At 40.7% G+C, this 144,179-nt stretch overlaps 1 protein-coding gene across 2 annotated transcripts; it reads left to right on the plus strand.

The window, feature by feature from the left end:
* Positions 1-23,352: 23,352 nt before the first annotated feature.
* Positions 23,353-110,496, plus strand: ZNF608 (zinc finger protein 608; the record flags this gene model as incomplete). 2 transcript variants are annotated; one of them, XM_082013488.1, is made up of 8 exons in its annotated part: positions 23,353-23,394; positions 65,449-65,704; positions 102,185-102,272; positions 102,749-105,200; positions 106,977-107,394; positions 107,955-108,127; positions 109,038-109,191; positions 110,411-110,496. In XM_082013488.1, 8 exons carry the CDS (start codon positions 23,353-23,355, stop codon positions 110,494-110,496), a joined length of 3,669 nt encoding a protein of 1,222 aa, XP_081869614.1. The 2 variants fall into 2 exon arrangements, with proteins under 2 accessions (XP_081869614.1, XP_081869613.1); XM_082013487.1 differs by lacking the exon at positions 23,353-23,394 and adding an exon at positions 25,034-27,614.
* Positions 110,497-144,179: the final 33,683 nt, after the last annotated feature.

Here is a 144,179-nt window from a genome sequence, read left to right on the forward strand (position 1 = left end):
GGCTGCCCAGCATTGCTTCTTGCCATTCCACTTCTCCAGGTCTAGCAGGGAAGGCACGCACTATGTCTTCACAGGCACTATCTACCTTGAGAAGATGGTTACATCAGGTCACTGCTGCTCAGCAAGAGGAGCCGTGCCCCACATTGATGCTGTACTGCTGCCCAAAGAAGAAATTGGTTGTAGGTCATGTCCAGAATTGGGCACACATTACCCTCATTGACTGGGGCAGGGTGTTTGGACCAGCAATGGAGAATCTATCAAAAATCTTTGCACATGGTAAAAGTAGTTAATGACATTTATTGTTAAAAGGAATGCCTCCCATCAAGATTGCACTGAGGTGGCCTGAGTTTGTCTAAGTTTATCACAAATTCATTCCATGCAGTTACGTTATTTGATGGAGCTCCGTATCATCAAATTTCTGTTTCCTTGTAGGAATTTGCAACTATCACCAATGCTCCCATTTAATGTCTCTGTGATAAACAAAACTGACTGCACACCCCAAATGTTTCATGGAGAGGCTTGTTTTCCGGTCTTGAAATTTCTCTTATCCTTTTTTGCATTTTCTCCCAAATATCAACAGGCTGCTTGAACACAGTGCTCCTGTATAAACCATCCCACTGCAAAAACAATATAAAGGTGATGTTTCATCTCATGAATCTTATTTGAGAGGTGACAGCTTTGTTTTTCAGCTAACTCTTCCCCATAAGCCTCAGCTCAGTTTCAGAGCTGCTGAAGTCCTCTACCCTCTAAGTAATGTCTTCTATTATTTGTTCCCAGTTGAATTGCCGTATAGTATAGCTGGTCCCTTTCTCTTTCCTTTTGTTGGAAAAAGAGAAGCCATAGTGTTGTGTCAAAATGAAGGAAGCCATGTTTTAAAACAACGTGTGTAAAGAACCTGAGTGTGCTCATACAGGGGATGCTTTCATGCAGTTACCATACCTTCAACAGTTTCTCCATGGAACAAATACAGATTATAGACAGGAATTGTTATATTTACACTTCACCTTATAAAGAAAGGGCATTCATATTAAATGTTATTTTTAATACTATATTTAAACATGGCCTGTACATCTCAAGAAGAAGTTACCAGGCTTAGTGTTAGAAAAGGGAGCATATTATGCAGGCAGAATTGGCATAGTAATAAGAATAAAGCCAGGTGAGCAGGAGTCTAACACACAAATAAGAGTAAATATCTTTTCTCTAACACACTGCAGGAGCTGAGTGGCTTTTTTCCCCCATTCTTTCCAGAGTTCAAATCCCTGGCAAACAGCTTGCTGCAGCTCAAGTTATTTTGTTTGGAGAAATCTAAAAAGGTTAAGCCAACTAACACCATGAAACAAATGGATCAGAGGTATTTGAGCTCTGGAAAGTCAAAGTATTAAACAAATTGTAAGTTCATACTGTGCCAGCTCTTAGTTTTCATTGCCTTAATCTGAAAGATGAAGTAAAATAAAACTCTGTCAGACAGAAACAAAGGAAAATAAAAAGGTATGAGTAACGTGACATATACAAAATAGAAAATAATCGTTTTCACTCAATCTGTTCACATAAATCCTCAGCAAATCAGCATATTTTTCCTGAAAGCAGTTCAAAGAACACAAGCTGCCGTTTGTACCCTGTGCTTTTTGCATCTCTCAGTGCTTCCATCTTCTACACTTGCTTCTTAAATGCTTTGTATTGTAGATACAAAATAGGAGTTTTGATTGTGAACCTGACAACATATCCATTTTTTTTTGGCAGTCTCAGTGGATGCAGTTCTCCGCAGTACAAGTACCCACTTCACACAAATGGCTTGTGAACATACGCAACCACATGCACTTTCGAACCCAAATATTCCTGAATGTTGAATACACTTTGCATGCATTGGCTTGAGGCACAGATCCTTGTTTTGCCTGCAAATCAGGCCTGGTAGGTATTCAAAGAGCATAGAAATGCATACTACATAATATGTTCCCTTGTCCACCAAGAACTTCACTCTATAAAAAGTAATAATAAATGCCATTTTCACCATGAAATTGGTGGTAGATAAAGCAAAATATTAGAAATTACCCTGTATAGCTCTAAAAACTACTTTATGGGGACTTTGTCTTGGTCCAAAAATGAAAGCTGAATACTAGCAAAATAGTTGAAAAGATACAAGTAGTTTTCCAGTGTGTGTGTGCATTTTGGTCTATGGTCTGTCTGGAGTTACCTTTAATTCCTATTTGGGTTTTTTTGTTTGTTTTGACTGGCGTTGTTCTCACACAGATGACATTTTCTACCTCTAAAGCTTGGGGGGAAGGTGTGTTAGTGAACCTTAGAAAGATGACCAGAATGGAAACCCTGAAAAATACATTAAAATGTTGGTTCTTTTGCTATCTGTCCAACCCTCCAAGGTGCTGCAGTTTTACTGTTGTCATTGAACTGACCTGGGAGAGATGATAAGCCTCTGGAAAAATCATGCATCCCTGAGGATTGGGCTGAAGTGTGTCTATGGGTTCAGCAATTGGGCTTGACGTGTACATGCAATCTACGTTTGCTCTTTGCTTTATTTTAAAGGTTGAAATGTGGCATTTCAAAAATATAATGTCAGATAAGTAATAAGTCTGAATGTTAAGGGTTTACTGAATATCAGATTTCATCCAAAGAGATAAGAAAGGCATAATTTCTGCAATATTTGCTAGATTAGGGCTTTTATTTTTGTAGGAAGGGTAGATTTCGTCAGGGTGGCTGGCAGCTCCTTGTCAGCAGACGGGTAGGAGTACAAGAAGCTTCCTTGTGTTCAGTATCAGCAACTCCTGTTTAATTTGCATTTGAGGGAGTTTTTTCCATAGTGTATTCATTTGCCAGTGAGTTAATGTGTCCCTGCATAATCAGATAAGAATGGAATAGAATTACTAATGATAAGAGGAGGTGGAGCAAGGGCATGCCAGTAGAGCAGCCTTTCCTTCACCCACCTAATCTGAATAGACCATAATTTCAAGTATCTCAAGTTTGGTCTTATTTCTTTTCTCAAGGTAGGAGCAGAGGTATTTTTTTTCTCACAAAACTGGGTTTAGACAATTAAATGCTGTGTATTGGCTATGACAGCTACTGCTTCATTCTGTGAAGCTGGAGTTAAAGAACAAAGCACTCTTGCTTGCAGCTAGGCAAACTTGTCACTTACCTTTTAAATCCCATCCAAGAGCCAATTAATTAAAGCAGAGTAAAAAATATTCTGTGAAGCACAAAGGAAAAAAAAAGAAAAACAGAAAAAATTTCCTCCCAGTGCAACATACGCTTAATGTGTGCAAGTCAACAGACATAATTGCATTAGAATAAAAGCAAATGTCATAAACTTTTCGGGTTGTAATGTGCTGTGCGTGAGGCAAGCCAGCACAGTGAAGGAAGGAGGACTTCCAAACAACTTTGTCAGCTGGTATTGGGCCTGCGGGGCTCAGAAAGTAGGTTGTGAGCAGCAACGCGTGGGCTGCCCGGCCAGACTTGTTGGTGTTCAAGAGGTGGGGCCTTGACCTCACCCTAGAGGTTATGGCTGCGCTGCAGGGGTTTGTGTTGCAACCAGGGACGACGCTTCAGGCTGTTTAGCAATGCTCTTGTGGGCCCTTCTTTAACTTTTGGTAAGGGGCACAGTGACGAGAGCAAAGAGGTTCCACATGAAGCTGCAGCATTTTAAAACGTCGCACACAAAAAAAAAAAATTGCCGCTTGTAAATTCATCCCTCCTCTCGGACAAAGAAGCAGTACAAAGACCCTGGAGTTTTATGTTGCATTATTACTTCTAAGCTTCTGTAACTCGACATAGATTACCCCTTTTAGCTGAAATACTTTGTAATGTCAATGGAACTACTTTTGAATCAGAGAGACAGGTGTTAATGGCCCAGATGCAGGAGGCCCAATTTCAAACTTACGTATGATGTCATTTCATTTGGCTTCATTCAGCTTCTAATTTGGTTTTGTCTGAGGAAATTCTCACTGAACTCAGTGAGCTACACCCTTTAAACATGATAGCTCATATAGTAAGAGGATATCTCATATGTTTATTAGTTCTGCTTAACGAATTTCATAGTGATTTTTAGCATAAAACAGTGAGCATATATGCCATGATATATTGAAAGCTAATACAGACCTATGAATATTCATGCAGTTTGAAAAACGGATGGCAAGGCAAGGGAAGAGAAGGGAAGGCAAGGCAGGAGAGGAGAGGAGAGGAGAGGAGAGGAGAGGAGAGGAGAGGAGAGGAGAGGAGAGGAGAGGAGAGGAGAGGAGAGGAGAGGAGAGGAGAGGAGAGGAGAGGAGAGGAGAGGAGAGGAGAGGAGAGGAGAGGAGAGGAGAGGAGAGGAGAGGAGAGGAGAGGAGAGGAGAGGAGAGGAGAGGAGAGGAGAGGAGAGGAGAGGAGAGGAGAGGAGAGGAGAGGAGAGGAGAAAAGAAAAAAAGAAAAGAAAAGAAAAAAAAGAAAAGAAAAGAAAAAAAAGAAAAGAAAAAAAAGAAAAGAAAAAAAAGAAAAGAAAAGAAAAGAAAAAAAAGAAAAGAAAAGAAAAGAAGAAAAGAAAAGAAAAGAAAAGAAAAGAAAAGAAAAGAAAAGAAAAGAAAAGAAAAGAAAAGAAAAGAAAAGAAAAGAAAAGAAAAGAAAAGAAAAGAAAAGAAAAGAAAAGAAAAGAAAAGAAAAGAAAAGAAAAGAAAAGAAAAGAAAAGAAAAGAAAAGAAAAGAAAAGAAAAGAAAAGAAAAGAAAAGAAAAGAAAAGAAAAGAAAAGAAAAGAAAAGAAAAGAAAAGAAAAGAAAAGAAAAGAAAAGAAAAGAGAGTTAACACAGTAGCTTAATAGATCTGTTATGGTCCTCCAACCTTTAAGTCTCTAAATACGTATTATGTGGCAAACCTTAAACACTTCCTGCAGCCCAAAGCTTTCCTGTGGATTTTGCTTTGGCCCCTTAAAAACATACATATACATTTCCTGTTTGCATATCATCTGCTCAGCAGGACAGCTATGCCAACTATAAACTACTCTGCCTAAGTAACATAAACTACATGACCTTGTGCTGGCCTTTGCAAGTGATTTGGACCAATGATGTGTTTAATTGGGAATTTAATGAGGGAAAGAGATGTTCCTGTGCTTTTCCAATCCACAGTTATGTTATTCTGCTTTTACTTCCAGATAACTCTACTGACTTTGAGGAAGGCACACTTTGGACAAAAAAAAACAAAAAGTAGCAGTGCGACAGGCCCACGCTAACTTCACAGCTGAAAACCAGCAGTATTTGCACCACCATGGAGCAAGCAGATCAAGCTGTAAAACAAGGCAAGTAACAATGGTATCCACTGAAAAAGAAGCACCAGATCCTTGAGAGACTTTTCAGCCACTGACACTGAAACTAAACTTTGTGACTGCTAACGCTGTTGAAGAGTGTTGAAGAATACTTGATCGTATCATTGAATTCACAAGCATCTCCTTCAAGCAATACAGCCCAAGAATCACCCTACAGATTACAACAGACTATTCCTTTCTGAAGAAAGCCCATCCTTGATGCTACCAGGTTCAGCCTTTATAGTTCTCTTTCTTCTAAACTCTCTTTTCTTAGTAACATAATTGAGAAAAATATATAGCTATCTAATCTGAATAAGTTTTTATACATTGACCATCATTGTAATGCTTGAACACAGTACTGTCTTGAGAACTGTAGCAGTATCTATCTACATAAAGGATATGGGATCCCTCATTTAGATAGGAATATGCTTCAGAAGTCATGCTCAGAATTCAGATTCTATCAAAAAATTCTAGCTTTTATTACCTCCAAAGTCACCTCATAATTAGCAAATTACAGAGGAGATGCAATATGCAAGAAAGGTAAAGGTATTGAGATCCAATGTAACAGCAGAACACAGAGCAAGAAGGCTTCTCTTGTGGAAACTGGAGCACATCTCAGGCATTGTTTGATGCAGAGGTGCCAAGCTAAGGACTTCTAGCACCTGAGGCAGCTACTCATACAGGAGGAACAATCCAAGCAGGGTTCTTATTCTGTCTGAAACAGAGAGATTCAAGTTATGGACAGTGTGTTCAGATCACAGAGAGGTCATGAGAAAAAGGTTTTGCTTCAATAGTAACCTGCTGCCCAGAGGTTCTACTTTTCCATTCATCTCTACTGGTGCCATTGCACCTCACACACAAAAAAAAAAAGGCATGGTCTGACTGTGCCCACACTAGAATGACAATGATTAATTGCTAATTCTTCACCCCCTCACGAAGTTTATTTATGGTAGGCAACTGGTAAAGTGAAAAGAACTACATGCCTCTGATTTTTAAATATCATTTTGTTCCCTCTGTACTGAAGATTCTTTTCAAGCACAATAAATCATTCAGTGAATCACTGAACTTATAAGAATCTCAGGCCTGCACAAAATTTTCCAAAAATAGGTGCAACTAGTTTTCTTACTCCAACTTCCCCCCGGTCCCTTAAGGGGTTGGTGTTGCCCTTCAGGTATCCAGACAATATCTGGGAATGTCTGTGATCTTTAAAATACAAAATTCCAGTTCCACTGTATTTGTATGAAAGCAAATTCTCTTATTTTTCTCTAAGCTGTAGAAAATGTCAAAATGTGTAAGGTGTAATGATGGTCAGAATTGGAGCCCTTACTGCATTTTTTATAGACATTAAGACATGTCACAGCAATTGTCCTACATAAAGAAGCCCAAGAAGCTTGTATTTTTAAAGGTCTTCAAGTGGATATTTACCTAATAACGATTATGAAGGAGTAGGTGTGTTCTGCTAGGTAGACCTCTGTAAGTCACTTATGTCTGCAATTGGCATGAGCTTTTTACAAAATGTTATAGGAAAGTCTACAAAGTTGTTGCCATCTAGCCAGAAAAAACAAAAATCAGCATTTTAAGAAGGATTTATTCATTCACATAACGAGACTCTAAAGCCGTAAATGGCTGTGTCATACTGTGTGCTTCCATTGTATATGTTTATTGAATTGGCCCTTTCCAGCAGTTAGTGCTGGTCAAATACGACTTTTTTTTAACGAAAAGGGGAACAATTAATTTTCTTTAAATAGCTCCCTAAGCTATGGTCCCAAGTTTGTAGAAGTACAGATCTCTGTTTAGGATCTTACCAAGTCTCTTCTCTTAACTCCAGCGACAATATCAAGGCAATATTCAAGACACACAGCCCTGTAAGAAATTTATACTGAAGCCTTTGAACAGCAAGGATTTTGATTCAGCGACAACAAAAATGAATATCCTTTCCTGCCTGTTGATAAGCCACCAGAAGGTTTCTAAAGAAGTTCACAGACCTTAACTTTTGGGGAAAAAAGCCAGAGACTGACAAACTGGATCCTCCCTGGCAACAGGATGATCTCAAGTAATTGAAAGGCGTGGGGCAAGGTTTCTCTGCACGCACAGAGAGATGGAAGGATCAGGCTCCCAGTACACGGGCTACTCTCCGTTGCTTTGTGAAGGTAACTGATTGTCGCTGCCCAGGCAGCTCCAGGGACACCTGGAAGGTTGCAGAGCAGCTTTGAGGGAATGTGCCATAAGTCCAACATGTTGAGGTTCCTGCAATGGCCGTCGGAGCCTCCGTGAATGGAGACCTGCAGCTCCAAGGGCTCCGGCTCCAGGGTGATCGTGAACACTAGCAGTAAGAGCGAGAAGCACTCAGGAACAGACTTGCTATCCTTGCTGACAGTTTTGGTCAATTCTTACTGAGTTGTGGAAAACAGACAAAGCGATCACCTTTACGCTTTTGAAATGTATGTGGTGATGACAGGCATACATAAATTCTGCCAACAAAGTTCATTTCCCTTTTTCTGCTTTAGTGCTTTATAGCAACCTACAAAAAGTCCAGTGGGCAACAGGGAAAACAGTGTGCAGAAGAGGGAGATGGTGTTAGTAAACAGGTGTTCAAATATTTGTTCTTTTCTTCTCCAGGTTTTTGTCAAACACCTGAAAATAAAAATCATATTATTTAATTACATTGTCTTGTACATCATTCTTTATAATTGGTCCTATTGTATTCCTTCAGCAGCACGCAATACATGTCAATTACTATTTGCAGGTTTGGAGGTGTATGTATTTGTTACATCCTTCCTGAAAGGGTTTAAAATAAAAGCATTTTCACTTAGCTTATTAACATTATGTAAATGGAAACATAACTAGCCTTGATTTGCTGCCACTACCTCGGAAATATTTAAACATTATTATTACTTAGCTCAACATTCTAGTTTTATCTCTGAAATTAATGCTTTTAGGCTCAATTTATGCTTGTCAACAAATAATGATCATAGATGTGAGCTGGTTCATAATCCAGAGGTACTAGGTTACAATGTGTTGCCATGGAAACTGTGTTGTATTGCTTTTTCTCTACTTGATTTAAGACATTTGACAATCATAGTAACTGTTTGCCTGTCTTCCCATATCATAAAAAATTCAAAAACACAAACAACCAATAGGGGACATTCATACAGTTTGTGGACCTCACTATAAAAATAAAAAAGAAATTACAACCTTGTATTTAATAGGGACCTTTTGTGAATAGTTTATCTCACAGAATGTCTAGGAGTGTTGGAAAATTCAATCAGTGGTTAGTCATCGAATGGACCTGTCTTGCCTGTGGTTCATTTTGTTTATTGCATCATATATCTTTTATGATCACTGGGACTTTAGCCTGAAACAGCATTTTCTTTAACAAGAGCCATGTTTCCTCTAACGTTGTTTATTGCATCTGAAACATTACTCTTTGAAACCACAGTACATTTTCAATTGAGCAAAGGTCTGTAACGGAATACAGCATGTCTGTGTTTATTCAGGATCCCGAGTAAAAAATATCCCAGTTCATGTAACATTAATCACTTTGCCAGTGTTCAGCTGAGGTCATTGCCACATTCCTAGCAGTATTAAGCCGAGTCAAGATTAATCACGTACATTAAACCCTGCAAGGAAAGCACGTGGAGTGGATCTGAAATTAGGTATTTGGTGAAGGACTAAGAGAGCACTGTAACAAAATATGTTAGCAGTGCTGTAGCAAGCTTTCAGAATGATATGAAATTTTTCCTGCTATGCTGTTGTCAGCTCATCTATATTTAAGGTTTTGTTACTGTCTCCTTTGTCTAACCCTTTTTTTACAAGTTTTAAATAAAACCACTAAAATCCTTTCTAGATTGTAGGAGATTTTTTTCCCCCCTTTTTTATTTATTCATAAATTTAAAAAATATATTAATGTATTCTTATGTAACTCAAATTAGGCTTCTGGGATTTTTTAAAAAAACAGATAATAAAATCCTGCAACATTTTAAGGCAGAAAAGTTAATAATCAAAGAGTTTTTAAAATCAGTTATCCTTTCATACTTTCCCTTCTTTCTGTAAGTGCACATACATTAGCACCATAATGCTTCGTATTTCATGCTGGTGTCACTGCAAGTGTAAAAGATGCTATTTACACTGCGCTTTTATGTTTCTACATGGCAGACTGTAACAATTCCTTCGTCCGTTCCTGTAAACTTCCATTAAACTTTTGTTAGTTTTTATTGTCTTACACAGTCATAAAAGATAATTGAAGCACAAATAATTCCCACTGAAAACCCCAAGGAGAAAAACCTATGGTGACATGAGTTTTACAGTAAGTTATCTCTGTCTTGAGAATATATTGAAGCGTCAAGAACCACTAGATTCATTTTTTTAAAAAAATTAGGAAACTAGGCAATTCAGCAACAGGAATGGAAACTAAACTGCTGAACTATAAAATTAAAGCACGCAGATTAACATTATTTTGCCATTCTGCAATGGCCTAGCAATGGCCTGCAACACCAAATGCTCTTTTTTTTCAATGGTAACAGGAAGCTTTTTCATACAGCCAACAGCCAAAATCTGGGCTTGCCTTAATTGTAGCTGTGTAAAGTTGTGGGCTAATACAGCTTAACGGAGTCACAGAAATAAATAAAACACGCTCTTACACAGTCATCTCATCGGAGCACAAGAAAGGCTCCTGGCTGTGGCTGGATGGACTGAGCGTTGACGGCAATCCTCCTCTCCCTGGAAAGTCCCGCACTCCCTACCTGACTTCTGTGATGTGCTGGAGGGATATCGCCACCTCAGGGTCCTCGACAGGAAAGGCTCTATTCTGTAGAAAAGGTAAGTGGCATCTCATCTTGGTCAAGACCCTCATCCCGAAAAGGACGCCTAGCACCAAACTCTGCAAGCTTTAGGAGAATCATAAGGTTTCTGCAAGGGTTCAGACACTCCTTCCCTGTGAACTTTCACTGAGCAAGAGTGGGCTTTTTGTAGTAGACCAGCCCATAAAGCAGTGAGAAAGCCTAATTCTCCCTGCACTTAGAAAAGAATGTTTCTCTTACGGATCATCAGAAGCACTGGTCACAGTTGAAGGCAGGAGATGCTTCTAGTAGCAATGAAATTTATGAGACATCTGTTTCATGTGTGTTTTCCACAACTTCATGCCAAACTGATGTCTGGAAACAATCTTTACTCAGATCTGATTGGCATGTACTCTTGATGTTCCTCTATAGAATTAGCGTTTTTCCAGTGGTTGTCTGGGAGGTTTCTCTAATAAGTTCCCCTCTGCTGCAGAGGCTTACAACATTGCGGGGAAAAAAAAGTCTGCTGCCTTCCTGGGACATGCTATAGGCGTGGCTTTCATTGTTTAAATATAGTTCTCTTGTTTAGGACTTGGGAATGAATTCTGTGGCCTACAATGTTTCAGTAGTATGTAGAATACATATTCTGTGCACCTCCTAAAGTATTTATTGCATGGTTTTCTGCAATGGCAGGGATTTGGACTTCTAGTACAGTGTCCTTTCCAAACCCATACCCTGGTGTTCTCTTACAAAATGGCTAGGAATCCAATGATTTTGACTGTGCTCCTAGTTCTGCCACAGACTTCATGCATGACACTTGAATTTGCACTTGTCCATACTACCTGCCTCTCTAGTAGTTTGTCTACTAGATATCTCTGTCATATTTAGGCTTCTGCCACATATTCTGAAGGGTTATCTATGAACCCCTGCTTGAGAAATAAACCACACTTTCTCTGGTTTTTTCAACTCTTTGTGGAAAATAAGAGGTAAGAAAACAAACAAAAAAGGTTTTGGTCTCTCTTTTCTGTCTTTGAGACTATTTGTTTCCAAAAACTTCATAAATGCAAGTTTAAAGTCAACTGACAGGGCCTTGCATGCCTGCAGTATGTTAAACTGCATGTGCAACATTGCCCTTGGAAATCAGAGTTTCTACTAGCTTTACCTGAGACTAAATTGCACCACTACCTGTCCCATTGGCTTTAGGTGATGCTATAGTATTAAGTTGGGTTGGTAGTATTACTACAGTTAAAGTTCCACCACTGTAACAATCTGACAATGTTTTTCTGAGTCCTTTTCTTTTTTAATTGATTGATTGATTGGATGACTGATATCCCATTACAGGATTGGAATTAATAGTGAGTCTATGCTTCTTAGAGATATTTCTCCATGCTCAACTTCAGAGCTGAAGAGACAAAGCAAATGTGTCAAGAATGACACTGAAAAGTTCTGGTTTTGTTAAATTCACAATGAAGAATAACAGTGTGGAAATCCTCGGTGAAAAAATATGCATCTGTGGCTCCATGTGTGCCACAGAATGCATCCTGGACTGATGCACTGAAGACCAAGCGAGATATAGCACAAAGTAGTCCCCGTGGGTGAGTCTGAGATAGGTATGCGATGCTTCAATGAATAAGTAGCCTGCCCAGAAGACAGGGAAGAAGCCAGTGGGCAACATAGCAAGAAATCAGGTGACTTTGTGTAGGGTTCTTTGTATATGAAAGAAGTCATACAGAGATTTACTTTGGGTTTCTAAAATTGCCCAATGAATTTCACTCAACACAAAAATACACAGACCAAGACAAGAAACAGTAACTCTTGCAGTTATTTTCTTACTCACTATTTCTTACCATTTTGGAACATTCTTCTGTAGTCAATGGCTTGGCCCAGAATATTCTGTGTGACTCTTCCAAACCATTTGTCTTCCAAACCATTTATTGCCTTCAGCTCAGATCATCATCTATTACATACGTTGATCTAACAGCCAAATCTCTCTGTTCTGCTATGAAAGCAGGCTTATTTCTGCCTAGGATTTCCCATGCGTCTCTGAGAGTCCCTGTTCCAACACCTTGAACTCTTTGCACTTTTTTTTTTTTTTCAGTGAGAAAGTTACTGCAAAGTATAACATTGTGAATTTATAGCACAGTCATTCTTCTGCACTAAATCCCTCACAGTGCGGATGCTCTAAGGACAGAGGCAGATCATATCTTTTTACTGCAGCCATGCCAGAGGAAGTGGTTTCTATCCCGAGGTACCAAAAGTTTTTAGCCATTCCTCTGAATGAGGTACTTTCATGAATCTCTCTTAGTCTGCTCCTGGCAAGATGAACTGGATTGGTCAATATTTAAGATATGTTTTTTGGCAATTCAGCCGGCAGATCTGGGGATGGCAGCTGGGACAGTGGTCTGAGAAGATGCAGGTCTCTGTCCTTACAGTCTAATTAGATGAAATTGCATAACCAAATTTCATGGTTTACTGCGACTGAAAGGGGTAGTACTGCTCTGTTCAGCCCTCAGTTTCCTCTCCCTCACTCCCACCTAACCTGCATACTGCCAGTGACCCCCTCAGGGGTGGCACAACTGCCCCTGTGACTGCAGAGTGAGCTGATTCATCTCACTGAGCCAGCAGCAAACTAACCCCACAAAACAGTCAACAGTTTTTTGTTGGCTTAACAAACTCCACTGACTCTCTTAGGGGTCAAATGAGTGCCAGAGCTGTGCAATGGAGAGGATGAGACCACACAGCTTGAAGGGCTGGAGAAAAAGTGGGAAAACAGGGCCTGAAGAATGGGACTGCCCCTTTTGGCAGCGGCAAGCTGTTAGAGCAGCTCAAGTGTCTGGCTGCGCTGCACCCTCACCGCGCACAAAGGATGCCCGTATGAGAACGAGTGCAGTAGTTAGTGCGCTGTAAAGTCACACCCCTGCCTGCTTTGCACTTGATCCATAAGTCTTTTGTTATGTGTTTGCTCTCCAAACTCTCTCCCTGCAGGCAGGTAAGGGAAGTAGCTTCAGCTAATCTCCTTAGCATACCTATTGTCTGGCTAAAGTACAGTCGTTATGTTCAACAAGCCTCCTTTGTAACCAGCCTGGGAGGGAGAAGACTCAATCCATGTCAGTTGGGCACCCATTCGCCAGTGCATTCAGAAGTACGGCAAACCTGCAAGCTCACCACACCAACCAGAACTCCTAAATCTTACCCATTCACCCCATCGCTGCATTATGTCAGAGTTCACATTACTCGACGTTGATTAGGTGGGAGAAAAGTTTGCCAGAATACTTCTTCTGGCTGAACGCACATACATTGCACAGCAGAACATGTCGGGCCCCTTATCTAATTAATTCTGTAATTAACAGACATTGCCCAGTTTTGGAGAGATCAGCCTTTTTGTGAGCACAAGTAATGCCAGTGGCTGGGACAGAAAACGTGGTTTTGAATTAAATTTTCAGTGACCAGTTTTGACCTTATTCCCTCTAGTAATTAGCAAGAATATTCTGCTAGAATCAATGGCTTAACAACAACAGAGGCAGCTTCAGGATATGACTGTTAGGCTGTAAACATCCATTGCAGATGAAATAGAGTTATTTGCTAAATCTGTTGTGATTTGTTTATCACCATACTCCCATGCCTCTTCCCAGAAGCTGCTAAACTTCACCTCTGCCAGTAAGAGCCCCCTCTAACTCACTTCTGCCTAAGCACGTTCAGCTACTTTAAACGGTGGGGAAAATAATTTTGCTAATATTTGTCATTTTGGCTAGAATGCTCTAGGGAGTGTTCAGGTTAGGGAGAATGTGATGCACCATCCCCAGGCAGATGATGGGCACTACCTCTTCCACTGGCACAGCGATTTGCAGAGTAAACGTCTGTCTCTACCGCTCCAGTCTCCCAGGGAGACACCCAGTGATGTCTTCAGAGCAAGAAACTTTTAAGAAGTAATTAGATATATATTGGATAAGCCATTAAAACATCGTTTCATTTTAATGATTTGTATCTACAAGAGGATGTAGATTAGTAATGGCCTATCAAATTTTACAGTTGAAGTCGTTAAAAAAGACCTCTGAATAGTAGATGATTTTAAAAAATTATATATATGTATGTATATACATATAGTCACACACATGCACATACATTACTGCAGGAAGAGCTAAAATCAGTTTGGGGGTTTTTGACTCTCATAAAAGAAATGGCTCACACATGTTGTCCAGCTTGAAAGTTTCCAAGAGAGTTGATTGCCAGCGATTATTTTATATTTTCTGGTGCATTCTTTCACTCTATATTTGGTTTTGTTCATATGGAGTGCTCAGTGCAATACAAAGGTTTGTAGAGGGTTGGAATTCCTAGACCCTTCCTGAAAGCTTGATGTTAACAGAGGCTGCTTAAAAGTACCTTCCATAGCTGCTGGCTGCTCCTGAAATGCATAACAAGCAGCTTTTGGGGGGTGGGGCAGGGTGGATAGAAGTGGGGGGGCGGGGAGGAAAACCTTTAAAAAAAAAAAGAGGACACTAATTTTCCTCATTCTGAGTAGGAGGTATAATGTCTTTATAAAGTAATAATTAAAAGAAAAACAATTACTGGTGCCTTATCTGGACCTTACAGCTGTACTTCCCCCTATTGCATTAGCAGTGTGTGTTCTAAGGTTATGAAAAAGCATGAAAATTGCATCTTAAGAGGAGTTTTATTCTTTTTCCTAGGATTTGATTGAAACAGACAGCTACATTTTGTGTATATATAATTAGGCAGTAAAATAGGCTTTGAAGGCAGATTTCTGTTTAGTATGTGAGTCACACGCACAACAGTCTTTCATTCAGCAACCAAAGACTGATCTTTTTAATGCCTCAACTCGCTCAACATGTTTTCTGAATGCTACATCTTGCAGGAAAGGGGAAAAAAAAAAAAGAGAGAGAGAGAAGTTAAAAAAACCCCACCAAACAGCTTTTAAGCCATATTTCTCTCTTTCTTTCTGTTTTTCCTTGTTTCCCCAAATGAAAAACAATCTCAAAAACCAATCTAGCAAGTCTGTGGTGATTTAACCTTATGACAAACTGATTTTTATCGTCTTTCTTTCCAGATTGTTGTCCAGGGCAGCACTGAATGCTGCACCAGCTCTAGGCGTATCTAATCCCTCTCATAAAAGGCCATTGTGGTAGTAAAACTGAGACCAATGGCTTTTTCATTCTCCACATCTCAGCTCTCCAAAGTAATGGCAATGGGGTCTCCTCTTCATGTTTTTCTTTTCAGATGCATAGTTTCTCCTTTTAATAAGGCTAAAATAGAGCGGCATGAAAGGAACATAATCACATTTTCCTCAAAGCTCTTTCTGTAAGTACCTTCTGGAGAACCGAATTTAGGAAAAATGATCTGCAACCTGAGTTGTTGTGACACTGTGTGTGACTACAGCAACATATCCTTGGAAGTTTCTGATCATTCTGAAGTATGTGAAAATGTTGAAATGTTGGGCAGATATTACTTAGGGCTTCATATTTTCTGCTTAGGGTCATGCTCTGGCATTCTTCCTCACCCTGAAGCCTGTGGAACTGGGGATGGGATAAGGCTAGTGCTCAACACAGGCACAGTTCTCACACCTACTCCTTGCAAAGTATACATGTAGAAGCCATGAAGCCATTGTCCACTTACTTGGTGTGCTAGCAATGCATTCTTGTCAACAATATTTTCCCCCTGAAAGACAAATTATAAACTTTTTTTTTTTTTTTTTACCAAAAACAAGTAGGAAGAGTGGACAGCAGATATCCTCCTGAAAAAGTACACTTTTTTTTTTTTCCCCAAAAGCCTTGACCTCAGTGCTAAATGTTTTCATTAATAATATGCTAACAGACTATATTTCAGAACTAGTTCACCATTTGGAATAGCCGTACAAGAGAAAGTTGGTCTGCATTTGATTACAAATTTTTATTTGACTTCAGAGGAATCATTTTAACCAGCAAAATGCACAGTGCTAGATAAAAAGATTTACAGCTAGAAATAGTTCAGACAAATTCATTTTTCCAAATAAAAACACTGCATTTTAATGCTTCTTATTAATATCTATGTACTCGCAGATATCTTTTAACTTCATCATTAAAATTAAAACCCAACAACACTGTTCAAAAGCTATAACGCTTTGCTTTGAGCAAAATTTTAACATGAGTGTTTTAATTCTGAGGACATTACATCTGTGCACTTATAATTCTAGAACTGTAAAATGAAAAAGCACAATTTTATAATAAAAATTCTACAATTTATTCCTAAATTTTAAATCTGGAGAGAAAGGGAAGGAGGATTATGTACACTTCAAAATATTATTCTGTGGTCCAGAGTATGAAATAATTCATAAGTATCCACGTCTTTTAAGTACAATTCGGAAACCTTCTATTGGGCATTCTTGATGAATATGAGCTAGAATACACTCTGTAGAACCAGTGATGCTCACAGCATTTCCTCCAGAGTTTTTAATAGTATTTCTGTGGGAAGATGCTGAAAAAATAGCACTTCTGGTTCCAGGACACCACAGAAAACCTTAGGTTCCAGAAGGATGCCTGAGCGTCTCCTAAAGACTCAGGACTTCTTCAACTAGAATAACAAAATGTGCACTGTGTTTTTTTTCACATCTCCGTGGCTGTTCAAGGAGTAAGACAGTCTGCTGCCATCCCCGTTTTAAAGTGTTTGAAAGCACAGAGCTTTTGGGGGGTGGGAGGGTTGTTTGTTTTGGGTTTTTTGTTAGTTTGTTTTTGGTTTTGTTGGTTTTTTTCACATACAGCAGATAAAGCTGAGACCTGTGTGTGACTCTTTGGACTGTCTTTCTTTTGTCTAGTCCCAAAGAAGAGAGCAGTTTCAGTCACTGGAAGGTCTGCTTTAATAGTAGTTATTTGCAATACACACGCCTAAATCTAATGCAGATGTTCTTAATCACATTACACTTGATCTCAATATGCTTAACAAACACAGTCCTCAGGGCACCCTGTAAGGTAAGTAATCACTGTTACAGGGAATTACGAGTGAGGAAGGACAGTCAGGAAAGCAAGAGACCACAGCTGCCTGCTCTGGTACACACAGAGGAGCTGTTAGGGATACTCTCTTCACTTGTGGCTCCAGTGGCCCACGTTCTTCGTTTGTTGAAACGCCTCTCGGCCTGATGATCAAGATGTCAGGCTTTCATCGTGTCCTAGTGCATTTAATTTCTCCTTCCACACCTCTGCAGTTTTTAAATCTACCAGACGTCAACTCCCAAACACAGTCTGATAACTTCTTTGGTGAGTTTTCAGGGTCATTCCTCTTCAAGCTCCTTTCTGTCAAAAATGTAGCAGCACGTTTCCTCGTTCCTCCCCTGAGGATAATACACCTAACCCCGGCTTCGAAAACTTTCATGGATTCATTCCTCACTTCACCAGCCGGTACAGGCTCTGCCTCTTAGTCTTCTTTATCTTCCTGCTAGTATGGGCTATCGGATCTTACCTCTGGCCTATTCCTTCTTCTCATCCAGCACCGTGCTTCTTGCTCTCCTTTCACGTTGGACAACAACCTCCTCTCACCTCCGCTTCTGCCTCAGAATCCTTATGTCTCTAACCGGCTACTTCTCTGCAAATTCCATTTCAGGACTCACCTTCCCTCTCCCTGGCCTATGACTCTTAGCCTTCTCTCTAACAAAACAATCCAATCCTATTGCCTAAGCCTCAGCTGCATTTCCCCGTGCTCATTTGTTCTCTCTGAAAATCTGAAGTATGGCACGCAGCCACTGGCCTTTTGTACATTTTTCACCTTAGCGCTACTATAATGTGGATGCTGCCCGACTAAAATACTGACTCTGCATCCAATTTCTATTACAAATTATAATTGACTGTGAAACGTTAAGCTGTTTTGTATGAAAGTAGCTGTAAAAAATACACTGTGTAATACAGTACTAAGGCTATGACAAAAGTCTACAACAGATTTTAATATGTATTGCCTGTTTCTCATCACACACAGTCTACTAAGCAAGAAATACATGTTTTTAATGTTATCTGAATGTTTACACAATGCACTAAACAAATAAATAAGCTGTTATTTAAATTACTTGAGGAGAAATTGAGTATCTACAGTGAACTGAAGGCTATATTCACGTCTGGGTAAAAGCTTTGTAGTTTGAATTCTACCACAAATCTTCACAGAACTAAGTTACGCAACGGAAAAGACTTACTAGGTCATTCAGTCCACTCCAATGCCGGAATGGAGTCATTCCCCACAGTATTTATTTTTGGTGCTTTTTCCAGACTAATTTTCAAGTCCTGTGCAATGGGACTTAAGAACTTCCTTTGGGGACATTATTTCACTGGTTAGTATATTTCACTGTTAGGATTTATTTAAAATCTTCAACTGTTGATTTTCCTTTCTTTGTTTTATCCCCTGTGCTCTCAGAAAGATAGTTTCTTTCCTGTCTACCTTTTACACTGTCTCCCTACTCCCAAATAAATACACATACAGACATACACACAGACAGAGTCTTTGATAAATCATCCCCTCTGGTTGCCAGGCCATTTTTGTTGCTCTTCTGTAAACACCACAGCGGTACTTTGTTTCCATATATAACCTATATTTGTGCGCTGAAACATCAAAGACACTGACCTTTAGATTAGATATCAAGCTGAGGCTCCATGTGAGTATGCAGATAAACGTAAAAGAGTCTATGGGCTGTTCTAAAGAAGAAGAAAACATTGCTAGCATTGCCTCTTTCAAAAAAACCCCAAAAAGTAGTATCTAACATAGGTATCTGCCAAGTGTATAATGACTCCTCTGTATGTTTGTATCACCAGTTCCCACACTCTGGCCTATGGATCACTGGCAGTCTGCAACGCTGTTAATAAATTATCCACAACTAATCTGCAGAGCCTGTAGTTTGCGCACATGAGTTAGAAGTTTGTTCATAAAACTGCGGGAGAGGGCTGTGATAAATTCTGAGGGTCGTAAGGATGTGCTAATCCAAAATTTTCGGATCGGTCTGGTAGTTTCCAATGTACTGCTTTCAAATCTGCTGCGAGAAGCCATTTATGTGCAAAACACTGTGTACGAGAGAAATGCCACTCATTGTTTGCCTAATTAATCCAGCAAATAAGTCCTCAAGAGAAATAGATTTTTGTCGTCTCTTTAGCGCAAAGCTGACGAAAAAAGAGTGACGGTTTAATCCTTGCAGACACGCGGTGTGCAGTACTGGGGCTGTCTGCACACACACGTCCCTCTGCTCCTGCAACATGAAACGCGGGAACAAAGGGTGCAGTCGGAAGAGGTCGACTGAGGGAAGGCAATTAAGGCTCAGCTGCAACCGACGGTAGGACTACGTGGCATTTTCAAGACTTTAATAAATTTAACACCAATGATTTTAAAGTTCGTCCTATTAGCGGGACGGGGGCACCGGCAAGGGTTGAAAAAAGCCCTCCCCGAAGTCGTACGCGAAGAAGTATTTGCGGCAGCCTTTATTTCCCCCCCTCCCCGCACCCTGCGTCCGGGCCGACCGCGGTGCCCGGGGCTTTCGGGGCGCAGGGGACGGCGGGGCCGCCTCCCCGCGCCGGCCTGGCCGGGCGCGCCGCCGCCGCCAGCCGCGCACCCCCGCCGAGCCTCAGCCAATGAGAGGGCGGGAAAGCGATTTCTGGAGCTGTGATTGGCCGCTGCCCGCTCCGCGCCCGGGGCGCCGGCGGGGGGTGGGGGGGCAGAGCTCTCCCCGCCGCCGGCCGCGGCCTCCGGCTCGGCCGCCCTGCTCGATCGTGTCTCCAGGCAGCGCCGGGAGAGGGGAAAAGGAGCGTTTCCTCGTAAAAAACGTGGTTTTTAAACTGTCCAGGAGTGTAAGAGCCTCACATTCCTTTTGCTAAAAATAGACTCTTGTCTGTAATTTTTTCTTGGCGTATATGACGCTTATGCCTGGCAAGATTAAAAGCAACAAAAAAAAAAGAGGGGGGAGGGTGGATGGGGATCTCTGCGATTATTAGCGGTCTGCCGCTGCATTAATTAAAAACGGATTTCCTATTTGAGACAAACATCACTAATTTATTGGCCTTCTGTCTGTCTTGTAAAACGTATGCGAATACAAAGTTGTAATTTAATTTGGCGAGCAGGCAGAAATTAAGGCGAAAAAGCCACTAAATCACACAGCGGGCACTGGCCTCTTTTTGAAATAGGGACATTCCCAACCTGACAAGACAATGTGAGTTAAGTGGTCTTTTTGCAGCCACTCATGGGAATCGACTGCTGCAGATGGACCCACGGGCCTGCGAGTCCTCTTGCTGTAATTTCTACCACAGAAATAGATAAATAAAGCCTTGCTTCAGCAGTCACGCGGCACGCTGGGCAGGCTCCTTCCCTGTATAGAAAGTAATACACAAAAGTCGGGAGGGAAAGGGGCGAGAGGGGAGGCTCCCCTCTGAATTTTGTGACCTAAGGACGTTTATGAGGATATTTTACCCGTCGATTGGCAGCCATGGTTTGAGAAATGGCTCTTCCACTGACCGTTGCTTTCAGAAATTAAAATGATGGTGTAAGGCAGATAAAGCAGAAGCATTTTTGCAATCTCTCCCAGTGACTGTTCCTTGGCTAGTTAACAGACCGTCTATTCAGAAGCAATTTTCTTTGGGCTGAAATTATGTGCTGACCGTAGCAGATCCCCTCCCATAATACCCCTTCCCCCACCCAATGCTAAATACAAACTGTCTCCTACTCACTGTATAATAATCTGAAAATGACTGTAATTTCGCAGACGAGAGGCAGCCCAAAGTGAAACGTGTCTAAACAGAGGTCGATATTGAAAAATCAGGGCCATTACCTAAATCTGAAAAACACATACTGTAAGGAAACAAGGAACTGTGATCCCCGACTAAATGGACCAAAGAAAAAGTAGGTTTGGGGTTGCTGATCTTAAAATTTTCGATATCCACTGAGTGAAATCACCCAAAAGTTACCCTGGGGAACCTGTGATTTTCAGTACCTTCTAGCATTGTGCACGCTCGTTCCCCCACGAACTGCAAACACCCGGTCACAAGTAGGCCATCCCTAGGTAGGGCTGGCAGCGTTCGCGGCCACTTCAGCGCCCGCACCGGAGGGGAAGCAGCCCCTGACAGGCCCTCCTTGCCACCCTCCCAGACTTGTCCCTCCCTTTTGGTTGCTTCTTGTCTTGTTGTTGTTGTAGTTGTTGCTTGTTTGTTTTGTTCCCCCTTTGTAATCACTTTAAAAATTTAATGTCATCACAGGCATCCTGGGCAACAAACTTACCCTTGCTAATAAACCCTTCATTATAAGGCCCCCGAAGGGGAGGTGTTTTTAACACCCAGAGGATCCGAGTGGGATGTCTCTCTGCGGCTTCCAGGCCTCCCCAGGGAGCGTGTGCTGATGACCCCGCTGGCCCCGGCGCCAGGCCTGGTGGCCAAGGCACAGCCGGGTCCCACGTCACGGCTGACCGTTAACCCCCCCCCTCCATCTTGCGTCACCTTCCCCGGTGCCCTCTCAGCAGGTAGTTTTAGGACGTTTCACGCCCCTCGCTGCCTCCCCGCTAATCACCCCTCTGATGGGAAACCTGTCACGCGGGGACGCTGACGCCCGTAATTTGCTCAGCTGGATGGAATCCAAAGAGGTATTTTGTCACCCTGTCACGGGTGTGCAGGACATCGTAAAATGGCACGCTTTGACTTCTCGCCGGAAACCTTGAATTGGGGCAACGTGCGCGTTTGGCAAGAAAAACATCCCGTATCGATTTTCACAGGGAGATAATTCCCAGTGAGATCAAGGGGAAGGGGGGGGAGGGGGGAAGTAAAAAAAACCCCTCAAAACCGTGCTTAAGGGTATGAAAAAGGACCGGGTCCGATACCCGCCCCCCCTCCCCCCCGGTCCAGCGGTGCCTGCGGGGGTAGCCCTCCTCGCTACGACCCTCTCCTCCCTCCCCGCCGCCTGCGAAGGGTTAAACGCAATTTAACGCAGTGGTGTAGCATAATGGCTCCCAACCTAAACAAAAGGAATGATTAAGGGGGATATTTTCGAGCTACACAAAGCCCGATAGGGAAGATTTGTGTTACTAATTCCTGTGAAAGGATGTTCACGTGGTAGTGATACGGTCGCTGGCATTCACAGTTCAGTGCGTGCAGCAGTAAATCAGCAGCCTGGAAACAAAAGGGTTATTTTCTGCTCCCCCATCTTTCCAAAAAAAAAGAGGGGGGGGACACACACCAACAGGATAAACCCCGACCTGCCTAACTTAAGCCATATTATAAAAATGAACGTGGAATAAAATACGTGAGGAGGGGAAGAGGGAATGCAAGAAAGTGGGCTGCCCCGAAAGCGCAGGAGCGCCTCGGTGTCCCCCCGAGCAGAGTAGGGTGCTGCCCTACCCCGAACCTCCCTTCTGCCCCTTCCTCCAGACACTGTTTGCTTTTCTCCTCCACTGAGCACGAAAAGTGTATCAGCAGCCCTCTCTCGCTGGCTTCAAGCTGTTATAATTTTGAATGAGGGGGCATTTAAAAATTATGAGTGAGATTCTAAATTGCCTCTTTGAAACCGGCACAGAAAAATCATTCATCATCGCTTCGAAAACTGCCCTGAAATTAAATTAAAACGAAATGAGGGAGTCTTCCTCCCAACGTGTGAGTCTTGGCAGAGGTACTCTCCACCTTGGTTTTCTATTTTTTCCCCTCCTCCCCCTCTCCTCTCTTTTTTTTTTCCCCTAAGCCCTAAATGTTATATAGGATAATTGAAACGGGAAACGTGATTTGTATCTGGCTGCAGCAGGAGGCTGCCGACCGAAGCACCCGGCGTGGGTTGAGGGATGCAGAGCGGGGGGGGGGGGTGTGTGTGTGTGCGTGCGCGTTTCTCCCTAATGCCTGTGTGAACAACGCGTGGTGTGTGTGTGTGTGTGAGTGCGTGTTTCTGTCTCTCACCCTCGCCGGCAGGCAGGAGGAGCGGCGGACCAATCAGAGAGCCCGGTTTCATAAAAGCTGGCTTCCGATTGGCCAGGAGGGAAAGGGCATCGTGAACAAAGAAAAGTCCCTCTCAGGTACCGCGCCGGAGCGGGCGCCCACTCCCCCGCCCCGGCCGCCGCCGCGGGGCAGCGCCCCTGTCCCCGGCGCCTGACAGCCCGCGGGGGGACAGAGGCGGGTGCTGGGGTTTGGTGTTTGTTTTTTTTTGTTGTTGTTGTTTCTTCTCTCCCCCGTTTTTATTTTTGTTTTAATTTTGTTTCTAGAGAGAAAGGAAGGTTCATGGTATCTGGTGCTCTCTTCTTCCAAACACAATAAATCTGTTGAAGACATTAGATTTTTTTTTTCCTAAAATAAAAAGCGGCTGCAACAAAAACACACTCAATGCAGTTAGAAGGAAAAGGTCAACTCGATCCAATACAGACCGTAAGTACGGTTGCGTGGTGTGTCTGTAGCACTTAGAGGGGATTTTTTTTTTTCTCTGCAAAGGGGAGCGTTTGAGAGTTTTGGGAGTTGAGATAACTAGTGTTTTTTTGGGGTTATTAAAAGAAAAAAAAAAAGAAGAATCCCACAAGCAGGATGAGTTATTTGAGGGAAATAAGAGGGTGAAAGCACTGTAGTCACACAAATCATACTTGACGGTGCACTTGGGGGGCGTTAGAGCATAGTGCCTTTTTGGGGTTTTAACTAACCAAGGGGGAAAAATAAAAGTGACACAATTCCAGACAAGCCTGCATACCTCCCCCTCCCCCCTCGGCCCCCAGAGCAAGGCGCTCGTTAGGAGGAGTGATGGGGACCGATGGATCCCGGCGGCACGGCAGGCATCTCGCCCGCCGTCACACGGAGACGCCAGAAACGCGAGGCTGGAGCCGGCGGGGGGAGGGGGGGGTGGTGTGTGTGCGGGATCGCCCGTTGGCCGCCGGTGGCTCGGCCGTTTTTTGCCCCCGCCTCGGTCTCCCAGCCGGCCGCCGCTCGCCGTCCCGAGGCGAGAGGAGGGGAAAGCCCCGAGGTAACGGCATCCCCCCGCCGGACCGCCGGGAGGTGGCGGGGGGGGGGGTGAGTTGCGAGGCGTTTCTGGGGAGCGCCCGCTTTTACCGCGGCACCCCCGGGCTCCAGGGGTCCCCTCGGCCGCGGGGGTGGCGGCGAGAGGCCGGGGCAAGAGGCCGGCCTGACGGGCTCTGCCTCCCTGCCCGCCGTGGCGTATTTTTTGCGTGTTAAGGACCCGACCCGCACTCGCTGGATACGCTTGTCACCCATTTTTGTTCTCACGACAACCAATGGAGCCCGCCAGCCTCACGTGACGCCGGCGGCCTGAACTGTAACGGAACCGCCGCGCCTCGGGGGTTGGCGATTGCTGGCGCGAGCGCCCCTCCTCTCCCTCCCTCCCCCGCCCGCCCGCCACCGGCAATTCATTACGGCTTTTAGCTTCCCATCGCCGGCTAATTAAAAATACTAAGCTAAAGCTCCGTAGACCGTCTGACTTGGGGAGGAGGGGGGGGGGGAGAGAGAGAGAGGCGGGAGGGCGAGGGAAGGAAGGGGGATAGAAGCCGGCTGCGAGGTTTGCCGAGACAATAAGGTGGGAGCGATCTGTCCTGAAAAAAAGGTCGTCTGCTTTCTCTCCTCGGACTTTAATTACTGACTTGCTTACCGCATGACTGATTAGCCCAAACTCCCGGGTTTTGCGTTATTTATTTAGTTATTTAGTTAATTATTCCCCCTCCCGAGGCAGCAGTTTCAAAGTCTGACCTGTGCCTATGCTTTTTTTTCCTAATTACTGTTTTTAAAAAGCGCCGATTTGAGGAGGGGGTGGAGGAGACGGGGACAGACACCCACCTCCCCGAAATCTTATCCCTGGGAAAATGTACTTCGTTTGAGAGCACGCTGTCCTTCCTCCACTCCCACAAAATGTTTTGATAACCGGTTTATCAGATCAGTGATTCCCCCCCTCCCGCTCCTCCTCCTCTTCCTCGCCCCCCCCCGCCTCCCCACCCCCCCCCGCCCCGTTTCCCCTCAAGTTACTTCAAGAAATCAGATCTGTCAGGACGAGCGAAAAAAATGCCACTTCCCAACTAACAGGCGGAATCCAGCCCAGATTTTCAGTCCTTTCTTCTTCTTTTTTTCCTTCCTCCCTTTCACTAATTTATCCCGATGTTAGCACATTCTGTCTTGTAACACCCGGGCGCCTGTAGGTTTGTTTCATGGGATCATTACTTACTGATCAGGATGGCTCCCAGGTCCGGGGCTGAAGACGGAGTGTGAAGTTGGGGGAACATTTTTTTTTTTTTTTTAATTACTGTGATGATTATTACCTCTCGGTGCTTATTCAGGAAAAGCAAACAAACAAAAATCTGGTCCTTGATGCTTCAGTTCTGAATGTGAAATATTACCTACCAGCTGGTAAAGTTGTGAAGCTCAGCATTTTTTAAAATTTTTTTTTCTTTAAAGCAAGGAGGAAAAAAATCCTAAACAAACAAAAAAAGGACTTCTGATCCGTGTGCCAAAGTAGGGGGAGATATGTTATTGACCGATTTATACTGGCTGAGATGATACTTGCTTTCTACTTCTTGATCACTTGCTCTTTAAGTAAAATGAGGCACAGAGTTGTTGCTGAGACGAGTGGGAACAGAATTTTGATTTGCTGGGTTAATTAAAAAATGATAAAGGATTAAAGGTAAGCATTATGCATATATATATATGTATAAATATTTCGACAGTCGACTGTAAAAGGGAGAGATCCCTTTAAAAATCGTTTTAACTAAGCTTTGTCAAACACACACTCATTTGCGGTCACTGAGGCCACCTTGGTGCAGATCACTTAAAGTGTATGTCTTAATCAGTTTCCTGTACAGTCAGTAATACTATATTTAACAGACCTAACAATTGTGTGACCTAGGAGTACATTAGAACTGCTTTTATAACTGCTATCTTGAGAATATTTTTTTTAAGAAAAAAGACTTTTTTCTTTCTTTTTTTTTTTTTTAACCTATGGAGTTTAATATTTTCCAGTAAACATTTGTGTTTGTAGGTTGTTGGTTTTTAACAGAAGCTGTATTGTGGCAAGGAAAATTAGGTTTCCCACTTCCTTTAGTGCTCCCTCTCCCCCCAAAAAAGATTAAGTGGAAGGGGGGTCAAAGATAATATAGGAGAGTCACAAAACTTCCAGGGTCTGGTTTAAAGCCACAAAATCCGTGGAATGCAGTGAGGAGTGAATCTGTGTCCTTTCTTTTCTCCCTTTCGTGCCTAGGTGGTGGTCCAAGGGGTTAGATTACAACATGTGCTCCAACAGCTAGGCACCACTTCTAAGGCTGTATTTCCTGAGCTTTGTGGATTTAAATAATGTAGTTAATTTTTTCCTTTTTTTTTTCTTTTTTTTGTGGATGTGACTTTTTAAGAGACATTGTGGATGTTGGTCTACAACTAGATTAAAGATGCTCACTATGAAAGCATCTCGGCCATTGCCTCCGGTTTAACAAACTTAAGAAAAAAACGTGGTAACTGTGAATGATTTTACTCCCCCTACCTTGCCCCCTTTTGATTAGTCGTATTATATTCTGGCAACACCCAGACAAGAAATATTCAACTTTTCCCTTCCTCACAGGACAAGGTGGACGTGGACTGCAGGTTGTGAACCTAGACGCACCAGGGGGAGGAAGACAAGAAGAGTTGAACTTAAGAGAGCCCAACGGAGATAAACGAATGTCCCCACATCTCCAAAGGAAAGTTCATCGGATTTTTACTCTAGAGATCTCATCTTCAGGATGTCATTGAACACTTCCACTGCAGGAAAAGGTGTGGATCCAAACGCGGTTGACACTTACGACAGTGGCGATGATTGGGAAATCGGTGTTGGGAATTTAATAATTGATTTGGACGCCGATTTGGAGAAGGACAGACAGAAATTTGAGATGAATAATTCTACTAATACCACCAGCAGCAGCAACACCAGCTCCAAGGATTGCGGGGGTCTGGCTTCCAGTGGGGCTAATGCTACCTCAGCCTTAGCTGATGGCCTAAAATTTGCTTCTGTTCAGCACTCTGCTCCCCAGGGGAATTCCTCTCACAAAGAGACTAGCAAATCAAAAGTGAAAAGGAGTAAAACTTCTAAGGATGCTAATAAATCTCTGCCTTCTGCTGCCTTGTATGGGATTCCTGAGATCAGCAGTGCTGGCAAGAGGCAGGAAGTCCAAGGGCGCCCTGGAGAGGCAACTGGCATGAATTCAGCACTGGGTCAAAGCATGAGCAGTAACCCAAATGGCAATAATAACACCACCAGCAACACCACCACCATTGCCTCTTGTGGGAAAAACAAAGAGGAGAAACCAGGTAAAGCACCGGGCAGCAGAGGCTCCAAGCGGGATAAGGATGCGGGAAAATCCAGGAAGGACAAGCAGCACGACCTGCAGCAGGGCCACCCCAACGGCAGCGGGGCTGGCAGCAGCCAAGCTCCCCCTGGGCACCTCTATGGCTTTGGGGCCAAGGGAGGCGGTGGTGGAAACAGCAGCCCCTTCCACTGCACGTCCTCTGCTGTGGGGGAGGTGAGCAAAAGTACCCCAGATTCAGGGTTAATGGGAAACTCTATTTTGGTAAAGAAGGAAGAGGAGGAGGAGGAGAGCCACAGGCGAATCAAGAAATTGAAAACAGAAAAGGTAGGACAAAGCTCCTCTCCACCTCTTCTCTTCTGTGTCTCCCTGTGTCTATAATAAATGTCCCACAACTGTGTGTTTGGCTCCTGTGTCCTTCTCTCTGCTGTGTTATTTGTGACATGCATCTGTTCTTCCTCTTACAAAAAAACAAAACAACCCAACAAAACAACCCCGAGACCTATTCCCTAGAGAGAAGACATGTTTTGAGTGTGCTGCTCTTCCTTATGATTTCCCCTCCCTGTCCTCAGACCTGGAGAACGTTTCTGTTTTGTCTGTTCCTTTCGGTCGCACTCACCCAGAAGGAGGAACCCTGAGATGACCCTGACCGAGCTGTTCCTGGTTTTAGCAGAGAGCAGCAGTGTTGGTACCAGTGGGATGATGGCATGTGTTTGCAGGCTGGAGGTCTGTGTATTTGCCTAGGGGGTACATAGCTCAGACTCCAGGACCAGCAGGTCTTGTATGTGCTGACACTTTTTTACATCACCGGTGGGCATTTGCAGCTGTTCCTCTCCCAAAGCCTAAAGAGAGCCCTCTCCCTTCTCCTCTGACCTGCTGCCCGGGGTTGAGGTTGTGCTTGGGGAGTGGGGAAAACAGGAGGCATCGTCAGAGACCCAGGCTCCGCCGTTGCACTTCATGGAGATGCAGGATGCTCGTCATATTGGGGGCTCCCGTGGTACAGCAGCCCAGAGGCCGCAGAAGCTTGTGTGGAGGACAGGGAGGAAGGAGCCAGCAGGCAGGCGGTGCCTCTTGCCTTCCTGGGAGGAGGGGAATGCACCTTGTGCCGAGATGCATGTGCGCAAAACAGTTTTGGGAACAGAGGGGAGCAGTTTGTCTCCTGTCTGGGGAAGCTTTCCTGTCTGAGCGCTGCTGGCTCTTGGATGTGAACTACTCGTTTGTTGAGTGGTTGAAATGTATGAAAGAAATCAGATGGGGGTGTGTGTTTTTCTTCCTTTATGTTGTGTTACGAAGGATGCTTTCTGTTAAGAATAGATGGCCAGGACTCTATTCTTCGGGAAGGGTGGAGGGAGAGCCTGGCTTTTTTTGTTAACCGCTGGTTCACAGAGGTTCTGGTGTCGGCAGGATCTTCTGCCTGTAGGGCAGAAGGTGTCTTCTGGGGGACCTGCGGGCAAGTGTTGGGCCAGGATTAGAGTCAGTTGAATTCTACAGGTTGCTGAACAAAGATAACCTGGTCTGCCTGAAAAATAAAGCAAAGCAACACCCGCCCAAATTAACAATCTCAGGGTGTTAGAGTCTGACTTTACTGTCAGCTGTTGGTCTTAAATTACCTGCTTTTACAACTACCCTGAGTGAATGTGCAGTGATGGGAAAACTTTCGGGTCAGTGTTAACTGTATGGTCCGCAAGTGGCTGGGAGGGCTGAAGGTCTCGGGGAAAAGTTGTGTCCTTTTACAACCTGTTACCAGCTTTTTTGTATTTTGGTCGTGTTGAAGTTTTTGTAATATCTAAGTCGACGGAGGATTAGATTTGGGTGTTTGTGGCGTCAGGTATTTGTTAAAACTGGAAGGTAATTTCAAGGGCTTCTGTTCAAGGCAAGGAAAAAATTAAATTTCATATTGTATGCATATTCTTGCATTTAAGATAGCATATCTGTGGATGAATTTGAATGAGTCTTGTGACCTTTCCTAAATGCAGATGAGAAAACCAGAGCACTGTAATTCATGTGTATATGCTTGTGCTTTGATTTATGAAAGTCCTCGCGGCGGAAAGGTGTCCTAAAATCTCGTGGTCTCTTTATTAACTTAGTACAGTAGACGTTTACTTCTGTTGCCAATAGTCTTCAAATTGCAGTTCTCTAATCTGTTTTAACTATCTAGATAAATTGCCCTAATCCGGCCTTCACAATGGCTGTGGTTAAAGAGTCAGAGCCATTTGATTGGATTCAGTGGCTGCCTGGAATGTGGGAGGTACTGCCCTTTTGCAACCCCCTTAGCCTTTTAATCTCTCAGCCAAATGTTCACATTCAACAATTTTGTTTAGCTGGCAATCTGAACATTTCAGTATCTCAAAGGCTGCTGTCATGGCAACCGAGATTAGAGGGTGGTGTGGTTTCTCCCGTTTTTGTGTCCTTTTCACTCGCTAGTCACACAGGAAATTGTATGAAGAATCCATATACATGCGAGTAATCTGACGTGCAATGTGAATTGGATGGCGTGCAAGTTCAGAGCAAACATGTATGGAGCGGTTTGGAACCAGTGGTGCATATTGTGTTGTAGTTGTTGCTCCGGGAGGAGGTTTGGGGCTTGCATTTCCAGCAACAGCCACTGCTGTTGGCACACACCGACTTCAATGCAGGCTTCGCACATTAGAGTCGTGCAGTGTTGGCCATTGTCTGGCACAATGGTGTGCTTGCTTGCTGTCTTAAATAGCATCCCTTAGCATTTCTCTTCCCGAAGAACGTTCCCTTCTAGACATACAATAATAATAAAGCTCATTGCTGACAATGGTTGCAACCTTAAGCCCAGCCTGTGGTCCTATTAGTGAAATTTAAGTGTTTTATGTTTGTTGTTCTGGCTTCCCCCCCCCAAATGTTTAATAATCATTAGAAAGACTTTTTTTTTTTTAATGGGTTTTAGATGCGTTACATGTTCATGCTCTGACTGTTTATACACTAGAACACATATGCTGTACTTGCACAAAGCACATTGTGTCTGTAGATGAATATATCATTTTCAAGCCTGCATGTTAAAATTAATTTCCATAATTATCTTAATGTTGTGAAAGAAATGTCTTAATGAATTTGGATGTTTCCTCATAGATACAAATGAGTTCATGCCTGCTGATTCAAAATCTACAGATTTTTGTATGTGGTGTGGAATATAATATTGCATTTGTTTACTATTTGTGAAAAGCTTGGAGCAGATTCCCAGGAGTTGTAGTCACTGTTTAGCTTTCACAGCATGCTTCAGTGTCTATTTTTGGTCTATTTATTCTATTTCCTTGCTGCAGAAAGTCATGTAAAACATGATAAATTGGATCTTATGAAGCCTAATTAAATCAATGACTGTGTTCTGCTGGTTCTTTTATGCAGAAACCGCAAGTATGTTGTAAAAGTCGCCACTCCCCTAATATGTGGATAAAGTCAAAGTATGCTGTAATTCTAAGATGTTTGAGCTATATTCGTGCAGCCCATTTTGTGGTTAAACCACCAGTGACATGTCTGAATAAGTAGCTTTGACAGGTAGGCTAACCACTCCTAAGATTTTTGGTGTTAAAACCTGTCTCCATTTTCCATTTCTCATCCATACCATTTTTAGCACAGTTACTGACTGTTTGTCAGCATGAGCTCTTCATCTGTTTTAGCTAAGGTTTTTTTTTTTTTTGTATTTTTAACAGCTGTTACATTGAAAAGTGTTGAGAGTATCTAGAAGAATTTGCTTTGTGTGTGCTGCAGGGAGATTTTGGGATTCAAACAGTCACAATTTACTCTGACATGGGAAAATTATACTTGGCATGTGAAAATCAGTATGTTTATGTGGAAATAATACAGAAGATACAAAGCTATAATCAGAGGTGTCTAGTTGCAGTTTTTAAATGAATCAATCTAGTGATATCCCAGGATTGAATTTTCCTCTTGTGTTATCTTATTGCTTCTCATTAAGACAGCATTTCACATCTGAAAGATGTCTTCAGCAAATTAACATGTTGGCTGGTATTGTTTATTTTATCTTCACGTGTTTGTTTTGTTTTGTTTTTTTTAATAGGGGGATGGAGGGTGTTTGCACTTCATCAGGAAGCTCTGTGTGCACGTTACCTATTGATGCAAATCATTTAAGTACACGCTTTGATTAATGATGCTATGGAGATATGCTTTTCATGTACTTTTCTCACTGGCCTTGGGTGTAGTTTATTCACTGTGAAATAAAAGGGCAGGAAGGTCACTTGCTGTAATTAAAGAACAAAGTCTATTGTTGTTTGACAGCAAACTGTTTTGAAAGCTACATGAGGGATTTAGCTGTTAAAAACATTGATAACTATGGGTGTCTAACAATAAGCACAGCTCAAGGTTCTTAAAGTTCTGTAGTGCTGTCTAGTAGTGTGACGGTGCTTTTTGAGCTGGGTGAAGAGGTGTTGCCCTTTGGCCGAGGAAAGCTTTCCGTGTGAACCTGCTGACCCCTGCCAATATGTATGACCAGATCTGCTATTGAATTCCTGTGCAAAGCAAGAGATAGAGTAGCACAATGGAGGCTGGTCTAGAACATTTATAAAATGAAGTAGGCAACCTTATTCGGAACTACTGGAAAAGTATTTCACTTTGGGCATTGGTAATTTTACAGTTTTAATAACTTCATAAATACCCAGTAAAAAGGAAAGGATTGATTGTCCAGATGTCATGAGGTTAACCATGTTCTCCATGTTAAAGGGCTTTGGTGCAAGACTGTTTTAATTATAGCTATATAAAGACTTGTTTTTCCAAAGTAGCATTTTATAGTCCAATAAATGAAATGTATGTTAAAAGTGCTAAGCAAAATCTCCCGTAACCATAGAGGTGTTCAATAACCATATTCAAGTAACATGGAAAGTACCATCTGTTCCTAGTTTTCAACATAAAACCAGGAATTGAATAGCTGAGATTTGCTCATATTTTTTTGACTCTCTTTCTTTTTTTATTATTATTGTCATTATTTTTAAAAAGTTCACCTGGCACTTTATAGAAGCTTTCTGAAATGCAATAATACAGGAGAGACTGTGAAAACACATGTTCGTACATACAGTTAACCAGTTCCACTTTCATTTAAAGAGATTTCCAGAAGCTCAGTCATTGAAGAATTTATAATAGTGAATCACCTCCTGCAGGCAAACACAATAAGGGTCAGTTCTTCAAAGGTCTCACTATTTAGGTAAAACCTGAATTATTCTGTCAATTTTTCCCTAAGAGGTAAAAGGAAGGGGGGGGGAAGCCTCTCAAAGGATAACTTTAGCAGGCTCTTATCAGTCACCTAATTGCATATGATAAAACCATTGACTAAAATTTTCCATGCAGGGACTTTTCTGCTCTTCAGAGAAGTGTTCTAGAATTGTTGATAGAGGGAAAATTACTCTTTTAAAGATAATTTAAGTTCTGAACTGTTAGGCAATGAGATTCTGGACTGCAGCCTATGATCCCTGGATAAAACGCCATCCGGCCTTTGTTTGAGGTCTTTTACTGAAGCTAATGACTGGTCTTGTGCCGCCCTGAGATAAATGACATTATCTGTGAGTGGTCTGACAGGAAACAGACATGTTAATGGTGAAGCTGCGGGGAGGATCTGCCACAGCTCTGACAAAAGAGTAAAGCTTGGACCCCTGGTTGTGATCATTAACACATAATGCATTCCAGCTTCTCCTACCGGGGCCTTGATAATTGGAAAGCTGTTTTATCGACAACAACGTAAATCATAAATCTGAAATGTGCAGGTTTCATTGCATGCTAAAACTCGTGCCTTTTTTTTTTTTCATAATAAATGAATGATCTAGTTTTTAAAAGGTATCATCTGTAGGCTCTGTAGTTTGTTGGAGATTCCATGGCCTGCTTTCTGTTAATTGGACACATCCATTGACTGTAGCATGCAGGTTCCCCTTTATTTGCTCTGTCTTACCCATGCAATTTGCATTTGTAAAAGTAGGCTAAATGCTCTTACTTCAGTGAGAGGAGGCCTTGTCCTCTGCTTGCTTTGTAAAACAGGTGTATTTGAAAAAAACCAACGCGCCACAACAGTGAAAATGATGTTCCCTTAGATAAAAGGCTGTTGAGAGTAGGCGGCAGGGCGGAACATCATGATACGCGTTATAAATTGAAAATTTGAGATTGCACAGGGCTACGCAGTTCTGCTGCTGTTTCGCCCTCGCGCTGCTTCGCTGCACATGGCAGGAAATCCACCGGCGTGTTCCGCACCTGCTGGGTGGGTGCATGGCAGCCCTAGTACCTCGTGTGCACTCGCTCCATTTGCTGTGGTCTCTGTGGTCAGCAACTGGATCTCAGAACGCTTGTGTACGTCCTGCTGACTGCCCGGGCCATCTCAAGACTGTTCTGGTTGAGAGCTGAGACTGCATGCATCCGCTTGTTAAAATCTATTAGTCAGGGAGGAGAGCAGGTGTCTGAGAAATCCCCAAAAAGGTGTCAGGTGTGAGGTTAATAATGAGCATGAGATTATATCTTGGCACCTTTTTTCTCCCCTTTGAAGCTACTGAGATTACACATGTGTCTAGGAGCTGCACGTGGGATTAAAGGTCAACAAACATAGTTTGTGAAACAGTAGATGAGAAAACTTGCCGGAAGAGAGGATATAAAGAAATGGAGTTGGGGGACGTAGGCCAAATATGCTTCAAAGAGGAATTTCCTTCAAAATGCCCAGCATGTCAGCAGTATCTTGACAGCCTATGCATGCTTGTTTACCCCTGGAGCCATCATCTTCGTTGTAATGCTCTTTTTGAAGAGAGTAACTACAGTAAAAAAATCTGTGTTTCTCCACATCTTACATGGTGTTATTGGTGCATGTGGTATCTCAGCACATTTTACAAGCGTCATCAGGAATATGGTTTCAGAAATGCTACCATTTCTGCTGTCAGAAAACACCACCTTTACTTTGATTTTGGATCAAGACGTAATGTGTTTTGGATTTCCATCGCCCACCCTTGAAAAAAGGTTAGATTACTTCCACAGCTACTTAGGCAGCTTTCTGTCACTGCCACACGTTCTGTATTTCTCAGATACAGTACTCACTGTTTGAATGGCGTGTCAGCTACATGTTCCAGATTTGTTTCATGGTGTACAATTGGGATTGCTGAATATAAGCAAGTTTTAGAGTCTGCCTTGCTCTGATGCTTTGTACAGATGATCCAACAACGAGGTTATTCTTTACGTAATATGCTTAGCACTGTACCAGCTTTATATTGTACTCATGTAATGTTCTAATGTACATGGTGACATGTCACTGCATTTCCTGAAAGGCTGGAGAGATTATCTGACTTCTCAATTGTGCTTTATTTCTTATGACAGAAATACATGCTCCCATGAGTCCTCAGAAATGGTCACACCTGTGGAGGCAGTGACTTCAGCTGAAGGGCCGTCCATACTTTTGTTAAACACTACTGTTTGTTTCAGTTAGTGTGCTTACATGTCAAGGAGTTATTTTTATTTCTTAATAATAATCACAGAAAATATATCGATCTTTTTAAGAATTTTGGTCTGTACATAACATTCCTTGTTGCATGAAAGACAGCAAAACAGTGTCCCATGAAAATTTCTAATACTGACATAATTACAATAAATAAGTAGCTTTTTATAAAATTTAGAAAAGTTCATTTATATCCTTTTTTTCTCCCCCCAAGTTGGTGAACTTTTTTTCTTTTAACCTTCTTGCACCAGAGTGTTTCTGCTCGGTGGAGCTTTTTTGTGGTGCAGTGTTTCACCAAAGTGAATAATAAAAATACAAGCTATCATTTTCTAATTTGCTTAAAAATATGTTTGAAATGAGATTATTTGAATAAAGATAATTACCAGTTTTCATAGAAGAACTCCAGGGATTTTCTTAAAATGAGATTTCAAATCACAAGGGTTTTTTTTTTTGTTTGTTTGTTTTGTTTTTTTAATTATTACATTCTTGAATTAAAACCACAATTTACTGCAGGCTATGAGTAGCCATTTGGGCACATATGAAGATCAGACTGACTTTTGGTTGTGCCGTAGCCAGGGTTTCAGTAAGCACTCTCTATTGCATTTTCTCTTTTAATTCTGACTAAATGGTCTTGGCAATTGGAACAAAGCCTTTCCATTTGAATGAAAGGCTGTAAAACTATTCAGAGTGATTTGACTGACAAGCAGGTTCTTTGTAAGTTTTTTTTCCTTTTTTGAAAAAGCTGAGAGAAAATTCAAGGGGGTGGGAATAGGTATTTTCCTCTGATGCCCCTGTACATGTACACATACATAATATATATGTTTATATATAAGGCTACACGATTAAATAACTTAAGTGAATGTGTAGTGTTGGTTCCATGCAGTGAAATAGGATTGATGACTGTATATGTTGTTTTTCCAGCTCTAGGGCAGCTGTGTTGTTGATTTAATTTTCTGAAATCTTAAGCCAACACTGCAAGTAAGAAAGTGGCATATGTCTGCTTTTCCTGTAAGTTGGCAAATACTGCTAAATCTCAAAATGAAGGGGTCAGCTTTTCTACCATCTACTGTAGGATCCACTGAAGCTATTGAGATCAAAGCCATTGTGAATGAAATGTGTAGCTCTTTCAGTAATTTCAGTAATTTCAGTTTCAGTAATCTTAAAGTGAACACGTGCTATGTTGAATTGTATGTCCTTTATGATAAATCTTCCTCAACCATTTTGACTTACCAATCTTCAGAAAAAACAAATGCCAAACACTTGGTTCCCTTATCTTCTCCTATTATCCTCTCCCAGTTTTTGAGTTTTCCTAGCCAAAATCTTGTTCCTGGGCGCAAACCCAGTTTATCTTAGGTGTTTCTGTCTCCTGAGAATCTCCACCAAATAATGACTTAAGAAAAATGTCCTCATGGGAATGTTTGAAGCATTTGCCAATAGTGGCATGTGAATGCAATTTTTGCAGTCAAAAGAGCAAGCTAAAATCTATTGATTGTGGTTACTTGGTGTTTTCAAAACACTGGTATTCTAGTTGTTGAATTGTCTTGTCATGTTAACCAGGAAGCAGATGGCATTATGCCACAGAAGTGTATTTTTACTTAGAGGAACTTTAGAGGTTTTGATGTGTTTTCTTTTCCTCTTATTTCCCTGATGGCTTCTTTTTATTGAAGAGTAACATGAGGAGACCTGGTAGCAATTTTATTGCTTTCCCATAACAGTTTGAAATAATAGCTTGGTCTTTGGTTGCCAGTCAAGTTTCTACGAGTCAGCTTGATTCTGTTTTTTATCATGTGGCAGTGGAATATAAAAAGTGTATGTTTGTAGTTTGCCCTCAGAAACTGGCTCTTTTTTTATGCTTCAATTAGCAACAGAAGACTAAGCTCCAATTGGTCACACTTTTGTAAACTCCTAGAGCTCGCTTTCTTCATTCTGATAAAAGAAAGCGCCAAGTTTAGGCTCAGTTTCCCAGGAAATTGAGGCACATCTGGCCTCTTTAACTGTGTGCACTAGACAGTTTGATTTTGCACACATTTAGTCATTTGCATTAGCCATTGAATAAATTCAGGGGTTTTGTTAAGTCCACACCCCCACACTCCCCCAAACATAAATTCACGCTACTCAAATGGCACCTTTATTGATGGATGGATTGATGCTGTGCTGAACTGTGGTAGAAATACGTCTGTCAAAGGAGTGATACCATAGGTGTCCGTTGCATAAGCATAGATTTTATAGTTTTCACTGCTTCCCTCAACCAGTAAGAAGAGTGAAAAGCAACTTGTAATCTCTTTTCTCATTGTGTGTAGGGCCAGACCAAATTATTTTTGGATTTCCTGTCACCTCCTTGGCTGATTTCTGTGGATGGCTTATGTTAAAAGCAACAATAATGTTTGAATTGGAAGGGTTTGGTCTTTGGGTTTTCATTCTTCGTGGAGAACTGTTTATTTGTGTGTGGTTCGCCACACTACATGGATAGTACTGTCAAATCTGTGCTTTATTATAGGCTTATAGCAGTGGAGTAATGGAAGTAGTTGTGTTCATGCTCTTGTCAATTCTTCCTTTTTGAAGGAGGGAAACGAAACTAGATCTGTATCTCTGTGACTGAAGGTAATAGTTAGAAGAAAATGCAATTAGAAATGGACCTTATTACTCAGTTGAACTTTGTTTTCCTGATAGGAGTTTTAAATCTGATTTAGTAAATGTCCAGGGAGTTGTTTAGTTAGCTTGCACTGACTATAAGGATCTATTATTCCAGGAGTATTTCTGGATATATGGAACATATTTGACATAAAGTTTACCGGTTAATTGTTGCCCTGGGTTTAATGTTAGGCAGTATATGTTGAATTGCAGTGGAGTTCTGGAATTGGAAGGAAAAATACTGCTGTAGTTTGAGAACAATGAAGGTGGTTGTTCCACACCCAGTGTTACTAAAAAACTAAATTCACGTTCTTACCCACTTCAGCCTGTAGGCAGGTGCAGTATCATGTAATAGTGTTACTAGCTGCTGTTTAAGGACAAGACTGTCTACATGGAGTATGGAGTATATATCAATATATATACTCATATATATACACATATACCCTCATACCCACATATGAGGGTATATGTGTATATATGTATATGTGTATGTGTATACATGCACCCCCTTCCCCCACCCCCAAAAAAGAGCTGCTACTGTTTTATAAATGCGGCAACTGAGTTTTGGCTAATAGTCTATATTTACATTTCATGTCCAGATCCTTTAACAATCTTTCCTGTGATGCTGCACCAGATGCCAAACATTGAAGGAGAAAGCTAGCAGCTGTTTCCATTACAGCATTGGTACATTAGCCTCTACACTTTATTTTCGTATTCCCCTCCAACCTTTCATAATCACATTCTAAAAAGGACTTTTTCCTCCTGCCTGCGATTTATCTGTCTGCAGCATTCTGTGTTATTCTTAGCTTTAAAAATATAAAATCTGTATGTGGGTTTTTTTCCTCTTAAAAGCTTAATGCTATGACTCTCGCTCGCAGTGAGCAAGGGTTTACAGCCCTTTCACAACCCAAGTAAGCAGTTCATTGCATTATGTCTGTGTAAGCCCTACTTGAGATGAGTCCAGGCACAGAACAGGGCCCAGTATGACCAATTTGATTATTCTTGTAACAACTTGAGCCACTGTATGATTTATATTTTTTTGCACACTGCTTGAATAGTGGTTTTTTCATTCTTACTCTTTCCTTCACCATCTCTCTGAAAATAATAGTTTCATGGCTGTATGCTGTTATTGCTGAGATATGACTCAAAACTGCATGCAGTACAGTGAAGCACATTCATTTTCATCTAGTACCCGTTTATTGCCTTGAGCACTGTAAATCTGTCAGCTCTTCACGATGCTTTCACCTCTTTCTTCATTTGCTCCAGCTTCTAGTTTGACAATGTTCCCCTGAGGCAGAATTCTAATCTGCTTCCAATTAGTTGCAAAATGTGACTCAAATTTCCACATTATGGCTGCTGTTTTACTTGCACGCACAAATCTAGAAACAAATTAATGCTCTTGAATATTTATTTTTGAGCCTTCACATTTATTCTGGGAGGAAAAGTTGCCAACTATTTTCAAACTGCTTCCAAGATTTACGTATTTCATCAAACTGTAGTATTTATTACAGGTTTAAAATGCCTCTTACTGCTTAATTTTTACAAAACCTTTTCAGCTGGCTGATAATTATTGCAGATACATTGCATATGGAGAAATTTGAAATATGAACAATACTAATGATTAAGGTAAAAATTTGGCTGCGATTGCTGTGCCAATTCAGGATATGAGGCATTTCTTTTTTGCAGGCCTAGTGCAATGTGTTGTTTGATTTTTTTTAACCTTTAAGCAGTTTTCAGGACAAATATACTTATCTGCCACCTGTCTGCCTGCCACCTATTACCTACAACTCCAGAAGTTGTCATTTGGCTGGGGGAAGGGAAACAGAGACTCATTTGGGTCTTTGGTGAATCATAATAGGTACAGCCAATTAAAATCTGTTTGTGTGTGTCCCTTTCTGTGTGTCTGTACTTGTGTGTGTGCATGCATATACATGATTACATAGGTCTACCTTTAAAATATTTTATATATATTGAGTTTTCGGGATTCTCCTGTAGTGTTCGTATTCCTATGAGCAGTTGCAGTAGGAATATGCCCTTTACTGTTGGATGCATTGGGGATGGAGTGGAATTTTGAGTGGAAAGTGTGGAAATCTAGATTAAAACACCATGGACAAGCATGGAGTCTAAAACCCAAGTGGGAGTCTGAACTTCATTTCTTGTTCAGGCAAAACTGGCATCAGAGACTCCATGACAATTCTGCTTTGTTGCCCATCCACCTCAATGCCTTATGTCTGTAGTTGCCTATATTGAGAAACACAGTGTATTTCATTCAAAACTACCAGTAGCTGAATTTATAGGTGCAAATCTTTAGTGGAGCTTAGCACTCTGCAGCTTGGCAGATTGATGTCAGCAGTCGTAATAGACTTTAAATAGGCTTGCAGAATTTCATTGAAAGTATATTGCTGAAGTTGTTATTGCTAAGTACATGTCATTTCTAAATGAGATTTACTGATGTAAATTTAGTTTTTCGTTTACAATAATTCACTTATTTATAGACAAATTTAAAAAATATTTCATTGTCTTTATCATCCCACACTGAGGTGGTGGCCTGCTAGCCCCATGTTTTATGTATAAACATCTGAATGAAGGTGAACATGTGCGCTGTGTTTGGGTTCATAGTCCCTGAGAACTTATTTTCCACCAAGAACAAAAATGTAAAAAATAGAGATAAAGGAAAATTACCTTGATGACAAACTGGCACAGGTTGCCCAGAGAGGTAGATGACCCATCTCTGGAAGCATTCCAGGTCAGGTTGGACAGGGCTCTGAGCAACCTGGTCTAGTTGAAGATGTCCTTGCTCATGGCAGGGGGGTTTGACTAGATGACCTTGAAAGGTCCCTTCAACCCAAAGATTCTATGATTTCATGATTCTATGTTATTTTGTTTTCTCTTGGGTCATGAGTGACTCTTTAGCTGCAGAGATGAGAAACATAAACATGTTAGTTATTTCTCTAAAAGTTTTGCTTACTCTGTGTGAGCCCGTGATTCGCAAGGTAGCTTTATAAGGAAGCAATATTTTGCAGACATTGTGAAATGCTGCAGCAGCATGACATTTTTTTTCCTCATACAACATTAAAGTCTTTGAGGTTCAGCTCTGCGGCTAGGGTGGATTGCAGTTCCTGTGATTGTCAGTTGTTGAGAAAAAGTACACAGAAAATTAAAATTGGAGTGAAATCCATGTATTTGTAGCTTACAGTAACTGACTTAAAGTCATCCAGAGTGTTTAACCAGGCCAGCACGTAAAAAAACACCCCCACACATCTGCACGTGTGTGTGTACACACACACACACTACCACACATTATTAATTTTTCAGGCAAAAGCCACAGTGCTTCAGAGAAGCATTAAATGCTTTTGTTGATAGCTTATAGTTTTATAAACTCTAAATGAGCTTATTGCCTTTTAACCAGCACTAAATAATAGAAGAACCTATGAGCCTCCACATTGGACAGCAGCCAAGCAGCCAAAGGAAGGGGGGTGGGGTGGGGAAGGGGACTGAATGGTTTAATTGTAGAGCAAATCATTTGTTTACAGATTAAGACCTATTTGGTAGCCAAATCCTATGGACAAGGAGGTGAAAGAATGAGGCACTAAGGTACAGGAAATGAGCTTTATATTTTGTGACTAAGTCCTGCTATTTTTACCTCCCCCTTAAAGCGGAGGAGGTAAGGAAAAAATGAATTGTTTAACAGCAAAGACTGCTGAGCAAAGTGCACATATTAAGTAGGAACAAAAGAGTGGGAGAAGGAAGTGTTGGTGTGCTTTACACTCTGACAGGAACCTGACAACCAGAGCTGCTTCCAGCTAAGGGGCACCAGTCGGTGGCAAGAAGAGCTGCCCTGTTTTGTTTTCCATCTGAATGGGGTGGGGGAGAAAGGCCTCTGTTAATGTGAGCAAACATAATACATTTTCTTGAACCTCTCTCCCTGAAATGTGGTTTGGCTTGCTCACAAGACCTTTTTCCCCCTCTTTTTTCCCTCTCTCATTTTCTCCTCTCTCCTTTTTGAAGAGCAAGTTTTTAAAATGGGCCTTTGTTTCAGTATCATAATTAATTAGTTGACAGTTCAGATGGTTAAGAAGTGCTTGTGGTTCCTGCTTTATTGTTGAACAACATTTTTTTTTAAAGACCCACTTACTGGTGGCCTGTAAATTTGAAGATGTCATTTGCATGAGTCATTGGTTTAAAGATCAAAATCAAGAAAGCATTATAGCAGAAGTGGAGTAACTGCTACAGTAAAGGTTGTTTAAGCTTCTTCATTTGAACCTCTTCTTTTTCAGTAATTTATAGCCTTTGAAAACTTCTACTTTGGAGTTGAATTTTCCGTGACATTTTTTACTGTAATTTTCCCACCGTCACTGCTGGGAAGACGTGTGTTGGGGGAGGGGGGAGAAGTCATGGAAAAGAAAACATTTTATTTATACAGAACATCCCTGCTGCCAGTAGCTTGGTAGGCAAAGCCTTGTTGGAAAATATGTCATGATTGTTTGTATGAAAATTGGCTTTGATTTGGTCAGATTATAAACCTTCTGAAGGGTATGTTTGGCCTATATAAAACTGGCTATTAATATTCCATTTTCCATCTCCAGTGGCCATAGTAACTTTGCATGAGCGAGGGAGTAGGCATAGTTGAGTTTGGCAAGTTGTGTCTGGTCATCTGAAGTGATTATAAAATAGGCTTTTAGTTTGACCATAAAACGTAGGTGAGGTTTTTTTATCCTTTTGACTAGTGGCAAGTTTATGCAAAGAAAAATCAAAAGATGCAGGAAAAAAAGAACTTGTCAGTGTTCATATTTGAAATCCAGTACAGGAACAGGAAAGTTTTTAGTGTACACTATGTTGTATAGTTTCCATAAAGGGACAGGGAAAAAGTTAATGACCTTCAGGTGTGGCCTTTCAAGAGCTTAGCAATGCTATGTGTTGTTTCTTTTCATACTGCTTTATTGAAATTTACTGGCAGTATATAAAATGTTACTCTCTGCTTACATATAAACAAACATAAAGAGCATTGCCAGTAGCTTGTGCTATTAAAAATATTACTCTTTCAAACTGTGGTCTACTAAATAGTAACCCTAACAACAGTATTCTTCTCAATTGGGTGATTTTTTTCTTTATATTTAGTTTTTGCTATATTTCCTTATCCAGGGAACGAGAGATAGGACATGGTGAAGTGCATGTAGCTGTCTTCCCAAGTAACAGGCCACTTCATCCACTGCGTTTGGAGGCAGAATCTGGTTGCTTTGAAATGAGTAGCAACATTAGCACTAACATCTCTGCAAGGAGAATGCACCCTTGAAAGTTATGTAAGAATTGGGTCTCTCATATGCAGCCTAATTATATGCATATTTGTGTATGTTTATGTCCCTTCGTTTTCTCCCTAGGCAGTGAAATTATTTCTGTTGGAACATTAAACCAATCTGTTATCTGATATCTATTTGGTAAAATGAGCGTTGACATCGTATTTTAAGTGATTGGAAACAGTGTTCTAAGTGACCCTTAAACAACTTTACGTTACATGATGTTCTGGTACTGTGATTTTGTTCATGTTGTACTTTAGAGCTTCTATTATGTGACTGGCAGAGCTACAAAACCAGTGTGTAATAGGAAATTTTAAGGCATAGCCTCTGCATGGTAATGTTTTTTTGCATCTACTTACAAGCATGTAATTTCATTGTTATTGCTGTTTCTAACAGATACACGGATGGTCTTCACACTGCACGTTAAAAATTATAGCATTGAAATAATGGATGAAGTTTCATAAATTCTCAGGACAAAATTACTGGGTTTTTGTGGATATGTGAGGCTTAACTGTCAGTAGACAAATTCACTCTGGGCTAAGTCTTCCATTTTTGATCAATGTAGTGAAGTATGTAATAGAAAGTTAAAGGTTTTCTTACCATATCCAAATGCTTGCTAGACTTAATGAACTTCTCTGTCCCCTTGGTAGAGTAAAAAACAGTAGGTAAGCAATGTTGCCCTGAATGTGGGTCTCAGTAAATTCAAAAGGAAATTTGCATTCTAAATCAACAATTTAAAACCAAGAGATTATTTAATCTCAGGATTTTGGGAAATTTGATAGAGGCTTAGTTTGATTTTTGTTGCTGTACTGGAAGCCAAGGGGCTGCTAAAATTCTGAGAAAAAGGAAGTTGCTGACATGATTTTAACTCATTAAGATAAAAATAGCTCTGGGTAATATCTATGGTAGCATAAGAGCTCCTCTTCCTTATGTTTATCAACTTTTAATTCTTTCAAGAAAAGCCATGCAAATATAATATTACTTTCAGAATTGAGTGGGGGGTGAGTGGTTTAACCTGCACTAACAAATTTTCAGTATCTTGCAGGAGACAAATCTTTGATAAGTTTAAATACAGAGGTCAGAGTACATTTTCCTTTGTCCTGTTTGGCCTGCATTTGTATGGCACATGGGTGTTTTTGATCTGATCTTGCCTCTGTTGCACAAAGGAGTCACTGTGTTTACTTACTTTTGTGAATAAAAACCAGCTCCACAGATGAGGATTGTGACAGCTTTTTTGTCTGTTCTCATACTTAGAGTATTTTCAGTGTTTTGTCTTACAGGAGGTCACCTGATCTCAAAACTTTAAGTCTGTATATCAGGTTTTCCAGGTAATTAGACCAATTTGTTTTAGTCATTACTAAATTTGTAAAGCATTTGCTGAGACCAGGCTATGAGCAGGGAGGAAATATTAGTTACTTTGAGATCAATTGACTCTCCTTTTAAATTACAGCTTCATTTAAAAATAAACTCATAGCCCACTTCAGAGTTGAATTACTGCATTCATTGGTTTGGGGTATGAGAGCAAAGCATCGTTACAAGTCTTTTGAGTAGGGGAATGTAATTTCTTTCGTTTGTTTTAAGTCAGGCTGCACTGAGAGGAACCAGTACCTCCAAGACTAACTCCTAGAGCACTACAGAAATTTGTTGATCTCTCTATGGGTTTGCCATTGTGGAAGTGGGCTATGGTAAATCTTGTTTTCTTGATTTCCAGACACAAAAGGTCACATTTTCACTCAGTTCTCTCACAAAAGGTTTTGCACAACTCTCTCACAAAAGAGTGTCTACAGATGTCTTGGCTGTACTGTAGTCTTTGCACCTGGATGTGTAGTGAAGCTGTATCTGCAAAATGGGTGTGAATGGAGCAGTGCCAGGACAAAACTGGTAGCTGACGTCGAGAGCGTGTCTCAGCCTGCACATATCAGTGGAACAGTTCTGTTAGGTTTCTGAAAACAAAACTCAAGCTGTAATCCCATGCGGGGTTCTAACGGCATCTACCCAGAATACTACCAATACTCATCGCTGATGAGTACTTTCTTATTTTCCTTCCTCATTTTCTACAAGGTGGGCCATTCCCTAGCCTGCATCTGTCAAAACAAAATGAGGTCAGGGTGATCACAGTTAGTATGGTTTTTCTCACCCAGTGTCCAGTTTGTCTGGGATGAAAGGTGGGATTACATGGGCGTTGTGGAGGGAAAGGCAGTGATCTCCGGAAGAGGTGAGGTGGGGCTGGTGATGAGTAGCTGGGTTTGATACTGTTGTCTCAACTTAGCTCAGCTGCAGCCATAACAAGATGTGTGACTCCAGCCTCAATGCGTTGAGCTTATTTGGGCATTTAGACTGACATTTGCAATCTCATGGTTAACTAAAGCAATATATTTAAAAAAAAAAAGATAACGAAAGTCTTTTTACTTTGTTACATCATGTTGCCTGTTTTCTTCATGAAGGCCATCACTACTTTATGCGTAACTCCTTCTCATTTCTACAAGATGAGTGATTGTTCTTACTTTTGCTTGCATTTCTGAGATACTGATTCCTTTCATTTTAATCTCACATTGTAATGCCTTTTTCATTTTTCCCCATCTCATGCGGTATTCAATGTTAGTTGAAGAGGTGGAATATGGGGAGAAAATTTTCCTCAAGACTCTCCTGTTCATTTGACAGATTGTATATGTAGGCAAATCTCTGGTTCTCTGCTGTACTCTGTCAGTTTCCTCTGTTTTTTCTGTGGACTTACCAATCAGTTACCAAGGAGAGAAAAGTACTTCCAAATTAATAGGAAAAAGTGTCAGGAAACTGCAAATATGTATAGGAACACCTCTGTCAGGGCTTTCCTTTTTAAAAAGCATTCATTAACCTGAAGGGATGGTGCCTGTAGAAACCTGATTGCTGAAATCCTTGTCTCCTTTGCTGTTCTGTCTTGGAAGACTCCATCCAGACCTCCTCTTTAGCAACATTTGAAACTTCTCATCTGGCTGGCTGGTGGCCAGGTGCTCTGGACATAGCTAGGAAGAATATCACAGATAGCAAGAAGGACAGGGTTTCCAGGCATAATTGTAGGAGCCAGAACTGAATCACTTCATATGAATGAAGCTTACTTAAATAAGATGAAAATTCACTCTTCAGTTCTTCAGGGGAAGCTGTTTGTGGGCGTTTGGGTGGGGGTGGAGGGGAGGTTGAGCAACATCTGTCTTCTGGTCATGAGGAGGTTGTGGGTGGGTTTTTTTGTTTGTTTGGGTTTTTTTGCCTCTCTTTCCACAGTTGCAACCAGATTCTGCAAACTGCATTTTTTGGAGCTAGTGCAAGACAGGAACAGCCTTGTCATTATCATAGAATATTCTTTGGGTTGGAAGAGACCTTCAAAGGTCATCTAGTCCAATCCCTCTGCAATAAGCAGGGACATCATCAACTAGATCAAGTTGCTCAGAGCCCCGTCCAGCCTGACCTGGAATGTTTCCAGGGATGGGGCGTCTACCACATCATTGGGCAACCTGTTCCAGTGTTTCACCACCCTCATTGGCAAAAATTTCTTCCTTAGATCTAGTCTTAATCTCCCCTCTTTTAGTTTGAAAACATTACGGCTTGTCCTGTTACAACAGACCCTGCTAAAAGGTCTGTCCCCATCTTTCTTAGAAGCCCCGTTGAAGTACTGGAAGGCTGCAATAAGGCCTCCCCGGAGCCTTCTTTTCTCCAGGCTGAACAACCCCAACTCTCTCAGCCTGTCCTCACAGGAGGGGTGTTCCATCCCTCGGATCATTTTTGTGGCCCTCCTCTGGACCTGCTCCAACAGGTCCCTGTGTCTCCTGTGCTGAGGGCTCCAGAGCTGGACTCCAGGTGGGGTCTCACCAGAGCACAGTAGAGGGGCTCTACTCCATCTCCCTTAACCTGCTGTGCCCTTATTTTCGTGCAGCCTAGCATATGTTTAGCCTTCTGGACTGCGAGCGCACATTGCAGGCTCGTGTCCGCCTTGTCATCCAGCAGTACCCCCAAGTCCTTCTCTGCAGGGCTGCTCTCAGTCCCTTTATCCCCCAGCCTGTACTGATACCAGGTGTTGCCTTGAGCCTGGTGCAGGACGCTGCCCTTGGCCTTGTTGAACCTTGTGAGTTTCACATGGGCCCATTCCTCGAGCGTATCCAGCTCCCTCTGGATGGCATCTTGTCCCTCAAGTATGACAACCACACCACTCAGCTTGGTGTCATCTGCAAACTTGCCGAGGATGCACTTGTTGCCACTATGTCATTAATGAAGATATTAAAGAGTACTGGTCCCAATATGGACCCCTGAGGGATACCACTCATCACCAATCTCCATCCAGGCATGGAGCCATTGACCACCACTCTCTCGATGTGACCATCCAATCAATTCCTCATCCACCCGGAAGTCCACCCATCAAATCCATATCTCTCCAATGTAGAGAGAAGGATGATGTTGGGGGACAATGTCAAAGGCCTTACAGAAGTCCAGGTAGACGACATCAGTAGCTCTTCCATTGTCCACTGATGCAGTCACTCCATCATGGAAGGCCACTAGGTTGGTCAGGGAGGACTTGCCCAAGGTGAATCCATGCTGGCTGTCTCAAATCATCTCCCTGTCCTCCATGTGTGTTAGCATAGCTTCTAGAAGGACCTGTTCCATTATCTTCCCAGGCACATAGGGGAGGCTGATGGGCAAGCAATTCCCAGGGACCTCCTTGCTATCCTTTTTAAAAACGGGTGCAATGTTACTTTTTTTCAGTCACTGGGGACTTCACTTGACTGCCATGACTTTTCAAATATCATGGAGAGTGGCTTAGCAACTACATTAACCAGTACCCTCAGGACTCTGGGATGTGTCTTGTCAGGTCCCATAGACTTCTGCATGTTGAGGTTCCTCAGGTCATCTTGAACCTCATCTTCTCTTACTGTGAGAGGAACTTTGCTCCTCAGGTCCCCATCTTGCAGACCATACCCTCAAGAGGTGTGGGAAGAGAGAATGCCAGTGAAGACTGAGGCAAAGAAGTTGTTGAGTACTGCAGCCTTCTCTTCCTCATTGTTACCAGTCTGCCAGTCTTGCTCGCCAAGGAGGGTATGCTTACTTTGACCCTCCTTTTCTGGCTGACATACCTGTAGAAGCCCTTCTTGTTATTCTTTGCATCCCTTGCCAAGTTCAGCTCCAGCCGTGCCTTGGCCTTCCTGACACCATCCCTACACAACCAGGCAGCATCCCTGTACTTTTCCCAGGATGCCGGTCCCTGCTTCCACTGCCTGTGCATTTCCTTCTGGCTCTTTAGTTTGCCCAGCAGGACTTCAGCCACACTGGCCTCTTGCCTTCTTCCTTTCTTGATTTCTTACACCTGGGGATCAAGAGCTTTTGAGCCCTATGGAAGGCATCCTTAAAGATCTGCCAGCTCTGTTCTGCTCCCTTGTCCCTGAGGACAGTTTCTCAGGGGGTCCTATTGACTGACTCCCTGAAGAGCTGGAAGCTTGCTTTCCAAAAATTCAGGGTCCTGACTTTTTCCTTGCACCGTATCCCTCAGGACTGTGAACTCCACCAGTGCATGATCACTGCAGCCCAGGCTGCCTCCAGTCTTGACATCACGAATTAGCTGACTTGCATTGGTGACTAACAGGTCCAGTACAGCATCCCCTCTGGTAGGGCTGTCTGTTACCTGGCACAGGAAGTTATCGTCCATGTGCTCCAGGAGTCTCCCGGATTGCCTACAGCTCTCCATGCTACTTTTCCAGCAGATGTCAGGGTGGTTGAAATCCCCCAGCAGGACAAGAGCCTGTAAGCTTGATGCCTCCTGTAGCTTGAGTAGGAAGGCTCAATAGGCTGCCCTTGATCAGGCTGCCTGTAGTACACACCAACCAAAAGGTTCCTCGGTCTCTGATTCTTACCCATAAGCTTTCAACCTGCTCCTGGCTATTCCTCAGAGACAGTTATGGTGCTCTTGAATCCTAAACAGTCTTTTGGGAATCTTTCATTGGTCCATTGATTGCCCTGTGTACCTGATGAAATAGTTAATGGTAACCTATGGAAATAGGTAACCATACGATTCCATGTGCAAGTGATATAATTTGATAGATTCTGTGCTTATGTGCAAATATGTGCTGTTTAGGGAGCCAGGTAGTCATATGACTGTAGAAATGGCCTGCTGTTTTTCTGCATTTAATGCACATTAGCTAGCTTTCTATAAGCTATCCCATGATAAGGAAATAAAAAAGCACCTCTCTGAGAAGGACAGTGTCTCCACTGAGTCTCTGTGTTGCCCGCTGGAGGCTGTGACACAGAGTAACTCCTGAATCTTGGCTTCATCGTCCTTCTGTGGCCCTAGCCAGATGTGGCAATTGCTCTGTTTAATGCTGAAACATTGCTTCTCAGTAACCAATATAAATGAATGTTATGTAGGAACTCTTCCTCTTATATCTGTGTTTTCACAGTGCAGAGGAGCCTATGACAGTAACTAATTATCAAAGGGTTAGTTTTTCTTCAGTACTCCAGCATTTTTGTGTAGATGCTTAGGATTATAGTAACTTGGATTTCAAGCTACTTTCATCTCAGCAAAAGAAGCCTAAGAAGGACAAGAGATGTATATTGGCTGTTACAGTACTGGGGGCTGAAAGCAAAACACCATCTTTCCTGGTTACAGTTAACCTCTGGTTGAACTTTTGATGGCTTAAATTGGCACCAGCCCCATTTCTCCATTCTGGAGCTTCCTCTTCCAAATTTGTACATACAGATATCACGGGAGTTACTATGACGATGACTGATGCCATTTACAGGGCAGCAGAGGGCTAACTTGAAAGATCTGGGCCTGAGAAATGTGCTTTACATAGTTGTAGAAAGAAACATAGATACTTAATGCATGAGGCAAACAAGCACAGTAATGACAAAAGAGTTTCCAGACTGTTTGGATTTTAATTAGGTTAGACAAAATAAGAGTTTTATTAATGTGCTACGGACACATACTGTGCAGAGACCTCTAGTTGCTTCCATATAACTAAGCCTGAAGAAGTCTGCGTAATTGGAAAAAATATTTTGATGTGATGGGTGTGGCTGTAAATCTTATGCATCTAGAAAGTGGAGGCTGTCTTTGGTTTGCTCACAAAATCTGTGCCTAATTTGGTGGATATTAACATTGCCTTTGATTATCAAACAGTGTCAAAGTACAGTAAAATAATGTTTGTTCCCAAAACATTAACTTTCTGAAAAGTCGCTGTATGTCAGTTAATTAGTGATGCTTATAGGATCAGCATGTTGTTCAATAAGCAAATTCCTTATGTTAATTCAGTCATGAGTGTTATAACCTTAAAATACAGTTATGTGACCTTTTAAAAGAATGGCTTTTGTTCTACTCCGTGCCACTGTTACAATGAATTAGAAATCAAAATCTGATAATGAGTATGTTTTCTTTCTGATGCAACTAAATGTGGAGATCTCTTCCCCCTGTGTTGCTGCTGTTACAGTTAAAGGTGTTGCTAGTATTAAAATTTGAATACCTCCTCCTCCTCCTCAGTCATCACCTCTGAATAAACTTGGTTTTGATTGTGACTTTGAAGATTAGCAGTGCCTTACTGCCCATATTGCTCTCCAAAGCACAAGGGTAGCCTAAAATGGCTGCAGATTATGATGTATGGCTGCTCTTGTGAAGCTGCAGCTGTGAATCTCAAAGAGGATGTAACCATGCAGAATCGCTCTTTTAGATGGTCATTAGCGCTGCATAAGTACAAGCCTCTTTTTCAGATAGCATTTATTCTTCACGGTTCTTCTACTAGTATGTGACGGCAATGTCATTTGCCAAGCATTGAATAACAATGAATGTTTTATTGAAGTACAGTATTCTGAACCAGTGCTTTTTTAAGCTGTTTAAGTGCTTAATTTTCGTTTGGCTGCTCCTTTTCATGCAAATGTGAGTGTAGCAGAAAAAGCCAATACATCCTCCTCCCTCGGGCTTGTGTGATGTATTGGGCTAAGCTGAAGGCTTGTGTGTGGGAGAAGGAGACATAGCTTAATTTGTCAGAGTTATCCACTGGCATCCTATCCTACTCCAGTTTTAGTCGTCTTCATTTTGCTTAGAACAAACACGTGCAAAAAAAAGCAGAAAGCTTTCTGTGTGATACTTAGGAAAAAGCAAGCCAAGAAACAGTCTCTTCCTTGCCCCCAAACAGATGGAAAAACAAAATCCAGATTCCTTTTACGCGAATGAAAAGAGGAATTAGGTCTAAATACTTCAATGCATGGTTATTTCATCCTTCTTCCAAGGATCTCAAAGCACTTGGAGGCATTATGAGTTCATTTCTGAAGGGCAGATTTTTAATGTGGTCAACACCTACAACTATGGTAAGATTTTTGAACTGTCTAGCACCTACGTTTGCCATTATGAGAATCTGAGGGAAACCCATGCACCCAGTGTGCTTTGTTCTTTTGAACATCTGGCCTCTTGTTTTGATTTGTGAGCTATTTTGAAAATCTGGCATCAGTTCTGGGTTTTAAGTTCTAATTAAATATAGTACACAGTCTGGCCATAAGCTTCACAATACCCAGAGGGAAGCGGGGGAGGGGGAAAAGCTAGCCCCATTTTATAGTCAGTGAAATTGAGATGGTGAGAGCATAGAGTTATTGAAAATTGCCAATATATTTCCATACTGAATAGCTCTGTCAAAAGTGGCTTTTAGAGTCTAAATTCAGACCAAAAGAAATGCATCTGTGATCTCAGCATTCCTAGGTTTTAAAACCACAAAGCAAATTGTTTGCATTATGGCATGGAAAGGAGCTATACTGTGCTGTAAGCACTGACTCTATCCATTCCTACATTATCGTCAGACTCTTTAACATGATTTGGGAATGTGGAATAATACCCACTTTTTGGGGGGCAGAACAGCAAATTCTGTATTCTTTCTATGGAGCAGTAAACAAATATTTCTCAGCATTCAAGTGCTGTGACACTGATTTTAATAAAACACATGGTGATTCCCTATTAATTATAAACAGTGTTGAAAGTAACTGGTCAGACTTCAGTAGATACTCAAGCTAATCCAGTGTAGTGTAACTTAAATACCTATTTCTTTGCTCTGCAAGAAATATTTTCTGAATCATCCCTATCGAGATCAAAGAAACTTCTGTTTACCTGATTCTTTTTGCCATTTTTTTTCTATAGAAAAGCTAGGTTGCAATGTAAGAATGTGTACAAAGTTCTTTGCTTAAATTCACAGATCACCAGCTCTGTCCCTGTATCTTGGATGTCTGTGTATGCTTTTTCCAATGTTTTTGTGTGTGTGTGCCTTTTCTTCTTTCTCTATTCCCAACACACAAGCGGTGCCTCTTCAGGAATCTTTGATCCAGTCTTTTCTGCTTGGCCATTAGTCATATTGATTCTCCAGTGATAAAGGAAGCTTTGTTCTCAATATAGTTTTAACAGTACAGTATCAGGACCTGTCACATAAACATTGTTGACATCAAAGAGACTTTTCAAAAACGCATAATTTTGCAGAAATACAAACTGAGTTGTATTTTACCTTTTGTGATTCAGATACAAAAAGGAAAACTAACTAGGTTGGTTTTAATGTACAAAAGGAGTGAAATCCCAGAAGCAAATAAAAACAATGACAAGAAAATGTAACTACGTCATTTTTCAGTTACCTAAAATGCTAGTTAATAATACCAGCAAAGTAGCTGCTTTTTTAATCTGTCAGTATCCTTTTAATGTAATTTAGCATTGAGACCATTTTTTACATTTTCAGATGGAGTAGCTCCCTCAAAATTGAAAAATAAGTATGCCATTAATTTCGGTATCTGAGAGTAGTGTTTTGAACTACTTTGTTTGTGAATATGCTTTGAACTAAAATACTGTCTTCACATATTGAGAGTTGTTTTCAACCAGTGTGCTTTTTATGTTTTATTGTAGTACATTATTTGCTTTAACCCATTTAAGAGTCAGTCCAATAAGAAGGAAAGGAAAGGTAGCAGAGGTGTAATAAACACTGGATTAATTTTTACAGCACAGTACATTACAGAACTATAAAATTGTGTGATTAGCTAAGTCATTAACACTGTCTTAAAGCAAATAAGTGTTTAGAGCCTGACACACTTAGTGCTGAAAACCTTTCTAACAGTGAATTTAAAAAGTAACCAGTGTTGCTTGGAATAAAAATTCTGCTGCTCTGCATCACCAGGAGCTCTGTATTAGGGCTATCATCCAATTATTATATTCTAATGCATTCCCTGTTTTAAAGCACTCATGTCTATATCATTTTGACACTTCCTTGAGAACTGTGCCATGTAGAACCTGCAGAGCATTATGTACAGGATCGCCACCAAAAATGAGTTAATTGATTTAAGTCCTGCCCTCCACTGTATGAAGGGGTTTCTTTTCACTTGCAGTTTTATCCTGCATTTATTGGTAGTTAGTAGCAGGCATAGTAAAAGCCAATCTAAGAGTCATTAGAGTAAGTTAAGTCTGTACTTTTCTAATAGGATCCCATTGATGCAGGAGCTATGTTAGATGTTTATACTCTTAAATCAAAATTTTCAATTATGATTTAAGAGATCTCTAATTGCCTGGTATGAAACATCTCAAAGGTCCCAGACTTTTTGTACACAGACTGCTCAGTGCTTTCTGAAAATGATGTCTTTAAGTTGGAAATTTAGAAAATCTTGACCTTGTTTTGAATACAGTCTAAAAATAGATTAAGAGTCTCTTTCTAATTTGCTTGATACTGGGAGGCCACTCCTGTCAAACTTAACTCATGCCACTGGGAGCATGAAGTCCAACATTTGATATTCGTTTGAATTAGTTCATTCAAATTTGAAAACAATGTTAGAGAACATTTGGAAGACAAATTTCCTGTCCCAGCCAGCTGAACAAAACCATGGCCTCTTAATAAATTTAACTTCTTTTCAACCCAAAATTCTTTTTTTTCCCCCCATTATCAGCTGCACAATAGTTGAATCACTTTCTTGTTTTATGATGTGTTTATGAAGTTACTGCTTTGGAAGACACCTGCCTGATAAATGTTTTCCCAGGTTAGCTTTTAAGCAATTGAATCGCAAAATCACTAGTCCTCATCGAATGGCAGACAGAGAGAATACACTGAAATTAAAAACCTCAGATGTTTTAGGGTGGCTTTCACAGCATGGTGTTATTTTTGGACATGTAAGAGAAACATATCCTTTTTGGATATATAGCAGAGGGAATCTTTTATTTTAAAACAGTGGATATATTCCCAAAACATGTCTAGGATAAGATAAAAAGTATTTCTAAAATTGTTTCAGCTTGTTAAGCCGCAAGTGATAGATCTTTAATGACTTGGTGTGTTCCAGGCATTGCTTTCACTATGGGAAAATAAAGCATAGCCCTAAGTGAGCAAAGGACTCTCACACACAGTATTAAGCTATCAAGCATCAGTGCGAGTTTAAGACATTGCATCTCTCTGCCAGCAGTTGCCATCTCCGTGGCTGTGCTGGCAGAATGATTGTGTGGGAGTTGTCTGTCCCCTTTGGTGCAAAGCATACACTTAGCCTGTGTTTCCACCTCTGCAGAAAATTATTTCAAACTGAGCTGTCATGGTCACACTTTCCCATGGACCCTGGATAACTAACTGGCATGTCAAGATGAATCCCACCAAAAGTGTGAGACAAGTTGTGAGATTTTTTTTTTTTTTTTGGCCAGATATGAGTTGTTCAGCTGTAGGAACACAAGGACTGATACAAGGCTGTACTCCTTGTAAAATTGCCGTTACAGGTGTCCCTGAAGCAGTAAAGCTGTGGAAGCTAACATTGCCATGGTTACCTGTGCAAACAGTCTGGGACTGACATCTCTTTGCTCCAGCTGTTTACTCAAGGGGCAGTTCTACAATATGAATCTGCTGCTTGAAACGCTGTGTGTGTCCTTCCATGTGTGATTATGACCCTCTTAGCTGTGTCAATTTGACTAACAATATGACATCCTTCAGTAGGATATGCATGTGTAATATTCCAGGTAAAAAACAAGTGAATGGAATGAGTGTCTGGAAGACCACAGCAAAGTGGGAACTTTTAAAACTGGCTCATCTGACAAAGAATATGTATTCTGGAGTTGTGCCTGAAGGTGTAGTTTTCAAATTACTGGCTCTGGGGCAGCAGAGACAGTCTGAAAGGGTCCTGCTTCTTTGCCCCCTCTTTGCTCAGAGGTTAATTGTTGGTAGTACCTGAGATAGCTTATCTAAAGGTAGCTCTGGAAAGTCTCCACGAACAAAATTTTCTCTTCCAGATTGCATACCTTAAATATGGTATTGGTAGAATTGAATGCAGGTTGTTTGCAGCCATGCTGTAAGACATCTTTCTATTTTTAGACCCTTGAGTAGAGTCCAGACAGGGTAATGGATGACTGGACAGTGATTGACCCAAGCTTAAAGACTATCTAGTCAATACTGCTGCATTTAAAATGCCAGCAACATGTTGTTTGAGGTCCATCTCAATAGGTATGTTTACATTAGTACAGAGGAATAACTGCTCCATTTGGGGGTGTATTCTTGTCTTGTTACTCTTCATTTATACATAAGAAGAGTAAACCTCTGGTCAGCCATCCTGCACAGAAGTCAGTAAGAAAGGCACAATTGTGGGATTTTTTTTTTCCACACATTTGAAGACCCAAATGAACCTGAAGATGAGTTGGTAGTATTCCTACTTTAGATTTTTGTAAGTCATCAACGAGACAGAGTAAATGGATGCCTTGAAGGCTGGCTAATTTGTTTATAATAGTAAACAGCTCTGGTTTTGAGGGAGAGAAAAGCCGTCAAACACTTCTGTGCATGGTTGTTAATTTCCAAATATCTGAATAATGACTGAGGTTGTATAATTGATACATTCAGGAAAGAAATGCATAGAAGTTGTTGCCTTTACCCACCAAATAGAGCTTTTGCAGCCTTTCACAACTTCCCATATGTTAATGAAAAACATTTTCTGAGAAATTGGCAGATTTGTGCTTTGTAGCTGATGCCAGCTTTTTTCATGGACCAGTTCAAGGCAGAGCAAAGGGAAAAATGCCTTGTTTTAGTGCGTGAAATACTCTGACAAGCTTTCACATTGCCCCTCCTCTTATTAATATTCTTTTTGATGTAAGCTTGTAAAACAGAGGATTGGCTGCTAATCTCTGGGATCTCAAGGGCTTTTGGCAGTGGCCCATAATTGATGTGTTCACATGGCTGTTGTCTGACTACTAATGATTAGACAGCAGTGTTATCTCCCAGCTAAATCAGTGTTGCTTATAAATCACACTTGATAAACTGCAGTTTCATTTCTTTAAAGGATCTGTACATGTCTATATAGTTTGATAGAACCACCAGAGTAATTTAATGATTTCATGATAGCTTAGATTAGGTTTATTTTTTATTTCAGTTGGGCAAAATACTTGAATTTCTACCAAGTGTACAAAAATGTTTCTTTTTGTTTGTCTTTGTTATAAGCTCATCATGCAGTGGATAGAACAAAAAGGATATGTACAATTAGGGCAGGGCAGAGAATAGAGGGTGCAAGTAACAGCAGAATATAACACATGAAAAGTGGAATACTTGGACTGCGGATTTCTTTTGCTTTATTTGAACAAAAAGGGAGCTTTTGCAGGAGGTGTTTATCACATTGTTACACGATAAAAATAGTCTATGACACAGTGGAAGAAGGGGAAGTTGAAGATGAAATTGATGTACTGAAACACAAGGTGTTTCAACAATGGTGTCTGCGACTTTTTGGATTAAATTGGGTCCTTTGCATGCCTTCATTCTTTCTCAGCAAGAAAGGAATGATAAGCCCTTACTGACACTCTGCAAATGTAGACTTCTGTCTGTGTTTGGGTGCTTAGAGAGCATGCTAATGTGGATCCCAAAATACTAAGACAGAATCAATAGGGAAAAATGAGGTAGGGACATGAGAACAGAGATCTCAAGGTGACCTGCTTCTAACCCACAGAAAGGACAAGATTTGGCTGTCTATGCAGTAGCCTGTAATCAGATGATTTGGTGTTGATATGTAGATGCTCTCGTGAAAGAGAATACAAAACCTGAGTTCCTCCTCTCTGCCAAAACTGAATGGCCTCAGAGCTGAAGCAAGTAGGTAAGTAAATTTAGAAAGGTTTTCCCTGCTGACTCCAGTTCTTATATTTGCCTTCATACTGTAAGTGTAATCATTCAGTCTCGTTGTTAAAGGATTATCAGACACTTTTGCGTCAGTACCGTGTTCAGTCTAGAGCGAGGAAAAAAAAGAAACCCAAAATAATTAGAAGGAAACAAGTATTAGCAGTTTCCTCCTCACAAGGACTATTTTCCTCTTAAAAATCTTCACTGTACATGTGTTATTTTCAGAATTTTTTAAAGCTCTTGAAAAATTATTTGAAATGCTAATTACTTTTTCCCCTGGTGAAACAAACACTGCAGTCCAAATTCTAACCATAGTTATGCTTCAGTGGAACTATTCTGGGTTTACACCAGAGTAAAGGTGTACACCAGTTGAGAGAAAAAAATGACTTACATTGTCTTTCCCTAAGATACTGTAAATTTTTCAAACGCCATTTGAGAATAAAGATTTTATTTTTATTATTAACTAGAGATACTCAACAGCAGGTAGTTGCAGGTATAGCAAAATAATACTTCAGCTCTTTTTTCAGCTGAACTTTCTAGTGGAAAGGAAAGCTGAAAGGTCATTTTAGAAGTGTTTCCTGTAGTGACTTGCTAAATAATCATGAATGTGTATGTCCAATTCTTAAAAGTAATAATACTGTCTTGTTCTTTAAGTAAAATTAGGACACAGTATCATACACTTGGTAGTGTTTGTATGTAATACCATGAAGTTGGTCTAAGAAATAGAGAGAAAAACTGATACAGGATCCTATGCCCTACTGAAAAGCCCAAGGGGGAGACCTAGGGCAACAATCTATTAACCAAAGATCCACCTGTCTTGCCTAAGAAGCCTAAGGGCTAGTTAAATTAAAAATTTGGGGGGTTGTAAATGCTGATAAATATAGGGCGATGAAGTCAAATGATGAATTTTCAGAACATGCTAAAAAATGTCATCCATAAAAATCTAGTTAGGCAACTAAAAGTTTTTGGTATACATAGATCATCAAGAAAGCTTTAGTTTTGTTTCTGAGGATTATAGAGGTTCTTTGACAAGCTTTTGGAAGAGAAATTAATAGTTTAATTGATTTTTCTCAACAAAAATTTACTGAGTTGAGGAAGCAACAGCCTGGATTGTAACGTAGGAAACTTTGCACTTGCAAAGTAGAGTAGTCAGCAAATGGGTCAAAGGCAAGAAAAACCTAGTGATAAGCCATTGACATACCAAAAGTAGAAGAGGTGCAAAGAAGCCATTTCTCTTCTGCGTCTTGTTTGCCACTGGATTAAACATTGTGGATTCCTGGAAAAACTCACAAAGTTATATTGGTTCTTTATACCCCTGCGCTCCAGTATGGCTGAAAAGGCAGCTATTCCACCAGACTGCAGTTACATCATTGAATAACTGAAACCATCTTTTGGTAATGGAGAACTTCGGCTGCGAGGTCACAGAGTTGTGCATGATTTGCCTGGACATTGAGAATGAAAACTTGAAATGTTACAGTTAAATGCATTCCGTCATGGTGCAATTAAATTATACATTATCTTTCTATACATAATTAAGAGTCAGAAAATTTTCTTTGGTCATTTGGTGTCTTGATATGTCATAGAGCAAGCATAGTTTCATTCCTGGATCAAAGTCTCACACCTGTTAGAAATAAACATTGGCAACTTCAGGGTACCATTAATAATGCTGTGAGATTTCCATAACAAATACCTTATCTTTTTTCAGGCTCAGAACCCCAAAAGGTTGAGTGTAGCAGAAACATGGCAAGAAAAAGAGGTGAATGTCATCTTTGAAATTAAAAACTTTTTTCTTTAAAATGAAAAGCTTCTAAAGGGTCACAGAACTCGATAAAGCAGTACCTAACCCTTACCAGCAAATGGCTGTGCCTCAATTTTTACCATATTCAGTCACATGACACCATCTGATACTGGAGATCCTCTTATTCACATTCTGTCTAAACCAAAACGGTTCAGAGAAATTCGTTTCTTGACTGTGGAATAGAGTGTATCTCTCAAGCCAGGCTGGGTATCTTGAGAGAATTTCAGTGCTTGTTTATTGTGTATTAAAGCTTACCAAAGCACCCAGGCTGATTGAAGAAAAGTTTGGAAGTGCAGACTGAAGAGCTGACCAGGAGAAATCAATTTACAATAGAGAAAGTTGTTCTAGAAACAAAATTATCTCAATGAATATGATTTTCTTGGGCTGCAAGAATAGAAATGTCTTTACTAGAAATTTGCAGGTGGTGATCTGGGCATCCTCCCAGGACTCTGCCAAACTGTTAGAGTTGACATACAGTTTTTCACAGATGCAGTCTTTGGCAGAAGGGTATCGCTGGCAGCTGTCAAATGCTAATCTTTCCCACAGTAAAACGGGTGAATGGCTTTGGGAAATCCCAAGCATCTGAGCTAGAATGGAAGATACAGGAGAGGACAAGGAATTTTCCTTGTCTGTTGTTCAGCACCATTGTTTCTGCATTAGACCCTACTCAAAGCTTTGAGTTTTTGTCGTGGTCTTCAACGTGTATTAATGCTGCCCTAGAAAAAATTAACATTACTGTGTCTGTGGAGGTGCTGTAGATACAGTCACATAATGTCTGAGGAGGTCTGGATGTAGACATAATATGTAACTGTAAAAAGATTGCGAATTTGCAGAACTGTGAGTGCTGGTTCAGCTACTGATGGGAGTGGTATAGAAAATCTTAAATGCAAGGGGGAATTTTCTCCTTGTTCCTTGTAGTAAAATATTAGTAGTGTAGTAAGTTTTAAGTGAATTTTTTTGCTTGATAATAAATATTCAGAATATTGAAATTATTTCAGATGTGAGTGATTTGCTGATCTACTGGGGGAAAGAAAGTGTCTGTTTCTGTTAGTGTGTCTTTTTACTTGCCTCCCCCCCACCCCCCTTCTCTCCAACTGCTCAGTTGATTGGAGAAGTTCGTTTGCAAAGTAGGAAATACTTGGAATCTCCAAGTAGATGCTACTTGTGTTACTCAGTGCAACACAAATACATGTCAGGTTTCCCGTCCATATGACAGTATTTGTAAAACATAAGCATATTTTTTGATTATTCTCAAACATAGTTTTTTAAGTCTAAAATTTGGATTAAATTTAGGCAGTCTGAATCTCCTTCACACTTCTTTTATATTCAGGCTCTTGTGATTCTCAACAAAGTTGACCAAAATAAGTAACTTACTTAGTACCTCTGACTTCCCTGTATTTTTAATGTAAGGCTTGTAATAGCTGTCTGTCCTGTGACCAAGATTCTTTTCTACATCCATGTCTTGTAGTATTTCTTTCCAGTTTTCTAAGCATGTCCTTCATGGCACTGACCTCTTCTTCCAACAATTTGATTCATGGCACTGACCTCTTCTTCCAACAATTTGATGTAGAACCTTTGTTTGCCAAAAATGTCTTTATTAGATAATAAACATGGATTTTAAGAAATAAAATATCTTTAGGTAATGACCCATGTTTCAAAGGTATAATTAAATCCTTCTCATCTAAAAACTAGTACTAGTTTATTTAAGAAACCAAAGCCTCAGTTCCGTTAAGTATAGTGTCAAAACGCTTCTGAGTGGTCTCTTACGTGAATTTAGATGCAAGAAATACCGAATTGAGGTTAAATTGAGATTTTTCAAATGAAATGGAGAAATCTTCATAGGGGTAATTTCTGTTACATGGCAGAATATGAAAGAATAGCTTTAGTTTTCAGATGTGTAAATTCTTTGTGGGGCAAAGTTTGTAGCAAGAGGAGGTTTAAAGATCAGTGAGGTGTCTAGAAATGCAGACACACTCCTGAGCACAGAAACATTTTTTCCATGTCACATTCTCCTACATTTGTTTTCTTCCAAAGTAGTTTCATTGATTTCATTCAAATTACTTCTGATCTATGATGCTGTGAATGAGATTAGAATGAGGTCTTCTGGGGTCATTGTTGCTTTATAAAATCAAGGTGGGGCAAGCATACGTTATATAAAACAAGGTAATCTCCCTTTCATCTTAAAATCTAGGGAAAGGAATTTGGAGAAAGCAAAACTTTGATATAGGGCTGAATTCCTTTATTTCCTGTCTTTCATTTCGGATATAGCGATTCTGTGAAGTACCAATTCATAACTCTAAAGAACTCGTCATTTTCAAGGTTGGAGGTTTCTTATTCTTTCCAATCTTTATGTTGGTGTTTTTTTTAAGGATTCAGTTTTGCAAAGGGTCAGGCTTTGTTTTTTAGGTGTATCCTAAAAAAACCAAAGGTTTTGGATCTTCTTTCTACTAGTGCAGACGATTCTACTGGGAATGCTTGCAGTGTATTTTTTTCTCAATTTAAAAAGCAGTGCTTTCTTGGAAGGGCTTATCCTGAGCTTAAGTCTGCTCCTCCGCCTTTCTTCAGGCTGTATATTGGTAGACAGATTAAATGGCTTTTGGTGTCTACATTTCAAAATCACCTGGTGGGTGACACTGCAGTAGTGTGTGACCCCATTTGGTCTTAGATTGGTAGACTATGTCATCATTGAGATACATCTTCAAAGATATGCCTTCATTAATGAGGTGGAACTACACATACATTTGTAGTTACACATGTGATAGCACACTTTGATGAGTCTCATCTCATGGCCTGGCTGCATGGCAGCTCTTTTCTAGCTTGCATTTTGTGATTTATGACAAAAACATTTCATGCTTAAGATACACAACCTCTGAAAGTTTTCAAAGCTGAATGAATGAAATACATAGATACAGAATACTTCCACTTGATAATATGATCAAAAGTTATCTATTTAAATCTCTGTAAAAAGTGATTTTATTTTGAATACTACTGTTAATCCTCTTCTGTGTCAGATTAGTACCGTGTCAAATAGGGCCATAGATGTTCCTGGTATCTCGCTCTTCTTTCATTCAGGTGAGTTTTCCACAGAAGCACATAAGAGAGACTGTCCCATAAAGACTTAAAATTCTCCAATTCCTGCTGAAATCAGAATATGGTATGGCTGATTACAATAGTATGATGATGGGCACTCTCTGATCTGGGAAGTCTCCTCAAATCTGTGTACCTTATTCTGTGAGCTCAGCATTACCCACTGGAATCTCTTCTGGTTGTCAGGAAATTGTGTACAAAGGACACAAAATATTAATTTTCAGGTGCAATTTTAGAATCTTACACTTCATCAGGAATATGAGTTTTGATGAGCAAAACTTAATTCCAGCATGCAAAGTGCCTGAGTAACTGAAGGAGAGCCCTGCTTATTAGAAAGTCTTGTCTAGTTCTAGTTAAGATGATATTTTCTCTCTCTTCCATACCCTCTTCCTCATACTTAACTTACGTTATGCAGCCACCAAAATTTTTTTTTTTTTGGTCGTGTTCAGATAGAGGAGCACTCCATGGAGCACTGACTACATTGCTTGGCAGGCATTCTTCATTTTCTGGGAGCTTTCTACTACTAAGAGCCATAGCTCTCTGATACAATCAAACACTTGGCAGTGGAAAGCTGCCATGAATAACACTCCAGCTTTGTAGCCTTTGTCACTGATCAGCTCTCAAAAGCTCTTGGAATTAGGTGAATGAAGAAAATATTGCTTGAATATTTCTGTCTTTTTTTGGAGCCCTTTGATTATGTGTATGAAGAGAGCATCTATGTAAATAACCTTCCTCAGATTTAGATTTTCATTCTCATATTGGAATCTCTTGTGTGATAAACAGCAAGGCTACTGCTCAGTATGCGCCAACACCTGGGAATAATCATGCAAAAATAACAGTGAGAAACTGCAGAGCATCTGTTCTTGACATTAACTTTCCTCAGTTTGACAGACTGCCACCACCAGATGTTAGTCTTATGTGCCTTTTTTCCACTGGAGATGGCGGCCTTCCTGCCTCTCTCTTTGCCTCTAATAGCTTACATCAGTGCCCTTTGGAGAATTCATGAAAACAGTTGTGTCACCACAATGATCGCTGAGAACCACCACTTTGCTGTGCTGACGTTACGATTATCGAATAAGATGGGGTAATTTTAAAACATGGAAAACTGGAGCAATATTTAAGCTCAGCATTAAATATTTGGATATATATGTGCAACGAACATGAACCTCAGGGACAGTAAATGTCCACTTAATTCTCAACCAAGGGCTTAGTGTTTCAATTCATAGAGCAACAGCCCCTTTTACTGCAATAGTCAGTCTTTGGCCTTGTCCTGTGTGAGTGTTTCTAGTGGAAAACGTGAACATTTATTAGCAGGTCTAAATAAACCAGAACTGAGTACAAATATTTGCAACAAAGAACTTAGGAGGATACACTATCAGATCCGTGCTTTCTTTAGCTCCCCCTCACTGTTTATAATACTTGGAAAATGGAAGACGCATCTGCCAATTTAGTCTACATTCATTTAGAACACTGGCTAGTTTAGTATGATAATAGCAAACGTTTTTTTCTGTGGCTTTGTGATGAGTATGTTTCATGGAAGAGCGATGTTGCATGTGTAGTAGGAGGTTTTGCACCGCTTCACAAAATACCATGTAAACTATCAAACAGTCCATTTGTCAGCGTTTCTTGGTTTTATAAAGGGATGTGGCTTAGCTTTTCTTAAGCACTGGGCTCCATTTGCCCGCCAGCTACTGATCCTGGTTCTCTTCTGGCTTGACGTAAGATATGTTAGGATGGCGGGGGTACATATTGACCCCATTTCATTGAAAGAGACAGTGCCAGGGAGCAGGTCTCTGTGCCATCCAGCTGTTTGCCTCCACTTAGCATCAGACAGACAGAATCTGTGTACTGTACAATCAGTGTTCCCCCATACTAGGCATACATGGTTATAGTTTTATGTTATGCTTACTATTAGATATGGCAAGTAACAGCTGCTGTTGGGGGTCAGTTGATATTTGACTTGCCTCTGTGCGTTCAAGTCCGCCCTGCAAAGCATTCTTGCCTGTGCTTTAACTCGGCAATTACAATGGCAGAAAGAGAAGAATAAAGATATCATTGCCTGACTGCATTGTTTTTATGCCACAGGAACTCTGTTTCTCTGCTTTACTCAGTAGAGTTTTACTGGTATTAGTAGGTTTTTACTAATGGATGCTTTCAGTATTCACGTTTTGCTTTTTTTTTTCTTTTTTCCCCCCTTTGTTCTATCTCTAACCTGAAGACTGTTTTAGTCCTAAATAAAAATAACACCCCCAAAATGAGGAATAATTTGGAGAAGAATGTGGTTATAGGTCCCTCCTCTGTTCTCCCTAGTTGTTCTAGTGTAACTGAGATCAGAATCCAGCCATACAGAGACCATACAAAACACTTTTGTTAAATATTTAGCACACTTAAGGCTTGTGTGCACAATTAAAAGTGTTGGCTATCAGTTTGTATGTATGAATGATGCTCAAAGCAAAAGAATTGTTAAAAAGGCCAATTGTAACAATTGTAACAAGTGTTACAATTTTTAAAAGTTCTTTTTCATTTTAGATTTCCATTTTATTTTCTCATTATGAAAAGTGGCCATGTGATGAAGTGAGCTGATCTGTGATATAAAGGATATATAATACAAGAATACTACTCTTCAGTGCTTTCTTCTCTTTATATCCCCATTTGCCAACTTGGCTTTAAAAGAAAGCAAAATTAACTTTGATCTACATTAAATTACATTTGAATGAAACCTAGATGACAATGTACAGTGAGTCATTATGTCTGTTCTGTTGATTCTTCTTACAAGGTCCAAAATTAAAAACAGCGTAGACTTAATATGTTTGATCATCTATTTGAAAGCAGCTAGAAAGCAGCCATTTTAAAAAAATCATTGGATTGAAGAGTGATTTCTTGGTGTGATATCTGTGATCCAGTGGGCCAAATAAAAATGAATTTTAGGTGGTTTAGCTATTTGAGTGGACACGCTCATATCCTCGGTTAGCTATCTTTTAAGTGACAAATGACCTTATGGCCATAGTAAGATATGGAGAACCCTCAGGCCAATTCTGTATACAGAAAATATGCTACTGGGTATACTGGCAGTCATAAGGGAAAGATAACTTCTTCAGTTCATATATAGATATTGTCTCTGTGCGAATTGTCTGTGTAGAGACTGATTGTCTGGTGAGTTGTATTCTGCAAAATACGCGTTTTGGGGACCCTGGGAAATTAGATGGTTTGGATAGATTCTTGTAAAGTCCTCATCTGTTATTTCAAATAGAAAGATGTACATGTTATCTGTAACCTTTTAGGTGGGTGATCCTAATGTATTTTAAATGATTGAATAACAAGAGGTTAAATTTGATGCCATATGGATGTTAGAATTCTTCCAAGTACTAATTTCTCTAGGATGCACATGAAAAAATGGCATTTATATGTCTTTGTACTGTCTTTATAAATGTTTTTCTTTAAATAGCAAATGAAGTTCCCAGTTTGCAATATTAATTTCCATCCACAAATCGGTCTCTGTCAGCACCAAGAAAAAAGCAGCCTTAATCCTTGTTTTAAAAATTTATTACTATTTCATACTAGCAGTCTATGACAACGGGGAATAGTCTTGTAGAAACTTAGCAATTTGCCTTGTTTAGCATGAAAGATATTTTTGTACTTAATTTTTCCTGTGCATCATTTGGGCTGATGTCAAAAAAATTAAACTTGTAAGATTGAAATTACCGATCATACACCAAATCCCTGCATACACAAACGCAGTCTCAGCAAACTGGGCTTTTTTTAAATTAGCTTTTTTTTTTTTTTTTAAATCTCACAGCACCATTATACTAAGTTTGTCTGTTGTTTTCAGGTTGATCCCCTGTTTACAGTGCCTGCACCTCCACCTCCGATTTCCAGCAGTATCACACCTCAGATTCTGCCTTCCTACTTTTCCCCATCTTCATCCAATATTGCAGCACCAGTCGAGCAGCTTTTGGTACGGACTCGTTCAGTGGGTGTAAATACTTGCGAGGTTGGAGTAGTAACAGAACCTGAATGCCTTGGACCCTGTGAGCCTGGGACCAGCGTGAACTTGGAAGGAATTGTGTGGCATGAAACTGAAGAAGGTAAATTGTTTTTTCCATTAGGTTTGTCTGTGAGATATGTTAATGAGGAGGAGACTTTGCTGTATTTGCGGGTGTTAACTAAGGGCTTGTTAGTCTGTTGGGACACCATTATGTACAATGGCAGTCACAGCTTTATAGCTCAGCTGGTGGTTTTTTTTTTTTAAAATGAATGGCAGGTTTTTTATTATTTAAGCAACTGTATTTTCCAAACAACTTACCATGTAACCCCAGTTAGCAATAGAATTGTTTCCTGTTGCTATATTGAGAAAAGCATATGATGAAATAGCTCATAGAATAGCATAAATAGGCTATTTAAATGGACATCATGAGGGGGGTATATGCGATGGGAGTGGATATATGAATAGTTTAGATGAAAACTTAGAAACCTAATATTTTGGAATTCAGACAGCATGGTCAAAAATGCCACCATTATGTAACAATAGAAGCCCCAGAGACCCTGCAGAAATTCAATTTGATGTGAATATTGTTTGCGTTTTGGTTATTTGAAACATGCTTTAAGAGGAAAGCATTCTTGCTTGAAGAGAAGTGTTCCATCTGGTGAAGAAGTGCTATCTAAACCAGAGTGATTTCTTTAATATCCTTTGAAGGCATTTGGCCAAGTAGGAGTGCTGGAGAGCTTTGGGGAATACTAAAAGTTGATTTGCTGTGATTTAGAACAAAGGAAGTAAGAAGAGGATTACGCTGTGATACGCAGATTTTTCCATTTTGGTTCTCAAAAGCTCATTATTAAAATACCAGCTTTCTCCTGTTAATGATAAAAATACTGCATTTGTACACTAAGCATCTGCAATTTTTGGTTTAATAATAGTGGATTTCTGCAGTTATAGCTGCTTGAGAGTCTTCCTGTGATTGTTCTTACGTTTGTTTTGAGGATTATTTAATTTTTAGTGAACTACCTCCCTCAACACTGAAAACAAGATTACTTACAAAAGGATATAATGAAAGAATACAGCAGTGAATCGCTTCATGATAAATCCTGACATCCTTCCAGACATACGCACAACAGCATTTGGTCCTTTGCAGTGATATATAAGACCTCACCAAAGTGCTATGCACTGTCCTTTCAAAAATCAATGGAGAGAGTCATAGTTACTTGCTTTTATATGCTTTCATCCATCCATCTTTCTCTCTCTGTATGTCTACAGCAGATTCATAAGGTGGATTGATCCTTTTAGATTGTTTTTAAAGCACAGTATAAATTCTGTTTTAAAATATCCCTGCAGAGATGGCTGCCCTTAGCAGATCCAATCTTGCTTGACTGGCCTGTATTAACCAGAGCTGGAATGTGTGGGCGTTAACTGTGTTGACATGAAAGAGCAGTAGCTGTTAATAGTGTTATTCTTGCTGAATAAACTAAACTTCTGACCCCCACTGAATTTAAGAAGCCTGCCTTGTTAAAGGTTTGGCACCAGAAATGAAGTATTAAAAAAAGTACATTCTGGTCAGGATGACATTCCATTTACCAGTTTCTCAGCACTCTACTGGTTTAAAAACTCTTGTTAGTTAGTAGAAATTAACTCCCTTAACCCTTTTCCCAGTTTGTCTAAAACAATTTTCTGAAACAACTCAGAGTTCAATGACAGCATGTTTGAGTGAAACCGTTTTGAATGTTCTTGTTTTCACAGCTTTCAAAAATACTGTCTGCTGACACTACAGCTATGAGTGACTACAATAATAGATAAAATGGAATTCCAAAATACTCTAGAAATAGAGCTAAAATGTAGATTAAGAAACTGAAAATAATTTATATGATTTCATATTGTATGGTTTGTACTGTGCTCTTTGTGTTTTACTGTTTCAGACCCTGCTGACTGAAGAAAATAACATAAATTTTACTCTGTTTTTACCAGTGTTCACAATCAACACTGCATAATGAAAAATGAGTTCCTAATGATTATTTTTGCATTTTAATTAGGTTTTGACATTTGGGGCACACATATATGTATGTATTTAGCTGTTTTCAAATTTTCTGACATGCTTATGAAAGCAGCTAAAAAGCAGCTTGCGTGAAGCCATTTCTGCCAAATTTTAGAAAACAGGGTGCAGATGGGTCTTCTATTTATCTTTTACAGAAGGAAGATTATCAGATACTAATTTTCTCCAGTTATGATTTTGACTTTAATTAGGCCAGAACATGACCTTTCCTAAATTGGTGTAAATCCAGAACACTCTAACTGAAATCTTTGTAATTGGTGACAACTAAAACCATCTTGATGTTCATAATGACCAACTGAAATACAAATTTCTTTTGTGATGCCCATATGTTTCTTTCATATTCACTCCCTTCACTGCTTTCCAAAACCTAATAAGAACACCCATGCAAACTGACATGTATCTAGTTGTCTATATATGCAATAGCTTTTTAATGTAAAACAATTCTAAGGACCTAAGGTATGAAGATTTCTGACCTTGTCTTGTGTTTTGAGATATTTGAATTATTTTGTATCTGATTTAGCCACTCTGTAAGATGAGTTGTGAGGTGATTGGAATAGGCTTGTGGGATGTCTGCATATTCTATGGCATATGGGAACTATGAACCAAATGTGCTGCTGAGCAGCCTTCATATGCTGCAGCAACTATCTGTGGGAATTCAAATACAGAAAGGATGTGGTGATCACAGTTATAATAAGAACATTTAGAGTGAGTAGAGAAAGAGGAAATCAGATCGTTTATGTAGAACTCTATTAAATGTAGTACATGCTTCATAGAGGAGAAGGTGTATACTTGAGAATTCATGTTTTGAAGGTTTTCAGTATCTGAAATAACTGGTTTTCTTTTAGGAATGTTAAACAAGTTGTCACATTCTGTTGCATTTGTTCTTCAAGGTCAGAAGAAGGATGATGTTTAGGTTTATTAGTCATTTTTTAAAGATAATCACTCCAAGTGATGCAAAAAAGCAGCACTGGATTTCAGACAAAACTGTGGCAGATCAAAGACAGCATTGTTACTGCAGCTCTTTTCATTTATTCCATGCCAGTCTATTCAGTTGACTTGATCAGCAAATTTAATAAATCAGACCATTTTTCCCAGAGTGTTTCAATCTTAAGACGTGTAGATGGAAGCTGGCATCTGAAGTCTGTCGCGTGTTATTACAGGGCTTTGTAACTAACCATAGCTGGTTACTCATAATTGACTGAGGCTGCTGGTTATCACGTGGGCATTTCTCAGTTGTGCTACTAAGTTGTGTAGCATTTAATTTCTACATATGTAGGCTGTAGGCATTTTCATCTGCATAACAACCTTACTTGGATATGACTTGATAATGTGTCCAAAGTGGTGTTAATGGCTGTAGAAAAGAATATCTAGTTCCCTGTGGTAGTGGAATGAGAAAGGGTTATGGGCAAGTCAACCTGAAAGTTGGCAGCTGGTGCAGGTACTTGACACCAGAAGCTACCATCCAGTAACAGTAAAAGTCCTTCACAAAAAGCAGCTTGGTAGTGTTACTGGAGTGTATTTTTTTTGTTTGGTTTGTTCTTCTGGTACTCTGGGAAACAGCTGCTATAAGTCTGTATTTCTATACTGAAGAAATAAGGTTTATCTAGAATCAGGTACTTGCTAAATTGTGTAATTATCCTCTGGGAAAACAGTTTTGAAGAGAGTGGTAATTGTTTCTTACTGCCTGGAGGAAATAAAATGACCCAGAAAAAAGAGAAACTACCAACCAACTTTCTAAATTGCTTAGAGCCTCCTTTTTGGTTTAGTTTCTCACACACAGTTGCCCTGGGTCATGTCCTGGTTTTGGTTCTGCATCTAGTAGTAGTATGCCTTCAGGTGCAGGAAGCATTAGTTATGATGATGACGACTTGTTCGCTTGAAAACTGTGTAGGAGACGGCCACCCGTCACCTTGCTGCCTTTGTGTGCAAAACATGTGGCACTGGAGTTCTCGCAGTGCTGCACTGACATTCTTCCTCTTCATGTGGTTTGGGTACAACCTGCTGTTGTTGTTCAGTAATAAATAATAGGGAAATGAGTTGTATTTTTTAAAGGGTCCTCTTATCAGGGTTAGCTTGTTGATTTTTCTAACTTGAGACTAGTTGTCAAATGTAAGAAATAGGAATCTGCTGGATCTCAGAAATCTGATGGGATAATCTCCAGGGTATTCCAAATTTATCCTAGCATCATTTCTGACACTATTTTGCAGAAATCTTCAGTAGAAAGGAGAATGCTTAGATGACAAAGAGGCATGCTGGTGCTTGTTGTCGTATGCATTTCCCAGCCTGCCACATTTGCAACTAATATGCATAGATATTGTTTTGAAAACATACCTGTTGCACAGTGCTGACGGGGATTCCTCCCAACCTTACTATGTGGTGTTAGTTTTGCAAAAACTATTTTAAAAGAACAGTCTGCTTTAAATGTCTTTGGTTATGTATGTGTTTGTACATGTGTGTATAAGTAAGGGTGTGTATGTGTCTGTAGAAGTAGAATTAGAAGAATGAGAAGTAGTCTGACTGCCTCTGATTCCCTGTAGCAATTTTTGAGGTTTAACAACCATATTTTCCTACTTTCACAAATACAAAGCCATGATGAAACAATGAAACTTGTAATGTTGAAAGCCATGTCAAATATGTAAGTAAACAAATATATAGAAATTTTTTTAAAAAATCTATTTTATCAAGGAACATTACAATAAGTCATAGAAATTCAGATAAACATGATTAAATCACACTGTTGTCTTGAGCTCAGGCAAGGTTTATAGAGAGAGGTAATATTCTTTATTAAATCAAGTGATACATCTGTAAAAAACAGGTAAGCCTTCAGATTGGGTGCATTTATATTCTGTTCTTCCTGTGTGATGTAGGCCATTGACTTACTGGATGCAGGAAGCGGTGGTTTGGTATTGTTAACCACCATATTCAGTTCAGAATTGAAAGACAGTGTGTGTTTTTATAGGAGAGAAGCATAAAGATACCCATTGCTCAAAAATCAGGCATTGTTATGACCACATTTCAGAGAAGCGTTTTGTGGAGAAGATAGTTTTTTTCTGGCTAACTACAATAACAGAACATCTAAAATCAGCTATTTTCTACTGTCATGCGAGTCATCTGCTGACCAGTATCAATGTCAGCCAGTATCAAAATGTCATCAGTTCAGAAAAAGCCTATACACATGTTTATATTTTGAGATGTTATATTTAACTTTTCCTCTTTTTACTGTCTGTGACATCAGACCCAGTAAATCATTGGATTTAAGGAAGCCTGAGATAGGTGATTCTTTATAGACCTCAACTGTCTCATTGGATTATCTAAGGCACTTAAGAGTCTGACACTTAGTATGTGTTACGTAGAAACTTGTAGCAAAAGAGAAATGGGCTATATATCACAATAGGAAACCACAGGCTTGCATAAAAATGTTTGTGGTTTATGAAAGCTCCACCTCCTTTACAAAAAGAGTTTGGGAGATTGTACTTTGGAATATACACAGACTATCTGAGAAAAGTTTTAAGAGTTTAGCCTTAAGATTTGGACTGCAGGAGGGATTTAGCTGTAAGTACACCAAGGTTTGTTGGGTGTGAGGGGCCTTTTTGATCATCTCAACAGGTTGCCCGACCTTATCAGTGTATGCGCTTGTTTATGGACATAAATTCTGACATCGCCATGTGACTGGCTTCTGCAGTGGTTCTTCCACATTTGTTTGACACATACAGTGCTGGACAGTGTTAGAGGCAAGGAGTGGGCTAGACGGACTGCTTCGTCAAAGCCAGTATGGCTGCAATTTAATTTTAATATATTTTACTGCTATAACACAAAATGTTTATGCTGAGAGACCAAAAAAGGAACTGTTTTTGACTGACTCATAGAACTATTTAGGTTGGAAAAGATCTTTAAGATCATTGAGTCCAACCGTAAACCTAACAGAACCCAGTCCACCACTAACCATGTCCCTAAGCACCGCATCTACACGTCTTTTAAATACCTTCAGGGATGGTGACTCAACCACTTCTGTGGGCAGCTTGTTCCAGTGCTTGAGAACCTTTTCAATGGTAATTTTTTTCTAAACCTCCCCTTGCACAACTTGAGGCAGCTTCCTCTTATTCTATTGCTTGTCACTTGGGAGAAGAGACTGACACTCACCTTGTTACAACGTCCTTCCAAGTAGTTGTAGAGAGCAATAAGGTCTTCCCTCAGCCTCCTTTTCTCCAGGCTAAACAACCTCAGTTCCCTCAGCCGCTCCTCATAAGACATTGTCGCACTCAACCTTTAATTTCCCAGTTAGACAACTACTTCTTAGTCTATTTGATACTGTTTGCATCTAAAATAAATGAAGCAAATAGTAATTTTAGAGCCAAACCCCATGTATCCACATAAGCTCCTTAAAATGGTTTTAAACCATTGGGACTGGCTCTTATGAACCAGGTGTACATGGTTGAGTTGATGTGGCTTTAATGAGTTGCCATGAGTCAGCTGGGCTGTGATAACCAAATGTTTGCAGGTTCTTTGTTCACAGCAAACAGTAGATAAATCATGTCAGTATAAACCTTCTCAGTGAAGGAGAAATGCAAAATGGGTTATGGATGTTCCCTGCTGGCAGAGCTATATGTCAGACGGGAGATAGTTTGACCTCCTTGAGTTTAATTCTGATTATTTTACTTTTTTTTCCCAGAAATGTTCAATTAGTCATTCATTTAAACAGTAATTTAAGTTTAAAGCTCTTTGTCTAGGTGATGGAAAGCATCACAGATTAGTGAAGATGTGTAACAGAAAAGAAAAATTAAAAAGTGAAATGAAAACAGAACCGCTGCTTATTTCAAGGCTTTCTTAATGCAGCAGAGAAGTCAAGCTAGTTCATCGCCTTCCATTCCTTCCCAACACCATTGCTTCAGAAAGACTGCAGACCACCACTGGGAGAAAAACACTTAGGAAATTGTAACATTTAACAGCATCTTTACATCATTTGGTATTTAAATATCAGCGTTCCTCCTTGAACATAGACACACCACAGGGTCTAACTAGTGCTAGTCCTAGTACTTCGTTTACAGAGGCTGTATATCTCTTTTGCATGGAGGGACGTGTGATTTGTTTACTGCCCAGTACTTGTTGCTTCACTCTGACAAATACAGATGTAATGCTAAGCAGAGTATAGCCACAGCACAGTTGCAATAACTGACCAAAAATATCCGAAGCATGTTGTTCAGCCAAGGTAGTAATGGCCACCTTATCTAAAGGGACCTGGCAAATGCTATATTTTACAGCTCAGTGAGAAGACTGGATGCAACTCTCCTAGTATAGCCCAAAGCAGAGAATGAAAAAAATTAACAAATTCCAGACAGTGCTTACATAAAAAGCTGTATATTGCCAGACTGCTACAGAGGAAGACTCCCTGCGTTGCTTGTACATACATAGAAAATTACCCCTTTTTCAAACAAGCGTATGGGGGCAGGGAGGGTGCATAGAAAAAGGAAGGAAGATAATTGAGATTGGAAACATTTGCTTGGAGCTATTTAAATGTGAAACTGAGCCTGCTCAAGCAGTGAGGTTATGAAGACTGAAGGAGTTGCTTTAAGAAAAGCAACAGTTTTGAGCATTTACTGCTCAAAAGCAAAATCTCAATAGCAGCAGATTGCTTAGAAGTGAGACTGTTCCAGTACAAAATACTTGCAACATGTGGTGTTTGGATTTGTAGATAGCAGGGGGGAGAGATGACTGCTAATGAAGAAAGTGTGTGTGCGTGCAAGTGTTTTCTTACTAAATAAATACCACTGGAGTAAGGAATGAAAGCACAACTGAAATGGTATCTTTAACTGGTGTGGTTCAGGGATTAAACCACTTGTTTAAAGATGTTCTCACAGTCACTCTAATTTTGTACATAGTTTAACGGGTTAGGACAAGCTGTGGTCTTCCAGTTTTGTTACACTCCTAAGTATTGCTGGTCTTCAGCAGTGGTGAATGAGACTTTCTCTCAGTTGTTGGACTGTATGTTTTCACTAATACAGATTAATATCAATTTAATAAAATAATCTTTTTTTCCCCCTGCATTTCAGGCTATGTAGCAAAAAGCTGCTTTGGGCATTGGGACTAACTTGCCTGTATAAGATCAGTGGCTGGCCTAACATCTAGTTTTTAATTTTTTAGAATCAGTGGAAACTTACATTTTGCCACCCTGAGGGCATATTCATAATTCTTTCCAGATATTACTGATGTGGTAGTAACTAGCTACTAGTCTGGAATTCTTGGTGACAAGAGGTAATCCAAAAAGCAGAAGCAAAACCTCAATTTAAAACTTCTGAACAATGAAGAGTTCTTTGGCCTTCAGGGTTACTAAAAGATTACAGCTTATATTTTTGTTCTAAAAGAGTGAGACAGGAAAGGTAGAGGTTGAGGGTGAAGACAAAGAATATCAAAAAAGACAAGCTCAAGGGAAATAGCTTTCTTGTTTTAAACTGAAAAACTAGGTCTTGATTTATTAAAGTTAGTGTTGCAATGGAAACCACAATTGAGGTTCATCAATTTGATATCCCCTAATGCCATGAGATTTAGAGGAAAACCCCAAAAACATCAGGTATAAAAAAAAAGGCCAGTACTTGAGCACTTTTCTTTAGTTGTGTTTTGTTTTGGTTTCTTTTTTACGGAGTATCAACTAAAGCAGAAACACTTACATGTCCATCAAAATTAACACTGGTTGTATTTACTCCCTGGAAATTTAAATTTCAAAGAATTTTTAAGGGGACATATCTATGGAAATAAAAGGCCGTAAAATGAATTTTTAAAGGTAGAATTTACTATTCTTGTTAAAGATTTAATCAGAATAAAAAAGAATAGTTAAGAAAAGCCTTTTTTTCCCCTACTTTTTTTATTTATGTCAGTTACTTGTTAAGCTGAGTTGGGAAGTTTACTAGAGTTTTGCTTGGGATGATATTTTAGTGTATTTAAATGATTTCGTTTTGAGTTTTGCTGTTCCTATTTGAGCATAACAGGCAGATCAGGCCATTTGCTTTTTCTCTAGCGCATTAGCCAACAGTATAGAAGTTTCCATTAATAAAATGGAACTGAAGTTAGTTTGTCAGTAGATCGCCATTCTGTAGCCAGTCCCTAACACTGAGGACAAGTGTTGTGGAGAATCGGTTTCCAGCGGGGGCAGTTCCAGATCAATCTCCAGTTAATCTAGAGGTGTTTTTTTTTTTTTCCCCAGTCACTTAAAACCTCTGCATTTAAGTAGGTTGAAACAAGTAATTACATTTTACTGCCTGTTTACTTTCCCCTACAGTGACTGAACCTGTACTTCTTAACCTTGCATTCATACAAAGCTGGCTTTTGTGGATCTTTTAAAGCCTGAGGCTGTGTGACCCCCACTAGCTTGGAGATTTTAGAAACAGAAAGAAGAGACTCAGGTTTCACGAAAGGAGCTGTTTTCCTTAGGGAAGAGATAAGCTGATGTCAACTTTCAGCGGAGTATGACTTCTAATGTGTGTTACAGATTTTTAAAAAAAAAAAGCTTCCTTTTTAGGTTATTCTCTACAATTTCATTAAAGTCCTGAAAGTTATGACTGTAGGTTCTGTGGTTTCTGAGAAAGTTTTGCAATGAATTAGTATTTGCTTCTTGAGAAATTTTATTCAAACCACTACTGGTGGCAGCGAAGCCAGTACAAGTTTATCTGCATCCAAGCCAGTTTTCATTCAGAAGAACCACTGGCTATTGGTAGACTTCATCTGGCTTCAGAATAAGAAGTATCGCTGGTTACAAACCTGAGCAATTAGAAAAAAATACTGTTTCTGGGTTGCAACAATTTCCAGCTAGAGACCTGTATTTAGAGGTGATACAACCTCAGCTAAGGCCAGTGGAAGCTACTAATGTTTGTTACTTAATGGAAAACAGATCATTCTTGTTGAATTCTGAAAGAGAGGATGACATTTCAGCACAGTCTGCAATGCACTTGAAAAAGCATTTCATTTTTCCATTGTTGTATAAAGGAAAGAAAAAGTTTTCCCTGGTAGTCTTATAAAAATTAAGAGCTCAATATTTTTAAGCATGTCAGACGTGTAACTCTTAAGTGGCAGTATAGTTTAGTTCTTCAACAGTAGCCTGAGCTTTTTTAACTTCAATTTTTTGTAAAACCCTACTAGGTCCCTTTTTTCCCAGAGTGGAGGGCTGTTTAAGGTGGGAGTGAAAGATCTTGGTTTTGAAACATAGTGACATAGTAGTTTGTTTCTCATTAAACTGGCCAGTCAGGGTTTGTTAGAAAAAGATTTAGCTGGGAAAGTGTTCAAACGTAGTTCTGGTGGGGATAAAAAAGGCAGCAGCAAAGTTGTCCTCACAAGTGCTGGTGGAAGGCTGAAAGATCTCCACACTGCTTCCGACTTCCAGTGATCCAGCGTGTGAGAGCAGAAACGTTCATTGAACTGCATGCATTTTCTTCCAGTCTAGCTCTTTTGAAAACTTTCCATAACAAACTTTCACATCTTATTTGAGAGTTCTCTCATAGGGGTTTTTTTTGGTGTGTGTATCCCAAAAGCTGCCCAGCCTGGTTTTTTTTTGAATTTTCCTTTCTCTAGCACTTGAAGTTCTGACGGCCTCAACTGCTGCACTGTTATACCGAGGTACAGCATCTTGCTGACCAGGGAAACTGCAGATGCCCGTGGACTTGAAATGTATTTTGAACGACCACACCTCCCCTGCAAACACCTTCCTGTTGACAGTGGGAATGAAGTTGTGTAGCATTTTAGTAATTTATTTCATGATACCCCGTCTGGAGGTTTTTCTGCAAGAACTGACAGGCAGTTTCTCCCTCAGATAAAGATTTAAGGTGGCACAGAGGTTCAAATTTACCAACTGATGGTGCATTTTTGTGAAACATGAACCAGAAGGCTAATGCTATTTCTTCTCATCTTGATTCTTCCCATGCAAGTGGCACATGAAACTAGTAAAAATAAGGGGGGGAGAGGGACTCTTGAGAGGCAGGAGTAAATCTGTGGTTGATTTTGCTTCAGGGCAATTGGGTTACAAATGGTTCTGTTGGTCTAGACAAGCAAGTGACAGGAAATAACTTAGAGAAAATGTTTTTGCATCCCCAAAGCGTTATATTCAAGGAGCACAGTTAGTAATGCTGTTGTGAAAAGAAACCTCCATTTGGACAGACCGCTTGATGCAGGCAAAGCTGCTAATTTGTTTTCAGCTTCAAGGAGATTTAGCGTCTTTGCATCCTTGGCAGTAACACACAATGTAATTGTTTCCCTTCTTAATCTTCAGGCTAGCTGCATTGGCTTAGTGTAGCTAGGAAAGGCTGGAATGTTGACTGAATTAGCTGCACCGCATAGCTTCTAATGGGCAAGGAAAAGTTACTCCAGGACTCTTCTGACTTTCTAGTATGTGAGGAGAACACTCGCTGTTCTTTTCATGATTACATCTAGTCACAGAAACCCTTTTGCGTGGAAAGGAAAATAAATTGTTGGGTATGAAAAGGAGGTGACAGAACTAATGTTCTTGCACTGGCAACGTTACTCGGTTATTAGGGGCTTTCTGTAAATAACAGCTTTGCTTTCATCTATTTTCTGCCTCTTTCTTCCACAAAAGTAATTTTGTAACCCTACAATTTTTAAATACTTTTAAAAAACCTAGCTGTGCACTGGGAGATTTGTTTGCATTCCTATTATTCAGTTTGCCAATGTTTGTGGGTAGCAGCTGCTTACACTTTTGGAGTATGTGCCATTAACATACCACTGGTATAAACCTAACTCAATTCACCAAAAATACAATCTTCAGAGAAGGGATATAGCATATCATTGAGCAATTAAATTATTTAGTCAATCCAGTGGTTAATCTTGGGTCAGCTTTGAAGGGTAAATCTCATTGCTGGGATACATTCTTGGCTATGAATGAATGCATGAATAATCTTTCTTTGAACCTTAAGATGCACAATAGACACAATAACTCTTGAGTTGAACTCTTGAGAGTGGGCTGATTTATGGGCAGCTGTTGAAAGTGCTCCTAGTGATGTTATTTTTTCATCTGTGAACTAGAAACCTGTAGTTTTTTAGAAACAGTATATTAATTACTGTATACCATTGCAATGGTAGACAGACAGATGCTGTGCAAGTCTTTACTATGGGTCTTTAATTTATAGATTAAAAGAAAAAGTAATGATTTTGACATGGTATGCTACCATAAACTGAGAATCACTTGTCAGGGCTCCAGCAGACAAATAGGCGAAGGCGTTATTAACCTCAACTGATCTGTGGGAGTTACCTCCTATTTAGCAGAGACAACAGCAGGGCTTGTGTGTGCTCCCCAGTGCCAGCAAGTTCACAAGCCTGCATAAGCCAGCACTGGTTTCATTTACATTAATGCTGTGATTGCAGGTGACTAAGGATCTGACACACATTTCTTTCTACCCTCCCTGCTCCAAGGGCTCTAGCCTCACGCAGAGGGCTGGGACAGATGTACAGGAGGGGGTAGCATCACCCACTACCTCAGGATTTGGCCAAGGTTGCCTGCTGCAGGGCTTAGTTTGCTAGAAGGATCAAAAGAGGTCTGTTTTGTGATCAGCAATAGTGACTTGGCACATGTGTTTTCAGTGCTGGGGGAGGAGGGAACTGTTCTTGTCTCAACACCCATTTCTGAACTATTGTGTCTACAGCGCTAGGAGGTTTACTCATTGTCTTAAGGCATTCTGCATTATTAAAATTGTGTAATGGAAGTTGTTTTTTAGGGAGTTCTTCTGAGAATTAGTTGCAGAAGGAGCAATTTGATTTTATTTTCTTTCAGTTAACAGTCTAAAGCAGATGGGAAAGCAGACCTGGAGTAGTTTTGCTGGCTGGCTGCCATGATTCTGTAAATTTTGATTTGTGTGGATATGTAACAGTTTTATTTTTCCCTTTTTGGAAATGTATGCCTGTAAGTCTTCGGGAAATTAATCGTTGGTTTCCTGTGAAATGTGCACTTGTAAAACAAATGTTGTAGCAATGTGCCATGCAGACCCTGTGTTGTGTCAATTAGGAAGTGTGACATCAGCAAACTCCATAGGCTGTCAAAGGCTAAAGCACTTTTCAAAGCGTCATTCCTTCACAGCTCTCCAGAGAAAGGATTAAAAAATGACAGAAATTTGAACTGCAGTTCAGTACAGTTTTATTGTTTGCCTTTGCCACTCAAAAGGCACAGGGTTCGTAATTCCACCAAAATGAGATTTTTAATGCCATTTGACCTTACACTATTTTGTATTTGAAATCAGAAAGGCATTCAAATTTGGAAAGTCTGTATTAACAGCTAAGTATGAGTTAATCAAAACTTGCACATTTTAAATTCAGCGTTCTATAGGGGGAAAGATGAAAAATACAACTGATGTTTCACCCTTGATCTGTCTCCACTTCTTGCTACTCCGTGCACCTCCACACCAGAATGACCCGCAAGAAAAGAGTTACTTAAGCATTTATTAAACTGTGGTATTAATGATGACATTGCCACTAATTACACACCAAGAGAGCTACATTTAACAGTAAAAAATGATAGGGATTTAAGCACATGACTGACAGCCTGGGTCATAGTTCTTTTTTTGTAGCTTTTCCCCTGGAAATTTAAAGAACCTGGATTCTCACTGTTCAGCATTTGAATTTTTGAGATCAAAAGGCCTTTCCTTCAAAGAGTTTCATGTTGTTATTTAAATGGTAATTGGCTCTATCCTCAGTTTGACTGTGAGCATTTTAACTTTAGTAGGTTTAGGTTTTTTCAATATTTTCAGTTCTATGCTTCTAATGGAGGAGGTGATCTGGGGAACGACAAAGATTAATTACGAATTTGGAAGCTAGTTACTAGTGACAAGAGTTGATAACTTTTGAGAAGGCACATATGCTATTTGAGCAACATGTGTTCCATAATGAATGATTTTGCTGCAGTAATGATCTGTCTGTTCTTCACTGGTGACTTTTACATCTGGAATAGTTCCTCACTGACAGGTGAATGTTTCTGTATAGTGTGGACTGTGAAGTAGACATAAATTATGGAATTTGTTAAACTATTTGCCTGCAAACTTTGAGTTCAATACAGAACTCTCAGGAGAGAAGGTCGTGGCCATGAAACTCTGATCTCCACGGAGGCAGTGCTTGAAGAGTAGTCAGCTACTTTTTAGGTTAATACTTCCTACTGTAATCTTCAATATTTTCTGGTGTAGAAAAAGTTATGGTCCCATGAAGTTTTTAGGAGATGGAACCAACATTTGCTTTAGTTCCTATTCACTCCTTGCTGAATTGGACTTCAGTTCCTCTCTTGTAATGTATTACCTTCAGCTGTCAGTGTGATGAAGAAACATGAAAACCACTTTGTTATCCAAGAAAGGCTGAAATACTTTCACAAACAGATGTATTGCTCTATGATATCGCTATCATTGAAGTAAGTAAACCGCTGTTGAAGAGCATTGAAGAGCAAGATGAGACGTGATTATATTTCCTGTGCTTAGTGACTTGTTTTTCATTCTGCTGGGGGGGTAGGGGCATAAAACCCCCTCAAAGACCCTCAGGTATAATTACTGCTAAAGTGGCTAAGCTGTATTCAGGATTAAAATGTCTTTGTGCTAAACATTAAACAAGAACCTGCAGGCCTGGGTCAGAGAAACAAACAGATGAATGTGACAGTTTTCAAAATGGAAAAATTCAATTTATACGGGTAAGGGAAAGAGGAATCTGAGGCATCTACAGGGGGGTCTTTGTATTGGTGATGTAGCACCAAGGAGTGCATTAAGAACCCCTAGTGTTTTCTAATAATGTTAGAGGTATCTTCCCATTCACATGTTCATTTTGTACTGGCTTTAGACCACCCAACTTCACATCTAACCTGCAGCCTTCTTTCCTGCAGTCTCTTTCCTCCCCTCCCCCAAACGTATGGTGCATGTGTATTCATGTTTTTGCTTTCTGTTCACGGAGGTATCCAGCTGGGAAAATATAGTGTGTACAATACTCTCTGCCTTCAACTGACATGTCTCATAAATTGCAACAGAAATACTGCTATCAGCAGCTTAATAGCAGGTAGAATACAGCGCTACATATCAAGTCTCAGCAGGACACAGAAACTATGGTTAGCAAATCCAAAGAGAAAGGTTTGGGAGGGAAAGTTTTTATGCAAGAATAACTGAGGGGTGGAGGGGAGCAGGGAAGAAACATTTAAAATGGATTCATTGAAAGCTGCCTTTTTGAAAAGAAGGCTTATAGCGGCTAACTCAGTGGCTTCAGCATTTGATTTTTGCTGAATAGTTGTTTTAGAAGACCTCACAAGAGGTTTCTATTATAAGCAGTGCAACAGTCTTTCCTCTTTGGTCCCTAAAAAACTAGCCTCCACACCCATTCCTTGAAATACTTTCTGAAAAATACATAATACTTAATTACTGCTGTAGTATAAGGTGTTTATGACAGAAAGTCTGGGTCAGCCACAGTGCATTCATGCAGGAAATACAGGTTTTGTGGAAATAGACTAGTAAATAGCATTATGTTCTTAATCACAGGATTTAGTAAGTTTCCATTTTGCCCCCAGCTCTGTTTAAACCCAAATTTTGACTGAAGAAGGTCAGAATAGGTTAGAAAATAACCTCACAGCATAGGTTAGAAAATATATTACAATACTGAAATAAATTAATTGATTTAGGATTTTTTTGTTTGGTTGATTTTTGGTTCTTCTTTTGGTTGGTTTGGGGAGGGTATTAAGTTAGATGAGATTATGTTTATCACAGGTTGGTCTGTTCTTTGTGACCATGACAGAAAGGACAGGAAATAATGACCTTCAGTTGTGGCAAGAGAGATTCAAGTGAGGTGTTAGAAAAGCATTTCCAACAGCAAGGATAATGAGGCTGTGGAGCAGGTTGTCTAGCAGCTTGTGGAGTCTTCTATTAGAGGATGATCTGTGCAAACATTTTTCAGAATAGATACTGATGCTGCTTCAGAAGTAAGGACAGTGGACTGGACAACTTCTTGAGGTCTTCTCACCTCTATAGTTCAGTGTTTCTAGGAGCAGGAGAGTTCAAAATTGATTTGGTTGGTTTTTTACTTCTCACATGGGGATTTCCTAGGAAATTAGGACACAATGTGTCACTTTTTTAAAGATTTAAAATTAGTTGAAAAGCATTAGTGAAATTTTTAAAAGTGACAGTAAAAAGGAAATTGTGCTGCCTAAACCAGGGCTATATTTAAATTGTAGCAGACAGCTATTAATCAAGGGCTCATGGGATCCAAATATGGAACAGAGAACAACTCTCTTATGGACAGCCTAGTAATGAAGAGACCAACTGTTGAATCTGTACAGGTGAAGGAAAAAGGAGGAGAGTGTGCAGGTACACTTTGATGGAAAGTTATCCTTGTGCTTGGCTTAGGCTTTAATTTTGCATACTGATATCTCATAATTTTGAAGTACACTTCTCTAGTAACCTTTGCTTTTCTGTAATGTAATCTTTTAAAGCTGTCTTACAAGGAATGAGGGATGGCAGTGTTATAAACATCGTACAGCATATTGAGATCCAAGAATACCGTTGAGTCTGAGTGAGGCAAATAACACTAATCTTCCTTCTGTGAGGACAGCTGTTGGTTTCAGTTTGGAGAGTAATAAAGATACACCGCTCTTCTTCAGTTTTTCAAACTATTTTCAATGGAATATTTTTCCATCAGTAAATATGCATTAGGCAGTTTAGTTAGTTTGTTTCTTTGAGGGGTAATGGTTGTATGCTGACTTTCACTTGGAAAGAAGGAAACAAAAAAATCCCTTCAGAGTCTCAAAGATATGGCCAGGTATATTTTATTTATGGCGTATATAAGACAGTTGCCAGCCAGCCATAAAGAGACAGAATTTCACTCTTAGTCTTCCCACTTTTCTTCATTCTTTCCTCATTATTTCCTACCACCTATGGGTAGTAGTATTTAAAAATTTCCTAGTTCTGTGTTGTTTTCCCTATATATGACTTCCCTATGACAGAGAAAGATAGTGAGTTTTACCAACGATGTTCTTTTCCATTCATCATTCATTTGGGTTCTTTTTGCAGTCTTCCCTTGCACTCCTAAAGTTTTACGAAGTCTAAAGATCTCACATGAATTTCTCTGTTGGTCAGCCATATAGTTTTTTCAAGAAACAATCTTTGCCGATTTGATTATTTAACCGTGAACCTTTTTGCCAGTGAGCAACTGGCTTGCAAATACATTTACATTTCTCTCTCTACAGAATCTCTAAATGAAAGAGAATATTTTCTCATGGACAAGAGAAAACCCCACACTTTTCAAAGTATTCTATGTAGATAGTTTACTAATCTCCCATTGAGAAGGCCTTGAAGAAGAGTGATATTCAGCTAATAACAACCTAACTCTTGATTGTGCCCGCTACATTCTCTAATCAGGACAGGTGAGATGGTAGAATCAGAAAAAATAAGGTTAAAGCAGTTTCATCTAGACACAAATTCATGCTTTATGCAGCAGCTATCATTGTGAATATCTGAAATCCAGAGCAATTTGGAAGGTTCGATATGCAGTGCCTTTGCTTTCAAAAACAAAGACCAAAATCGACTCAAACCTTTTCAGAAACATTATGTCTTGACTGCCAAAGGGCTGTTAACTATGTAGGTGGGAAATCCTTTGGAGAGAAGACATAATCTTTCTACTCTCTGAATGTTTCTGATAGTCTCTGATAGTCTTCTATCAGGTAGAGCCTCCTAGTCATGGAGTCTATAGGCTCCTTTTCAGCAGTTCCCAAATGTACGAGAAGTGGATATATTTAACCCCTAAAGACAGACATACCGGAGACAAAAATAGGTTTTAATTCTTCTAAAACAGTAAAGTACTTGAAATAAACTCAATGGCTGCCATTTTACGTGGAGTAATTTCTGAACTACCTTAAAGGCTAGCTACTGAAAGAATCCTCTGCAGTCGTTTGGTTTAAGGATGTTCCTTAAGTGTACTTCCATTTCCCAGTTTTTCAAGTTTACCTGATTTGCCTGTTGTCATTTGTCATCTGAAATACTGAGTCATGTCTTTGCCCTAGCCTATAGGTAATTAAAGATAATACAAAATTTTCTTTTCAAGAAAAACAGAAACTTCTGGAAATGAATGGTTGTTAAATTCGTCACTGTTTAGGAAATTAAATTGTTTCATTAGTGTGCTTATACTTTCAGGATCCTATCAGTGTAAACAAAATGTCTATAATAACAGTCTTTATGAACTCTTTGGCAAAGTTTGCATTTGGTCCATCAGAAATGCATATCTTGGTGTTCTCAGAAATAGTTCTCAGTCACTAAGCAGTTTTATCAAGAGAGGGGAAAAAAGGGCCTTTTCGAAGAAGAGAAGCAAAAAGTAAAATGAGTTTGCAAAACTTAAGGAAAGTTAGAATGGGTCTGTTGGGCAACAGGGAATCTTTGCCCAAGACATTTTTCCATAGTGTCCCTTCAGTTTTCAAAACTTCCAAATGAAAGGGTAAAGGTAGCAGCTCTCTACCAGCCCACCAATCCTGTCATCTGAAAAGACCGCAAAAATTTGACATGGGTTTCTTTTGGTGTAGCTCTTCTGTATCCTCAGGCCTTCTACTTTGGAACCTGATTCAGGTCATGAAGCAGCCTTTTTTTCTGCCTATCCCCAAAAGGCTTACTACTAAAAAGAGGTTGTTTCTGATTGTGCATAGTGCATTGGGCTCTGCAAAGAAAAGGAAGACTTCTCATAAATAAGATGCTAACTGGATCTGGACTGTCAGTAATATGGCAAAGGGAAAAAGACATAGCCTCTACAAATGTTTTCCATGGACATTCATTAAAAACCTAGTTTACACTCTTTTTTTGAGTAGTCTAGTAGCTATTTTAGGTGGTTTCAGATCTTTGTTAAGAAGAATATCAGTTCCTGTTATTAAATTTGTAGTCTTCAAATCTCCAGTGGTGTTCTTTGTTTCAAAAGAAAGGTGTCCCCCTTTCGTGGAGTTTTCACAGGTCATTTTAACATTTCTTTCTCAAAATGACATTAGCAGAAGCTCTTCAACAAGAATAGGAAAGGTCTTCCAGGAAAAAACATCCCCTTACCAATGGACAAAAGTCCTACTTTTGCTCAGTTCCCAAAAGAGGCAGAAGGACCTCCATGTTCTTGTGTTCCTTAACAGTTAAAACAAATGTATGGTCTTATCTTGATCTCTAGTACTCTTTTCTGTCTCTGTCACAGAGAAGGGCCTATGAGAAAGAAACCCAGCCTCTGTAATTTAAGTAATTAGTTGACTAAAATACCCAAAGATCATTGGTAGAATCTCTGAACACAGTGAAACTGTGAGGAAAAGGTGCCACAGCCTTATGGGTGAGGAGAGAGGCTTCTGCCAAAGATTTGAGAAAGGCAGCCAACTGTCATTCCTTTCACACCTTCCTGAAGTGTTACAAACTTCTTATTGTGGCATCTGTTGTTACTGCATTTGGTTATCTACTGCTCAGAGATGTGGTCCATCAACAGGAACCCATGGGTGGAGACATATGGAGGTCTGACCTTTTCTCCGTTGGCACCCTTTCTCTGTCAGTGCTGACTTCTTTTCCTGATGAAATGCCCTGATTCTGTGTGATTCTACACCATCCTTCCCTCTAAACGGCCTTAATCTGCTAGTGAATATTGCACTTCCGAAAGTGTAAGGGAGAGAAAATACAGTACTGTTTTTCCTAATTATCTTTGTGGTTTCAGATGGTCATGTTGAGGTGATCTTGCGTCCTGAAACACAGAGACTCCTCTTTATAAGGCAGGTAGGTGAGGTAAAAGGTGATAACAACTATTCAGGTAGTGTGGAGGACCAAAAGCAAGGAAGGCAGTCTTTCCATGCAGTTGTCTCCCAGCCTACAGGAGGGTGAATATCTATGCAGTCAGCCCCCACGGTCTCCAGGGGTATAACAAAAAATGCATTGGCTAAATGGAACTGCATTCAGAGTCCAGGACTGAGGGAGCTAGATTTTATGTAGGTTTGATACAACACGCAGTATTCCATGGAAGGGGATGCCCACATGAGGTATATAGATTATTCCATGCAGTATAATGATGGCATCATTTCACTTGCTTCCTTCCTGACAGAAACCATTACCTGTAGTGGATTAGCTGCTGTCTGAGCGGAAGTTGTTCTGTCAAAGATGATCATGTAAGGAGTGAGCTGTAGTTTTATATTAGGAGTGAGGTCAGGAAATTAATGCATCGTAGAATTTGAAAAGAAAGCAAAAAACACTCCCAGAAGCCTTGCTTTTGTGGCCTGTCAGAAGCAGCTTTCTTCGTGTGGTCAGAGAATGTAAATGACAATAAAACATGCAGTGAAGAGTTGTACTTAATCTGACTTGAGTATTACACATAAAGTCTTTATCAGTCTTTTGTGCTCCTGCTGTTGCAGACATATATTTTCAGACATCCAGTACATTTCTCCCTCCCTCCCTTTTGCTCCTATTCAGGGGTTGCAGAAATTTAAATTAGCTGACATTTTCGGTATCATAAATAGAGGATTATGGGTTATACTAGTATGATCTGATGACAGTTACCCTAGTTCAGACATGCCATTTCTTTCTTTTTTCCCCTTGGCAGTTACACTATATTACTAAGCGCAATCCACAGTGTAGTGGTGATTGAGTTCACAAACACTGTCATCACAAAGATGGGAAATTAAAATGTTCCTTGCCAAACTTCATAAAGAAATTGCGGGTGAGGAGTGGAAATCGAAATTAGGCTCTCGGGGCTTTTGGTCAGTGTACGGTGTCCTCTCCAGCACGAGTCTGCCTAACAGAATGAAGGGAAGAATTTTCCTCATTAATTCATGTGACAAGGAAGTGAAACAAACCACACAGCTTGTACTACAGAGTTTTTATTGCTTCATAAATTTTATTGAGATAGAAATTAACCAGTTTCCTCTGTGTTTTAAACAGAGTCAGTTTGTGTTTATTGACACAGGCAAAGCTCATCTGTGTTCAAGAATAGATCTGTTTTCTGTTAGAAAAGGCTGCACTTCAGAGGTATTTTTAATACTATTGTGTTAACTTGACACACCATACTTAAGAATCTGTGGTTTGGGATTTCTTAATTTAGCAACAACAGTTTTTCTACCTGATTGGTTTTGTGATAAGTGGTGAAGTATCAAGGAAGAGGTATCAAATTATAAGAAAACCACTGTGAGATGCAGCAGACATGCCAAAGTCAAGACATGTTTTTATGCACTTCCAAAAACTTTTCAGCACTGCATCCACATTAAGGCTGCTGCCATGTTTACTGAAGCATTTGAACAATGTTTTCCTGCTCATTTAGGGAGGAACATAGGCATGGGTGTGTTACACTGTGGCAAACATTTAAGAATGTCTTTGATTTAAACTGTATTATTCATTAAGACTTTTAAGCTGCCCTAAAACAGATGGAACATACACATGGAACATTTGTTTGGGTTCTTCAATACAGACAGGTCCATATTTGAAATGGAAGCTTAATGAGCTGTGACTATCTGAAAAGTGAAAATGTATAGGCAGAGCCCTTGAAACGTCACCCCTTTTTTTTCCTCTATTTTTACAATAATGATTGTACAAGGTGGGATTTGCATCTCTGAGCAGTGAGTTAAATACTTCCAAATCTCCTTGAAATCAATTTCGTGTGATCACACATACAGATTGAAAACCATGACTTTGAGATTTACGTTCTGTGAATAAAATTTACGTTCCCTGAAAAGCAAAGAAGGCTGTCAATTGCATGCCTCCTAACCTTCATTGTCTATTTCCCTTCGGTATACACAAGCCCAGCGCGCCTGCGCGCAGTTTAGCGGAACAGCTTTCTGCTCTGTCGATTTTGTTTTATAAAAGCCCTGTTTTCTTTATTGCCTTTATCTATTACATCTGTAAAATTTATTTAAGCAATGACAAATTTCTGTTTTGGGCCTGGAGTCTAAAAGAATAACTACTGTCAGGCTATTGGTAAAAGATTTGTTGGGTATGACTGTTCATTAAATTGCAAGGATCTGTGGGTGAGGCCAGCTGTCTGAAGCTGCTGTGAGTAGGTGGGTTATGGGCTGTACTTAGTGAATATACATCATCAGAGAGACAAATGTGCTTCAGCAGCCTCTTGTTTCGTTCAACTAAAATGGATGTTGATTTTGGAAAGCTCAGCAAAATCACTCTCATTTTTCTAAATCAGGTATCATTCATCCTACAGAACACCCATGAAAAACAGCATTTAGGTTAAATATAGCAGCATTACTTCTCAGCTTTGTAAGTTGACAAGAATAGCATTACATTTATTTCCCTTTAAAAAACGCTTAAGCTGAATGCAGTGCCTGTGAGTGAGAGCTAATTGACAGCACTGTAAACAGGAATGCTTGTACACTGCAAGAGTGCAAGTCCAGGGTGCTGCAGTGCTTACCTTTTCACAGTGATTTGCCAGTTTTTCTCGGCCACGTTTTATGTCCCTGTAGGGGCAAGAAATTTAATGTTGCATGCACTGTTACTATTATTAAGAAAGGCTGTAAGAGAATATTCATACAGACAAAAACTTGAGTTACTGTGTCTGTTTGAACCACAGTAGCTACATAAATAAATTGAAAGGCTGCTGTATTTTTAATTTTTATTATGCTACTCCAGCACTACGGGTGCTTACGGCTCTGTTTATTCAGGTGTTCACCTCAATAACTGAAACTTCAGTAGAATCTGAAAACAAGCTATTTGATGGACTACAAATTATGAGTTCTCATTCTTCAGGGTCTAAATAGGCTTTCAGCTGAAAGCCAGGGCAGGAGGAGAATCCTTCATTTGAAACAAGCTTTTAGTCTGCACTTGATCTCCTTTGGTTTTGTATGAAAAGCTACATTGGACTGAATGACAGTTGAAAAGGCAAGCTGCTCTATCAGGGGATTTAGCAGAAGGAAGCTGCTGTTCTTTCAGCCAGAGAGCTGAAAGAATATCAGAGATTCTTTCCTTCCCAGAGAGCTCTCTGAATCTCTTGCTAGTTCAGTCCAACGGTGAAGTCGGTGCACTAACAAATATGCAAAGGAGTTTAACTGAAAGTATGTCTTACTGTCTTAGTACTGACATTCAGCTTCAAGAAAGTAAATAAATACTCACTTCTGGCTATCAATTTCTATTCTGTAATTTAAAATGAGAATATCCTTTCCTAAAAGCTGAAATTATAATGGCAGAATCACCTAAAGCTACAGCTAAGTTAATTAAAAAAAAAAAAAAATTCAGGAAATAAAAAAGAGCCACTCCCTTCTGTTTTTTCAATATCCAGGAAAACTGAAAGCTGGAGTTACTGCAGGTGGTTTCTGCTAGTTGATCACAAGTTCCATTCCTATCAAAATGAGTCCTTAAAAAACTGCTTTCCTTTTTTTTTTGTTCCAGTTTTACATTTGATAAATAGGAAAAAAGACATAGAAGACTTTGCCTACTGTAAAATCTAGTCATGTTACGCAGTGTTTAAATTCTTACACAAGAAAAGGGTTTCTGCACATTTGGTGACAGCACATTATGACTTTGTAAATGCTCTGTTGGTAATAGTAAGATTTATGCATACAACTGGAGTGATAAGCAGTTGTTTAAAAATAACAGTAATAATTAAAGGTGAATGTTTTCAAAGACAAGTCAGTATTCTTCGGTGTCAGACATGTAAGAGTCCTACGTAAATGCGCTTCAGACCCTCAGGAGAAGGCTAGGGAAAAATAATGACATCATGATTAGTTCTGAAAGCGTTTGTCCATTTTGAGCACAATGTGATATTGATCTAGAAACACCACAGACTGGCTAAAAAAGAACGTGTCTGTGTGTCCACAGTTAGCATAGCACAATTCCACAAGGGATATTTTTAATCAAATCTGTTTTGGTCACTGATTTTCTAATACACAAGTTACATTACGGAACATACCAACATTTGTATGACAGTTCTGTGTAACTGAAAGATTATCCTTCTTGATGTGCATAAAATTATCTTAGGAAATCTTTCTTAGTATGTACAGATGAAGAGTCTAGCTATTTGAATGTTACACCTTCCTTTCGTACAAGTGTATGTCTAAGGGCTGATCTTTGTTACTGATGATTATAAGCAATTAGGAGTGTGTTACTTTCAGGGAAAAGGCTTTTGGGCCATTGTTGTACAGCTCAGAGTCAATAAACTCTGAGCTGCTCATAATAGCCTTTCTTTTTCATTGAAGCCTTGGACTTGCCCTAACTTCATCAGAGCGGAGGAAAAAAGAATAATGTGAACAATAGCGGCCATGGAGTTTGACTTAGGCCTAATGTGAGGAGGCTGTAAAAGCTGTCAGGGAGCTTGATGGATTGGCTTTCGGGCTGCAGTCCTCAGTGCAAAGCAATAATGTTGCTGCCTCTTGTGAGAGGGCTGGATGTGCCACCTGGGGTCAGAGCTTATCAGCCTCAGGGACCGACATCTCAGATGAGGCCAAAGTGCAGTCAATAATTTATACAGAAATTTGTGTGTAGATTCTGGACTAAAGCAAGCATTATCTTGATATTGTTTGTCTGACCAAGGAAAGAATGAAGTAACGTCTGAAAGTTCAGCCTCCTTTTTTCTTTCAGTGACATGGGAAAATAGTCCCTTAATATTGAAATATGTGTTTCTGTCATCATGTTGGTTGTATTTTAATGAGGGAGGGCATGCCTATGATGATCCTTTGAGGGATGTTTCATTGCCAAAAGAAATGCTGAGATTTTTAACCGCTTCTATTAGGATTCCTAGAACGCTAAGATTTTTATTACATTTTATGCAACACTGCTCTGTCTTCAATGTCTAAATAGTTCTGTTTCTGAACCTATGGGGGTCAAAGGTTGATCAGCTCTAGTGCATGAAAAAGCCAAGAGAAGCTGTAGTAGCAGCATAGATCACAGCAGGTCAGGGAAAACTAGCCAGGCTCTTATTAATAAGTGGAGAAATTGGGACAGCCTGCACAAAGGACACTTAGAGGAAAATCGTCCAAACCGTCGCTGGCAAGAGAAGCCTAGCAGAAAGTTTACTGATCACTAGTGGAAAATCAGTTTGCTGGTAGCTTACCTTTGCATTGCATCAGTATTGATGAACAGCTGGAATAAGCCAACTGGTTAACTAGATGTTTTACTAGTTTACCCACTTGGAAGGTAATTTAAGTTGGAAGAAAGAAAGTCACAGTGAACTGTTCTGCAGAACTCTGGCACCTATTGAAGTTGGTTAGTTAAGAAGTAGCTCGCTTTTGTTGTGTCCCAGCGAAATGACTACCTTGCTTCAGCAGATGCTAACAAAAGCCCTTTTACCTTACTTCTGCTCAAGGAGAACACCATTAGTCATAATTAATTAGGCTTGTTTACAAAATGGAACTGGTATCTTAAGTGTGTTACTGACATACTTGTAGCTGTTCTGGGCATCTTTTTCGCCACTAAAATACAAGAATTTTATAATGGGAAGGATAGCACTGCCCACTATTTTTTACAGAAAAGAACTGTTTGTGGGATAAGAGCTGTGAAAATTACGTAGCATTTAGCTTTGGCAATGCATAATATTTGCTTTGTGATTTTCAAATCTAGAAGGTAGAGTTTCAAGAATAGTTTTGGGTTTTGATCTGTTAACTATAGCAACAAAAGGCCTTACAATAAGGTTACTCCAAATCCTAAGCTGAAGCAATTGTGTACAACTCTTCTTGTACACAAAGAAGAGCCTCAGATGTGTAAGGTTCTTGATCTGCTTTTCCTAGACAGAGGAAAAAGTGGAATGGTGGGCCTCACCCGTACTGTAGTTAAATTGATTCCTTTTCAGTGCATGGGTGGGAAAGACGTAGAAGAGGCAGAACTCCTCATTTACAGTTGCAGTATTCATAGGACTCTAATGTACATCTCGTGCTTGACTATACACTACTTTTAGCTTTTTGTATTTTACTGTGAAGTTTCATGGTAGGGTATTACTGTATTAAGATCTTAATATGAGTTTACCTCCACAAACAACAGATGTGACACTGCAAGTCCCACAAATGGAATGAAAGATGAAGAGGTATGTCTTTCCTATTAGCTGTACTAAGAAATCCTGAGGGAGTTCTGCAAAAGAAATCCCAACCTTTTTTTTTCCCCTGCCCTTTGTCTTGGATGTGTCTAGGTCTGAGGTGTTTACTTACCCTTTTCCCAGGCTGGAGACAATGAAGTCTTCACGAAGTAAGAAAAGCTTAATGCAGAGGGAGAGATGTAAAATGCAGTTCAGTAGATTTCAGTGTTTTAAGCCACTGTTTTAAATTGCTATTTTAAATTCCAGTGAATGGAATAATAGAGAAGTTATCATGTCTAGTAACTGTAGTTGGCCTTTGTAAAGAATGGCTTGTTAGGAGGCTTTATGATTTACTGAGGCCACAGCTGGCTGCCAGCAGAGCTACAGGAATGTGTTCCCTCTTGGGCTTGGTAGCTAGAGATGAAAAGGATCCAAAGCTGGCACAAAGGCAAATAAATGCTTTGACTTTAAATAAAGCATCATAATTTATAAGAGGCTCTGCTTCTCAATCCCAATGAGGTACATGGATCAGCAGCAGCTCTTTGAGGTTCAGCAGAATTGCCTGCCTGGCTCAACTGCAATTCTGGTATCTGCAGTCTACAGATTTGGAAGCATTTTCATGGTTTGGGCTTGGAATTGTTTATCCATGCTGTTTCTTTTTCCACAAATTCTCTCTCTTCTGTTCTCTCTCTTCCATTCCTTTATGTTTCATTAGCTGCTTTACTGTTTGGTAAATAATTGTACCACTCCGTGCACCTGGCAGCTCTTTATCATCATGTAGAGCGCTGGGGAGCTAATCACCGAAGACACCTGAAGGTTTATAGGTGCATTTTGTCATCTGTTATTTGCTTGGTTTTTACTCTCAAAGTGAATTGCTCCTACAGTAGCAGGGTTCAGAGCTGGGGCACAAACTTCTACTGAGATGTCCTAATATTTACCTGAGGAAAAAAAACAAAAGCGTATGAGCTCCTTAAGAGACTGGGTTTTTTTTGATAGACAGATACACACATACATGCATACACACATAAATTTATACCAGCTTCCCTATTTCTGCAGCTGTTTCTCAACAGTCGGCTGATGAAAACAGTAGTTCTGTGGTCTGGTATCTGAGATGAAGAATAAAAACAAGGCTGATAATTACTAAAGGAACTCCTGAATACTTGTCAATGTGAGCAAAAATGGGTTTGGTTTTCCATTTTTGGTCTTACTTCTCATATTTAAACAACAGTGCTTCTTCCTACACTCCAGTCTTGTTCTACTTTGCTATTTGCTTGCTTTTACGGGTGAAAGAATTTGGGAGAGAAATAACTAGCTGAAGAGATCCTGTAATTAATATAAACTGCGGGAAGCGAGTGTGACATGAGTTGAAAAGCCCTATGTTCTGTTGCTTATCTCAAGTGACATATGGTCCTAGAGTACAAGCAAAAGCAGTGGATTGTGGGGCTTCTTTTGCTATAGTAGAAGGCAGAAGAGTGTCTGTGTGTTCTATAGGGCAGCAACACAGGAGCTGAAATAACACCCCTTGAGAAGCGAGTGGGAAATTCAGGGGATTACAGAACAGCATTTCCTTCTAAAATTGAGACTGTGACATTTTTCAGTGTCGGGCTATGTGAATCACAGTTATGATTACTGAAGTAAAAGAGAAAAAAATCTGCTAGAAACAAAATCCTTTCTTTCTGAAACAGATTTGGTTTTCTTCAGAACACACAGATGTTAAATGATTTTCAACTTGCATTTTTAGTGTCAGCTGAAATAAAGTAAGACTGCGGTTTTATTCTCAAGCTTCAGTAGAACAGTGAAGTAGTGCAGTTGCTCTGGCCAAAGAAAAGGTAAGGTTTGTACAAAACAAATCTTTAGTTGTACTCCAGAGGTCAGAAACCTATGGTTAATTTATAATAACATTAATTGCACATTTTCCTGTAAATACTGCAAACATGTGGTCTGACATTCAAGAGGTGTAACAGCAATTTATCCCAAAGTTTTCCTACTCCTGCCAAAATCTAATCACTTTGATATAAATCTGACAGGAGAAAATTATGTTGGTTGCTGTGGCTTCATAGTTTTCAAAATCACTGTTATAAGTAGCTCATATTTTAGCAGAACTATTCAGTTGTGGATAAACCTACAAGCCATCTGGGACCCAACCTGATGTACTTTCTGAGGTATTACCCAGTTTTCATTGAGTCTTTTGCTGCTCTTTGAATTAGTGTAAAATTTAGCCTCCTATTTGATTAGGGCCATTTGTTTTTCTTGCAGCTCTCCATTTGCATTTAGATCTTGCTTACTCGTTATTTGGTAGGCAGACTGTCTTTAGAAGAACCACATGCTGAAAAAATTACAGTGGCATTGTTACTCCAAATGATACGGGACATAAGCTCTTTGATTAGATGCTGCCCTGTTTTCCAGACACAACTTGCCTTTAGTGTTTCAGTCATAGCTTCATTCAGAGGCATCAGCATTCACCCTCAGCAACAAGTCTTCCTAACGTGCTGTTTTGTTCTATACTAAAGCTGGAAAAGGATAATGTTACTAGGGAGGCAAGAAAAAGAAAAGAAACCAGAGCTTCTTTTAGTTGACCATTCAACTGAATATTGACCAACTGTCTTCATGAGAAAGAAATAGATGGTGGTGAATAAGCTAGAGTCTAGTTTTCCAAGAAGCTCAATGAGTTTCCCAAATCAATACAGCTCATCAGGCTTCAGAACAAAGGCTGCAGGAGACGTGACAGTGATGGAAGCGGCTGTGTGTTCTTTTGTGTATTAAGCACATGGGCTCGTGGGGAAACAGGCCTTCTTCAGTTATTTCAGTGGTCATTTTTCTATATGCACAGGGATAAACCTCTAGATTAAGAAAATGTATTATGGTTATTACTAGGTGGGATGAAAAAGTTGTCTCCTTGATGGCCCAACTCCATGGCTTCAAGAGGTACTCCTCACTGTGTAATTGCTGCTTCTTTTCTGAATGCAGATGAGAGTATGTAAGGCAAGTCCAGGGAATATGTGTTTTGTTTGTATATCATTAAAGGTATAACACAGCTTTTTCAAGCAAGGGTGGTGGTTGCTACTCTAAATATATTGTACTGATGACTTTATAATGAAGGGGGAAAGAAAAGGGCACACCATTTGAATGAAGTGTGCATGAAATGTATGCTGACGTTACTCAGAAGTTACTGGAAATCACATGGATATGAACTATGTTTGTTATGCTGTTGAAGAAGCAGCTGTAGTTTATGTAGCTAAAGTAATGCCAGCCTGCTTTAGCCACCAGCAGGGCAACATTAACTAAAATAGCAGGTTTTAGCCTCTCAGCCCTTTAACCTTTAAGCTTACTATGCTTTCATAAAGTACTAAATTAACACCACAGCTAAGTGTCTCAAAGGTTTATGATGGTACCAGCAGTATTTCATTATGCTTCTTTTCCTTAATGCTATCCAATCTTCTCAGCTTCATTGCTTTACAATATTTGTTCAGATAAAGTCCAGTGTCCAGGATGACTAATTGCAGATCTGTGCTCCAGATGGCTGGATTACAGGATGTGGTTAAAATGACTTTTCAAACATGCAGCACAGCAGTAGGGCTCTTAAAACAAACAAACAAACAAAACCCCAACCCCCCAAAAAACCCCCACCAACAAAACCAAAAAAATCCCACCAGTCTTGCATTTCCAGGCCACCTGACAGTCATTACATTCTCAGGCTTGCTGATGTTGATGTCTGTTTCATGTGCACCTGCTGTAGATGTAGTTAAGTTCTTCTGCCATGCTAGACAGTGTGATTAAAGTAGTAAATAAATTGTATGTCTACCAGATCAGTATTCAGTGTAGAAGACTTGACTTCATACGTAGAATGTTTACTGTTAATTTTAGATTACTTTCTTGATGGAAGCAATCAGGGAGAAATAAGCCATTTGCATTGCAAGTCTAATATAAACATTGTTCTGTGTTTTTTATGCCTGGATGAATTGCAGGTGTATATATGGATGTGAGATTGATGATGATGTGGTGGATGTTATGAGGCACATGAGTTATACTGCTCTTACTAAACCAATGGCAATGAAAAAGCTTGAGATAATACTGAAATTAAAGATTTAATCTTGCAGCTTTTTGCATGTCATATACTTTAGTTACTCTTAAAACAGTGATGTCAAATAGATATATGTGAGATTAAAGAATTTGCAGTGCCAGATGCAGAATAAAATGTGTTTAATCCATGGTGGCAGTGCACTCACCGATGACAGATATGCCGTGGTTTGGCTATCCCAGGCATGTCTGTATTATTTATACTTGGCAAGGCTGTGACAAAAGGCAAACAGAACTTGGTTTGCAAACAAATTTGTGGATTCACTGATAAAGATATGAGGAATTAATTTTGCTGTAATGTTATGTCAAGTGATGACGTGATGCCTTCTCAAAACTGAGAATTGCAACTCAACCTTGAAGAGCTGCTATGCCACAGGAATATTGCTACAAGAATTTATCATACTAACCTTTTGAAGAAGTAATCTTATAAAAATTTACTACAAAGCATAGTATACTTCGGTAGATCCTCTGGCATCAGCAAAAGTCTGACAATGATACTTGGAATAATAAAGGCAGTAGGCAGAACTGTTAACAGAATGGGAATTTTGAGCAAGTAGGACTCCACTTAGGTTTAAACATAAGTAACTTATGTGACTTTTTAAACATAAGTGACTTTTGGTGACTGAAAAGCAAACAAATGATTCCTAGTTGTGGAAGGTCATTTAAATATTCTTCAACAAATCAGTTACAGAAGTGTTCAGAAAGACCTTGTGGAGATCTGCTTTCTCCAAAATTTTGCAGATACTTTTGGCCAGATTCTCTGCTAAAAACAGAGAGAACAGCTCCTTTTACAAAAATGATGGTGTACTCATTCACCCATTCAGATTACTGGTCTTTTTGAGTTTTCTGGGAAAATAATCAACTTGAACTAAACCAGAATTTTGTAGCAGTGTGATTTGAACACAAAAGCAGCCTATGCTGTAAACATTGTCAGGCTTTCCAGTCTGATTGAGTAATGTCTACTTATATTGGAATTTGAACGTATTTCCAAAAACTGGGGCCTGCACTTAAGATAGTAATGTGATAATTTGATTTCTAACCACATGATCTCATTTTCAAAGTTTTGAATACAAAGCATAAAAATTCTTGGTTTATGTTCATTGCAGAAAACAGAGTCAAGAAAGCAAAAGGATTAGTATGTTTTCAACTAGATCCTTCAGCCTTTTGTCCTTTAGATGAATGAACATCTGCAAGAGTGCATCCTGTTAGATTTGAGTAGATCCTTCCAAGCTTGATGTGGCTGCTAGAAGTGCAGTGTCAAGGTAGTCAACATGAATGGCACCTGGCTTGCTACTGAAGATGCCTCGTGATTGTGATGATTTTAGGTCAAAATAGCACATCTGTATTTGTTAGGCTGACTTTAAAAGACCATGGCTCTTTCTTCAAATAGTGAACAACAAATTTTGGTAGTTCATTTCCAATTTGTGATGTATTTCATTTGATAAATCTAATTAATAGTAAATAGGCAATTTTAGTTCTGTTCTTTGTCATGCAGTCACTTAAAAGAAGGAAGGGAGGGGAAAGGAAAGAGAACAGGTACATCACACCCACAGAACTCATAAAAAGTGCTTCTTTCTGTAGATTTCTGAAAATAATTTTATTACAAATAACTTTTGTGACATGTGACCTTTCATTCCATAGTACAATACAAGTACAAATATTCACAGTTATTTTGTACAGATTATTACATTACATCTATCAGAACTGCTTATGTAAAATGGTTGTGTGCTCCTCTAGGCATGTGTTAGTTTTTCCTATCTGGTTTTGGGTAATTTTTTGCTGTGAACATCGTGGTTATGAATGTGATAAGTAAAGAAAAAAGCTCATAATGGTATATGCACTGTGAAGGAAAACAGCAAAATACAGCAAAATTCTTGATCTTAACAGGCTAATGAAATTCCCCTTCATGTTAAAGGAGGGACTTCTGTTGACAGCAGTGGGCACTAGGTGACATCCTGTGTGCACTTTCACTGTACATTAAAGCTTTTGTGTATGATCCTGCCTTGGTTAATAATGGATTTTGCCAGGAAAGGTACTGACTAGTGTAGGTGAACTGTAAAACTTCTAGGCAACATGATGCCATTTTCTTGTGTTAGACACTGTTTTGTAATTCCTAGATGTAACACGCTCACCACTTACTGTGTCTACTCCTTAATGATAAAGAGTAGCATGGGTAGCAACTTTTGAAAATTCTTGTTTTCGTATTCTTGGCTGCTTTAATTTAGGATATTTGTCACCGGAGACTGTGGAGGATATTGCTAATTTCAGATATACTGTAAATGTGAATAATTATGTACTTTGCAAATGTAATGATACACCAAATTAAATCAAGAAATTTACACCATTTGGGGGTAAGTTTTTCTCTAGAAAAACTAGATCTTGTGAACTGTGCTCTGGTAATTGGTGAAACTCTTCAGCTGACACCCTTACTTGGTAGAAGAAACATTTGCATGTAGTCTAAATATATTCATTGTTATTTGATCCAGCCTCATAAGAACAGGGTTATGTATTTGGCCAGGTTTCCTGAACTGGAATCTTAAGAGTCCCGATACTCTTAGGTACACTGCATTACAAGCACCTTAATTTTCTTCCCTTTCTTCAGTAATGGTTGCTTTAAATAGTTCAGCCTCTTGTGCTTTTTCTAAGGTGAAAATACATGTCTTTATTCAGACAGTGTGAAACCTGTGGGTTCCTCAGACTGTCTTTGCATTTTCACTCTTGTTCAGGCAGTGCTAAATAAATGAATATTACATGATGTGTAGTCTAATGTATAGTCTAAGGTAATGGGAAATCTCATTACAGGAACTTCTTACAGCTTGACACAGCCACAGTGAGGTTTGATCCTCTTTGTGGCATGTTAGTTACTTCACAAGGTGGGGGGAGTATGCGGAGAGCTATGCCCCAGCACACACACATTCAAAAGGGGAGCTGGAACAACTTGCAGAAGGGTTAGCGTGCATCTGTGACTGCATGCCCAGCATACTCAGCTGCAATACGTGGAGGTGAGCTGAAGACGGCTGTAGGACTTTGTGTTTGTGTACTGCCTCTGAGACAGTACGGAGAAGTCCCAGCAGAGGTTCTTGTTTTGAGCTTGAACTCTGTACCAGGACAAGTGCTTTGTATCAGAGAAACCTGTAACAGTACACCCTGTCTGGGTGCAGCAAGAATAATCCTTTCTCTTCAGTAGTACATCTAGTATGTAGTGTGGACTACTTACCTTTCTCATCTCCGTTTTCATTTTCCAGTGCTTTGGTCTAATAAGCCTCCAGTTGCACATTTCCTTAGGGGTCAGTCCTACCTCCCATGTTACTTATATTCTCTTGACCCATTTCTGTGATAATCTTAGAAGATTAAATGAGCTACCTTCACTGCTGGTTCTGTGGAATCTTACCTGTGGCTGAGTAATGTGCTGTTCATTAGGGAAAGGAAATTTATTCCTTGCCACAGTTATTCTAATGCAGCATGGAGATTAATCTTCCCTCCTACTTACACACTGGGGCCATTGCTAAGACTAACAAACTTAATGAGATGCTAAATGTAACTGACTTTAAGGGAGGAACTTGTGTTTGCTTTTGAAGTATTGACTTTCCTACACTGGAAGGTCATTTGAATGTCTTCTAAGAATTACTGAAGTGTGTATTGATTTCAGGGGGTTTTATTATTATACCTACTCTATGCCTTCTACTTTGCCCTCTTTTCTATTAATAGGTAACAGACTATCCCTAGCTCTGTTATATAAATTAATAAATAAATAAAGCACACGCAGAGGTAGATGAGACTACAACTATTGAGAAAGATACTTATTTAGGAATACACCTTGATTAAAAAAACCCAAAAAACAAACACACACACACCCCCAACCCTAACAATTGCATTTCAACAAAACGAGAAAGGTGAACTAGCTGGGGAAGAATGAACGGCACAGTCAGTTCTCCTGTAATACTCCATGGGAAGTCAGAAAGCTCTCCTTGCTTTGTACATTTAGAAGGAAATTGGACGAACACCGGTAAATGGACAGGGGGGAGCAATTGTGCGGCTGCAGGGAGATGGGCTGCATGATATAATAGAATGTAGCAATGGAAAATACCTGTGATTTTCACTCGGAGCATTATGAAGTCACAGCTGACAAGCTATTAAGGTGGAAGGAAAGTATCAAGGTTACCACAGAGACACCTTTTTAATCTCTCTCTGGTGTGAGAGTGGCAGCTGGGAATATAGCTTGGAGTTGCTTGTTGAAAGAAAACTCATTTCCACTGACAAATACTTCCTCAGTGGATCTACTGCCACATTCTCTGCGTTCTCTGCCCCTACGTTTGGGTAGTGTACAGCTTTCAAGACATGGTGTGATTTCAGCACTCCAGGAAGACGACACGGCATCTGCTGTCCCACAGCCCACAGCTCCCCTCCACTTGGGCGCTAGTGGCAGAGGCGCTGTCGAAGCACCTGCTCCTCTCCGGGACCGAAGCCTGTTCCGGCGGAGCCCGCCGGGCCGCCCTCGAGCCCTCGGCCGCAGGAGCCGATCGGACTCCTCCGCCCGCTGGCCTCTGCCCGCCCAACACCCAATGGCGCCGTCCGGGCCCAGGAGGCGGCAGAGGGCGGTTTCAGCGCAGCAGGCCGCGGGTGCCGCGGCTGACGCCGGGCCCCGGCTGCCCCCGCCGCTCCTGCCCGCAGAGCGCTGTACGCCCGCGTGCGCCCCTCCACCCCGGCTGCCCTCTGCTACCAATGGGCTGGCGGCGACGGGAGCCACCGAGCTTGCGCGCGGCCAATCAGGAGCCGGAGCTGGCGGCGGGCGCGGGCCAATGGCGGCGGCAATAGCCGCTCCGTGGTGGCCGGGCTGAGGCGCGCAGCGCCGGGCAGCCCCTCCGCCGGCGGCTCGCGTTCGGCGGGCGTCAGGGGTGTTTGTTTCTTTTCCCCAGGCTGCCAAGTTTGCGTAGGCCATAAAAGTGCGGCATAGTGCTTTAACCCTAATCCTTCTAGGTACTCAAAGCCTGGCTCTGCCCCTGGCTGGAAGAGCCGTTCATCCTTCAGACCAGTTCGCCCCAGCATGTGAAATTATAGTTGCCTTAACATAATGGCAGCCGAAAACCATGTGGGGAATAATTTTCAACTCTGCTACAGAGAATTTTCAAGGAAACCCCTGCTGGCCTCCTACCTCTGCTAACAACACTTCAAATAGTTCCCCGCTGTTAAACAGCCCCTGAGGAAATAAGCGGCTGGTTGCATGTTTACTTTACCTTGGTGCAGCAGAGAGGGATAGGTTTAGTGCAAAATTAGAAACGGCACTGGTAAGACAAAGCAAAAAAGGCCGGCTGGACGCGTTCTGGCACAATGCCATTATTATATCCGTTACAGAAACGCTGCAGCTAGAACATGGGAAGTGTAGAGGAAAAACAAGTCGCAAGGCTGGCAGCTGCGAGTTAGTGTCTTCAGTGTCTTTCTAGTGGAAACATTTTGCGTCCTGCCTTTCTTTGCTAGGTAAAATACATTTTTTATTTCAGTGCATGTTGTAATGAGAAGACATGGCTGGTTCAATAATACTGGCTTGTGTTTATCTGCAGAAGTTAATGAATTAAAGGGGTCATTATGCTGGCTAGTCCGTAAATGTGATGATAAATTACGTGAAGAAGTGTTTGAGGGCAACCTGAAAACATTTGAATGACAACCCCCACATACATTTTATTGTTACTTAGGCTATCCTTACGGTGCTCACATTTTACAGGGATCATTTGAATAAACCAAAATTAAAAGTCTGCTTTAGATGGGCAGATGAATTTACATTTAGTAATAGTCATAAGTGGAAAAGCAATTAAATTGCACTACATTTTTTAAAGGATCCCTCTTTCTATGTATCTGTATTGTGATTCCTCTTAGCTTTACTATATGGTTGCAATTTCATGTCCAGTCCCTTCCTTTCCACAGAAGAAAAAGCAAGGCAAATATCCACATTTCCATCTATATCTGCTGAACAAAACTTGCAATGCATACGTGTCTGTGTTTGTGTGCTTGGATATATGCAATTTCAAATAAATAGAAGCATCATTATCATATTGTTCAAAGCAAAGCAGATTCTTCTCAGTCACCTACTGATTTAAACACTGTAACTGGTGCTTATTTTATGCTGGCTGGCTGCCAAGCGAAAGCAATTATGTGCAATAATAGCAAAATTAAGAGGTGAGTGTTGCTGTTTTACAGCAGGACATGGCAAAAACCATTTCCTTCTGTCAGCTGTATCTTGATTACACACGCAGTCACACAGGCACACACTCTCTCTTACATACACATGCGCACACACGCTCTTGTTCTTTGTCGTTTGCCATCTTTCCTGTGGGTTTTAAGTTGAGGTCACTGAAACCAGAAAAGAGGAAGAGTATAGACCACAGTGTCTGAAAGCAAATGAGAATAAAGCTCTCACTTCGTGGGGAAGGAGAGAAAAAAATGCAAAAAAAAGGCAAAACAAAAAACCTACCCAGCTATTGTTCTAACTGTGATAATACTCTGTTCTCCCACTGGCAGGTGTTCTAGTGGTAAATGTTACGTGGCGGAACAAGACTTACGTGGGAACACTGCTGGACTGCACAAAGCATGACTGGGCCCCTCCTAGGTAGGCAAACATTCTGAGTCTGGTTTTTCTCTGCTGTATTTTCACCCCCAATCTCTGTCAAGAGACTGTGCAGAGATTAATAAAAAACAACTGGTTATAATTGAAAACATGCATCAGTGAAACGAGTAATTCCCTGTTCCGCACTGAAATGTGGGGTGGGAATTTTTATTTCTTTTTTGTTTGTATTTTTGAGAGGGAAGTGGAAATACATGGCATTCAATCAGAGGGCAATTAATTTAAAATGCATTTCTGTAAGTTTGGAAATTTTTTCTCTCCATTGTTCTAATTAGGTGGTCTTGTTCTTACCATTTTTGTCCTATTGTAATGACTTTCCCTTTGAGACTGTAACATTCACATTTGGAAGAAGGACATCTTTGCTTTAACATGTATGAAGGTTCTGTTACGGGAAGTGGTGTTGCTTTGATATTTATTCAGTTCACGGCTCTGGATGATGAAATCTGCTCTTCTTTATGTAGGTTTTGTGAATCGCCAACAAGTGACCTGGAAATGCGTGGAGGACGGGGCAGGGGAAAACGGGCAAGGTCAGCTGCAGCTGCAGCTGTACCCGGGAATGATGCGAGTTTTGCAGAGTCTAGAGGGCTTCAGAATAAGAATCGAGGTGGTGCCAATGGGAAGGGGAGGAGGGGCAGCCTTAACTCAAGTGGGCGCAGGACACCTCCAAACTGCGCCATGGATGAAGTCAAAGCCAGCCCCTCATCCACAAACAAGAGGAAAACCAAGCCTCCAATGGAGCTAGATTTGAACTCCAGTTCGGAGGACAATAAATGTGGAAAACGTGTTCGTACTAACTCTAGAAGCACTCCCACCACCCCACAGGGGAAACCTGAGACTACTTTTTTGGACCAAGGCTGCTCTTCTCCAGTGCTGATTGACTGTCCTCACCCCAACTGCAACAAAAAGTACAAGCACATTAATGGACTACGATACCATCAGGCTCATGCACATTTAGACCCAGAAAACAAACTGGAGTTTGAGCCTGACAGTGAAGACAAAATTTCAGACTGTGAGGAAGCATTGAGTAATGTGGCACTTGAATGCAATGAGCCAAGCACAATTTTGCCAGGCTTTGATCCACTGAAAGCACCGACGTCTCCTTCCTCCATCACTACCCCAGGAGCCCCCAAGGGAAAAAGGGAACTGACCAGCAACGGCCCCAGTTCGGTTATCAGTTCCAAAACTGGCAAGAATTCTGGCAAAAAGAAGGGTCTGAACAGTGAATTGAACAGCCTTCCCGTAATTTCTAATATGGCAGCCACACTGGATAATTGCTCTGTAACAGAGGGCAATTTGCAAACTGAAATGCCAAAATTGGAGGCTGAAGGGTTAATCGACAAGAAGAGTTTGGGTGATAAAGGCAAGAAAGCGAGCAATTGCAAAGTGGATAAAAACCTTTCCAAACTGAAAACAGCCAGGCCCATTGCCCCAGCTCCAGCACCAACTCCTCCCCAATTAATAGCTATACCTACTACAGCCTTTACAACCACCACTACAGGGACAATACCGGGACTGCCCTCTCTAACAACTACTATTGTTCAGGCTACACCAAAGAGCCCTCCGCTAAAACCTATTCAACCAAAGCCCACAATTATGGGAGAGCCAAGCACTGTAAACCCAGCTCTCACGTCACTCAAAGACAAAAAGAAAAAGGAGAAACGAAAGCTGAAGGACAAAGAAAGCAAAGAGACGGGAAGCCCCAAGATGGATTCTAAGCTGGGAAAGCTGGAGGATTCAAAAGGGTCTGGGAAGGACTTATCTGGACATTTTTTAAAGGACCATCTCAACAAGAATGAAGTGCTAGCTAATGGACTGTCAGAGTCTCAAGAGAGCAGGATGGCAAGTATTAAGGCTGAAGCTGATAAGGTTTACACATTCACAGACAATGCGCCCAGCCCTTCCATAGGGAGTGCCTCCAGGATGGAATGCAGCACTTTGGTGAATGGACAATCTGCCATGGCGCCACTGCACGTGTTGACGCAAAATGGTGCAGATAGCACGGCTGCTAAAACCAATAGCCCTGCTTACTCGGATATTTCTGATGCGGCTGATGATGGTGGCTCTGACAGCAGGTCAGAGGGCATGAGGTCAAAGGCCAGTTCTCCGTCAGATATTATTTCTAATAAGGATGGTGTTGGAAAAGGACATTCTTCAACCACAGCACAATCAGCTCAAGCGAAAGAGTCCCTTTCTCCCTATTACCATGGCTACGATCCTTATTATTCCCCAAGTTACATGCACTCTGGACAGGTCAGTGCCCCAGCAGCTGGGAACAGCAGTACCCCACAGGGACTGAAGATCAAAAAAGAGGCTGAGGAAGAGGCTGAAAAGAAAGAAAAGGCAGAACCATCAGATGGCAAGAAAAGCGAAAGCACTTCCACTAATTTGCAGCCACAACATCAGTCAGTAATAACACAAAGACACCCTGCACTTGCTCAGTCACTTTATTATGGACAGTATGCCTATGGGCTCTATATGGACCAAAAGTCCTTAATGGCCTCTAACCCTGCTTACAGGCAGCAGTATGAAAAATACTATGAGGACCAGAGACTAGCAGAACAGAAAATGGCACAAACTGGGAGGGACTGTGAAAGGAAGAATGACCCTCCCATGAAGGAGGTTGGGAAGGATGACAATAAGCAGAAGAATATTCCATCTGCCACTGTCTCAAAGGCCCCTTCAACTCCAGAGTCCAGCAAAAATAACACTAAAATAGGGCCATCAGTCCCTAATAAAGGTGAGGAGACAAGCAAATCACAGATCCTTTCCAATCACCAGCAGCAGCTTCAGTCTGACAGTTTCAAAGCCAAACAAATGGAAAACCACCAGCTCATTAAGGAGGCTGTGGAGATGAAATCTGTTATGGACTCCATGAAGCAAACGGGAGTAGATCCAACCACAAGGTTTAAGCAGGTAAGATTACAGGAAATGGAATAAGAGTGTCTTGATTTATCCTTAAGTCATGTGACATTTTGTCCCTGATTCTGCTATGTTTTTCTACTTTTGCAGCCAAACAAATCTTTTTTTTCATCCTTTTTTCATGCTGGATAGTACTGTAATCTGTGAATAGACCAATAGACCTTTCGATCGAGCTGTTTGAAAATGAAAAAAAAAAAAAAAATCTAGCAGCGTGGTGACAGAACCCAGACTTAAGACCTGAATAGACTATTTTAAATTACATGCATGAATAAAATAGAATTAAATTTCTCTTTTAGATTTAAATTCTAAGCAATTTGCTTAGATCAGAAATGAGACATTCCAAGCAAAATAAGCAGCTTTCATTGTGAGAGGACTTAAAGTAGATTTGAAACGTAGTTTGAAGTGTTTCTTTTTTTTGTTAAATGATAGTTGGCATTTACTAAAGATGGGTGAGCTGCTTCTTTGAAGAGTTGGCTTGAAGCTCAGCTCTTTATCTTAACCCAAGGTGACCTTTTTGAAGCAGTTAAGTTCCCCTTCTCTCCTCAGCCAACGTCAAGCCCCTACAGACCTATACAATGGATGAAATCCTCTCTCCGCTGAAGTCAGTGATAGTTTTGCCATTGACTTCAGTGGAACCAGAATTTCATCCAGTGGCTTTGTGCTGACCTTCCTAGATGTCACATTGCCTTCATTCGAGGCAATGCAGCTGTCTCTGTGCTCTGAACTGAGCCTCAGTGCTTGATGCTTTCATGTTCTGTTGTACGGTACATCCCAGACTTCACCCTTACGAGCTGTCTTTCAACATATGGTGGGGTCAGGTGAGTGGGAGTTAGGGAGCTCTAAAGGAAGTGGGATGGTACAGCCTCGAGTAGGAGAAGATTTCTGCTGGTTCAGATGAGTATTTGAACCAGGCTGTCCAAGCGTCTAGTTGTGTGCTTATGTTTCTGTTGCGTGTGCCATAAATGAGCGTCAGTGGGAGACAATGTTTACAATTAGCTCTTGTGTATCCTGTATTAGAAAAAAAAGTCTTCCTGTTCCTGCTTAGTACTGGTTTGTAGTCTTGTGAAGAACTCACCTACCTACTTCTAAAACATGTTTATACACTGTTCTATGCAATATATTATGCAAAATTGTATTTATGATATCCTGTACATATTCATTAAATGGTGTGGTCGTGATCCTGTAAATACGTATCCATGTGTAACTTTACAAACTTGAAATAAGACTGTCAGCTGATGAAGTCTGCCTTAATGCCTGACTTCCACTGATTCCTGAATGTTTGTAACATCAGAGGCAGCATTAGCATCTTTCTAGTCAGATCAGTTTTTCAGGTTTGTTGTTCCAGGTAATCTGGATGCTCTGGCATATTATTAGCAAGCTTTAATTTTGTGGTTCACAGGTATTTTTTGCTCTCTAGTGGGAAAATCTCTCTGTGGGCTTTAATTAAAATGTTTTATGAATAGCGTGGTCTCAGAACTTTGATACAATGCATATGTCTTTCATGATTAAACTAGTTAAAGGCATGAAGAAGGATATAAGATGAAGCAATTGAATTAAATTTTTATAATAGTCTCTTGCTCCTTCAGGGGAATATTGGTTTGACTTTGAGCTCAAGGCACTCTGTAGCAAGCAAACCTCTCCTCTATGTAATAGGGAAATGTTATTAAAACAGCTATTAAAAATACATTAACTGAAGTATGGGAAATATCAATAACGATCTTATTTCAACATCCAAGTTCAGAACAAAATTTTTTTTCTCCTCCATATTAGGATCCAGATTCACGAACATGGCATCATTATGTCTATCAGCCCAAATACCTTGATCAGCAAAAATCAGAAGAACTTGATCGTGAGAAAAAGCTAAAAGAAGACAGCCCTAGAAAAACACCTAACAAGGAAAGTTCCCTGCCTAACCTTCCTGTCTCATTAGCAAGCATTAAAGAGGAGCCTAAAGAGGTCAAGCGTTCTGATTCTCAATCAGTGGATGAGAGCAAGATAAAAAACGATGATCGAAAGACTCCTGTAAATTGGAAGGACTCTCGGGGTGCTAGAGTAGCAGTTTCCTCACCAATGAGTCAGCATCAGTCATATATCCAGTACTTGCATGCTTATCCTTATCCACAGATGTACGACCCCAACCATCCAGCCTATCGCGCAGTCTCTCCTGTCCTAATGCACAGCTATCCTGGTATGTATTCTGAAATTTGCCTTGCACACTAGTTAAGATTTACACCCTCAAAGTGCAGTAAAGCCTGCATTTTAATATTTCTCTTAGTAGCTAGGGTAAATTAGAAGCTTCATGGGTGACATTTGTTTTGCATGTGCTTCCACTAGGGAAAGTTCTGTAGATGAAACTGATTTAATACAAGATGTTCCTTTTATGAACTGTCACAGTTCCCAGCTACAGTTTTCTCAACCCTTGACAGTCTGCTATTGCTGTTAGACTGACAGATAGTTTATTGCCTATAAAAATATTCTAAGCACTTACTGTCAGAACCATTATAGTTACTATTCCTTTCACTTAAAGATGACCCATAAATGTTGGAAATGGCTATCAGCTCAACACTCTTTATAACCTCCATTCATCAGGGTAAATTAGGTGAAGAAATTGAAGAGCAAAGATGCCATTTGATAGTCACGTGATACATTTTTGATGTTATCCTCTGTCCTGGTGTCCCCTCCTTCCACCTTGGTATAACCAAAATGTAAAAACAGTAACTTGATGTGGTATTTGTTGTTTACCTGCAGGGGCCTATCTCTCTCCAGGATTTCATTATCCAGTTTATGGGAAGATGTCAGGGAGAGAAGAGGCAGAAAAAGTCAATACCAGCCCAAGCATCAATGCGAAATCAACCACTGAGTCCAAAGCACTGGATTTGCTCCAGCAGCATGCCAACCAGTATCGCAGCAAGTCCCCTGTTGTAAGGCTTGCATCTGTTGTTACTGAAGAGTGGTACATATGGGGAGGGGTAGAGAACATAATTTTAAAAAGCACACAATCTGGCATCAAGCTCTGAATCCATTATTATTCTTTATAGCACTGCTTAAAATAAAAGCAGTTTATAGTCAGGATGCTTCCATGGCATAAACTGGAAGTGACACATACAACACAGTTCTGTTCTGAGAGTCTTCCTATCTTAAACGAATGTACTCATATATAGAAACATGGATTAAGAGATACCTCCTGGTGCACAGTTTATTTCAGTTAAACAGGAAGCTCCTGTTTGGAAACAGATAATTAAATGATTAGTTGGGACTGGAGATTTGGTAATATCCCCTCTCTGTATTTGCCAAGAAGCCACATCTTCCAAATAGCAGATTACCAGCCCCCATTGCTGAAGATTTCCGTATTGGAGCAAATACTGTTACTTTACTTTCAGATAAGTTGATGCTAGTTTTAACTGTGAGCAAGTCACTAGCTCTGATTATATTTTTAAAGGGGCTTTCTTGCTATTCGGGCAGACTTGATCCCCAGAGTGCATTAAAGAGGGCTGAGGATTCATTTACATCAGCTTTCAGCAGCTCGGCTAGGTTGTTCAGGCATTGGCAAGTCAGCCAAGCTTAAGGGGCCCCAAAACTAGAAGTCATCACAGTGGCTTCAAGCTGCAGCGTGCTACTTCAAAACCTCTGTGTCTTGGAAAACCTGCCATTAGCCGATACACCAGCTTCGGATTAGAATCAAGCGCAAATAATCCAATAGAGCTACTTCTTCAGAAAAAATCAGCTTCATCATTTGAATTCAAAAGGTTGTTGCCAGGTAATGGCAAGTATGGTTTTGTTGTGATTTCATCCCTTTTAAAATTCTCACATCAGTTTTCTTTCTGTTACTAGCCTGTGGAAAAATCAGCAGCTGAGCGTGAACGGGAAGCAGAAAGGGAACGAGACCGTCATTCTCCTTTTAGCCAGCGGCATCTCCATACGCACCATCACACACATGTTGGAATGGGTTACCCCCTTATACCTGGACAATATGACCCATTTCAAGGTGAGGAGAAGGTTTCCAATGGTGGCATTAGTTTGCCTCATGGAGTTGTTACCTTATTGAAAGTCATGCCTATGTGAAACATTTTGAATAGAAGTTAAATCAGAAGTACTTTACATTTAGGAAGAAGGCTTGAAAATTCACAGCATGGACTAACAGCAAATGAATAGCTTCATGCCTGAGACATACCAAGTTTTGTTTCCAAAAGTGGGTTTTAGAGCATTATTAAAGGTGTACCAGTTAGGCTGTCATTCACATGAATGTTTTGATTTCTACTGCAAATTGACGTTAACTGGCTGAAAAAACCCAAACCAAACAACCTCCTTTTTGTATAATTAGGGTTGTGTAAGCAATGGAAGAAGTGTAGCAAAGACAAAAGCTTTTTATACTGAACATATTTTATGTACAAGGCATTGCAGTCACAAGGGTTTGAGCTTGTTATAATTTGACCATCTGAAAGAGCACTCTTTGTATTTTGGCAAATGCAGTGCACAAAGTTGCAGTCAGGGAAAAAGCAGCACAGTAAGATACCATTCATTCTCCCTAGGTTTTATAGTGGTCTTTGACTGTTTTTCTGTAACTCTGGACTCTAGCTGAATTAAAAGGAGATTTGCTCCCATGCAGCAAAGTACATGCTATCACAATTGGTGGCTAAATGACATTAATTCATTACGTTCACTTGGTGCTTCAGCAGTTATTTTTCCTGTGTAAAAGTCTTGACATTTCTCAGTTTGATTCAGTGATTTCATATGCCTTTTGGGATGCATTATGCTTGTTCAGTAGGAAAACTGTAAAAATGATACGTTATTATGAAAGTATTGTATTCTGAGCAGCTGGCATGTAGTTTCTGTAATTCACTGTGACTTTTGATTCTTGTTGTTTCCTGGTACCTATTATTTCTACTGAGCTTCCTATTCAGAAACTCATACAAACCACTTAGCATCATGCAGTGCAGTACTTGGAAAGGAATACAGTAAGTAGGAATACTGTATTTTCTTATATCTATCAAGGACAATTCAGTTTACTATATGAAGGCATATTGATCATACTGGGCAGACCGTCTTAACACTGTTGCCTGTAATATTTGCTATTTATGTAGTGTTAAAACCCCACCATTTTTTGTCTGCTTACCTTAGAGATGCTTCCTAACATTTCTCTTGAGCACAAAAATCCATTAAAACCAGAAGTACATCAACATTCCTTCATTTTTTCTTTCCCTCAGGATTGACCTCAGCTGCCCTTGTTGCCACTCAGCAGGTGGCTGCGCAGGCATCTGCATCTGGTATGTTTCCTGCACAAAGAAGGTAAATAGCCAGCAAATCTTAAACTGTGTATCTTAACATAGAGAGGAGAAGGCAAATCATAGGTTTTGTAGCCTGATAGTGTGTAGTTCCTTGTATGACACAGTTTCTAAGGATGAAAAAAAACTTGGGACTTTGGGTTAATTATAGTTTTATTATCTTTAAAGTGATAGTTTGTCCTTTATTGTGTCCTTTAACTGTAACATAGATCATTAGGAAGGAAGAAGTCTTCTGAGATTTTCCATAGACTCTGTTTTAAGGATTGGTATTAAGATAAAACAAGTGATTATGAAATACAATTTATGATACAAATTTTTTTTAATAAAAGAGGTTTAAATTTCAGTTCAGTTAGATCCATGGACTACCAGGAAAGCTTAAGATTTTCTCTATTCTGCAAGTCTGCCTGGTTTGCTGATTTTGCTTTCAGAGAGGTTTGCTTGGAACTCCATTAGAGATGACATCACATTTAAGTTACATACCCATTCCACACATTTGCCTCTTGGGTTATTTACTAGTTTTTCAGTAGATTTTACTCTTCAACCATCATCCTTACTGTTCAAGAGGAAAGAGACTCTTCTGTATTACCATGATTCCATTTCAAGTGAAAAACCCAGAGCATCCTTAACATTAGCGTTTCTTTCATCGCTGCCATGTTAAGCCTCAGAGTTTAGTGTATCAAATAGTACTGTAACGTTCTGTGGTTTTGCGTATCTTTCTGAAAGCTGACTCTGAAAACAAGCAACCATGTAAGGCTCTTAGCTGGAATTATTTGAGTGAGAAAGGTTTGTAGCCCTGAAAGAGTGATGGACGCTAGGGTGTCAGAACTCGGAAGATAAATCCCAGCAGAGGTTACTTGTTTGTGTGTTGTTCCTGGCAGGGGAGGGACAAGGACATGGCTTGCTGTCTTCCCTTCTTGGGATTGAGAGTACTGTGCAGATTTCATTTCAGAGTGTGTCTGAGGTACAGAAAAAACCTAGGCAGAAACGTTACTGCTTACTAAAACCTTCTTCTTTCTCTTTTCAGAGAATAATGAGTTTGGAGATATACATTGTCATGTGACTGGATCACATGAAGAAGCGCTTTATTACAGACATCAGTTCCATGGTGTTAATTTGAAATGCCTTAATGGCAGGCAAAAACCAGTCATTTCATTTTTGTAAATTGCAGATTTTATCACAGAGTAACAAATGTTGCTGTAATTAGACTTCTGTTTTTATATATATATATGCGTATATATATATATATACATATATATATAAAAATATATATATATTCTTTACTTTTTTTGTATCAGTACCAAGGCTCGCACACAGGGTCTGCTGCTAAGTTGCGAACCACACAGTAAAAGGAGCTATGTATTTGTCATGTTTAGAAAGCGTTAACCGCAAAAGGCTGTTTGTTTCTTTCCTCCTCTTCTTCCTTTTTTCTTTTTTTTTTTTTCTTTCCAATTGTAAATAAATAATGTTATGTATCAGTGTGCCTGAACCTTGCATACCCTTCTGATATTTCCCACAAGCTCTCAGAGAGGCTAACTGTGATGACACTTTGGTACAATGTAGACGTCTATTTGGTGGCTCCTATTAAGATGCATCAGTGTAAAATGTTACTGTATTCATTGTTTCATTGTAATTGTGTATTGTGAAAAATATACCTTTGGAAGGCATGGGGATTCTAGTACCACAAAAACTGTGTTGTATATAATGTATAGATTTTAAATGGAGATAATGAGCATCTGTGAATAATGAAATGTCTTTTTTGATAATCTTGAATGGCAGATAACCTAATAGCCTGCATACCAGAAGATATCTGTGATTGTTCTATTACTTGAATAGTCCTGCAGTCCTTTTTTTAATGTTTACAATTACCCAGTTTTAGAAGAGAGACTTTAATGCCATTGCCTGGTTACTTGTTTTATGCTGTAATCTAGTTTATTTTATGTAAAATGTATATCGAATGCTTTCATTTTTATACCTGCCTTAAATAATTTGGCAATCAGAATAATGAAAAAAAGTTGGTTTTGTACTTTCTTGGTGTCTGTGGGCCACTTTGAAAGATGTGTCATAGGTGTAGATAGCAGAGGCTGCAGCTACCACACCGCTACCACTCTGTGTGCCCGGAGGTTCTCCCTGGGGCTCAGTTACTGGTGTGTACCTGCAGCCATCCCGTGCCTCCCCGCTGGGCCTGTGGCGTTATCCTCTCTCAGCGGGCGATGTGGGGCCCAAGCCAGATGGCAGTGGACCTCTTTCAGTTGGCCCTGATAGGCTCAAAAAGGCCCATAGCAACACCTTGGATGGTATTAGTGGAACTTAATTCTCTAATACCTGTTTTAGAGCAGCTCTGTGTGCTATAAATTGTAGGCAAATTTTTTCTATTATATCTGTATTGCACCCCCCTCCCAAAATGAATAGAGGCCTAAAAACAGAGGACCTGTCGACTAAAAAACAAAAAAGTCCTTTGCTGTGCTTAACCTGCATTACCACAAAATAAATATTTTATGTGGGTATACTACCTGTTTTGTTACAGTGCGGTTAACATAGTGCACCGTAATATGAAATCACTAATCATGACATCAAAAAAAATCAGATTTACTGGTCAGGTTTTTGAGGCTTTAACTTTTGTCCTTTCCTGCATATCCCAGTTATATTGATTGTCAAAACTGTTTTTTAAAGTTTACTGTTCTTTTTGTTTTTGTGTTTGTTTTTTTTTTGACAGGGTGAATTACTGCAAGTTAAAGCTTGTTCTAGAAGTCGGTTCCATTTCTCCTACCTTGTGAATACTTAATACAGAAGGATGAATTAAAGATTCCCAACAGACAAGCACACTTGGACTTTTTATATTACTATGATGAATCTGCCATTAATATTGCTATAATTGTTTTATTTTTATAGGCATAAAATCAGTTCCCTTAGTGACTAGTTATAAGGTTTATTGATTTTTACTACACATCATTCATCTGTGGCTTACTCTTATTGTCTTGTTCTGAACACATTCAGAAGTCTCACAGTGGTGACATACTACAAATTAGCCTCATAAAAAATGGGAAGGAAGGGGTGTTTTCTTTGGGGATATTGTGAATGCAGGGCTCTTGAAATAATAAATGCCTTATTACTTCTCTAGTAAAGGCTCAGATGGTTTTTGTATTGAAATGTACCATTGATTTTCTTTTCAGCCTAAACCATTAATGCTTCTGCAGCAAAACACATCTTATAAATTCACACTATTGGTGGGTTTGATTTAATGTGGTTTAAGATGGAGTGTTGTAAGTAGCTGGAATGAATTACTCTGATTGATACAGGGTAAGCAACAGTTAAAATTGTAATTAATGTTACAGCTTTAGTATATCCTTGAAGTCTGTAAGAGGGGCTAACATCCATTGCCATTTATTGTCTTCCTCTACATAAGGTTATTGTCTTCCCTCTATCTGTAGAGCTTTCCTTTTGGTTTAACACTTGCCATGCTGACCTCCTTAAAGGCTGTGCAACAGTCAGCATGACTGCCTGGTTCAGCACTCCCCAAAGCCAAAAGGTATCCACCCAGATGTCCGAGCATTGACATGCAGCTGCTGCGGTCATTCCACCACTGGGTGAGCATCCAAAGGATGAGCAGACAGAAACAGTAACACAAGGAAGACCATTTACAAACCTGAGAACTAAGAGCTGCAGAGGCTGGTCACTGGAAAGGGGCAGCTGAAGCAGCATCATACCGATATATTTGCACTCCGTTTTCCAGAGGAAGGGCTTGTACTTTTTTGTTACCTCCAGCTGACACTTCTACCACTCTGCTCTTCAAGCAGCAGCAGTCAGTGACCCTGCTCCTGTGTTTCATCCAGATGTTGCTGAATGTCTTGCAAAGGTGAAGCAGGGCTTATGTGTTGCACGTATTTCTTTGAGTTTCTAGCCTGTCATTGGAATGCAGCTAGAGAAATGAAATGTCTGTCAGTGGGAGCCCATCACACAGACCCGAAAAACCCAGCCAGGAAGCTGCCTGTGGTGCTTGCACTGGGAAAAAAAAGGTGTCAAGAGAGAAGGGGTTGGGGTTTTTTTGAGCAACCATGGAGCTCTAGAGGCTGAAACAGGACAGAGGTCTAACTGACTGAGCTGTCTGGCTACCAGGGCTAGGCTAGAGCTGGTGAAAATGGTGGCTGAAAGAAACATTTCTCCAGTTTTGTAATTTTAGATTCCCTGGTGGCCTTAGGGAACACCTGAGAACTCGCAGAGCTAATTCTGTGCTGTGCCATCCCCTCTGCTTCTGAATGGCGCATTGGTTGGGCTTAGCCATTGAGTCATTAGTTGCACTTGTCACTCTGGCAAGTGCGGGCAGGACAAGTGCTGCCGAAGGACGTGAACACCTGAATCCATCCTAAAACACACCAGGGATTGTTGATAGCACAGAAACTGGCATAAACAAAGAACAACACCATGCCCTTCTGCAGGTCTGCACCCTGGCTCTTCTCAGGGAACCAGTGAAAGAGTCAAGCAAGGAATCTAGTTCGTATTTCCTTCTGGAATCACAGTGTTGTCACTATCTTTATCACAGCTGACAAATGTACTGTCCTCGTCTTTCTGCCTCAGAATCTCACTCTAATGTTTGCTTGCCACACTCTCTTACTCTGCCTTTCTTCTCTCCCCTCTCTACCCCACTTGCCCACTTCATAAGCCCTCTTACGTCCATTTGATGTCATCAAAGCTCAGTCTATTTGCAGAGCTGAAAACCTTCTGCATACATTTGTGATCTCAGCCCTTGATTAGTTCTCTCTCTCTCTTTCGTGTTATCACACTCCTTCCTTTGACCTGTGTTTTTTTCCTTTATCTTATGCTGTGTTAATGTATCCTGTTTCTCTTCAGCCTAAAGTGTTTGGGACGGAGAACATGTATCACTTCAAATTCATACAGCATAGTTCATATTTATAGCTCCCTCTGAATAATAGTTGTAGCATCTCATAGATGATAGCGCAAGACACCATGAGTAGCTAGAGCAGACCATAATTAACAAGGAGCTTAAGATAACTGACAAAAATCATTACAGTTTAAAAAGGTATTGTGAAACCATCTAAAACCTCAAAAATTGGGAATGATACCATGCCCACATAGGAAGTCTGAAGCTGTATCTCCTTGCATCACAGGGAACTGGGGATGTACAGTCATTGCATAATGAACCAGCTTTGTTCTGCTTTCGAAAGAGAGCTGTGTTTTCTTAATTTGTCTCAATTTTAGCCCTTTACCTAGCTTTCTGTACTAAACTTTCTGTAGCATTACAGAACTACAGTTCTCCTTGATACAGATTTTTTTCATAGGTCAGTATTTCTTAAGTTCTCATAGCTTCAGCCTTGTCTGTAAGATTTTTTGAGGGATATTCAGCAATAAATACTGGTACCAAGAAATGCAAGAGGTTTTCATTCAGGAGAGGAGATACCAGCTGAAGTTACGCATGTTGCAGTGGTGGGAAGGTAGACACCATTGAAATCCTCATGCTGGCTGTTAGTAATTTTTATGCAGCATATGCTAAATCACAGAATCACAGAATCACTAGGTTGGAAAGGACCTTTAAGATCATCAAGTCCAACCATTAATCCAGCGCCACCATGTCCCCTAAACCATGTCCTGAAGTGCCACATCCACACGTTTTTTGAACACTTCCAGGGATGGCGACTCCACCACCTCCCTGGGCAGCCTGTTCCAATGCCTGACCACCCTCTCAGTGAAGAAATTTTTCCTAATATCCAATCTAAACCTCCCCTGGCGCAACTTGAGGCCATTTCCTCTTGTCCTATCACTAGTTACTTGGGAGAAGAGACCAACACCCTCGTCGCCACAACCCCCTTTCAGGCAGTTGTAGAGAGCGATAAGGTCTCCCCTCAGCCTCCACTTCTCCAGACTGAACAACCCCAGTTCCCTCAGCCGCTCCTCATAAGACTTGTGCTCCAGCCCCCTCACCAGCCTCGTTGCCCTTCTCTGGACATGCTCCAGCACCTCAACATCCTTCTTGTAGTGAGGGGCCCAAAACTGAACACAGGATTCAAGGTGCGGCCTCACCAGTGCCGAGTACAGGGGCACAATCACTTCCCTACTCCTGCTGGCCACACTATTCCTGATACAGGCCAGGACGCTGTTGGCCTTCTTGGCCACCTGGGCACACTGCCGGCTCATGTTCAGCCGGCTGTCAACCAGCACCCCCAGGTCCCTTTCCGCCGGGCAGCTCTCCAGCCACTCCTCCCCAAGCCTGTAGCGTTGCATGGGGTTGTTGTGGCCAAAGTGCAGGACCCTGCACTTGGCCTTATTAAACCTCATACAGTTGGCCTCTGCCCATCGATCCAGCCTGTCCAGATCCCTCTGCAGAGCCCTCCTACCCTCCAGCAGATCAACACTCCCACTCAACTTGGTGTCATCTGCAAACTTACTGAGGGAGCACTCAATTCCCTCATCCAGATCATCAATAAAGATATTGAACAAGACCGGCCCCAGAACCGAGCCCTGGGGAACACCGCTTGTGACCGGCCGCCAGCCGGACTTAACGCCATTCACCACAACTCTCTGGGCTCGGCCATCCAGCCAGTTCTTCACCCAGCGAAGAGTAAGCCTGTCTAAGCCACGAGCCACCAGTTTCTCCAGGAGAATGCTGTGGGCGGCGACGCTGTCAAAGGCTTTACTAAAGTCCAGGTAGACAACATCCACAGCCTTTCCCACATCCACTAGGCGGGTCACCTGGTCATAGAAGGAGATCAGGTTGGTCAAGCAGGACCTGCCTTTCATGAACCCATGCTGGCTGGGCCTGATCCCTTGGTTGTCCTGCAGATGCCCTGTGAGCACTCTCAAGACCAACCACTCCATAATCTTCCCTGGTACAGAGGTCAGGGGAAGGGCCTGTAGTTCCCAGGATCCTCCTTCCGGCCTTTCTTGTAGATGGGCGTCACACTGGGAAGCCTCCAGTCTTCTGGGACCTCCCCTGTGAACCAGGACTGCTGATAAATGATGGAGAGTGCCTTGGCAAGCTCCTCCGCCAGCTCTCTCAGTACTCTCAGGTGGATCCCATCAGGCCCCATAGACTTGTGGGTGTCCAGGTGGTTTAGCATGTCCTTGACTGCTTCCTTCTGGATTATGAGGAGTAAATAGTGCTTTCAACCTCGGTAGCAACTCTGAAACTTCTTGTCTGGACTGATAAATTAGAAAACTTAAGGATTTAGCAAAGGTAATTATTACTTGCAGCCTGACATTATTTATCACGCAGAAAACTTGTTATTCTCCACCATAATACTGTAGAGAAGTGCTCTGGGGACTTTGAAAGCAGGTTTTGTTCTAGACAAATGAACTCCTGCAGACCAAGCTGTTACCTGTAATTCAGTTCCCATACCCTCATAGTCGTTTCAACAGCATTCTGCAGTCATTTTCGATGGTATAATGGTGTATATTAATTACACGATTTACGTCATTTGAGTTAGTGCTTACTACTGCTCCGAGCATAATGCTACAGGATTTCTTCATGAAACTGAACAGTGCAGCAATGCCTGCTAAAAAAAAGAGCTGAATCAGGAAGCAAAGATTCTCTGAAAGCCTGTTTAAACCCTTAATACCAGACTAATTTTAAAGCATAGGTCTTGACAGGTAGAGTAAACGACTGCAATTCTCTTAATTGTTTTCAGGGCCCTGAGGGCACTACCAAGCCTTGCTGGCCCTGCCCAACCTCCCCTTACCCCTGCTCAGGGGTCCAGGACCACATTTCAGCTCAGCCCATGGCTGTCCATCCCTGCCCCAGGGCCACCTGGTGCCCTGCGCTGGGGCTGTACCCCACTTGTCTCGCTCCCTGGCTGGGGTGGGTGGGATGGGACCTGCCAGCCCCCGGAGCCCCCAGCCCTGACCGTCCTCTCATGGCTGTGAACAAGGATGTACAGTTTCTGCTCTTGCAGGACTTGGGTTTAGGCTGTTTCTAATAGAATGATATGCAGCGCGTGGGCTTCGGTAAGACCCTTCCTAATATTTTCTTAATTAGGCAAATGGAAGGTGAAAGAGGAATTTTGTCCATATATATTTCGAATCGAACTCTTACAGAATAGTGGAAATGAGATGCAGAATGAAAAGCCTCGGAGTTTTCTGATTGAAGGACCTCCTGCATAGTTAACAGGCTGCCATGAAAAAACAGCCCTTTTTTTCCTTAATTTTTTCCCCCTTTTTCCTCAATTGTATAAACTTGTTTTTGAGAGCCCAAGTGACACTAGAAATAACTCGAGGCGAGAGGGGAGTTTTTTCCTCTCCCCATCCAATGTGGGCGACTGAAAGGGACAAGATTTGCAATTAGCTTTAAAAGGAGCTGGCCCTTGATACATGTGCTCAGACTAGGCACCTTCCATACACGGAACTTACCCTTGATGAGCTCCCCGCTCAGCGGTGGTCAGCTCTGCTGGCTGCTTCAGAAACGTGACTCTGCCTCCTTCCTTTGGGGCTCTGTGTTCCCCAGAAGAGACTGGGAGGAACCAGGTCAAGGGCTACACCGACCGCAGCGACAGTTGAAGTTTCTGCTTTTCCATTGCTTACATATGCCAGAGCGAGGTTTTTGTAATCTCCTTTTGTCCTCATCTTTCCTCAGCTCCGTCACTAAGTCAGTTTAAGTGTTTGCAGTGATGAACCTCATCAAGCTACTGATTTTTAAGCAGAGCTCCAGACAGGAAAGGTCATTAAAATGTCAATGACACAATATGTCTCCACATGCCTTACATTGGAACATAACAATTTAATACCAAGCTTTGCTGCAAGTATCTGCTGTGCTAATTCATGATCTTCCTACTTGGAAGGAAGCTGGCTTCCTTTAACAGAGAATTTGCCAAATCCTCAGTCTCTGTAAATGGCTTGTGGCTTTGTTGAAACCAGCTGACCACTTTCCCTTTTATCTGCCAAAAGTCTGTCCTCAGTTTTGGAGTCACATCGCTAAACAGCCAAGGTGCAGAAGAAACTACTATAGAAAGAAAACACTGAAAATAGCAGGACAAAGTCCGCTGTTTTTTATGCTAGAGCACCTCTCATTAGGCTTAGGTGTGTCCTGCTTCTGCAACTTAGACAAGGATTTGGTCCCTTGGGGCAGAGCAGTAATTGCTATTCGGTATAGCTCTTTACTTCTTCCTTGAGTACAGGCACATGTAAGTCTCTCTCAGCTGCTCATGTACTCACTCTCTCCTTTGTCAGAGGGGCACACGTAAATGCTATATGCATGATTTAATATTAATTTGCTTAGGGGTTTCTTTTGTAGCCCGCTGGCAATAAAATAGCTCTTTAAGGGAGGTACTAGTGACTGCTCAGCTTTGGAGTTTTATCTCTGCACCTGACACTAGGTCACAAGCTTTGAAAACCTGTCCTGCTTGTAAAAGGGTTAATTCTCCAAAGTTGTGGATACACTAGAATTCTCTTTATAAAGAAGAACAGCATGTATATGCCAGTGTATGGGCCTGGCAAATCACTGAAGATGTATACAGAAAGGGGAGGGAAGGATTAAAGCTGGCCCTGATGGGTAGGGAGGACAGGAGGCTTTGACAGAAAAGTGACCTGGCTGAAAACTTTTCATTCTGCTCTAAAGACTCCAGTGCTGAGCTCTGTACTGAAATACAAGGATCTGGAGACTTATGGGTCCAGCAAGGTCACCCAGGTAGCACGGGGAACAGTGCCGTAAGCCACTGAGCAAGCGCAGGTGAGTCCCCAAACACTGATAGTGCGGACATCAATGGCTCCGAGTTGAAGAAAGTTCTGGCACCCGACAGGCAGATCTTCTTATGCAGCTAGCATGGAGCAAATGCCCTCAGAGCAGATCTGACTGTCCTGAAGCACTTGGGTGCTTGCTACAGGCTGACATGCCGCTGGCTTACGAGCTGCTGGCTCCGTATGCTCTGCTTCCTTCAGTGGCACGGCTCTGCAGCGTCCAGAGACGTGATCCAAAGAGAGTTATCGTGTTATGTCTGAGAAACTTAGATGAGACAGGATAAAGCATGAGACAGCCTAAAAAGGTCAAGCATGGCCTTGGCAGCTTTGTCTTTCGAAGGCACTACGCCTGCCGCATTACTCACGTGCAACTCCCCGACCCCAAGGGAACAAGGTTTCGTTTGCTTCCGACTGCTGTACTCCGAGAACCAGGCTTTTCTGCCTGCCATGTGACAACAGGAGTAGAGAGGAGTCTCTCTTTTATAGAGGAAGAACTTTATCGCAGAGTAGAAAATCATCAGCCAGGAGACCATATGTGGCAACCCTGAAGTGTGTGTCTCCACCTACACTTCCTCTCGTGGCCTTTGGTCCTGTTCTCTTTCATTGTTTTTTGTCATTAAGTAGATCGATTTGTAACGTTCTTTTGGGGCCCGTTAAATAGCAGCATTAGATTACTAGCCACCAGTACAAAGGACCCGTATCTCCTCATTAATTGGCTGATACATGTTTAAGAATCCATCTTGAGTATTTTTCTCTGCAAGAAGAAATGTGCTAATTCATGATCATGGGACATGTTATATTTGTCCTTAATAGATGCTTTTGTTTTAGCCTCTATGTTTTCAGACATTAGCACTTCAGCATGCGGCTTAGATGAGGTCTCAGCTGAATCTTCAGGATGCAGTATTTCATACGTTCTTAAGTTCAAAACTGGTACTAGACTTTCACGTTAAGTGCCACATATTTTTAGTAATGTTTTGGGTTTTGTTTTTGGGTTTTTTTTTTTCCCCCTTGAATCTTGTTCACTTGGAAGGCAAAAATAAGCTTCCAGGAATTCAACTTTGACAGGTGTTTTTTTTTCTATTTCTTTGAAAGGACAAAATTCATTCACAGATCATGCAGATTCTTGGCAGCATCTGTTAGCAGATCCAAAGTAAAACAAATTTCAAAACAAGTCACCGATTTCATGGACACAACATGTATCAGTAATACGATTACCCCTCTAAATCACACTAAAGCTCATTTGACTAGTGTACAATGATCAGCAGGATGAGAACTGAAAACCTCTTGATGTGAAATCTGTAAAGAAAACACATGACACTGGTTTCAGAAGAAGGTTTTATCAGGGTAGCTAATGGCAGTGAGGGATGCAGACCATTTCCCCACCTCCCTTTCACACCCCCCACCCCCTTTTTAGATTATTCTTTGCCCCTGGCTTGCTTCTGATATTTACCATCCATTAATCCCTGGTGATAGCATCAAGGTTGGATGCTCTGCTCGAATCAACAGTTGAATTACCCCTATCTTCTGACACCATCAAAAGCAAATTGCTAGCTAATCACCAAGGAAAAGAAGCTTGAAGATCAACAAGTAGTGCTGTGAGCAGTGCAGCTAATGAAGTCCAGTTTTCAGTGGCTTTCTTGCCTGTTTAGACTCCCAGATGTTCAAAAAAATGTGAACTGCTTAAATTTTTCCTGAATGAGGCCACTAACAGGCTGTCTCTCCTTTGACTGCCTACCAATACTTGTGAAATTCTGGAGTGTCATTGGAGTATGTAGTTTAATTGCAACTGGTCAACCGGCTCAAATGTTAACGTGCAAGGGAGAGGTTATGTGCATGGTGTGGTCACAGGAACTGCAAATGAGAACTGTGCGAGGGTCTTCCCTGCGTGGCCTTTTGTGTGTATCCTGAGCAGGCAAAAACCTTAAAGGAGGCAGTGAGCATAGCGGCATCTTTCTCCCTCACAAAGATGGGGAGTGTTCAGGGCCAGGCTGGACCCTCCCTGTGAAACTATCAGTCTCTTGCACCATGCTCTGCACCACAAGTAAGATGCAGAATATCTCCGGCATCAGAGCTGTTGCAAAGACAAGAAACTGGTTTATAATTTATTCATTTTTAGGGTAAAGCTGTGAACAAGGGAAACTGAAATAAGCCTAGGTCATGGCTCTTGACTCCTAAATGCATCAGTAATCACAAGACTGTATAACTTGGAAATAGCCCATCTTATTTACATTATATGAACAGCTAAATAGCTATAGGCTTTATGTGTCCCTATTATATGCACACAGGCAAAAAAGGAGCCTGGATTTAAGAAAAGCTATGGCCATAGTCTTTTTTTTAATGCTTTTGAGTGCCACCAAACAACAGTGAATTTTTCTACTGTTTAATAATAGGCTAGTTAAGATACAGAAAAGAACAAAGAGTTATTTTTGAAAGCTCTGGGTAGTAACAACATAATGGTTTCATTATCTAAAGTTCAGTCACAACAAGGACAAAAAAAAATCCCTCTTGTGTATGCTGAAGAGCTTTTCAGTTTTGAAAAAAAATCAATACCATATTCACACTAATGTTTGCTTGCATAAAATATTGACTGTAGTCACACTGGCGGTTTTACATAAAGACTTAAAAGCAATCTTGATCGTCTGAAAGGTTCTAATTGTTTTTCCCCTTTCCTGAAAGAGTAATGAAAGGACAACTAAAAAGCAGAACTATATAGTTATTTTATAACTGGCACTAACAAATTTCACCAATTACAGAGTCCATTCTGTAAGCAATGAATGTGTGGCTCCCAATTAATCTAGTGTACCTCCAGGCAAGGTCTAAATCAGCTGGATACAGCTAAAGCAATTTGCACACAGCTAAAAGCAAATTGGAAAATAAGTGTTCCACGCTACTGCCTATCTTTCCAAGCCAAATACACAATCAGTATTCTGGCAGCAGCACTCTGTCATGTTATTTGCAGCTATCAATTTTAATTATAACAATTATTGATTAGTTGGGAAAGTGAATAATCTAATGTTCAAATGAGGTTGGCGTGGCTGCTGGGGATCCTTTCTTCCCTTTCATGCACATGTACACTTAATGTTGGGAAATAGCAAGCAAAGAGCATACCTGCACCACAGTCCTGAGCTCAGATAAATATCACTGAAGTTGCAGCGGTGATTTTTGTTTGTTTGTGTGTTTACAACAAGCATCCAATTTTAGGATTCACCAGGTTGCTCTACAGAAAGGCCAATATGAATTGGATTAAGGTGTGAGGACTCAGTTCAGGAACATAGACCAATACTTTCAAACTTGGGCACCTGAAGTCAGACTCCTGTTTTCTTAGTTAACTAATGAAATGAGTCAAATGAATGAGCTGTTCTCTATGGGGAGAATGCTCCCGTTGCCCATTGACACCAGCTATTTTGCTAACCTATTTACTTTTAGACTCAAGCTGTTTCTTCTTGTAGAACAATGCTTCTCTTGGAACAGAGAAAAAGGAAATATCCAAGCCTAGCTGCACTAACAAGAGTTTTATGTGTTTCAGCTAAATAAATAGCTGGGGGAAGAGTACATCCTGACTTGAGCAGGGTTACAGACACAAAGACTGAACATGAACTTTCTGAATCCAGGTTTTTGGTACGGGCTCATCTCCATGGCTATCAAATGGCCTTTGTAGTGTTGCTGAAGACATGCTGTTTCGGCTTGAAGTAAACATTCGGCTAATGATTGTTGTACCCCGAAGAAGCCCTTCAAGTGTGCTGCCGAGGCTGGGAGAGCTGCAGGAGAACTTCCTCTGGATCTTCTGCTCCTCCACGCTGTGGCACAGAGCTGCCCCACGGCTGCGCCAACCCCGACGGGGGAGACTGGAGGCACAGCCGCACCAACTGGCTGGCTACTTCTCAGGCGGGCATGGCATTTTTCTAAAAAAACGTAAAGGAGGGCAGCTGGGGGTAGCAACATCCTAAAACTCTGAGCTACCACTGGGGTCAGATGAGCAGGATCAGACCCAGGATGAGAACATTACCCGTTTACCAGCATTTGAGTTTAAAGTGGTGTACTAAGTACAGAGGACAAAAAAAAAATTTTTGTACAGTTTTGCAAATAATGGCCGCTGGATAACTGGCATAGTAGCTGGTACATTGCACTGTTGCTCGGAAACTGTGGGTGGATGTGCAACTGGGAAGGTCAGCTGCTGCAATTAGTTATTATGAGAGAATAATTTCAAAGACCTGCACAAGGATTTAGCTATGCAAACTCCCACTGTCTTGGCAAAGCCTGGGACAGCTAATAATCTGCTTTGAAAATGTGAGTGAATGCGTCTTTGAATTGGACAAGAAGATCTCTCTTGCCTAATCAGGAGCCAAAAACCGGTGCTTACACTGCCTCATACTGCAATGGTAAAAAAAAAAAAAAGGAAAAAAATAGCAAAGACTTGACAATGAATCCTGAATGTGCCAAACATGGGAATGCCTGTGTCTGATAAAAAAACTGCTCTCTGAGAGAAAAAAATAGTGGAACGCTTAGATAAATATGCGTACATGCGAGTTCATCTGGTGATCAGATACACCTTCGGCACATGTGCACACACAGTGAGCATAATGCTGTTGTCTGACATGCCTCCTGCTCTGTCTTTTGCCTTTCTGAGCTCTTTTGTTTGGAGTTTAAATTATTTTACCCTGTCCACCAAAGCTTCCAGCTTCCTTGACGCTGTGCAAACAAGCTTACAGACAGAGACCCGTCCCCGACATTTTTCTTCTTCCTTTCTTTCTGTTTTGTTGTGTTGGGGAAAAAAACCCCACGTATAGCAATTTCCTGTTTAATAGTATTTACTACCATAGTATTGCTGCAATAGAGAACCATGAAAAGTTATAGACTGCAGTCCTTTAATCTGGCGTATAACAGCATGATTTGTATTTTGTTAGACCATAAATTGATAATCTCACAGGTTCTCTATTATTTAAAACACAGTATTAATATTAAAATTGCTGTGCCTGTCCGTAACTTTGGGATCAGAAATGTACCTCAAGGGATCCCGCTCCATCTGCAATAAGTGCTTTTCACTTCAGATTAATATATTTTCATTTGCCCTGTCAGCCTATGCAGATGGAGAAGGCCTCAAACCACACGGGGTCAAGTAGGAGTCCAATTAGGCAAAGTTATTTTTAAGTTCTGGAGGGCACAGGGCCAGCACGCTAGGGAGATTTAAGCACCTAAAGATGTAGATAGGTGTCTTATGTCTTTTCAGAAATGCTATTGCACTGCAATCAAGGGGAGTTAGGCATCTGGCAACTATCTTGTGAAACACATTTTGAGAATTCCTGCAAAGAACCTGAATGCTCTTGGAAATCCAGCTGCTCTTGCCAAGGTTCAGGCCACCAGTGGTTTCACTTTCCCACTCCTGCCATCTCAGGTTTGCTGAGATTTAGTTTCATGGCCAAGATTCATACAGCATCCTCTGGATGTCCTTACATTGCTCAGGAATACACACATACATTGCCCAGTCCCAGGAGTTCAAAGCACTGAGGAATCATCAGGAGGCAGGAAAGCCAAAAGCCATGGGTGAACCAGATGTAGTCAGGCATGATGTGGGGATCTACACACTCAACACTCTTCTCTGTACTCTGGGTAAAGGAAGGTCAAAGACCTTCTAGCTAGCTCAGTCGTCAGTAGTGGCCACACGCAAATGTTCAGAGAACAAGAGTAGGGAACAAATCAATGCTATTACTCTCCCATCGTCTGACAATTTTCAGCCAGGGGATTTTCTGTTGTGGTTTTTCTATGCAATAAATTACAAACTTTTTTTTCCCAAAGTGCTTGTTCAGCCTCCTCTTGAATTCAGCATAAACTTTTTGTATCCACAATGCTCTCCTTTGCCAAGGAGTTTCCCACATGCATTATCCAACTGCATAAAGACCCTCTGTGTGTCCTGGATGCAGTCCCTCTTACCTTTATTTCATGACTCTGGATTCTTGTACTGGAAGTAACAGCAACCCCCTAGTCATCTTCCCCCTATACCTCTTCTGATTTTATAGACTTTAGCATATTCCACCTTAAGTCACCTTTTCTAACACTAAGGGCTTCCAGCCTAATTTTTTTTTTTTTTCTTTTTTCTATATGGAACCTATTAATCATCCCTGTCATTCTTCTCTGAACCTTTTCTATTTCTAATATATCTAATAGATCCTTTATACTTGTAGAGACTCATATCTATCTTTCCACTGTAGAACAGCCCACTTATTCCTACCTTTAACTTTCTGGATTTTAGCCAGATATTTTTCCTATATGTTTTTTTATGCTGGTGAGTTTCTTTAAAAGGCATCTTGAAGGTCCCTGTCAAAAGCCTTTTGGAAAGCCAAGTAGACAATATCATAGGGGCAATCTTGTTGGATCATCCTTTTACATATGCTCAGTGATCCCCTGAGTGTTAAGAAGTTTGTAAAGTCAGGACTTCCCTTGCCAGAAACGGTATACGGAAGCCAAGCCTGGAAGTGCATTTTGTGTTTGTATCCAGCATGAAAGGGAAGTCAAGTCACTTAGAGTTATGGGCACTTTGACATTTTAATCTTGTTCTGTGCATTGTCTTGAGATTTTACACAGACTGAGAGTAGGGCAGATGACACAAAGTCTTTAGGAGACTTTTCAGGAGACAACTTAGGAAGATGAGAAACATGTACCCTCAGCCATATTTTATTAAATCCACCTCCTTGTTTTGCTCTTAGAATCACAGAATAATTTCTGCTGGAAGAGACCTGTGGAGGTCTGTAGTCCAACAGCCAGCTCAAAGAAGGTTTGATTAGATGAAGTAGCTCAGGGCTGTGTCCACTTTGTTTTTAAACATCTTCAAGGATGGAAATCACACACCTCTCCAGGCCTCTGTTCCAGTATTTCACCAGCTTCATGGTGAAAATTACCTTTGTTATACTTAGTTGACATTTCCCATGTTCCAGCTTGTATTTTTTGTCTTTTCACCTACCCCTGTCTAGCTTTGGGAAGGGGCTAGCTCCATTTTCTCTACATCCTTCCATTAGGTAGCTGTAGACAGCAGTCAAATCTCCCTTCAGCCTTCCTTTCTCAAGGCAGAACAAACCCAGTTCTTTTAGCCAAAAAGAGGTGATGCATTTGTTTGACATCATCAGCATGTTACAGTTCTTGTTCTTAGTAAGGAATGGGACAGGGCCAAGATATGAGTGTTAGCTACATGGAGTCAGAAGAAATCCTTAAGAAGTTTTTTAATTAGGTTGCTCAAAAATAGGCAGTTAGGTCTAAAGGATTGCACGAGAAGTCAGTGGCTCATAATTCCTGAAGCGTTGGCTGAATGGTGTAATATGTGCCGTACGTACCAGGGCAGAGAGTGTGTGCGCTACAGAGTTCAATCCTAATAGAATAATGACCCCAGAGGAGGCCATCAAAAGCTAGTAAAAATTAAAGCAATTTCAGGATGCTCTAGCTTAGCCTGAAGATATTTCAATACCACAATCCATCAGAGTGGATCTGCAAAGACCAGCTGAGGTTTTAACTGCTGGTTTGCCTACTTGAGGTCTTACAGCCTCCAGCAGCTGTGACTTACTCTTGGTATTCCTCTGGTTCCCAGGAGAAGGGATGGGGCTTTACATCAGGGAGGCAGAGAGAGCCTTCACCACGGCGCTGGATGTTTGCTTCTCTGTCTGACAGCATGTTAGATATTACACCACACAGTTCTCCTCTGCCATTTTGCTATTTCACATCTATAAGCCTACCAGGAGTAAAGTGGGAAGGTGTGATGAGTATTTTCAGTCTACTGGTGATACACAGATTCATCTCTCAGGGGCACACTGAAGTACATTTCCCAGAGTTAGAGTATGGTATAAGGTAGATAAAGGCAAATTGGCACAAGTCAGTCTGGAGAACAGCAAAAAAATCTCTCCAGAGCAGCTGCTTTCATAAAATTCCTGCTATTTTGATAAGAAATACAGTTGGCAGCTCACAGGAGACTCTGACCACAGCAAATCCAACACTGACTCTCTGCTTAGATTGCGATCCAGATCTGAAATCTAAAACATTCAGAGCCAAGAATTTTAACCCAGGCTGTGTGTCCTCACATCTACAGTCCTGAAATTTATTACGAATCTCTATCATATACCAAAAGTGTATTTAGTGAGCGTCAGATGGGGAGCAGTGCTGCGGACGGCAGACCACGCTCCAGCTTTTCTGGCAGACAGATTCATGACACCGGCTCAGAGCCCAGTGCTAACCCCAGGCAACATGGTCTGCCTGAACATATATTGATACGTATAGCAGGAAAAGTGGGCGACTTTGGCATACAGTTCAGTGGCCTTTACACCTGTAGGTGCTATCACCCTCTTTTGGCTTGTTCACAAATTCATGTTAGCTGCCATAGGAGTTAGGTAAGGCTCTTATGCAGGCAAGTGCACAGAGCTAAGTACCCACAAATGTCCTTTAAAAGTGTATTAGTATGAATTGCATGCATGTGTGGGGAAGAAACAGTTCTGCCTAAAGGGACCAACTAGAACCTGATCCATTAAATATTTCCAGTCTGCTGGAATAGGGCAGATGAGACAAAGTCTTTAGGAGACTTTTCAGGAGACAACTTAGGAAGTTTGAATATAGTATTTTTTCCAAACTGCTTAACACTTCGCACATGCCTTTGTTCTTATGTATTTCAGAGACAAAAATAAGACTCTGGTATAATTGTTCATCTTGGCTTTCAGAGACAACAGATTTTGCTAAATTCTGATTTTGCTAAAATGCAAAACAGTATCAAGCAAATCTGGACAATGTGGAAAAAAAAAAAAAAAAAGAGCAGCCAAGGCTGTCCTTGACAACATTACTGCTGAACGTGACCTAACCTGACTAATGCATCCATTTCACAAGAATTTAAGTCTCTTACAGTGGGCTTGTAATATGATAGAGCACAAGTAAGGTGTCTTCTGAAAAGAGGAGAAAACTGTATCTGATGCAAACTTTAAATGTATGAAGGCTCATTTAAAATCTTATAGTTAGGCCTAATTTCACAGTAAAGCGTATTTCTTTCCCTTTCTGTTTTTCTTATTTCTAATGCGTAACATATTGTATGTAAGCCTACTTTTAAAATTTTATATGTCTAGATATATGTGTGTGTATACATGCACATAGATGTGTAAAATTACCTTACGGGTTTTCAAACAGTTAAACACATGTTATATTTTCGAGGGCATAAGTAAAATAACTTGTTAACTTCTCTGTAAGTGCGGAAGCCTGATTAAAGGCTGTTTTTGGAATAAAAATTTTGAAAATTTGAGGCTCCTTCGCAGCAGTCTCATCAGCATATGCAGAGACTGCGGGTGTAGAAGTGGCGAGTTCTGCTCTGCTGCTGCCGGTGGGTCCAGGCTGCACCCCAGCACCGGCTGACGCCTGGCACACACGGCACTGAGAGCCTCTGGGGCCGGGAGCGGGCAGCACGCGCCGCTTCAGAGCTGTGGGGTGGCTCTTTGGCTGGTTGAAGGACATCTTACAGCTTGTGGGGTGTGCGGTGGGTTCCCCTCGTTCGTCGCTATTTCTAATTCATTTTAAAAGATTTTAGTATCAGTAAGATAACTTACAGCCTTCCAGCACATCTTTAGCCAATACTCCAGCAAGGTCCTGCCACTTTCCTTCCCCCAGCAGCATCCCTCGGTCTGGGGCAGTGCCAGCCAAGGATGGGCTGTGGGACAGCAGGGATGGAATTTTCTTTGTATGCACGGCAGTCTCCTTTTGGGAACTTTGTCTCCCACCTCCCAGCCATCTGCTCCTCAAGTCCATTGAGTGTATTTGGAGAAGGGAGAAGCTGCCACGACCAGTGAGATTCAAGGGGATGATAAAAACATTATGGTGGCCAAGTGTATTTCGTCGTTCTGACTCTTTTTTTGCTACTTCAGCTCCATTTCCCTCTCAGCAGGTGAGTTGTACAAATTTACATTCACCGTGTCAGAGATGCTAACCTCCCTAATTAATTCCAATCCGCAGTGATGTCAAGGGTATAGAGGTAATTTGGCCCAATGGATCAAATGCAGAGTAAAAACCCATGCTATTCCCACAGAAATTAATGGAATTTGTTTTCACTTAAAGCAGGGCTGACTGTGGTTCAATGACACTGAATTTCACAGATTTGCATTGATTTGCTAATGAGAAATTTACACCATCATTTACTTGCCTCTAAATTTGACCCTTTCACTTCAGCTTGAATTGATGATTACTGTGGGAACAGAAGAAACTGGATTCACTTCTCTGGAGTGAACATAATTCAGTGAGCAAACTATAAAAGAATTTGAGGGCAAAGTAATCTGAGGATTAAAAAAAGCCACCGAACAAACAACAGCAGAAAGTCTGTCTGTCTAATAGCTTATCACTGTGACTAGTGTGTGGTCACCAGCACCCCTAAATTCCGGGGAGCTGCCCTCCGTTAAAATTTAATGTGCTATCGATGAGGGCTGGGCGTACACAAATCCAGTTTTAAGAAGCCCCTGAGAGGTGGTCTAAAATCCAGCCCGCTTCCCCTGGCTCCGCTGGGCGTGCGGACAGCCAGGGGCTGGTCTGCGGGGGTCTCGCCGGGAGCAGGGCGGTGGGCTCTGGGGACGCTGGCCCCTCGCACACGGGCTGCAGTCACGTCCTTCTGAGCCGAGTCGCGGCGCAGGCACCGGGGGTTCGGAAACGGTTCACAATGCGGCGCTGAACCTTGCTGCACGGCTGACCTGCTTTAACTAAAGGAGAGAAAGCCTGCATTAGCATGTGAGCAGAGGAAGTCAAAATGATCTCATTCATAGAGCTTTCTCCCATTTATGTAAGGGGAGTTGGCCCCGCAGAATGGCATGTCTTCCTCTGGGCCACACAAGGCTGTCTGCCTGATTTTCCTCATTCTTAACCTTTGCCTCTCCGCGGGGCTGACGTGCAAGGCAAAGCCGGGACGCTGCATTTTTCCCTTATATCTTAGCTACAATAGCAAGGAGGTGGCAGGGTTAAAAATGTTTGCACACCCATGGGACAGCTTGAATGCATGGACCTGTTCTGGCATCGCTGTCTCTGAGCTGCAAGGACTGACTGGCTTGAGAATATGCATCTCCACCAGAGTCTGTATGGAGCAGGCAGACACAGCCGCCTAAGCCTGAGTGTAAGCTATCGAGTTTAAATTAATGATAAAAAATAGCTTCTCAATAATAAAAGTCCCCAAAGCAAAACTTTCATCTAATACTACTAATTGCCTTTGAATTAGTTCTTCTCTATAATGCCATGTTAGCACTGCACCACATTAATTATTGAGCAATATTTAAATCACTCTGAAGTAAGTAATACATTCATTTACCACCTCCTTTAAATGGGAAATATCTCTTATATTCCAATCATTTAAAAAATCTTTATTATTTAAAATAACACCTTTTCCCTGTCCTTCCACCTTACATAGTTGTGAATTCCTGTGAAGACAACGCTGCAACTGAACTGCAGGTTCAGAAGACAAGTATCATATTTTTAATCTAATAACTAATCTGTTTTAAAAATTATGCCTCTTAGCAAAGTGTATTCCTGCTATTTTGTTGCTGTATTGTTGGACAGCTTAGTAAATTGCTTTTTAAAGGAGTCTACCTGGATTGAATTAATTATTTATGACACTAATAAACTAGGTATTCATAAAATGATATTGATTGTGCCAACATGGGTCTTGAATCTGCCTCACTGTTGAATAGCTAATATTCACATTCCTCTGAAAAAGAATGCAGCCTTTCAGTGACTTTATGTGCTGTCTCTACAGTGTAAAAGATGAAATTACCTTGCCTAAAAGTAAAGGCAGGGATATTCTAAGGTAGAAACATATTAGCGACAACTTTATTCCTTCACTATTCTATTATTCTACAAAACCTATTTGTTCTCTTAGCAAATACGCAAAGTAAGATTTTCTTATTTTGTAAGACCTCTTTTTTGTTGCCCTGTAAGAAATGCATTCAGGTATCTATTCGACTGAATTTGTCAAACAAGTACAAATCCTATCTATCTCCTGGGTTTTTAGGCTGTTCAGACAAGAGATTCAGCTCCTCAATAGAGAGACCTTAAGGTGCAAGTCAAAACATCCCGTCCTTCATAAATAAACACTCACACAGAGCCTAACATGTTCACAAGCAAAAACCCCAGAATATGTGTGTATGTTGTCCTTAGAGGGCAGGTTAGTGAAGGTACTGGTGTTACAGGCATGCAGGGCCTCACCATGCTCAGATTCTGTATGCATGTGTCCGTGGGCAGCACAGTATGGGACACATATTGGATCACTGGGAAAAGGTGAGAAGTACCATCATTGGTGCTTTCCCTGACATATATACTGAAGACATTCTTCACAGTTTAGATAGATAGGATTTTTCTTCTCTTTTTCCTCTATAGGTCTCCAGTTGCTCCTCTAAAAAGCTTCTTAGGGACTAAACGAGTTACAGGAACATCTACCTCAACTGTGCTATTTTACATGACCTATCCTCAAGTGCTGTACACAAACTTTGGAGGTACCTCCTTTGTGTCCTTCCAACATATATGATGTTAAACTGAAAACAGTTACAGGGAATCACAATTAGATTAAAGCAGATACAGGATGTTACAAGCTTTACTACTGTCCCTGGGAAAATTGTTGTGCAGGTCCTCTTCTAAGCTATTACATCCAGGCATGAGAAGGACAAGAATGTGACTGGGAAAAGCCAACACAGATTTACCAAGGGTAAATGGTGCATGACCTGTCTGGTCACCTTCTATGGTGAAACAACTTGCTCAGTGGTGATCAAGAGAGAGTGAGCTGAGGACATCACTTACCTTGATTTTAGCAGGATGTTTGACACAGCCTCCCACAGCACCCTTGCTGACAAAACATTAAGATGTGGACTGGACACATGGACCACAAGATGTACGGAAAACTGTCTGAACTGATGGGTGGTGGTCAATGGCTCAAAGTCAAACTGTCTGCCACTCACAAGCAGAAAACCTCAGGGTGAATACTGGGACTGGTGGTACTCAATATCCTTATAACTGACCCAGATGACAGGATTAAATGCACCAGCTCCAAGTTTGTGTCCAACACCAAAACGGGAGGAGCTATGCATATACAGGAAGGAATAGCCACACTATAGAGAGACGTGGACAGGGAGATTGGGTTGTAAAGAGTTGCATGAGGTTTAACAAAGGTAAATGTGAATTCCTGCACCTGGGACACAGTAATCAAAAGCAAAAGCACAGTCTGGGATCTGTCTGGAAGGGTACTGGGGTTCCTGGTAGGCACCAGGGTGAGCATGAGCTAGTGATGTACCTTGGCAGCAAGGCAGACCAGTCTTGGGTGACATCAGGCCAAATTTTATCCTAGCCTTGACACTAACCTGAAATTTGGATGGTCAGACTCATATGTCTGGTCAGATTCATGCTCAGACTCATGGTATGAGGGTCTGAGAGAGCCTTATTTCTTCATTCTCAAATTTCTCCTTTCTAGTCACTTGTTCCATTCTGGTGTCTCTGATGCTTCTATTCCAATCTGGACTCTTACAGCATCCATCCTGTCTTCCTTTGGATCCCGATACCTTACTTCATGCTCTTTGCATCTAGTTCTATGAAAAGCTCATTTTTTTTCACTGAGTCAGATGGTATTTTCCCATATAAACTTCTGACATTTAAATCTTCAGAACAATATTCACTTAGTGAGAAAATCCTTAACTCTATAACCTCAGCCATTACTAATATTTGGATTCATGTTGGAACTATGCCCTTTTCCCCAAGCTGTAAATTTCTCCAGGTGACTAATAACTGCAGAATGTTCAAGTGTTTGGTGGATTATGAAACTCTTTAGCTGACTCCCTTGTAGGGCAGGATTGGAAGTAACATGTGGAAGGAAATCTGAACATTGCGTCTCTAATTCATGATCCTTCCATGAATTTGCTAGTCTTCTTATCCGAACTGGTGGAAGGCACCATAATGTTGCATAAACATAAAAGCCCTCAGCAGAACTTTCTAACACTAAGTGGAAGACTCTACACAGCAAGGATGTGTTGTTTTGATGGATGACCTCAATAAAGTAGACAGAAGAAATCTTCCAAAACAGGCCTCATAATTTTGAAGGATGCAACCTATTTTTCACAATACTGACATGATATTATATATAGAAGACCCAAAGGTGGACATATGTTTGTAAGCACAGAGGGGTACAGTACAATTTTAGAAATTTCTAAATAAGTTCTAAATTCAAAGATTTTCTGAGGGTGCTCACACTCTTCAGCAACAGAAAGAATTTCTGTGTAAGTACTGCTAGAAATCTTTGCAAAGCTTTAAAAACACTGTTTTCAGGTGGAGACTATGGACAACCAGCTGTTCTGCACTTGGCAGAACTTGCACTTTAAGGAACCCCCTATAACAAACTGCAGTTTGGGCTTGATGAGCACAGGATGAGGGGAACTCACCTCTGGAGACAATCAGAAGCTGGGTCAGAGGCCCTAGCCAGATTTTGTTTAATTTGTGGTTTTTTTTCCAGTTAGTCAGTTCAGGGATGTTTTTATACTTCTGCCTCGTGTGGCTATGACTAGTATTTCCCTGGTCCTGGGATACTTTGTAGGTGAATTTGCAGTCTTGTTTCCAGTTTCTAAGCATTTGAGGCTTTATGCCTGCTAGGACTTCCATGCACACCTTCTGGCCCTTTCCAGATCTGAGCTGCCTATGATCCTCAGCTACTACTTCTCTCTGAATGCCAGTTTGGCTGTTGGCACTATGCAGTAATGAGCAAAAAGAGTAGCTATATCACTGGAGCACTTAAGAGTTACTATTTTGTTAAATCGGAAGTATTGGTCTGAGGACCACTGCACCTTGTGGGTAAGAGAAACATTTTCCAGGTATGTGACATGCTATTTCCCATCTCTGTACATTACTGATGAAGTATTGTCTATACATTACTGTGCAAAAAAACGTGATGGTTTGCCTGCATCTCATTTTGTCAAAACACACTGTATTTCAGACTCACTGTCCATCACTTTCATTCTGGATTGTTTCAGCCCACTTGTGCCTAATTCTTTTTATCCTGAATGTAAGAGGTGAAAGGAGAGATTTTGTTAATGGTCTTTGCCAAGAACAGTTAGACTGAGCTAACAGAAGCCAGTTGTCTCAGTCTTTCTCTGAGAGCTGGGTATAAGCCATTTGACCAGGGTATCAAAGTTGTGAGTAACATGACAGGGGTGAGCAAAGTTTTACGAGAAGATGGATATCTTCTCCAGACCTACCTGATCTCTCTCCCTACTTCATTGATGGACTGGCCTTGGAAAACAGGAGAGTAACAAAGAAGAGGAAAGGAGTATAGCTGCCTCAGTCATAAATTGAACCTGCGGAATCACTGGGGAGGAGAGGATAAACTCTGGTTGAGAGACTTACGCCAGTGTTCTTGGATCTGTGTGGTTCCTGTATTGTCCCAAGAGTAAAGTGTTTTAAAAAATCCTCTGCAGACCTTGTGTGTTTTCTTCTTTAATGATGGTTTCCAAGGAGAAACACTTTTGACCAGAGTGCCATTAAAGAGGAGCTCTTGGAAGTCTATATGAACTACCAGAGAAACTTTGTGATGGAGAGCTTCTGTACTGACCTGGCCAAGACCCTCATCCCGAGGGAGAAGGAGGCTTCTGACAAAGAATACGCACCCACAATACACGCAGGTGGCTTGCAGGTAGAAAATAGTTGGGATCATTTGTATGGGAAATCATAGGATCCAAATCCTGGGCAGACTGATTCCCAAGCATGTGGTAAGGCTCAGCCAGTGCTGTAGTGTAAATAAAGCAAGAGGTGAAAGAGCAAGATGGGAGAGTAGCATTTCTGTCAATGGAAATGTTTTTTCTGGAGCAGGGCAGGAAGAAGGACCCCATGAGGAATGAGAGGTAGGAGACACCATGTGTTAGATAGGAAAAGATGGAAGATTAGGATGTGGGGAAATCCCATAATGAGAAAGAGATAGAGGCAAGAAAAAGGAGTCTTTGGGGATAAAGGATAAAGAAGGAAGAATGTTGTAGGGAAGAGCAAGAAAGAAACAGTGGAACGCAGTGTAAAGAAAACAGACAAAATAAAAGAAAATAAGAGAAATATCATAGGAGAGGGAGAGAGAAAGTCTGTGGGTCTGTAAAGGGTAAAAGCAGTAAAGAATGAATGGAAGAGAAATGCTCCTTTCAGAAAGAAAAAGAACAAACAGTTACAGAAGAGAAGGGCAAGAAAACAACATGCAGAACAATAAAAAAATCCAAGATAAATAATACAGAAGTGAATGGAATTAATCAGAACTAATAGAAAAAAAAAGGAGGGGGAAAAGCCTGAAGAGAATAAAAGTCAATATTCAGAAAAAATAGATGACTGATTTTAATTTTTTTTTTTTTCTGTATTTAATAGTCTTTCTGTGAGAGGTATATCTTCCTAGATTTTGGTATTAAAAGCAGTGGCTACCTATAGACTAATGTTCAACATTCATCACATTTTATGATTATATTTCTCATGGAAAAGCTTTTATTAGTGCTACATTAATATAATCTGAGTAGCAGAGGGAATCTGTAGGAAAGGATATCCTATAGAAAAAGAAAAGTCACACCACCCCCATTAAATATTCTAATTATTCTTTCAGAGCGAAATTGAATTTAATTTGGCCTTTTTAAATTAAAAGGCCAAAAAAGACCTTATCTCTTTTTGAGTCACACTTTTTTCTTGCAAGCCCACTGTTTACAGTCCATATGAAATCTGAGGGTCTCATGCCCTGCTCTTTTGCACACAGCAAAATCAGCAGCTTACATTTAAGATGTTTTTGCTGCTTTTCTGAGTCTTTTGCTAGTATACTTAGCAGAGAATGATTAAAACCTGTGCCCTGCAATGTTTAAATAAGGAAATCTATGTTTGTTTAAGAGAATGGGAAAATGGTTATCTTGACAGATTAGACTGAAAAACAGGACAGCCACAGTCTAGCACAGATGTCCAAATTTGCCACTTGGCTGGTTTTTTGAGGTCCTCTAAACAAAACTTGCTTGTATGTTTGTGCCTTTGCTCTGTTTGACACCTGACTGAGGAATGTGATTAAGTACTACTGCCAGGGATTACATGTCTCTCGTGGGCAAGTGTTCACAGGGCTGACGTTTCCTCACATCTGTCTAACTGTGTCATAGCTTGCTAAGAGAATACAAGAAAACGGATTAAAGCCCTTGCAAAAAGGTTGGTTTGTAATCAAAAGGCTGTTTTGGACAGAAAACCAGGAACTGATTTTAGAACTGAGTTTTCTAGTCTCTCCATTTACTTAGTGACAGAACATGTGGAAGTGAGAAACATATAATTTGACTGTGAAATACTGAAGCCATCTGCAAGGCACATTACAGCCTCCCAGATGTAAAGCACATCTCGATGGAAAGAAATGTTACATCCTTATTCAGTGTGAGATGATCATTTTCTAATACATTTAAGATGCATGCTTCACTTGATAAATCCATACAACTGTCTACTCAAACACTTTATCAACTTCCATTAACGTTATCATCTTGAATTAGTTGTCCTCACGTTACTTCCAGGATAGAAAAGGCGCTTTTAAAGCCACTGCCATTTTTGTTTCTTTAAAACCTGCTTATCTGTAAATAAAGTTGTGCTCCATTCAGTTAACATTAAGCCTAAAAACAATTGCAAGGATTCGAAAGATAAAGGCCATCAACCTACAAGAAGAGGTCACGACACTGTTCAGGCTTGTGTGCTTGTAAGGGCTCATGTTTGCACAGTGCCACATGTGAGAAATGCTTTCTTGGTGTGCATGTTCTCTGTATTACATATATTCTGGCTATGTACACAAATTTGGTGTACGCAGACCTAGAAATAGGTCAGAAATCTGGGCCAGATCCCAGAAACACAGCAGTGCATGGTACTTGACAGTGGGGGTGTATAAATACTTCTATAGCAATTGTCTTTGATCCCAACCTTCACAAAGCACTCTGAGGAATTTCACTTATATATGTCTGTGTGATTACAACTGTTGGTTGTAACTATTAGTGGCAAATATACAGTTAGAATAAGAAGGCTCTTTTTTTGAGAAATGACTGAAAATCCATTGGTCAATTGTTTGGACTCCTATAAGCACACTGGTGTTGGGCAGGTGTGTTATAAAGCACCTGTGGCAGAGGGATTATTGCAGATCTTTTTTTTTTCTTCAGGTCACCCTAGATCTAGAGTTCAAGTAGTGTTTTACCAAGATTAAAGATACATACCTACCACAAATATGAAGTACCTCATAAATTCATAAAATATGATGAATGTGAAATACATGATAAATATGAAAATGAGACTATTTCAGGACTCAGGTTTCCACACAGCCAAAAGGACCCCTAAGCAATTGAATTTCATAACTTGTAGAGTTGTTCTAGGACTTTGATGAGAGATTTTAATAGCTGCTTAGCTAATGGTTTAACTTGCATTGGCATCCACTGAGTATCATGACACTGTTTGAAACAGTAATGAAGTTGAAGCCATAGTCAAGCTTCACCTTGAAACTTAGCAGGTGTTTTAACTTTCTGCTGGGGAGCTGTTTGAACTGTCAGTCTGACATTAGAAGCATGAGAAGGCCAAGGACCTTATGGGAGAAAGTGTTTATGCCAGGAGACTTCTATTTAGTTGCTGATAGTCTTTTATCTATTTCTTTCATCATCAGTTGCTGATTTTTGTTTTCTTCCCAAGCCTTGGACTTTGAAGTTATGATGTTTCAGAGACCATATGCAAAACTAGCTATAAGAGCAGAGATGAGAAAACTGCTTATGGTTGAAATCATTGGCTTGAAACAGCTGACTGCCACAAGGTGCTTAAAAATATCTGAGTTTTTAGAGAGTGTCTGTGCAAGTGTGCAAAAAGTGATTCTCTGCCTAAGCAGTTGGACCAGTTGGATTTCTTTTGTGCAGAAATAATTACATCAGCTTTGCAAGGGGGAAAAAATAGGAATCCAGTGTTAGCGCAGCTGGTTGGCTGAAGCTAGGAGGCTAACTTATCTTCAAAAAATACTACAACAAATGATAAAATAAATTTTGTGTAATCACTTGGAACAAGGAGTTGAGTAAGTGTCAGCAAAACAAGAACAAATCAAGACAAAACAACTAAATTTCCTTCTCTGATAGGACATTAAGAGAATAACACCAGATGCTACCTATGACGATATTTGAAAAGTCATGGCAGTCAGGTGAAGTCCCTGGAGACTGCAAAAATGGTAACATTGCACCCATTTTTAAAAAGGGTAGCAAGGAGGATCCTGGGAACTACCAACCTGTCAGCCTCACCTCTGTGCCTGGGAAGATCCTGGAGCAGATCCTCCTAGAAGCTATGCTAAGGCACATGGAGGACATGGAGGTGATTTGAGACAGCCAGCATGGCTTCACCAAGGGCAAGTCCTGCCTGACCCTCCTGTGTGCATTAGTGTAGAGGCACTTTCACTGGACTGTCGGCCATGTCACCTTCTTAGAGAAACACCCCTTAATTCCTTTGAGATCTTTCACTGGTGTTTCCCTGTTGGCTCCTACTACTTCAGGAGGCCCTGGTTTATGTCTGTAAGACTTCAGATGTGCTGCAGTGTAACCAGCACGTCTCAGAGAACAGGCTGATGGCCCTTGCTAGCACCTTATCCTTCCAACCCTGGCGTTTCATCCCAGAGCTTGTCACGGGCAAGCCTGATATTATCCTCCTACCCCTTCAAGTCCAGTTTAAAGACCTGTCAGTAAGCCCTGATGTGAGCAAACACCCTCTTCTCCCTTTGAGAAAGGTGAATCCCACCCAATGCCAGGAAATCCTGGTGCCACATAGGCCATCCAGTTATTGAAAAACCCAAAACTGTGGTGGTGACATCAGTCACGGAGCCATGTATTAATAGACTGGGCCCGCCTGTTTCTTCCTATCACTGCCCACAACTGGAAGGAGGGAGGAAAAAATAACCTGCGCCCCAGATTCCCTCACCAACTGTCCCAAGGCCTTGAAGTCTCTTTGGAGCACCCTTGGACTATGCATTGTTGCTTCATCACCACCCACATGGAAGAGCACTAATGGGTAAATAAAGGTCCAAGGGCTGTACCACACTAGGAAGTTTTGGTAGCAGGGGGACTACAGGGGTGGAGCAGCCTGTTCCTGAAGGATGGCACCCGTGGGGGGACCCAGGCTGGAGCAGCTTGTTCCTGAAGGATGGCACCCATGGGGGAACCACACTGGAGCAGCCTGTTCCTGAAGGATGGCACCCGTGGGGGGACCCAGGCTGGAGCAGTTCATGAAGAACGTGGGAAGGACTCATGTTGGAGAAGTTGGTGGAGGACTGTCTCCCATGGGAAGGACCCCACGCTGGAGCAGGGGCAGAGTGTGAGGAGTCCTGTCCCTGAGGAGGAAGGAGCGGCAGAGACAACGTGTGATGAACCGACCACAACCCCCATTCCCGGTCCCCCTGCGTCGCTTGGGCGGGGGGAGGGAGAGAAATCTGGAGTGAAGCTGAGCCTGGGAAGAAGGGAGGGCTGGGGGGAAGGTGTTTTAAGATTTGGGTTTAGTTCTTATTATCCTACTCTGATTTGATTGATAATAAATTAAATTAATTTTCCCCAGGTTGAGTCTCTTTTGCCTGTAGTGGTAATTGGTGAGTGAACTCCCTCTGTCCTTACCTCGATGCACAAGCTTTTCATAATATTTTCTCTTCTCATGTCTCATCTCTGAAAAAGGATGATAGAGTGGCTTGGGTGGGCACCTGGCATACAGCCAGGGTCAACCCACTACACTACCAAACTGTAATGGGCTGGAAGTGCCTTAAAGGATGGGACTGGAGTGCTAAATGATCTTCACAAATTGGAAAAGTGCAGTGCACAATACATGCAAAACATGATGCATAGATAAGGAAAATAAACTGTGCAAGTAGTGGTTAGGTGGTGACTCTGCAGGGGTTTATCATGGATCAAAGTGAACAGTGTCAACAATGTCATGCTATTGTGAAAGCAGCAACACATCATGCTGGGATTTGAAATAGCAGTCTGTAACACAGGAATTAACAATCTCTCCTTGCTAAGAAATGGCAAGAAGTCCGCTCTGTGCCCTGTCTTTTGGCCATTACACTTCAAGGTGTGGACTGAGTAGAGTGAGTCTGAAGGACAACGAGAATGGTAAGAATGGTGAGAAATGAAGGATTTCAGTTTTAGAGAGAATCAAAGATTTGGGGAGGTCAAAGTCTTAAAACAGTATAACAGGAAAAACAAAAAAGGAAGGTAACTTTACTTCCTGGTTATTGTGGATAGGCTGAGAAGTAGAGGAATGAGGTTCCACCAAGGGAGATTTACATTACTCATCAGGAAGGCAGACTGTTAAGGACTGTCCTACAAGGTCCTACCAGAAGTTCTTGTAGCCCAAAATACTGTCCATCTAGGCCATCATCTATAGCTGACTTATGAAGCATTGTGAGGTATGACCTCTGGAAGCTAATATTTCATGCTGAGATCTAGACATCATCCAGTATCTACTTTTTTTTTTTTTTAATTAAAAAGGTTGTGGTTGTATGTAAATATTCTTAAGAGGCCTTTTTAGTTTTGCATGGCTTAAGCACAGACCATGAGTGCTTTAGTATACTAAATGATGATGATCCTCTGTCACATGGAGGAATGTTCATGAGAATGTTACAGATATATTTGCTGGTTTCACAGTATCTTTTCGTTACGTCTGCAGGTTTCTGGAATTGTATGGGATGGCCAGGGAAGTTCCACTTTAGTTTTCTTATGCATCTATTCGAAAAACAGTTCTGTTTTTTTCCAGTTATTTTTCAGATTTTTTTTTTTTTTCACAATTATCTGTCACAAAGATTTTCTCATGCTGAGTTCCATGGGTTTTTGTTTGCAATGCATAATCACAGATTGCTGGGTTTTTCAGCTCTTGCAAAGTTGGATGATCTCTTAGGAAAAATATTTTATTGTTGACTTGCCCAATGGTATCTTGCGGGACTAATTAATTAAGCCTTGCTAACTTTCCGTAGCATTTAGTGCTCATTGATTTACCATAGATACAAACCTCTTGGCATCCTGGCTCTGGACAGAAACAGCCATCCACACAATCAGGTCAGCTAGGAATATCTGAGCTGATTGTTTCTTTCTCATCTTTTTTAAACTTGAGAATGAATACAGGTTGCAGGGAAAGGATGAGGCTGTGAAAACAGTATGCTAGTTGAGCTGGGAAAATGTATATGATTTGACTTGCTTAGATGCTTCTGTGGTGACTATTGACCTTCCTTTAAGAGGTAACTTCTTGTATTTCTGTCAAGTTTTCTAAATAAAATGAGACATAATGAGTAGATTTACTCCCTAGAAAGAATGAGGAGCATTCTGCTGTTTCTATAGTGTTAAATTAGGAGTGCTGGGCACTAGGCTCACCCATCCATACTGACACAATGCCAGGGCTGCCTCAGCCCAGTTTTGGCTTGTACCATCTGCTACATGTGGGACATGACTATACCCAAGGGTGGGTTTGGATTTGGCCACCTTGTTTTGAACAGTAGGACAATTTAAAGAAAAGGGTATGCGCTGTTCTTTGTTGGCCTCGTTGATAGAGGATGTCCTTGGGCACTTTGAACTTACTACCATGTCTTAGGACAGGCATTCTTGTTTTACCTCTCGCAAAGAAGTTTATACCTCAAGGCTGAGGTCAGTGCAAGGTCACGGTGAAAAATCTTAGCCTCTAATTGTTTACACAGTGACTACCCTTCTAGTTTGTACAAAATCCACCAGCTCCCAGCTGGTGGAAAAAACCAGTACTTTTTTGCTGTCCAGAGCACAAACACCCACCAGTGACAATTACAAGAAAAAAACATGGAGCTTCTCATTCAGTCCCATTTTACAAAAGCCATCTTTGTCCTAGAGTATTTGTCAATAGTATTTGACATGTTTGGATGGCACTAAAGACAAAAGCTGGAAAACAATAGCTGATGTTATTTCTTTCTAACCACTAGTACACCAAAACATAGAAAGAATAATCTCAACCCTAGCCAGAGTTTTACAGCCCAGACATCCCAATAAATTGTAAGCATGTTGTAAGTGGTGCCATTAGGCGACCACTCTGCCCCAGCAAAAATAGTTTTTTTACCAACATTGCTGTTGGTAAAAGATTTTTTTTCCTGATTAGACCATTCTTAGAAACATTGACATCTCACAGAGAGAATAATACATTCCCCTAGAGACCTGGGATTTAACCTTGAAAGCATCTACCATGACTGAACAGAAATCTATCTGCATGTTTCTCTGGGTAAATACAGAGAAGGGTGGGGGGGGGGGGGTGAGGGGTGGGAGAAAATAAAAGGTTGACTTATTTCCCTACAAAAATATCAATACAGATATTCACATACTGGCTCCAAGAAAGGTGAAAGGTACAATATGTTTGCTGACAGTACATTTACCTAGAGATTTACTTCATGGCAACAACTACGCTATTTAAATAGTGAGTAAGGCTGCAAGGAATTAAATTAGCAAAATTCAAATGGACTTTTGGGGTTACATCAAGCAATTATGCTTTGCATAGTGCTCCTGGGCTGAAAACAACAAATACAGTATCATGCTATTTATTTTATTTAGCAGCTTTCAACAAGTGCATGATAAAAATCTGCAAAAAGTGTGACTGCCATGCAGCCCTTGGTTTCTTTTGGCAGCCCCTTTGCAGCCCCACTCTTACTGTAGCTTCAGGCTTGGTCTTCTCTTGACCCTAATCCTAATAGTAGCAGCGGGCCGAGCCCCACACAAGGCTGCCAGCGCTTAACAGCCGTCAGTACAACTTTTGCTTTTTTTTTGCCAAGAAAGTAGATTGTGTTTTTTTCCAAGAAAGTAGATTGTGTTTTTTCATCTGTTAGGAAGTACCTGTAGGTTGGGCTGTGCACTGGTTTAGGGGTGTCAGGCTGCCATTGCTGGGGAGAGCCTGTACAAGATGGTAGGCCCTGGAAATGCTGCCACAGACCCACTGGGACACCTAGGCTTGGAGCATTGATGGTGGTGAGCAGCTGCAATGTCTGGTCCTCCTGCCCCAGCCCAGTGACTGCCCC

Source organism: Phaethon aethereus (genome assembly GCF_964289735.1).
Source record: "Phaethon aethereus genome assembly, chromosome: Z".
In the NCBI taxonomy this organism is placed as follows: domain Eukaryota; kingdom Metazoa; phylum Chordata; class Aves; order Phaethontiformes; family Phaethontidae; genus Phaethon; species Phaethon aethereus.